We start from the raw sequence: 144,179 nt of genomic DNA, 5'->3' as shown, positions 1-144,179 counted from the left end.
GTGTTAGAGGTGAGCTGTAAGGTATCCAGGTTCAGTGACGATTCCAAATTGTTGTAGGGAGTTTAAAGAAGAAAGGAACGGAACAGATCTCCGAAAGCATCTCTCCAAACTGTGTGCATGGGCAGCAAAATGGCAAATGCCTTGAAATGCAAGCAAAATTATATGCGTTGGGGCAAAAATAAAAAATAAAGTTGATTTCACATACAGTGGTGCCCTGCAAGACGAATGCCTCGCAAGACAGAAAACTCGCTAGACGAAAGAGTTTTCCGTTTTGGAGGTGCTTCGCAAAATGAATTTCCTATGGGCTTGCTTCGCAAGACAACAATGTCTTACGAGTTCCTGTTGGTTTTTTTCCCCTTCCCCCCCCTTTTCTAAGCCACTAAGCCGCTTATCAGCTGATCCGATCAGCAGATAAGCCGCTAAAAGCCGCTAATAGCGCTAATCCGCTAATCCTTCAATGGGCTTGCTTCGCAAGACGAAAAAACCGCTAGACGAAGAGAATCACAGAACGGATTCTTTTCGTCTTGCGAGGCACCACTGTATATGCTCACCAGACCAGAACTAGTGGCGAGTGACCAGGAACAAGACCTTGGGCTTGTAGTGGATAGCTCAGTGAAGATGTTGACACAGTGTACAGTAACTGTGGAACCCTGCACAGGTGAAGGAAGAAGGAAGGGATTATTGTGACCTTGCCATACATCACGCACAATATCATGGGGCAGGTGTGGCTACACCCCATCCCCCATTACTGGGACCTCCTCCACCCATTTTCTAACCGACACACGAGGGGTTAATGCAAAATCGATCTGTGATGAGCTTTTATTTTGGGGATGAAACCAGTTTCTCCATAAGTGCTTTTTCAGTGGCAAAAAATATGCAGTACATCTAGATCGTTTGCAGACTACATATAACCCCCCCCCCCACTAGTACACTGGTATCTTGGTTCTCAAACTTAATCCATTCCAGAAGTCCGTTCCAAAACCAAAGCGTTCCAAAACCAAGGCGCACTTTCCCATAGAAAGTAATGCAAAATGGATTAATCCTTTCCAGACTTTTAGAAACAACCCCTAAAACAGCAATTGAACATGAATTTTGCTATCTAACAAGACCATTGATCCATAAAATGAAAGCAATAATCAATGTACTGTAATATAAAATAAATAAGACAGTATTATAGATGATAAAGATTAAAATTATTTTTTTCTTACCTGCACTGATGATAGTCATTGTTTGGAAGGGGGACTTGTTTCCATTTCCACACACAGTCAATCAATCAATCAATCATAAAACGAATAACAAGCCACAGTCACAAAAAACGGAAAAGCCACACAAACAAAAACGCAAAAAAACCAGCAAAAACAAAAGCACCAAATATAAGCTCAAAATATCACCTCAGAATACTGAAATTGGAAATGGAAGGCTTTGATTACAATGGGGGAGGGGGACACAAATTAGCAGCGCAACAGTGAAAACGGAAGCGCAGGAGCACGTTTGGCATCTGAAGCAAAGTTCGCAAACTGGAACACTGACTTCCGGGTTTGCAGTGTTCGAATTCCAAGTTGTTCAGGAACTAACTGAGGTACCACTGTACTCAGTCTCTACTGATCCTAGAATAAAATGTGTGCGCGCGCTGCCTTTGCTATTAATAAAGTTTGTTGCATAACAAGGGTGCTTCTTGGAAAATATATTAGACAGCCTAGCCATAATTCTGAATTATATTGATTATTTTCACATGCAAAGTAAGTTCTTTGGCATCCAGTTAATAGAAGCATTCCAAATTTTCATCTCTGAAGTAGTGTCTTACAAGTAGTATCTGAAAAATATTTCAGCACCAGTGCAGAATGTGTGTGTTTCACAATATAAATAAGTTCTTTTTTTCAGTTTCCAAATATTTCACTTTTCAGCAATGACTAAACATTGGCTAATTAGCTGTTTTGTTTTTAATTAAGAAGCACCAGTGAACTTATATTATATGAGTCCTTGAGGCTTTAAATCAGTAAAGTAAAAATGATTGCTGTAACTAATAGTACAAATTCTTCATCAGCAACATAAATACTAACTGTGAAAACAGGTGCTGGGATATGTTGACCATGGGGCCCAAATGGACTACTGAGAAACAAGGAGGAGATATCAGCATGAGCAGAGGAACCCTAAAGTTTGCAGCTTGTAAAGCCAAAGAGGGACACTCCACCACCAGCAGCAGTGCAATGCGAACTGAGAATTTCTGTGGACACAGAATGCAAAATGTCTCTCAGGGATGGTTGTAAATGGAAAGGGACACAGGTGGCACTGTGGTCTAAATCACTAAGCCTCTTGGGCTTGCCAATTGGAAGGTTGGCAGTTCAAATCCCCACGATGGGGTGAGCTCCCATTGCTCTGTCCCAGCTTCTGCCAACCTAGCAGTTCAAAAGCACACCAATGCAAGTAGATAAATAGGTACCACTGCGGCGGGAAGGTAAACGGCACTTCTGTGCGCTCTGGCACTCATCACTGTGTTCCATTGTGCCAGAAGCGGATTAGTCATGCTGGCCACATGACCCAGAAAGCTGTCTGTGGACAAACGCCGGCTCCCTCGGCCTGAAAGTGAGATGAGCGCTGCAACCCCATCGTCGCCTTTCACTGGACTTAACCATAGCGTAGAAGCCAAGAGTGACAGAATGGAATGGGAAGAAAACGGGGCTGGCTGATGGGGTCACTCCACACTACAACATTGAGCTGCCAGTCCCACTTATTACACTAGCAGTGCCATGCAGAGCCGTAGCTGGGTGATCTTGTGCCCCTGACCGAACCGTCCCAATTCTGCCCCTTAGCCACAGACTAATTAGCTCTTCTTTTCGCCTCTCCTCCAACCAACCCCCCCTCCACCCATTCAATTCACCCTCTATTAAAAAACCTTTTCTTATGAGTCAGTGATCGATATTTTTATTTATGGTCATATTTTTAAGACAATTTTGTAAGGGGGGGGGGCTTTGCCTGCACCCTTGGCGGGGGCCTACTTCACCACCCCCTAGCCAAGGCCCTGGTCCCAAGTGAAATGTGCTGTGTAAGTACATGAATGAACCTTGAAATGCACAGTTGTTGGCAACCTTCTGTCTCAAGGATGCCTCTGGGGGTGAAATCAAACCGCTGTACAGTATTAGCACCACCAAAGTGACGTCCCTGGAGCGCAAGCCTGGGCTGTGTCTGGAGGTCCTGGGCTGCCCAGATGACAAGACCCCCCCCCCCCGGCCAGATTTAGGTTTGATGAGGCGCTAAGCTCCTGAAGGTAATGGGCCCTTTATATGTCCAGCTGTCCTTTGTCAACAACAAATTGTCGCTGGTTTTTGTGTTGAACATATGCTATATGGTACTTTATGGAACGAAGAGGTATCTCACCAGTGATATGTTATGGAGTAGGCTAGCAGGTGGGGCCCATTACTTACATCATAGGAGTCTACACAATACAAAACACTGTTGCCGTATGTAGGTTTTATTTTATGTTTTTTATCTTATATTTTGGAAATGTACATCCAGTTTTTTTCCTTTAAAGTTTTTTTGGGGCCCCCAAGAGAGTGGGGCCCTAAGCTATAGCTTATACAGTGGTACCTCGGGTTACAGATGCTTCAGGTTACAGACTCTGCTAACCCAAAAATAGTACCTTGGGTTAAGAACTTTGCTTCAGGATGAGAACAGAAATTGTGTTCTGGCGGCGCAGCAGCAGTGGGAGGCCCCATTAGTTAAAGTGGTGCTTCAGGTTAAGAACAGTTTCAGGTTAAGAACGGACCTCCAGAACGAATTAAGTTCTTAACCCGAGGTACCACTGTACATAAATCCGGCAGTGGGCCCCTCTCTCAGCCTCACTAATGTGGATGAAGGGAAAGCAGAGTAATACGTTTGGCACCAGCTTGGCTTTAGGAGTTGCAAGGCACCGTCCAACTGTCATAGAGACTCTGCTCAAGATTTGTTTAGGGTTTACTCCTTAGCCTTTTCTGTCTCCTGAAAATGCCCCCCAAGGCAGCGGAGGTTTAGGATCAGAGTTTTCTTTCTCCTAGATGGGCTGTCTTCCCCGGTTGATGAGCCCCATCAGCTCCTCACTTCCCTCTACAGCACATGTTGGACCCACTATTGGTCTTATTGCATGCAGGGAAAATCCCATCCCTGCCATTGTATAACACAAAACAAGGAAGGCCCAGCAAAGAGAAAGAGCAAAGGTATAAGGGAAATTGATTTATTATACTGTCTACACAGGGACCCAAACCAAATTAGCAGGAAGTGATACAGGATGGGAGATAATGGGGATTTGGGAGTAAGGGAATGGGGCTGTTCCCCCCCACCCCAGGCTGTTTTCTAGTCCAAGACATCTCTGGGGTAGTGTGTCAGATTTAGGCACCATCCTGTGCCCTGTTTGCTCGTTGAGCACGTTTGCTCTAGGAGAGACAGATGTCCTTTTGGAGGGGATGGAAGTGGCAAGGCTATTGCCACCCATCCTCCCATCTCAGATCTTTAAGAGATAAGGCCTCTCTCTCTCTCTCTCAGTGCAATCTGACATCCTGAGTTGTTCTGCATTCCACACCTTGTACCAGTTTCTCTGCAGAATGCCAGGATCACACAGCACAGGTGGAAAGTGTCTCTTCTCCTTTCGCCTGCATTGTCCAAGGGCACAATTGCTCCCAGCATCTTACAGCTGCTATTGCAATTCAGCAGTATTCTGTCCCGCGTTTATTTTTAGCTCGCCGGCCATGCTCCTTCCCCCATGGTTGCAGCCTCTCTAAGCCAAGGCAAAAATCCAAAAATAACAGAAGTCCCCAGTCGAAGGCCGAGCCCACAATCAGAAAGTGGAAGACAATGCATGGCAGCTACTTCCCAAGGTCCAAAATTCAACGCACACACAAGAGAAAAACTTTGTTCTTGTTGTTGCACACTCCGTCAAGTTCTGTGGTGCAGCCCCAACAACTTTGCAGAAGTCAAGAGCCTGTGCAAATTTACATAAAGACACTGGAAGTCTTTTGTGGATGTTCTCTCTGCAAACACGCACCCCCAACCAGCGAAAGTCGTTCGAATTTGAGCACTTCAGCCGCACGGCCTTAACAGGAAGCTCTTTTGTACATTCATGCTGCTGTCATGGTGCTTCGCCTCCCAGGGGGGACTGAAAGATCCGTTGTTTTGAGACAATTCGCTTTTTGTGCCCAGGACAGCCATTTGGCCTCGTCCCTTCCCATTGTTTGCTTTAAATAAATAAAAAATCACAGCAAGTTTGGGTGGAGAGGGAGGCAGAAAGGAAGGAGCAGCATAGCGGGATTTGATTTTAAAGCACAAAAGTGACACGGAATTGTAATGAGCTGGAAGTCTGTGTATAAATGTATGTACAGTGGTACCTCGGGTTAAGAACTTAATTCGTTCCGGAGGTCTGTTCTTAACCTGAAACTGTTCTTAACCTGAAGCACCACTTTAGCTAATGAGGCCTCCCACTGCTGCTGCGCCGCCGGAGCACAATTTCTGTTCTCATCCTGAAGCAAAGTTCTTAACCCAAGGTAATATTTCTGGGTTAGCGGAGTCTGTAACCTGAAGCGTATGTAACCTGAAGCGTATGTAACCCGAGGTACCACTGTACTGTATATGTCTGTCTGTCTGTCTGTCTGTCTCTCTCTCTCTCTTTGTGTGTGTCTGATACATTTTTTTTGGCCTATTATTATGAAGTTTTGAGCATGCACAGCTTTACTGGCAGTTTCATCAGATCCAGCCTTGGCTTTCTTTACTGCTTAGTGTAAGCATCTCAGCAAGGGCCAAATGGAGATGAAACGCTGCCTAATTCTGCAAGATGTGCACCACTGCAATGATGCAGAGAATGTTTGCGTCCACGTTGAGGGGTATGGTAAGCCCATCCTGATTCCTGTGACGAGGGATTGCTGCGGGTCTAACTGGGGCACTGCAGTAAAGTCAGTTTCCTCGTACGTAGAATCATAGAACTGTACCACGAGGACCATCTAGTCCAATCTTTTGCCCAACGTGGAGCTCGAACCCGCGACTCTGAGATCAAGAGTCTTTATCGGTCGATTTTGCCTTATTTACAGCTGTCGCCCACTCAGCCAGCCCCAGGGGTGCCAATTTAAATAAAATATTGGGGATGGGGAGCCAAGTAAGCCCCACCCTGCACAATCGATCACATGATGCAGGGCATGGACACGATTTGAATGGCAATTCCCATCAACTTTGCAGGGGCCTAACGTGGGTGGCGCTGTGGTCTAAACCACTGAGCCTCTTGGGCCTGCCAATCGGAAGGTTGGCGGTTCAAATCCCCGTGACAGGGTGAGCTCCCATTGCTCGGTCCCTGCTCCTGCCAACCTAGCAGTTTGAAAGCACATCAAAGTGCAAGTAGATAAATAGGTACCGCAGCAGTGGGAAGGTAAACAGCGTTTCCGTGCGCTGCTTGGTTTCGCCCGAAGTGGCTTAGTCATGCTGGCCACATGACCCGAAAAACTGTGGACGGACGTCGGCTCCCTCAGCCAGTAAAGCGAGATGAGCGCTGCAATCCCAGAGTTGATTGTGACTGGACTTACTGTCAGGGGTCCTTTACCTTTACCTTTAACCCCCTCAAATATTTTATTGGTGCATATATTCTTTGCCCCAGTGTTAATGACTTTAAACTTTCTATGCCCTTTCACCCAGTTTAGAGAGATCCTTCTGGAGTGCCTCACAATAATTTGGTGAATTTGGCCACCTGCCTGCTTACACCTACCTCCAGGTCAAATATGAATACATTAAAAGGCACCAATCCCAGTACAGATCACTGTGGATCTTCCACCCACCTACCCACCATGAGAACTATCCTGTTCCCTTATTATTCCATGACTGCTGAGATTCTGTAGGAATCTTTAGTGACTTCTTAACTTGTCCATACATTCAGTTAGTGTGATAGTCTGTCCTACTTGCAGAAGACAGTGCTCTTATGAAGGACTGTCAGCAAACAGGCCTGGAATGGAATTGCATACCCTCCATCAATAAAAATAGGAATGTCCTATATTATTTTTATTTTATTTTATTTTATTTATACCCCACCCATCTGACTAGGTTGCCCCAGCCACTCTGGGCAGCTTCCAACATATTAAAAACATAATAAAACATTACACATTTTTTAAAAAAAATTCCCTCTACAGGGCTGCCTTCAGATGTCTTCTAAAGCTTGTAGAGTTACTTATCTCCTTGGCTCGAGGGTCACATAACTCCATAGCCTTCAACATTTCTCTGATGAAAATAGGGACATCCTAAGGGAAAGCAGGACATTCCAGGATCAGATCAGAAACCAGGATGGCTTCTGTAAATCTGGGACTGTCCCTGGAAAATAGGGATACCTGGAAGGTCTGGAATTGTTTGGTTTGTGGTCCGGGGGACAGAGCCAGGAGCAAAAGCTGCCTATTAATCTAAAGCAGCCTTCCACCATCTGGTGGCAAGCAGGTATTGTGGTCTACAACTCCCATCACCCATTCCCCATCGGCCATTGTGGCTGGGACTGAGGAATCCAACAACATCTGAAGGGAGACCAGAGTGGGGAAGGTTGAGCTAAAGTCTCCTGCTTTAAAAAACAAAACAAAAACCAACAGCAGCAGAGAAGGGAGGAATAGGTTTGCCTCTTGCTTTTCGTCCAGTGGCCAGAGACATTGCTTGTTTCCTTCCCCAGCTGTGATCAGTTGGTATCCCTGCTTCAAGGCAGCAAGCGGTGCTCAGCAAGTTTGCTTAGGAGAGCTATTGAAAGTCATGGGACTAGGAAATTCCACCTAGACCGAGGGCATAAGGGCCAAACACAGTCCCTTGTAACGACGCCACGCTGACCATCTGCTCCAAGCAACAGCACCGTCAAAAGTGTCAGAATCGGGCGAGGCGATAAAAGACCCTGCTTGCTCAGTTGCAGATGCTGCTGCTTAGTTATGCCTGGCGATGCTCTCAGCCTTCCCCGCAGCCCCTATCCCATTTATGGTAATTTGCCATCTGCCAGCCTGGCAAAATCTACGGGGAGGGTGACCACCATAGGACCCAGAACTCGACTCTGGCAAGTGAGAAGCAACCCCATTCACTGGAGACCAGGGGGGAAACGACACCCGGCAGTTCAAAACTGCTAAAGAAGATCTGTGGCAGAGGAACTATGAAATCGCTACAATTACTTGAACTCAGTGGGACTTATTCTGAACTGCTTGAAGAGGGTTTTCTCTCTTTTTTTTCTTTTCTCTCTTTTTTACAGTCAAGTGGTGTATACATTTCATGAAATAAATTATAGCATGGGTACCCAAACTTTCTTCTCCCCTTCCATGGAACCCTTGAAAATTGTGGAGGGTCTTGACGGAACATTTCATTCATGCATGCATTCATTCATTCACATTTATCCTGTTGCAGCCATCGTGATGCACAGTGCTAGATTATGTGTAGTTTTTCATTGCTTTATTGCTTCTTTTATTTCTTATTGTATTTTCTGGTGCTACAATTCAAATTCCACAGAACAGAGTTTTCCAGACTTGTGTGTCGTGACACTCCCCCACCCCACTCCCCCTGGGGCTGGAAATGGGTTCGTTTAACTTCCAGTTTGTTAGTAAAACTGAATTACTGTGTTGCAAAACGATGCAGGTCTGAAAAGTGTGTCACCAACGTGAAAAGTTTGGGAAGCTCTGCTTCAGAACGTGAAAAGTTTGGGAAGCTCTGCCACAGAATTTGAATGACACAGAAGTTTCCTCTTTTTGTGACCAACTGCAGTGGTTGGAGGCAGTAGTGCTTCTGAATACCAATTGTTGTTGTTGTTGGATGGATGGCAGCTAACAGATTGGGGTTGAATCCTGACAAGACAGAAGTACTGTTTTTGGGGGACAGGAGGCGGGCAGGTGTGGAGGACTCCCTGGTCCTGAATGGGGTAACTGTGCCCCTGAAGGACCATGTGCGCAGCCTGGGAGTCATTTTGAATTTGCAGCTGTCCGTGGAGGCACAGGTCAATTCTGTGTCCAGGGCAGCTGTTTACCAGCTCCATCTGGTACGCAGGCTGAGACCCTACCTGCCCGCGGACTGTCTCGCCAGAATGGTGCATGCTCTAGTTATCTCTTGCTTGGACTACTGCAATGCGCTCTATGTGGAGCTACCTTTGAAGGTGACCCGGAAACTACCAGAATGCGGCAGCTAGACTGGTGACTGGGAGCAGCCAAGACCATATAACACCGGTCTTGAAAGACCTACATTGGCTCCCAGTACGTTTCCGAGCACAATTCAAAGTGTTGGTACTGACCTTTAAAGCCCTAAACGGCCTCGATCCAGTATACCTGAAGGAGCGTCTCCACCCCCATCATTCTGCCCGGACACTGAGGTCCAGCACCGAGGGCCTTCTGGCGGTTCCCTCACTGCGAGAAGCTAAGTTACAGGGAACCAGGCAGAGGGCCTTCTCGGTAGTGGCACCCTCCCTGTGGAACGCCCTCCCACCAGATGTCAAAGAGAAAAACAACTACTTTTAGAAGACATCTGAAGGCAGCCCTGTTTAGGGAAGCTTTTAACGTTTGACCGACTATTGTATTTTAATATTTCGTTGGAAGCCGCCCAGAGTGGCTGGGGAAACCCAGGCAGATGGGTGGGGTATAAATAATAAATTGTTGTTGTTGTTTGTTATGTACTGAGTTGAATAGGATCCAGAATGCAGCAGTCTGATTGGTCCACAGGAGCCACCCAATCCAGCTCCAGGTGGAAGTGAATCTGCAACCAGATTGGCTTACAGGTGAACCCCGGAATTAGCCAATCACGTGGGGCCCATTGTGTAAATAATGTATATAAAGCAGACATTCTGGGGGAACTGCCATTCCTCCTCACCACTATGAGCTGAATAAAGAGCATGAAATCCACTCTTGACTCAGAGTATATTTCATTGTTGTTAAAATTTGTATACCTCCCTACACTGGTAGATCTCAGGGCAGTTCACAACACAGAACCACAAGAGGGGAGAGGGATATTGTGCCTGGGTCCTCCTTGAAGGTTTCCCACAGGCATCTGGGTGTCATCTATGGGAAGAGGAAGCTGGGCTAGATGGGTCACTGGCCTGATCAAGGAGACTCTTTTTACATTCTTATTTTTTAAAAAAACAAGACAAAACTACAATTGAAAATCAATACGAGCAACCCAAAGCAACAACATACTATGGCATTACTGAGATAATACAGAAACTACAGTAATTCAATATTCCTGCAATCGGAGACAAGAACTTCAAAATGCTTTCCATAAAATGAGCTTTTACTGGTAAGTCCGAAATCATTGAGTTAAGTGCCATTCAGCTGAGTGCATTGATTTCTCTCCCCCCCCCCTCTCTCCTTGCCTTGCCTTTAATGGCTTCCATTTACTATTTACTGAAAGAAAGCAGAGAGTATAGCAGAGATGATCAGGCAGAGGAAAGCCCAAGGAAGGGGTCTCTAAGGGGTGGGAGGGGGAAACTGCATTCCGGGAAGCAGCCAGCAATCTAATACGGCTTCTCCGGATGCATCAACTTCCTCCGCCTGATTCCAAACACCTCTGCCTCCTTCCTTCATGCCTTCACCATTCTGCTAGGCCAAGCTAGGAAGAGGCACTGCAGCTGATTAAAAAGATCAGATCAAAACATCATTCTCAACCTGTCTCTTTTAAAGTACACTTCTGAAATTCTGTTGCGCTCCCACAACACAATGGGGTCCACCAGTGGTCCTGCAATGTGAAGTTTCTGAGGTGCCCGACAGCCACATTCAGGGTTCCTGAGAAACTAGATTTGTTAGCATTTGTATTGTATTTACATTGTAAATGCATTTCACAAAGAATAAACGGTACTGAGGAAAGGAGGTGGCTGTTGGCAGGCTATTCTGTTAGTTGATTGTTTGACTGAGAATGTGAGAGTGTGGTGACTTCAAGCAGACAGATTAATAACTTAGGCACTGCTATGAAGGAGTTTTGAAAACAAAAAAGGACTAAACCCTCTCTTGGGCTCAAGGGAGAGAAAGAAAGTGTGTGTGTGTGTGTGTGTGTGTGTGAGAGAGAGAGAGAGAGAGAGAGAGAGAGAGAGAGAGTGTGTGTGTTCTTCAACTCTTGCAACCTGCCAAGTAAAGATTTCTCTTCAAGTCTTGTGTAAGGCATCTATTTTATCACAAATAACTAACAGTATTTCCCACAGTCATTGGTACCCAGAGTGCAGCCATTGCAGTTTTTATGGTGCCAGTCAAAGAGGAACAGGGGGCCTCTCACAGAGAGGCCTTCAGTGAGAACTCTGTTGTTGATGGTAAAGGTAAAGGGACCCCTGACCGTTAGGTCCGGTCGTGGCCAACTCTGGGGTTCAGGTGCTCATCTCGCTTTATTGGCCGAGGGAGCCGGCATACAGCTTCCGGGTCATGTGGCCAGCACGACTAAGCCTCTTCTGGCGAACCGGAGCGGCTATTTTTCTAGAAAAAAGAAACTCACCATGAACACCTCCCTCATTCTCTTGGAATGGCAACGGTGCCCACCTGACAGGTGCCGGAACTGAGTTCCGGAAAGTTCCGGCTGGGGGGGGGGGAGCGCTGAATGAGAGAAAGCTGGAAACTCCAAAATTGGGAGGCGTTTTGTATTGGTGCTCAATTCACAATGCAGCCAAGCACTACGAGTTGAACAAATTTATATTTCTAGTCAATTAAATATGGACTTTAGTGTCATCACTAGCAAGAGCCCGTAGCGCTTTTTGCTGACTGGGGCTGATGGGAGTTGTAGTCCAACATCTGAAGGGCACTACATACATACATACATAAACAGGAGCCATGTTGACTGCTCCTGCTCTAGTCCCTTTGCCCCCACCCCAAGAGTACGACCTCCATTTCCTGTTCTGTCCTTGCTGATGAGCTTTGCTTCTCCAACATTGCAAGGCGTGCATCAAAAATCAGAAGTACTTAGCACAACAACTCCAGTTATTAGGATCAGCTGACAGCCCCAGAATATACATCATGCGCAATAGTAAAACTTGAAAGCCTTCTTATCACCTCATTCACTTGCCAGAGCCAGGAGGGTCCATCAACTAATCTGGTGCTTCAGCAGATGACATGGATCACCCCTGCTCTGAAAAATTCCCAGAGCTGCACTAACCTGTATTCCATTCAGGAATATATATATATATATATATATATGCTTTCGTAGATTTTCACGGGTACAGGAATGCAGGTTTTGGTGTCTTCGGGTGTCTTCCCGTGTAAGAGTTGGGGTGTCTAGGCGACGTTTCGACGAGGTCTCACTCGTCATCTTCAGGCTGGTGCTTTCGGCTTCTTGTTACTGGAACAGAGCACAATCACACCACCACCCTGCACAAATAAACTCCGTAGCCAAGACTCTCATCTCCAGAACCAAACGCCTGGCTGACAAAGACCACTTGACAACTGAGTTACAGAATCTCTCAAATGTGTTAATCGCCAATGGATACCAGCAAAACAGGGTTACGAAGCTAATCCAAAAAGAAACACCCCCCAAAAACCAAGACACAGAAGAAAACAATGGCATGGCCCTCCTTCCTTATATCAAGGGCACTACAGATAAAATTAGCAAAATCCTCCATAAACACAATATCAAAACAGCCTTTTGCACCAACCAAAAAATAGCCAATATCCTCAGAAACCCCAAAGATAAAATCCAGTTGGAAAACCAAGGGGTCTATGAAATACCCTGCAAAGTCTGCCCAGCCACGTACATTGGACAAACAAACAGACGAATAAATGCACGTATCGCAGAACACAAGAATGCCGTCAAAAAAGAAGAAAAAACTTCCTCGCTTTTCCAACACATGAAAGAAACAGGACACGAAATTAATTTTGCAGATTCCAAATTGCTCTTTAACATGGAACATCACCACAAGAGAATAATCATGGAAGCCATCGAGATAGAGAAACATCCTCACAACATGAACAAACGTGACGACACGTCCCGCCTGCCAGACATCTGGAAATTAGCCCTCCCCACAAAAACCGACACCAGAACCAGAGGCACACAGAACGCCATCTCCAATCAACCACACCAGACCCAAACCCAGACCCTCTCCACAGATAAATTACAGACACCATCCAGTAGCCAAACCATAGTGGCACCTCCGGATGCTGCACCCCCCTGCAATCCCTACACAGATCTGGCTGACACAGGGCACAAAACCACAGCTCGCCCCTATACCCGAAGCCAAGCCAGAGCACAACTATGTGCAGTACAACCAGCTTCCCAGAAAAACTCTTCACAAGCTCTAGAGGTCAAGACACGAAAGCTTTAGCAACTAATCCACACCTAATCACCCTCCTAAGTGGTACTCAGAATATCACTCAAGAAATCACTCAAGATATCCCTCAAGTAATTAAGGAACAAAAGAAGAAAAGACACACCCTGGGAACTTCCCCTCTGCCCATAACGTTGGAGGCAATACACCACACCCCCTCAACAGTATTTATAGGAACTCAAACACTGAGATCCTGCTCTGTTCCAGTAACAAGAAGCCGAAAGCACCAGCCTGAAGATGACGAGTGAGACCTCGTCGAAACGTCGCCTAGACACCCCAACTCTTACACGGGAAGACACCCGAAGACACCAAAACCTGCATTCCTGTACCCGTGAAAATCTACGAAAGCAAATATCTCACCTCTACGGGGAGGAAACCTTCCAGCTGACAAGAACCTACGAGAAACTAGAAATCCGAAGAGCCACCATCTTATGTGATCTCTTGTTCCTACGCAACTGCCGAGACAACAACTTAATCCCCACATGCTTCCAACTTAAATTCCACTCTAAAACCCCAGCTACCGAAAGGATCCTGAAACGAACTGAACTATCCCTAATCAGAAACGAACTACATAAGAAAAGATACCTACTAAACCAAACCAACAAAGATCTGCTCACTCTTCACCTCAAACTCTGTAACAAAATCCACCCTGCACTCTGGGACAAATGCAAACAACTAGCCGTCTGGAGAGCTGAAACTGAGACCTCACATAAGACAGACACACACACCAACAAACTCCACAAACTAGAGAAACGCCAGAAGCCCAGCCACCCTCCACAACAACCCATGAAACAAACAGTACATAACATATCAGACAGGATCCTCACCTCAACTGAAACCAAAGTACTCTCCAAAGGTTTCAACTTTGCAGTCGCCCCGAGACGCATCCCCACGGAAAACATCATATGCGGAGTCGAAGCTAGCCTAACCAAAATCAACCCAGATGAAGCCAATAAAATCAGACTTGAAGTCACCAACATCCTCTGCTCCAGCAAACCACCCAGAAGCAATTTACACAAAGAAGAACAGAAAGCACTCACCAACCTGAGGAAAGACAACAACATAATCATTCTCCCAGCAGACAAAGGTAATGCCACTGTTGTGATGAACACATCGGACTACCAAGCAAAACTATCAAATCTACTCCAAGACCCTACCTACCAACCTATAAAAACAGATCCCACCACCTATCTGGAAAAAACCACCAAATCCAAAATAAAAGCCTCTCCTATCAGTGAAGAAATCCAGCTAAGAATCATCCCCAGAGAAAAATCATCCAGATGCCCCAAACTCTACGGTCTCCCCAAGATACACAAAGAAGGAACACCACTCAGACCAATAGTCAGCTCCATAGGCTCACCTCTACAAAATCTCGCTAAATTTCTCGCTAAGCAACTTCAGCCCTATGCAGAATCCATCGCTTCACACGTTACAAACTCCTTCCAGTTCATAGAAACAATAAAGAAGCAAAACCTACATCCCGATGACCTACTCGTGAGCTTCGATGTTGTATCTCTCTTCACACAAGTGCCCATTAATGAAGCCTTGACAGCCATTCAAAACAAATACAATCCCCCCGAATACATCCTGGACCTGACCAACCACTGCCTAACCAACACGTACTTCATCCACAATGGACAAAGATACAAACAGATAGAAGGAGCACCCATGGGATCACCCCTCTCACCGGTCATCGCAAATCTGTACATGGAACACTTTGAAACCAATGCTCTAGACAAGTCAGAACACAAACCCAAACTTTGGCTCAGATATGTTGACGACACCTTTGTAATTTGGCCACACGGGAAGGAAAAACTAGATAGCTTCCTCACACATCTCAACAGCCTACACCCCAAAATACAATTCACTATGGAAATAGAAGCCAACAACCAACTTCCCTTCCTTGACGTCCTAATCTACAAAAAACCTGATGGCTCCCTAGGACACACTATCTACCGGAAAAAAACACACACCAACCGCTACTTACATGCACAATCACACCACCACCCTGCACAAATAAACTCCGTAGCCAAGACTCTCATCTCCAGAACCAAACGCCTGGCTGACAAAGACCACTTGACAACTGAGTTACAGAATCTCTCAAATGTGTTAATCGCCAATGGATACCAGCAAAACAGGGTTACGAAGCTAATCCAAAAAGAAACACCCCCCAAAAACCAAGACACAGAAGAAAACAATGGCATGGCCCTCCTTCCTTATATCAAGGGCACTACAGATAAAATTAGCAAAATCCTCCATAAACACAATATCAAAACAGCCTTTTGCACCAACCAAAAAATAGCCAATATCCTCAGAAACCCCAAAGATAAAATCCAGTTGGAAAACCAAGGGGTCTATGAAATACCCTGCAAAGTCTGCCCAGCCACGTACATTGGACAAACAAACAGACGAATAAATGCACGTATCGCAGAACACAAGAATGCCGTCAAAAAAGAAGAAAAAACTTCCTCGCTTTTCCAACACATGAAAGAAACAGGACACGAAATTAATTTTGCAGATTCCAAATTGCTCTTTAACATGGAACATCACCACAAGAGAATAATCATGGAAGCCATCGAGATAGAGAAACATCCTCACAACATGAACAAACGTGACGACACGTCCCGCCTGCCAGACATCTGGAAATTAGCCCTCCCCACAAAAACCGACACCAGAACCAGAGGCACACAGAACGCCATCTCCAATCAACCACACCAGACCCAAACCCAGACCCTCTCCACAGATAAATTACAGACACCATCCAGTAGCCAAACCATAGTGGCACCTCCGGATGCTGCACCCCCCTGCAATCCCTACACAGATCTGGCTGACACAGGGCACAAAACCACAGCTCGCCCCTATACCCGAAGCCAAGCCAGAGCACAACTATGTGCAGTACAACCAGCTTCTCAGAAAAACTCTTCACAAGCTCTAGAGGTCAAGACACGAAAGCTTTAGCAACTAATCCACACCTAATCACCCTCCTAAGTGGTACTCAGAATATCACTCAAGAAATCACTCAAGATATCCCTCAAGTAATTAAGGAACAAAAGAAGAAAAGACACACCCTGGGAACTTCCCCTCTGCCCATAACGTTGGAGGCAATACACCACACCCCCTCAACAGTATTTATAGGAACTCAAACACTGAGATCCTGCTCTGTTCCAGTAACAAGAAGCCGAAAGCACCAGCCTGAAGATGACGAGTGAGACCTCGTCGAAACGTCGCCTAGACACCCCAACTCTTACACGGGAAGACACCCGAAGACACCAAAACCTGCATATATATATATATATATATATATATATATATATCCCAGTGGCCAGTTCTGTCCTCCATCCAAGTTGGCTTCTCAAGGAGCAGCAGATTGAGGACTCTTGTCTATTACTGCTTTGTACTTTATGCCACCGCTGCCGATTTAAAACCACAACGTCAACAAGAAACAAAGTGCATTGCAGTATTTTCTACAGGGGGAGCTTTCTCCAGCGAGGGTGCCCATGTCAGGTGGCAAAATAATTTGTGACTTGTTGTTGCAAAGTCTTCCAGCTGGTTTCGTTCACATCAGCGACCATAATTTGTGAACAGCGAGGTGGTAAAAGACCTGAATCAGCTTAATGCACTATAAGTAGGACATTGTCATGACAACAAGATGCTGAAGGTTTGCTACTATTTATGTATGGGTTTTGTTTTGCTGCTGAACCTTGATACAAATAGATTTAGAAACATATTGTTAGGAACACGTTCTCCCCCCCCCCAATCCCTCAACCCCCCCTCAATGCATTTTTTAAAATATATTAAAAAAACATATGGATGCATAGATGCTTAAATAAGCTTGCGGAAGTTTGCAAACATTGCCACCAAGATAGCTAATGAGCTGCAATTCATGCTAATGGCACAGAAACGAAAAGGTCTAGGTTCTAGATTTATGCCTAGATGTGATAGGATATCAATGTGGGGTTTTTTGGTGTAGGTTCCTAGGTTACCAGGAATCCCTTGACTAGACTTCTTGGCCTTTTGTTGCATTGTCAATGCGAATAGGGAATTACAAGGTGGACTTTTCTGAAGGTGAAAAATGGCTCACACCGTATAGAGCCTCAAGTAATCTGGGCAGAGAAATTTTTGACACCAAAGGAAATGATGACAAAGACATGGACTTCAGGGGGTGGTCCGAAATCCAGGTCTTTTGTGCTGTGGGTTTTTTTTGCCAGTTCTCCCACCCTCCCCGCCTTTAAAACCAAAAACCAAAAACATTTTTTGCTCTTCCTTCGAGTACCTTTCTTACTTCGTCTGATAAAATTATTATGGTGGCTGGCTGGGAGGACGTCTCCTCCTGGCTGAGTTGCAAACCGCTGGCAGTATAGAATCCCTGGACAGGGAGATCGTAGATGGGGAAGCACAGAGCATAGGGCTATATCTCTCTGGTCTCAGGCTGCCAAGCTCGCCAAGGGGAGCTCTGGTGAAGGAGAAACGACAATGGGCAGTCTGGAGAGTCGTTTTCAAGTTGTTTTTGCACCAGTTCTGCATTCTCCGATTCTAGTTGGGTGTCACGGTCCGGTCTATGGGCAATCGAAGTCCTGGCTGAGGACGTCAGGACAGGGGGCAAGATGGCAGGGTGGAAGGAGGAACGAGAGTCCAGAAGCCAGGGGTCCGAGGGTCAGGAAGCAGGGAGTCACAAAGTCAAGGGTCCAAGGGTTGAGAAGCAAGGAGTCAAGGAGCCAAGGTCCGAGGATCAGGACGCAAGGAGTCAAACACAGCAAGGCAGGAAACGTGTTGCTGTGGCAAAGAGCCAGAGGGAAATGCTGACCTTATATCCCTTCCCGGCTCTTGCCACCAGGTGCAGTGAGTTACCAAGCGGCCTCACCTGTGCGGCCGCGCCTTGCCTCTCCAGAACAAATTTAGGAAGGCCCCAGTCCTGCAAAGCCCGACTGGTCACAGGGCTTGGCTCCTGCACGCACTCCTGACATTGGGGATGTCAGGACAGAACACTCCATGAAGAAGGGGGGGGGCATGTACTTTAATACACCCCCTCCCTCGCAACGTGGTGCCCTCCAGAGTTTTGGATTCTCTCTCCCATCATCCCTGACCATTGGCCACCCATGCTGTCTGGGGCTGGTGACAGTGCTAGTCTAAAACACCTGGAGGAAGCCTGCAGTAAGGGGAAATAACTGCAGTTGTCTTCCATGTCTTCAGCTTTCCCCTATGTCAGGGAGGGGAGACCTGGTGCCTTCTGGACAACACACTGAATGACAATGCCCATCCTCTCTGATCACTGGCCATGCTGGGGCTGAAGTCCAACATTATGTGGGATGCCATGAGCCCCTCACCCCTGGCTATTGTGCTTTTGTCTGCCCTGTGTTGCTCTAACACTCTGGGTCTCCCAGTAACAGCAGCAAGAAGCAGCTGCTAAGAGCATAGCAATGTAAGAAATGGTCAAAGGCCTGGAAACGATGCCTTATGAGGAACAGCTAAGGGAGCTGGGCATGTTTAGCCTGGAGAAGAGGAGGTTAAGGGGTGATATGATAGCCATGTTCAAATATATAAAAGGATGTCACATAGAGGAGGGAGAAAGGTTGTTTTCTGCTGCTCCAGAGAAGCGGACACGGAGCAATGGATCCAAACTACAAGAAAGAAGATTCCACCTAAACATTAGGAAGAACTTCCTGACAGTAAAAGCTGTTCGACAGTGGAATTTGCTGCCAAGGAGTGTGGTGGAGTCTCCTACTTTGGAGGTCTTTAAGCAGAGGCTTGACAACCATATGTCAGGAGTGCTCTGATGGTGTTTCCTGCTTGGCAGGGGGTTGGACTCGATGGCCCTTGTGGTCTATTCCAACTCTATGATTCTATGATTCTAAGATGAACCTGCTGGATCAGGCCAAATATGCCCACACCGTATGTATCAGCTAGGCAATTCCAACATTACACCTCCAGAATCTAATCTATCTAAGAACATAAGAAGAGCCGCCTGGATTAGTCTAATGGCCTGTCTAGTCCAGCATCCTGTTCTCACAGTGGCCAACCAGGTGCCTGTAGCAAACCCATAAGCAGGACCCAAGCACAACAGCTTTCCCCCCAGCTGTGGTTGCCAGCAACAGGTATTCAGAAGCATAGCTGCCTTCGACCGTGGAGGCAGAGCAGAGCCATCGTTGTCTATACCACGCTCAGGGGAGACACTCATCCCACATGGCCACATGCAGGCAATGTCCTCTGACCCAACGTTCACGAACACTTACGCCTTGCCTGGCGTCACTGTGCACAGTGGCGTAGCGTGGGTTGCCAGCGTCCAGAGCCACTTGTGTGGGAGGGAGGGAAATGGATGGAGGATGCATGCGCATTCAACTACCTAAGGGATTCCGCGTCACCCAGGAGATTGCAGCCACCGAGATAAGAAAAGAAGAAGAGTTGATCTGTTGTCTGAAGAGGTCAGTTCCTGGTTCACATGGCAAAGCTGTTTTAATGGAGCACAGCAATAGGAGCGATGGATTTTGTGCCTGGGGCAATTGCCCCTGTGGCCCTCCTCACACTACTCCACTGGCTGTTCATACTGTGTGCATGGAGGCGATGCAGAGGTTTGTGCTGTGGATTCTGATTCAGACTGTAATCGTGGCACTGTGATTTGTAGCCGGGAATGAAGAGCATGGAAGACGCAGGATGTAAGCAAAACATTTTCCCCTGATCAGCATGTAATTAACCTGTAGAGAACACTGGAAGAGTATCATCAAAGGCAAATTGCTCTTTTTATGAATGAGAATTGCTGCCTCACTCAAAAAAAAAAGTGGGGCGGGGAAAAGGAAATTATACAACTCCCTTCTGAACATTAGCTGGAAAAAATATATTTCGGTGTTGACATGAGCTTTAGGAATACGGTACTAAGTCACAGAACCTTTTAAATCGCTGTGACGCTGACGCTGCTTTGAGACAACTCAGCATCCTTCTAAGGGAGCTTTAGATCAGGGATGGGGAACCAGTGGCTCTCCAACTGTTGGACTCAAACTCCCATCATCCCTCACCATCAGACATGCAGGCTGGGGTTGATGGAAGTCCAGCAACATGTTGTTGTTGTTTAGTCGTTTAGTCGTGTCCGACTCTTCATGGCCCCATGGACCAGAGCACACCAGGCACTCCTGTCTTCCACTGCCTCCTGCAGTTTGGTCAAACTCATGCTGGTAGCTTCAAGAACACTGTCCAACCATCTCGTCCTCTGTCATCCCCTTCTCCTTGTGCCCTCACTCTTTCCCAACATCAGGGTATTTTCCAGGGAGTCTTCTCTTCTCATGAGGTGGCCAAAGTATTGGAGCCTCAGCTTCAGGATCTGTCCTTCCAGTGAGCACTCAGGGCTGATTTCCTTATGAATGGATAGGTCTGATCTTCTTGCAGTCCATGGGACTCTCAAGAGTCTCCTCCAGCACCATAATTCAAAAGCATCAATTCTTTGGCAATCAGCCTTCTTTATGGTCCAGCTCTCACTTCCATACATCACTACTGGGAAAACCATAGCTTTAACTATACGGACCTTTGTTGGCAAGGTGATGTCTCTGCTTTTTAAGATGCTGTCTAGGTTTGTCATTGCTTTTCTCCCAAGAAACAGGCGTCTTTTAATTTCGTGGCTGCTGTCACCATCTGCAGTGATCATGAAGCCCAAGAAAGTAAAATCTCTCACTGCCTCCATTTCTTCCCCTTCTATTTGCCAGGAGGTGCAAGTTCACCATCATTGCTTTAGTGGCTCCCAAAGTGGGTGGCACTGCCTGTTTTGTGGCGGCAGGTGGGAGGTGAGATGACCTAGGCAGATGCTAAGACACAAAGATATAGCGGTGGGGTGTGTGTGTGTGTGCTGGAAATGACTCCATCCACTTTTGCTTCTGTTCCCACCCACCACTGGCATGCAGACCCTGTAGGAGGGAATGCAGCCGTTGGCCTGGAAAAAGTTCCCCCCTCTTGTCTTAACTGAGAAACAAATACAACCATTCAACAAATGAGCTGCTTGAAGCGTTGGGTGAGCAAAGGCCTTTAGTGTCAGAGCGAGCCAGCCAGTAAACCACACACAGTTCAAAATTGGAGTTAACTATTTATTATCAAAAACACTATCTACACAGACTTGGCTGAGGGTCAGGCCTAATGAGGACAGCAGCTCATTCCCCATAGGTCTTACACCATGAAAGCAGTTACTGAGACTAAAGGTCCCTGCCTCCCCACAGCCATCTGTGTCTTCTCCTCTCTAGGGCTTTCCCCAAAGAACCGGAGCCGGAGCCTGCATGCAACCTGTCTTTGCTCCTCTCCTGGTTCTGGGAGCCCAAGGGGGAGGGGATCCTGCCGCAGCAGGAGGGGGAGAAACCCATGAGTTTTCACCAGCCTGTCTTATCTCTGCCTCTTGACCTCCCTCCCCTCACTCACCTGCTTCAGCTTCTGCCTCTGATTCTGGACTTCTTTCTGCCACAGACTCTCCCAGCTCTCTAAGTCCTGTTGCTTCTTCAGCTTCCGATACCTTCTCCTCCCAGTCTTCTCCCTCTGAACACTCATTGTTCTCCCACCACCACTCCCTGGCTCCAAGCCTTCTTCCCTTGGTGGTTCCCCAGCTGGTTCCTCCCTCTATTCCTCTGCGTTCAACCAGTCAATGTTACTTAGGACTGAATAATCACACTTCTGCCTTTGAAGAGAGACCTGTGTAATGTGGAAGGAGTCTTAGGTAGGGCTGGGAATGTCCTACAGCTGAAATCATGAGGAGTTGTTGCCAGTGTAGACAAGGCTGAACTAGATGAACCATTGCTCAGACTCAACAGAAGGTGGTATTGCAGCTACCAGCTCAGTAGGGCTCAAATGACCTCATGCGGCCACAGGGGTACCTGCTACCTGCCCCTGCAAAGCACCTGCCCCTGGGCTTTGTCTTTCACATCTCAGCAACTTGTCACTCATGGACTTCTTCCAAAATTACTCAACTGACTGTCCACTCCCTGGGTTGACTACCAGCCTGGTTGAGCAGGGGCAAAAGTATGTACTTGGTGGCTGGCAGGCTGGACAGTACGATGCACTGCACAATGGCTGAGGACATTCACTTATCCCTGACGTAAGGCTGGAGTAAAAAAAGAGAACCACACACTCCGAATCATCTTAAATAAGAGGTTGCCATCTAGCGGAAAGATGAACAAAGGACACTTGGTCTGGAAAAAGAAGAACAAGAAGTCGAGCTCTGCTGGACCACCTCAAAGACTCGTCTAGTCCAGAATCATGTTCTCATGGTCACCAAATAGATGTCACTGCAAACCCCTCGAGCAGGAACCAGGTGCGGCAGAACTTTCCCTACTGATTCCAAGCGAACTGGTGTTTGGAGGCACACTGCCTCTGATAGGGGAGAGAGAACGTAACTACTGTTCCTAACCGTCATGTTATTGTCCACGAATGTGCCTCATCTAGAGCCATCTACGGAGCAGCGCCTTGGTGCGTCTATTTTCCTTTTGGATGTCTGGAGAGGAAAGGCCACAACTGCCTAGTTTGCTTTTACGTTTCTATGGTCAGCCCTCGGATCTTCTGCAATAGATTTTCCAACAGTTTCTCATTTGTAAATATCAAAACTACAATAAACTAAATATAAATTAAACAATGTCTTTGTGAGCTGCCTAGAGATCGCCTCATATGGGGCAGATGTAGATAGATAGCATAGGAGCCAATTCCTAGGGGACAAGGTCCCTTCGGCTATCCCAATAAAATATGGGGGGCAGCCCCCCAAAGTTAATGGACATTGCCATTCAAATGGTTTGTATGTACTGTGTCTTATGATTATGTGGGGTGGGGCTTACCTGCCCCCCCTATTTTATTCAAGTTGGCACACCTGATAGATGATAGAAAACAACAACAACAATAAAAGAAAACAAATATCAGGGTTTCAAGCTGCCCATTTTTTCCAGTAACAGAGTTCCAGTAGCAGGCTTTGCTAGACCAGTTCTCTTGTGAGAAAAGATCAGAGGTTTTTGTGTGCCTTTCATAATATATTTATTTGCACAACCTTCCAAGTGGAGACCTTTATCCCAGTTGGTATTTGTACTGAATCTGAATTGATTTTATGTAGGTGGTGTTGAGAAATCTATCCTATGTCTATGTGCAGTTGTTACTTGTATGGTTTTTGTTGTATTGTAAACCGCTTTGGGATGCCTTGTGTAAAGCGATTCATAAATAAAAATAAATATATGTTATGATATGATCAGGGACGCGGACTTAGAAAAAATATTGGGGGGGCCCGGGAAAGCTCATGAATAATAAATAAGCTCATGAATATGCAAATAAAGTGGCTCCGGCCCTAAATCGGGCAAGCCACGCCCCCCCAGCCAGCCGATTGGCTGGCTGGGAGGTGTGGCCAGTCGGGATTCCCCTGTTCTCGCGGGATTTCCGGCAGTGCCTTGGCTGGGATTCCCTTGGCCGGGGCTCTCCGATTAGGGCGCGCGGCTGGCTGGCTGGCGAAGGAGCAGGTGGGGAGGAGGCGGGGGACGGCGGCAGCGCTCTGGTGGAAGGGCGCCCGCCCGAGATTATTGGGGGGGCTGAGCCCCCCCAAAAAATTTTTTGAGGGGGCTCGAGCCCCCTCAAGCCCCATGGAGTCGGCGCCTATGGATATGATAATATACCAGTTGAGCAAGTCATGGGATACTAGTCTTTGAAGGAGCATCACCTTCCCATCTGGCAGCCATTTGTTGCTTGTATGACAAGCCAATCACAGGGAAGGCAATCCTGATGAAATTTGGCTTTATTTGGTATTAATAAAATTGGTTTTGTGCTCTTTCTGCATCGAGTCACGTTTCCTGTTGTAACGTCTAATTCATTGTGGGCCTGTTGAGAATGTACTTTATTTTATGTATTGCTTTGTTTCTTTCTGATTTTCTGGTTTACCTTTATGTAAATCCCTTTGAGGGTTTTCCCCCCTATCAAGTGGTATACATATTTATCAAACAAACATTTTATGAGTTAATTTGAAACCCGGTTTGTTTGGTCCTCCCCCCTTTTCCTTTCTTTCTTTTTAAATTTATTTTACTTCATATTCCTTACTGGATTGTTATTTTAACTTCCTAATAAAACATTGAATGTATATAATATATTTAATAAGCTTTTCCTTTATCTTCTTTGACATAATAAGCTTTTCCATTATCTTTTTCCAAACACTAGTGCTTAACTAAAAAAATTAATTATAAAAACGGTCTGTGGGGGAAATATGTCGATTTTTAAAAAATGGAGATTGGTTTTTTTTTCCCCTTTAAAGTTTTTTCATTATTTCAAACAAAGAAGATAAAACAGCTTACAATGAATCAAAACACTACAATTCAGCTCCTAGATGCAATTGACTTGAAAGTCCGCTTGGGGGAGGTAAAACCCTCTTCTTCTTCTTCTTATGCAACAGTTCTGATGGAAAAAAGGAAACTGGAAATTAAAAATCTATGGGAATTAAAATCTCCCTGCAAGGCACATCTAACTGCTTGTTGGAGCAGTAGTCATAAAAGCATCAAGCACTACCGATTTGGGTGGGAAAAGAGCCTGCTGCCAGCTGGCAAAAGTTCTTAAATAGTTTTATATAAGGAGGGAAATTCACAGAGACATGCTGTCCGGGAATAAGCCGGAGGAGGAGGGTTTGGAGGCTCCAAATCTTCAGTTGTCTGGCAACTCTTGCCAGATCAAGCAGTTGACGCAGAGCCTAAGAGGTACTGTAGTTTAGAAGTCATTTGGAACATCTATGGAACTAGGGCAAAGTCCCTTGCAGTTGAGGGCTTTGCCATTCTGCAGACTGACACCTTTGGCTTTGAGGAGAATCAAAAACCCATTTGCCATACTGCTCTCAGGGTCTGGGAGAGGAGGAAGCAAAAATCAGCACTCTTGATGTCACCAAGGAGCCTGGAACGTAATTTAGAAGAGGACCTTAATGCCCTTGTTGTATTTATATGTACTTTTAAAACTTTGCCTAGGTACCTATTAGGACAGCATATGTTGATATGTATGTGTATAATAAGATGGATATATGTTAGCAGTTCGAAAGCACGTCAAAGTGCAAGTAGATAAATAGGTACCGCTCCAACGGGAAGGTAAACGGCGTTTCCGTGCGCTGCTCTGGTTCGCCAGAAGCAGCTTAGTCATGCTGGCCACATGACCCGGAAGCTGTATGCCGGCTCCCTTGGCCAATAAAGTGAGATGAGCGCCACAACCCCAGAGTAGGTCACGACTGGACCTAATGGGCAGGGGTCCCTTTACCTTTATTAGGCTGGCATCCGTCTTGGGAGGAAATTGAAGATTGCACCCTTCAGGGAGGAAGTCAAACTGTTGGAGAGTTACAGCATCTGCTAACAAGCTGGCTGTATTGGTCTTTTCTCCCTTGTTCCCCCCTTTTCTCCCTTCCCCCTTTTTTCTTCAATATATTTGCATTAAAAAATCAATATTAAATAATTAAGTATCCACATCTAAACAGTAGGCCCTAAAACCAGAGACACGAGGCTCTTTGACGCACAAACATGTCATCAGATGCTCCTGGTGTGGATCAGCCTCTCTGCCAACCTGGTGCCCACCAGCTGTTGGGATCTGTGGTCCAAAACAGCTGGAGGGCTAACAAATCCCAGGTGGCCCAGATTACTGTCCACCTTTCCATCCTGTCATTTAACAGAGCACTAAGGTCTCCAAGGACGGTCCAGAGGAAAAGCAATTTTGGTGCTCTCTGTGAACAATGCGGATCTTATGGGAAAGTTGGGGAGGCTGCCAAGCTCAAGTGATATCCTGGCACCTGTTGTGAGAACCACCAGTTTAGCCTTGCCTTGCTGGAATGCTTGAGTTCCTGAGTGAGATAGTAGCCAAGTAACCAAGGTCCATAGCTATGAAGTGGGGTGGGGGAGAGAGACAGAATGGTTTAAGATATCAGACTGGACGAAGACAGAGAACATGTCCCAGTGCTATGGCTATCTGCCTGCCTGCTTTAATATTACGATATTGGGACGTTAGGAGAGAAGAGAAAATATTATATTTGTATGGACTATTGGCGTTTGATCCATCCTGTTTTATTAATATACAAGAAAAATATACTTACAGTAAAAGGCTAAAATAAGGAGGATGTACCCTGCTTTTAACGACCTGAGCAGTGCTTTTTATTTATAGAGCCATCGTGCTCGAAGTATTAGCTTTAATTACCCTTGGGAACTGGCAAGCTAGTGGAGTTGATGGCTCCCACTTTCTAGGGAACAAAAGCTCAGGTAGGAGGCCTTGGTCTCTTGGCAGAGGGCTCTAGGTTGGCAAAAGCTGGTTTAGAGGACATTAGATAAGCGAGGAACACAAGCTTTTTTCTTTTTGTAGGACAGGCCTGTGTTAACTTTTCCCTGCCTTTGGCCAAGCACTGCTCTCAATTGTCCACTGGATGTCTCTGTGCAGTTGCTTTACAGAGGCTCGTAAACGCAAGTCGAGGCTCCAGTTGCCAAGCCCAGTCTTGGAAGCTGCACCCTGTTCATCTGCACAGGTGCTGGGGAGGTCGTTTAGCACATTGCTGAAAGAGAGAAAGTGCATCACTTCAAAGAAGGGCTCAAGATCTGCATGAAATGCGCATGTGTTAATTTTCCATGTACAGATGCAAACTTAGGAACTCTTGTTCATCATCATTATTCATTATAATGATTTGGAAATGATTATTATAATTTAAACAGAAAGGTAATGCACATCACCTTCATTAGGGAGGCTTGTGTGCCTGCTCTGACTGCTTTCAAGATGTTTACTGTCTGAAACTAGACTTTTACCAGAGGGCCCTTCCAATAGAGGCCTCCTTTGAATACAGAACATCTTCCAGCAGAGGACTTCCTTCCCACAATGTTTTTGCTCTCTCCTTGGAAATTTAAACCATCTACTGTAGGAGAGAGCTGATGGGATGTATTGTTTCAGAGTCTGAGCAGAGAAGCTCCTGCACCAAGTCACATTATACCTACCAACGTATAGATAGATGATGATCTAGATCTAGATATGTCAGTATACTGGAACAAGCAAAGATCACCAGTGTTGAAGCAAGGATTCTTCAACACCAACTTTATTGGACTGGATGTGCTGTTCAGATGCCTGATTATCATCTTCCAAAGCAACTACTCTATTCCCAACTCAAGAATGGAAAGTGAAATACCAGTGGACAGCAAAAGAGGTTTAAAGATGCTCAGAAGGCAAATTTTAAAAATGTAACATAAGCACTGATAACTGGGAAACACTGACCTGCAAGTGCTCCAACTGGAGAACAGCCTTTATCAAAAGTGTCGTGGACTTTGAAGAAGAACAAACTCAGGGTGAAAAGGAGAAACACGAGCTAAGAGGAAGGCATATTTGGCAAACCCTCACCGTGATCAACTCCCTCCCGGAAACCTATGTTCCCACTGTGGAGGGACATGTGGATCCAGAATTGGCCTCCGAAGTCACTTACAGACACACTGTTAAGACTGTGTTCATCTTACTCGGCTACGAGTGATCGCCAAAGAAGATGATAGATATATGCTTAGCTAGTGTTCTGGGCCCGGGGGTAACCCATGAAACGCGGTCCAGGACCGGTTCAGAATCCGAAGGTTCCACTAGGAGTCAGTCCGACAGGGCCAAGGCAGGACACGAGGCAGGAAACCAGGCAGGAAACCAGGAAAGGACAGGTACAGGATCTGGCATACAGCAATGTTGCTCCCACAACCTGGAGCGGGGTCCAACAGCCTTTTATCTCTGTCGGGGTAACGGCCAGTCCTGATTCCCCGGCGACTCACCTCCCTGTTTCACCCGAAGGCGAGCACTCCTCCTGCGAGTACTCAGGTCTCTTCTTCTCTCAGACCTTAGTCTCTGCATCTCGGGAGATGTCGGTGGGTTACTAGACCCAGGGGTGGCCTCAGCCTCCCCTGACCCAACCGGTAGTGGAGCAGCTGTAAGTGATGGCCCAGCTGAAGGCAACAAGGTAATCCCCGCATCTGGAGCCATCTGACTCGGCCCAGCTGGTGTTTGTTGCAGGGGAACCTGTGCAGACTGGGATTCTTCAGGATCAGGCCCCAGACTTGGTTCAGATGATGCCTGAGGCAAAGGATCCGGTGCAGACTGAGACTCCTCTGGTTCCGAGCCTGAACCCAAGTCCCAGGCCATCACAGCTAGCACAGTATGTTCCCAGCAATGACCCAGTGCAGTATGGGTATTATAATAACTGACCTATCTCACAGAATGCTGAGGATGCATCAACAGAAGGATAATGTCCAGGTCGAGGGAAGTAAAATAGTACCACTTTATTTTGCCTTGGTCAGACCACACCTGGAGTACTATGTCAGGTTCCGGGCATCACAATTTAAGAAGGATATTGACAAGATAGAAAGTGCACAGAGGAGGGCATTCAGGGTTATCAAGGATGTGGAAACCAAGGCTTATGAGGAAGAATTGAGAGAGCTTGGTATGCTTAGCCTAGAAAAGAGAAGATTGAGAGGAGATACAATAGCCATCTTCAAATATTTCATGGGTTGTCCCATGGGAGATGGAGCAAGCTTGTTTTCTCCTGCTCTGGAGGCTAGACCCCATTCCGACTAAACACCAGGAGGAACTTTCTGACAGTATGAGCTGTTTGTCACTGGAACAGACTCTCTTGGGAGGTGGTGGACTCTCCTTCCTTGGAGGTTTTTAAGCACAGATTGAATGGCCACCTGTCATGGATGCCTTTGTTGAGATTCCTGCATTGCAGGGGGTTGGGCTAGATGACCCTCGCGATCCCTACCAATGCTATAATCAGTGTAATCAAGGCCTTGGGACCCACAGTCATTGCCCAACCTTGCTGACCCTTGGGGCCAGACCTGACCTTGAGATCCATTTATCAGAGCCAGTTGCCTGAGCCCCTGGGACTTTTTTTAAAAAAAAGTTCAATTAAATATGTAAAGGAAAGTGTGCAGTTTTAATGGACAAAGTGCTAGACTAGCACTGGAGAGACTTGGGTGAGCAGACTGCCATCCCAGCCTAACCTCCCACGCAGTCATTGTGAGGATAATTCTTTTATTATTATTATACATTTTATTGGTTTTTTTAACATATCATTTGCAACAATCCTATAACATAACTTCTTATCTTATACAATATTTTAGACTTCCATCAACACCTCTGATGATTTTCCATTCTTTATCACTAATTCTGCATTTCTTAATTTCTCTATTACTCTTAGTTATCATTAACCAATAATTCTCCTCATAGTCTTTCTTGCAATATTTCAAATAATCATCCTTACAAAACTTGCAATCCTACTAGCGTAATCTGTTCATTACAATTACTTTTCAAATAGTTCGTATATTTACTCCAGTCTTCTAAGAATGTCTGATCCCGCATTGTGAGGATAATTCAGAGGACCGTAACATCCTGAGTGATATGCACACTTGATAAATAAACGATATGAAAATGATCAGGCATGTGTAATAATTATGGACAAAATTTTATCATTACCCAAGGGCACAGTTTAGAACAATGGTTCTTGTTTTTGTCTTTTAACAAGAAAGCTTTTAACAAAGACCCCCATGATATTCTTGCGAAGATATGTGCTTTTTTGGTGCTGAAAGGGGACAGAGCAGGAACGTAACAGGCCGGGGGTGCAACATATCAGTAGGGATTCCCCTGTATATCATGATCACAATGGAAGACAGGCAGGTGAATGGACCCTTGATATTCTGGCTCACAACATTTTTAGTACTGTAGTAGATCCTGTAATCAAGGGGACGCGGGTAGCGCTGTGGTGTAAACCACTGTGCGGCTTGGGCTTGCCGATCGAAAGGTCGGCAGTTCAAATCAGCGTGACGGGGTGAGCTCCCGTTGCTCGGTCCCTGCTCCTGCCAACCTAGCAGTTCGAAAGCACATCAAAGTGCAAGTAGATAAATAGGCACCACTCCGGCGAGAAGGTAAATGGCGTTTCCATGCGCTTCTCTGGTTTCGCCAAAAGCGGCTTAGACAGTAAGAGCTGTTCGACAGTGGAATTTGCTGCCAAGGAGTGTGGTGGAGTCTCCTTCTTTGGAGGTCTTTAAGCAGAGGCTTGACAACCATATGTCAGGAGTGTTCTGATGGTGTTTCCTGCTTGGCAGGGGGTTGGACTCGATGGCCCTTGTGGTCTCTTCCAACTCTATGATTCTATGATTCTATGCTGGTCACATGACCTGAAAAAACTGTCTATGGACAAACATTGGCTCCCTTGGCTAGTAAAGCGAGATGAGCGCCGCAACCCCAGAGTCTTTCAAGACTGGACTTAATTGTCAGGGGTCCTTTACCTTTTTTTTTAAGATGCTGTAATCAGTTTCCCACAACCTGGTACCCTCCACCAGTCTGTGCTGAACATCTGGAGGGCACCAGGTTGGAGAACGCAGGCCTAAATGAACAAATATGCATCACACAAAGCACCCATATGGCCTCTTCATTTTTATAGTGTTCTCTCTATGAGACGTCTACTGCACAAGCCCCATCGAAACATCTCCAGTTAATTTCAAAAGGTCTTGTGCAGGAGAACTCCTCAGGTTTTTGTGCCTTTGATCAACTATGGAACTTGCCAGGGCAGATTTTGGCCTTTCAATTTTCAGTGGTGCCCTGTGTGAGGCAAAAATCTGCCTCCGCCGCCTGCTGTTGAGTTCAATTGACCAGTGCAGCTGCCCTAGAGCCACCTCTGAACGTGGGCATAGCCAGACTGGGGGGGGGGGGCAGAACTGAGTTTTCTGCAACACAATTGGTCAGTTAGTTAAGTATTTTTATTTACTTGATGGTGGGGGGAGCAGCTGCACCCCTGCACCCCCCCAGGCTACGTCCATGCCTCTCAAACTCCCTAATTGTGAGTTAAATGGGAGGGGTGCCCATTTTGCTGCATAATTAATGCTTTAAACACAGAGTAGTGTTGTAGTTGCATTCAATGTGTTGACATTTAATGAACTGGCCATCCCATTCTGCACCAATAGAAGTTATGGTTGCATTTCAGAGGCAGGTTTATATACAAGACATTTCAGTCTAGCTTGGGTGTTACTAAATTATCTAATGAATAAACTAAAATAAAATGGATAACTGTGGCTCGATCATCTATTGAAAGAGTGAACTGGGCGTAGGAAGGTCCAGTCTTGAATACAGCATTGATGTGTTTTGTTGTATACTCATTTTTCACTAAAATACGTATATATATTTTAAGCTCCGTGCAGATATGCCTACTTGATATTCACACTCAGGAATACTTTGTGTCTAACATAATTAAATTGAGAGCATCATGTGATACACAGTACAGCATTTTCCTTGTGATGAATATATGTGCAAGATCTTGGGCGAAAAGTCGCACACTCCTGCTTTCCAAAGGATATGAGGGGAAACAGGCGAGCTCCAGCAGTGGCTCTTAAAAGTTTAGCAACGATCATATAGAATTATTTATAGAAACTAACTTGAACAGCTGCTTTTCCCACTCTCTTGCGGGACTCATTAAAATCCTGTTTAACACTCAAATAAGTCTGTGTGTTTGGTGGCGAGAGGGAGAAAAGTGTGTGTACTTTAAAGAAATTACAGGATTTGGAAATTAAGATCAAAGGTGCAGAATGATCTTGAAGTTACTCACTGCTCCCCACGCTTTCCTGATGAATTAAAAAATGATGACAAGGAGCAGAGCGGCTTCTTCTGCACAGCCAAAAATGGAACAGGAGAGTTAAATGCAGCCATGTTGCAGTCTGCATCTGAAAAAGGAAGCAGGGAATAAAGAGAGGAGGTATTCAGAGGGTGTCTCAGGAAATTACTTATGAAGCTCTGCGTAACATGAGAGCACAGTGCTGGGATGTCTGGATCCTAAGGCACATCACTGCAAAGATGAGGGTAATATGGTGGGGATACAGTGGGACTTTCTTCCATGTAAACAAGCACAAGATTGGACTGCATGGCTCATGTAATTTAGTCCTCCGTCCTGAGTATATGTCTGAGGTCCTCCTCTCCAGATAACGTTGCTAAGAAGTTATAACGTTTGCACAGATCTGTTGCAATTGTGTTTAAGTGTCTCACTGAGATTCTTGTGGGTCCACTAAACCGTTAATTGTTTTAGGCTAGAATGGCAAAAGAAGATGGACTATTTATATAGGACCATCAATGTACAATGGTTATTTTTGTTGTTGTTATTAAATTTATAGGATTGTATTTTTTTCGTGTCTTCTAAGACACCTTTGATCTAATGTGGCAGAATGGGGAATTAAAGATTAGGAGGAAACCACATTAATTTCAGCTTGGAAATTTATTTTAGAAGTTGACAAATTTAGTAAAGAAGTTGTTTTCTGTATTTGATTATAAAGCGCACACCCCACCCGGCATGTAGGGTCTATGTTTACAGTGCTGCGGGTATATGGATTTTTTTATCAGCATTTGTTTATTTTATTTTCATTTTCTGTATCATTTATTAAGAAATAAAATTTTAAAATATTAAAAAAGCACGCACACACACACAGAGTACTTCACATTCTTATATATAGCAATTTCTACCAGGAACTGGTAAGGATACAATCAAATAAGGTACATTAAGACACATGTATGGTGTGTGCACAGTCAACATAACTTGCCTGGGATGTTTTTACTGCTAGGTGACAGTTCTGTTGCCCAAAAGACATGCTCATTTTCTAACTGGAAATCTGGAAACATTACAAGTCTCTTTTACTTTGACTGGCATTTAGTGACAAGATGGTATTTTAACATTAAGTATTTTCACCTGCTTTATGAAAATTACTGTATTTTTCGTGTATAAGACACCCCCATGTATAAGACAACCCTTATTTTTTGAGCCCCAAATTAAGAAATAAATAATTGCAACATTCCATGTATAAGACAACGTCCAATTTTAAACTTAAATTTTTTTGGGGGGAAATATAGTCTTATACGGGACGCGGGTGGCGCTGGGGGTTAAACCACAGAGCCTAGGACTTGCCGATCAAAAGGTCGGCAGTTCAAATCCCTGCGACGGGGTGAGCTCCCGTTGCTCAGTACCTGCTCCTGCCAACCTAGCAGTTCGAAAGCACGTTGAAGTGCAAGAGGATAAATAGGTACCGCTCCGGCGGAAAGGTAAACGGCGTTTCCATGTGCTGCTCTGGTTCGCCAAAAGCGGCTTAGTCATGCTGGCCACATGAGCTGTACGCCGGCTCCCTCGGCCAATAAAGCGAGATGGGTGCCGCAACCCCAGAGTCGGTCATGACTGGACCTAATAGTCAGGGGTCCCTTTACCTTTACCTTTATAGTCTTATACACGGAAAAAATCTGGTGGTTTATGTGCTAATTGTTTTGCAATTTATTCAGATTTTTTTTCAAAATGGAAGAAATCTAAATACAAATTTAGCAGACTGTAAAATTCTAGATAAAATTCCTGACTTTGGAGAAGCTAAGGCATAAATCATCATTTGTTTTATACACAGAAGTAATAAGGTATATGTATATGAAAGGCTTCTCCCAAAAATAACACACATGGTCTCCAAAAAGCTAAGTAGAAATAATTTAGTGAGGAGGCAAAGGATCTGATTTCCAGATTGAGTCACGGGACTAATAGGTCATAAAACATCTTCTGTAGGAGTGGGAAGACCCACAGGAACTATATAACACTCCTTTGCTGGTTCTGTGCTCTTGGCATTTCACGATCGCATGAAAGGAAGGAAAATCTTAATTCTCAGATATATGACTTGTCCAGGGAAAGAGACTACAGCTTTAAAGCTAGCTTCTTAGAAATAAATGAGTTAATGCTAGCTATAGTTGGTTGGTGGGGACAAAATCACAAACCACAGTTAAACAAAAGGCGAAGTAAAATCTTCTGACTTCCTCCTCCCAAGGGAAGGCTTGCACAAGCAAGAGGCTCATTGCTGTCCATTTCGGCTTGCTCATGCAACACTAAACTGTGGTTAGTATGGTGCCCAAATGTGGTAATACTGTCATAGTTGCTGGTCATAAGAATTAACCTATTTGGAAGTATTTTAAACACTTTTCCTCTATAGCACGGAAAAAGGTGGGCGAAGCTCATGCAAACTGTATGGTCTGACAGATGCAATGCTTCATTATAAGACTGTAACAATGTAACTAATACTCTATTTAGTTGTGAATTAGCATGGATTAGTGGTCAGATTTGCACCATTGTTTAGGAAATATAAGAATCAATGAAAAACATGATTTAAATCAATTCACTCTGGTACAGATGCATCATCTTAGTGATTAGTCCAATTTCTCAACCAAAGTATATTTCTGATTCATAAAGGCTAACAATCATCTAGCTATAGTTAATTGATAGATTCTGAAGAGGGTTTCACAATGGATTTTGAAAGATACTATAAGACTCCTCCCTGGATTCTCAATTATCACAAATTTTAAAAGGCTGTAACCCTTTTTACTTATGGATGTTAAAGGTATCTCTGCCCAAATGTTCTCGTTTCAGTATTTTAGCCAATGAGAGCAAAGGCACTGACTGGGATAAATGTTGTGCAGGGATAAGAAAAGGACCTTTCAAACTTGGATTCAAAAGCAAACTTGCCTGATTTGATCTGAGTGGATCAGATCAGATCATGCGTCCATTTCATTTTTTAAAAAATAGAATATTTATTGAGAATATGCAAAAAATTACACATAGAGAAAAAACAAACAAAAACTAACAAACACAAGCTAGCAAGAAAGTTAACAAAAAAGCAACCTAGAAAGAAGGGAAAAAAGAAAAAAAAAGAAAATGATACAAAATACAAAAAACAGATAACTAAGAAATAGGAAAAAGAAGAAAAAAAATATTTTAAAAAAGAATAAATCCATTTTTCAGCATCTTTGAGCTCATTTGCTTATTTCCTTGACCTCCTCACACCTCCCCTTTTGTATTCCCGTTTTCCAAGTCTTTTCAGCAAATCCTTACCCTCTTTCATTTATCTTTGCTCTATAACTTAACCTATTATAACTATATATTTTCATCCGTATAACTATCTATGTTTAGCTATTCTTATTAACCTTATTACAAAAACCGCTTCTTTTCAGTCCAACAGAACAAAGGCACTGACTGGGATAAATGTTGTGCAGGGATAAGAAAAGGACCTGTTCAAACTTGGATTCAAAAGTAAACTTGCCTGATTTGATCTGAGTGGATCAGATCAGATCATGCGTCCATTTCAGAATCTGCAGTCCGATGATCCCTTCATGAGGTTGCCCCGAGTTTTTACATGGAGGCAGCTGTGTTTTTTTCCATAAAATTCTCCCTGCAAGTGATGGAATACCCAACAAGTCCTGTCACAACCAAAGGGCCTTGCCATCTTGCAGTCAAATTGTGTGGCAGCAAGGAGTCTCGTGCAGTAGCCACACCAGGCTGTGGGCAGCTGGACGATCTATATTTGGACTTTTTAAAAGGCAATAAGTAGCTTTTACAAGAACAGAAGCAGCACTGCCTCAAAGGTAGTTTATGGTTTATTTTTTACCTTGATGTTTCTGCATAGGGTTTAAAGGATTTCCCCTTAAAAATCTGCAGAGGCACAGGACATGTTAACACAGATAAATTAAATAACGTCAAGTCTTTTAGAGTACTTGTATTCAGTTTTAAAGTTTCACATTGTTTTACAATGAAAATGCTCCAGTGGAACCAATCCAGTGCCTCATATTTGCATCACACCGCCCTCCCTTCCAGGAAGCAGTATCGACTCACCTGCTAGGAGGTAAGGTCAGTGTCTGCATCCCACCCTGCTGCTTACTACTGGTGACAGAGTATTATTTCTGCAAGCTACCCACAGAAAATATAAATGAGGCAGGTAGAAACAAATAAAAGGGAGTCTGTTTTTTTGTGAAAGTCATGTGTGTCTAGATAAGAAAGCACTGTAACATAAACATAAAACCGAATAAAGGTAAAGGTAAAAGGACCCCTGACCATTAGGTCCAGTCGTGACCGACTGTGGGGTTGTGGTGCTCATCTCGCTTTACTGGCCGAGGGAGCCGGCATACAGTCATGTGGCCAGCATGACTAAGCCGCTTCACGCGAACCAGAGCAGCACATGGAAACACCATTTACCTTCCCGCTGGAGCGGTACCTATTTATCTACTTGCACTTTGCTTTCAAACTGCTAGGTTGGCAGGAGCTGGGACAGAGCAATGGGAGCTCACCCCGTCATGGGGATTCGAACTGCCGACCTTCTGATCGGCAAGTCCTAGGCTCTGTGGTTTAACCCACAGCACCACCTGCGTCCCATAAAACCGAACACATACCGCTAAAAATATGGCTTTATACTTGGACCAAGTGATCCCCGGACAAACAAGTACCGGTACACAGAATCCAAATTCACCCTGGAAAGCAGATTAAGCTCCTTGAGGTAACTCGATTTCAAGGGGCAGACAAGAGACTTGGATTTGGTGAACTTCTTCCAGCATTCCTAGCTATAACACTGATTCCAAAGAGAAAAAGTGGATCCTACAATTTGGCGTTTTGTTAGTGGCAATGAGAGAAGCAACTATATCATGGGTGAGCCTAATCCGATTTCCTCAGACGATGAGGCCACATTTCAAAAGCTTTGCTATCAATACAGTGGTGCCCCGCAAGACGAATGCCTCGCAAGATGGAAAACTCGCTAGACGAAAGAGTTTTCCGTTTTGGAGGTGCTTCACAAAACGAATTTCCTATGGGCTTGCTTCGCAAGACAATGTCTTGCGAGTTCCTGCTGGTTTTTTCCCCTCCCCCCCTTTTTCTAAGCCGCTAAGCTGCTTATCAGCTGATCCGATCAGCAGATAAGCCGCTAAAAGCCGCTAATCCGTCAATGGGCTTGCTTCGCAAGATGAAAAAACCTCTAGACGAGATCACAGAACGGATTCTTTTTGTCTTGCGAGGCACCACTGTACATGATTGGCTATCAACCCAACAAATAGTGCATTGATTACATTTACACTTACACACATTTCCTCTCAGGAGCACAGAGCAGCTTATATATAGATTCAAGGTGGTTTCCCCTTCCAGGCATTGCTCAGGGCTACATTTTCTTAGATTTAGTTGCTGAATTGTATCATGGAGCGCCTTCACACCACTTGCTGGGCCATGCAGGCTAGGATAATCATCTTGACGAAGTAATACTCACAAGTCCTAATTTTTTTTCTTGTTGAATGCGAGCCACAACATTCTTATATCATAGGGGGACAGGAATTCCTTTGCTTCTTTTAGTTCTTGGGCTACAAAAGCAATAGTTTGTGTCAAGAATCAATGTGCTTTCGTCAACGTTCAATGCACAAGCAATGTTCCCCATTCATCCTCACACCAATGTGATATGGTTAGGGGGGAACTGTCTTTCTCCATCTGCTATTCCAATAGAGGCCAATCAAATACCGCAGGAAAAAAGTGCAACAGCCGTTCCCGTTTATCCCCAGTATCTGCTGGTTAGAGGTATACATCTGCTGAATTCGGAGAATGGCAAGACTATGACAGTCAGAGAAATTAATGTTTTACTACCTATGTATATGTGTATCCAGTTAATACTGGCTTGTAACTAGTTCACACTCCCATAACATGGAGACACAGGCGGATACCAGCAAACAGCTAAATATATGAGCCAGAGTCAGTATTGCATGGCAGTTGGGAGTGCTGGATTTGGGAGGGCTGGTTTCAAATCTCTACTCAGGCAGTCATAAAGCTCATTGGATTATCTTGAGCTATAACTACATCTCAGCTTAACCTACCTCACAGGAATGTTGGGATAAAGTACCGCATGAAGAACCACATATATCACCCTCACCTCATTGAAGGAACAGTGGAAAAACAACACAATCCAAATTATAATCTAGTGTGTAATCATGTAACAAGATGCCTTATACTGAGACAGGCCATGGTCTTTTTCCAGCCAATTTGACACCCTGCTTCATAGCCAACCAAAGTGGCAGGGGCAACTCAGCCAGATGGGCGGGGTATTAAAAATTATTATTATTATTATTGCTCAGATAAGGCAGGTAGTTGACACAATTGCTCCTGGTCTTCCTCTTCAGTGTTGCAGAGCTCAACCAACTCCCTGGTATTTTGAGGAATTACGGACTATGAAGTAATATGGATGTAGACTAGAGATCAAGTCTTGTTCTATAGTTCTAATATATTTATTTCTGTTACAAAATTGTACACACATAAATAACAAGGCATGACACGACTGACAAAAAGTGAGTCACGGGGTGTGTAAAATACTAAACGTATTATTTTACAGTACATATTACTGAGGTGATTACAGTATACCAGTCCAATGAACTCTTCAATAAATCAATTTGGAAAACACACAGGAATAGGAATGAGTAGTGCCTGCTTATGTATGCCATATTGCAATATATGCTGTAGGTATTTCTCGTCCATGTGTTGCTCCATTTGTATATTTAATAAAACCATACTAAACTGTGTAAAATTACCTTGTTTTTTCTCTCCCCTTGCCTTCTTCAGTTTGTACAACAACTTTTCCATTAAGGCTGTTTGCCAGACTGTATTATACCAGTGATCAATATTCATTAATTGCAAGGAAAAGCTCAAGGCCTGTTCTAAGGTCAGCTGAACACTGGTTAGGGCACATAACTGTGTGTGCCATGTGAAAATATAGGCAGCAAAAGAAGCATACTTTGTAACCTGTGCTGCATCCTCTAGCAGCCAGCAAGCCAAGCTCTTTCGAGTATTCAGAGGTTGCTGTGGAGGAGGGACCCTGGAGCCTTCAAGAACCTGCTGTAACCAACTAACTGCATATTTTTAGGATAAAATTGCTCGGCTTTGGAGAGAGACCTTGACTCCGCAGTTGTTGCAGTTCCGATTGAAGTGCCTAATGCCATTTCTTGCAATGCCCTGTAGGATCCCTTTCAGTTTATGCACTGTGAACACAAATAAAATGCATTATTCTCTGATTGAGTACATACCCTCTTGATGCCTGTCAGTCTCTGCCACCTTGAAAGAGGCAATGGTGTGGCCAGTCCTAAAAACGCCAGCCCTACACCCATTGGCTTGGACCACCTACCAATCAGTTACAAATTCCACTTGCTTTGCTGATACTTGTTATCATTCTAGACAAATTCCTTCTAGAACCCATCTGGGTTCAGGCCTTGCTATGGGACCAAATTGGCCTTGGTTACCCTATGGATGACCTCTATCAAGAGCAGAAAAAAGACAGTGCAGTCTTGCTCCTTCAGTGTCACTTCAGCTTTTTTTTTTTTTTATAAAATTTTTATTTGGTTTTCTGCTTTTATAAAGACAAAACATACACAAAGAAGACAAAAGACAAAAACATGTATAAAATCAGCAAATCCCCATTTCATAACCTTGTTCCTTGACTTCCCCCCACCTCCCCTCGTGCATCCCAGTTTCAAGATTATATCAGCAAGTTGGTGTTTCTCCTCTTACCAATCTTATTCATCTTATTACCCTTTTTATAATAAATATTGATTTTCATAAGTTGGACTTAAGCTCTCTTCCATCGATTTTCATTTTATCTTAATTAAGAGTCATCTTAACCAAACCTAGAAGTCTTAAGAGTTTATAAGAGTCTCTTCTTCCCTCCCTCCCATCCCCGGTTTTTGTCCCTTCCCAATAAAAATCCAAATTCGAGATTCTCAGCCTGGGTTCCTCACGTCCGAGGCTTTCAAATCTCTTTCAGTCCCTCTTCGCCTGTCCTGTTGGTAGTCCTTTATGTCAGTCGTCAAGTCTGGGAAAAGTTCTTTCACCATCAAAGTGTATCCTCTTCCCACAAGAAGATTCCAAAGTGACTGCTGAAGAATTTCCACAAAGTCTATCCCTTCAAAGTCTAAGTCCAAACGGAGGCCCCAATCATATTTCTTTATTTTAAATTCCTGTATTCCATTTTGTCTTGGGACCTCCTCCTTCTTCTTCTGTGTCTTTCGCAGACTTGTGGTAGATATGTTCCCAGCGTCTCCTTGCTTGTATTCCGCAGATGTCAACTTTTGGTTGTTGCTTCCCAGGATTACTTCTTCTTTTTCTTGTTGTTTAGTCTCTTCCAGCTCTGTAGATATTGTTTCCCAATCAGCTGTGGATTCTTTCTCATTAAGGTCCTCAATACAAAGAGCAGAGTTGCCTGTTCCCAAGGTCATAGTCTCAAGTTGTTTATTCATGGCCAAGCTCTGCTCTTGTAAGATTCCCACTAGTTGAAACATCCTTTCGATTTCCACTAGTAACTTTCCTTCCACAGCCATTGTATCCATTGTAGTTTCACAGAATTCCCCCTAGGGGGAATCTGGTTACTTATTTGCCTTTTCACCAACAATCCTTTAACTGATTATTGTTACTTTGTTTCCAACAGTTTTGTCTCAATTATAACTCGTCTTAGTCCAGAGGGATCTTAAATGGCAATTTCTCACTTTAAACCGCCCGTTTGGCAGCTTTGACAGCTGTCAAACTCCGCAGCTCTTACGCAGGCAGAAAAGCAGGACGTTCCCGAGCCCGGGAGGGGGGGTTGTTTAAAACAAAAGGAAGGTTTCCAAAACTCCGCTCTCCAGCCCAAAATTTCCTTTAATTAAATCTTGGAAGTTAATGTCCTTTTTCACTCACCCCGCCAAGGGTAGGCTCTCCAGCTTAGCTCTTGTGTCGTTGCTTAGATCGTCTGCAAGGGGGGGGGGTGCGGACTTCCTTTTAGCACACCCCCCGGTCGTCTCTAATTCAGGGTAAAAAATTTTAAAGTCCCAATCCGTCTTACTCACGGGTAGTTCTTTCAGTCCAGATTTTCAAGGAAGGAAGTCGGCGCTCTCTGGTTATGGCTCGCGGCTTCGCTCCACCGAGGTAGCGATCGACTCTCAGTGCCACGCCACCCCCGTATCCCCTCCGCAGCCTTTAAAAAGGCTCTTTGCGAATCAGGGGGGCGCTTAAGGCACCCGCCGAGTCTTCAGTCCACAGGCTTCCGCGCCTGCGGTTTTTAAGGGTCCCCGCGTCGCCGGCGCGGCAAAGACCCATCCTCAGTGGAGCCGATTCCCTCCGGAGCTCGGAGGAAATCCGCCATTTCCAGATCGCGTCAACCCGGAAGTCCAGTGTCACTTCAGCTTTTTTTTTTTTTACACAAGAGCCAGTCACCCACTCCACTGGGATTTAAGCTCAGTTTAGTTGCCCTCATCTAGAAACGGTTAAAAAAAAAAAAAAATCTAGAACAACCATGGTGTCCAGGCACTGGGGCATAGCCTACAGAGTCAGTGTTGGAGAATGCCATGGTCATTGCTATCAGTGTCACTTCAGCTTTTGATAGCAATGACCATGGCATTCTCCAACACTGACTCTGTAGGCTATGCCCCAGTGCCTGGACACCATGGTTGTTCTAGATTTTTTTTTAACCGTTTCTAGATGAGGGCAACTAAACTGAGCTTAAATCCCAGTGGAGTGGGTGACTGGCTCTTGTGTAAAAAAAAACAGGCCAATTGCTAGTCTTGGATGGGACTGTGCTCCTTTCTGAAGGCGTTTGTTTGTTTGTTTGTTACCCACTCTTCATCAGAAAGTTCCAGGTGGGCTACAGCCTAAGCCATAGAATGGAAGTACAGGACACTACTTATGTGGGCAGGGAATTTGACAATGTTTGATCTGCCACAGAGAATGACCTCTCCTGTGTTACCATTCCCCAAACCTCTGAGGGTGGTGGAACTACCAAGAGGGTTCCTTCTTCTGACCTTAACACTCAGTGTGTGGGTCTCCTGGATCCAGCTTTGTTAACTAGAGCTTTTTACAAATGCCATATGATAATCACTCCACAGCTGTGAGTTGAACTTCCAGTGTGTTTTGGAACTCCCTGCCTATTAACATGAGGCAGGCACCCTTGTTGTAGTGCTTCAGATGCATGTTAAAAAATTAATTGGTCTGGTAAGTCTACCAGGACATAATCTAATTAACTATGAACTTGGTTTTTAAAACTTTCTGATTTAATGTGTATATTACTGATAATTGTTTTGCATTTTTTTATGCATGCTACATAGGGGTTCTTTTTTCTTATTATTACAGCTTCTATTACTATTTAATTTATGCATCACTTCCTGTGAAACATCCTGAAGTGATTAACAATAAAGATAGGTAAAGGTAAAGGTACCCCTGCCTGTACGGGCCAGTCGTGTCCGACTCTAGGGTTGCGTGCTCATCTCGCTCAAGAGGCTGGGAGCCGGCACCGTCCAAAGACACTTCCGGGTCACGTGGCCAGCGTGACGAAGCTGCAGCTGGTGAGCCAGCACCAGCGCAGCACACGGAAACGCCGTTTACCTTCCCGCTATAAAGCAGTACCTATTTATCTACTTGCACTTAAGAGTGCTTTCAAACTGCTAGGTGGGCAGGAGCTGGGACCGAACGACTGGAGCTCACCCCACCGCGGAGATTCGAACCGCCGACCATACGATCAGCAAGTCCTAGGCACTGAGGTTTTACCCACAGTGCCACCTAACAATAAAGATAAATACATTCTAAAATAAGTGCATATTGGTTACTCACCTGTTGCTGGGAACCCAGATCTCTCTCAAGATAGGGTCTTTTGTAGGAACTGTCACACTGCCCCATTTATCAAGCCACAGCACTTTGTCATTAAGAAAGTGTAAATTCCATGTTCACATTCACAACTGGAAGACCTATTGCACTTTGGAGTTCTGTGTAAAGTGCTACTGACACCACTGGTAGTAAGCAATTCAACAACCTCTGCTTGCATCATTTTGTTTTTTAAAAAAAATTAACTTATTCTTTTAGCAACTTTAGAAGTTTTGAGCACTTTTCTACTACATATATCTTTCAGCATGGAGGGTGCAGGTAGTGATGGGGATATCCTGCCCCAGCAATATTCTGACATTGTGCTGACATTTTTTCCCCTATTTACTTTGAAGGTTTCTCTCTTATTTTTATTTATGTTGTAATAGCTCTGAACAGGTGTACCCCTTGCAGTAGGGTTAACCTTGAGGACAGAGAACAATGCTAATGGCACTGCCACTGCGCTGAAACAAATAACCAGTGCAAGACCACTCCATGTTATGGTGGAGAGTGTATAGGGTTTTGACTAGAGAGCTCAGCAATCACCTCTGCCATGAAACTCACCATAAGCAATGTTATTGAGATCTGCTGAATGGCCCACAGGAATCGGAGGAAGCTGTTACAGTGGCAGAACTTGAGATATGCCGCCAGTATGACAGATAGCTGGTGAAATCCTCCCATACACCAGCAGATGACATGGAGTGGAGGTGTGGGCTGCACAGGGGAAGAGCATACACATAACAAATCTGATACCCTTCAAGCTATGGCCAACCTTCAGCGATGGTGCAACATTACCCCAGCCCCCAGACCCACTGTAAGGGATTTCCCTCCTGTTGACTTTTACTGGAAGGGAAAGACTTTAAAAACTGCTCCCCTCCCAGGCTGAGCATGTTTACAATTTGGTGCCCTTTCCACATCTCCAGATCTGGTGTAGTAGGTTAAGTATAGGGTTGCATGGGCTTTGTCCTTGGGAAAATCAGTACCATTCAGCCAAATCCATCACATAAGGGTTTTTTAAGGGAAAAAAATGTGGGGTTGTGTATACAACCATCAGCTCCCTGGAGGAAGAAAATAAAATAAACAAACACATTGTATTGTATTGCATTGTATTTATTTGATTTACACCCCATCCTTTAACAGCTTACCTGGGCAACTTACAGAAAGATTAAATAATTACAGTACTGTAAGACTATTAAAACAAAAACATTCCTACATCATGATACAGCAGAGCAGCATATAAGCAGTCAGCAGAAATAAAAACAAACACCAAGCAAAATAGCGTACAGAGGATTATTAGTATTATCAGTATAATCACCTTGTAAACCACCGTTTCAATTTATACATAATTAAAAACAGTTAAAAAAACACAAAACAAGTACAATTAAAATAAGACTAAATCTCTTAACAAGTGGACAGTCAGGGTAAATACCCATTTATCCAGCTGGGAAAGCCTGTCAGAAGAAAAATGTCTTTTTCAGTCTTTCCCAGAAAGATTGCAAGCAACCAAGCAACATGGACCTTTGCTTTCCATCTCATATAGAAAACACAGTAAACATTACCCTTTGCTTCTGGAAAATTTTGGATACTTGAAGCCAAAGACTATACAGATTTGTTGCGGAAGCATATTAATTGACAATGGAAAACTTACTTTAGTTTCCAGCTCTTGCCCAAGAATCTGAGTTCTCACTACAGAAATGTTTCTAGTCCTCATAATAAAGGTTACTTCAAAGTATCTGGCCACATCACTATGAAACAATAAAATTATAGTAACTTGTTGGGGCAACCCAGTCAGATAGGCAACATATAACAACAACAACAACAATCTGCCATTTTTTCAAGAGCCACATCCTAATTTTGCTAGTTCAAGTGGTATGCTAGTTCAAGTGGTATGCAAAATAATTTCATTCCCCAGAGCAGATCTTTGGAACCACAGTGGGTTTTAGCAACAAATATTATATACTCACAAGAAACATGAGGCAATTTCATGGATGTCATCTGATGTGTCATCGTAGTACGAACAAATTCTTGGAATGTACAGGTGCTTTTAGTCCACTGAATCCTGTTTCAGGACAAGGCTTCAGAGTAAGTTTGAGTCATTTAGGGAACGTTTTAGTAATACCCTCCTTCAATTAGACTCTAGGTTTTAAGTTTTGATTTGATTTCAGCCACCTGAAAATATATTACTCTATTCAGCCACCATATATTACTCTATGAGATAACAGTATCTGCTGTTAAGACCATAGGAACCACTGCTGATCACAGAAACCACCACAACCCTATGGAGTGTAGCATCAAAAGAGGAAAGCATAGCATTTCCCTCCACAGAAGCAAGAAAAGAACCCCACACCTGTTCACTCTGAAACAGCAGCGAGGCAACAGAGCGAGAAACTGCACCGAAGGGTAAGGAGCAGCAGGGGCGACCACAACATGTAGGGATCTGGAGCAATGCAACAATGCGCTTCCAAAAATGGCTCCACACCTACCTACCCTTCCGCGCGCCCTGCGTGCGCGCTCTTCAGCCTGGTTCCCACCAAGGTTTTCTTTCTACTCTGCAGCTGCTTCCACAGTTGGTTGGTGCCCACACGAGCCAGAGGTTTCCGCTCCCACATGCCACACAGCCAGCACGAGGAGCAAAAATCGGGCTCTCCTTAGAAGGGCCGAGCTGTCAGGTCTGCTCTTCCCTTTGCAGAACTGACCCGCGGTGCGCACGTGCGTGCCTGCCTCGATCCGTGTCTTTCTGCCAGCCCCCTCCCCCGCGCGCCCCAGGAACAGATTAATCATTTTCTCTCCATGAGATCACCGGTCGTAATAATTTATGCTAATATTATTCCCGCCCCGTTTCTCACCCCTTCTCCTTAAATTTCCCTCCTACCTAAGCGGGGACACGGGGGGGCGGGGGAAAGAGAAGAGAAGAAACCTTTCTCTCTCTTTCTTTTTAACCCCCCTCCCCAATCTTTCTCTGGGATAAAGGCCCTTTATCGCATTGCATAGGAACGCGGGCCCGGCTGGATCAGGCCAGCTGCCCATCAGGCCAGCAAGTCCCCTGTTCCCTCAGAGACGCTGGGCACTTCCGACGTGAGGCAACTCGAATCCTTACAGGAGCGTTTAATAACTTTCGAAAATCCTTTATGGACCCCCCTCCCCGCGTCAAACCGCCGCCAACTGACAACCCAAAGGCAGGCGCGTTTCAAATCTTTAATCTCTGAGGTAAACTGAAGCCAATCGCCCCCCCCCCTTTCTTCTTCCCAACGCTTCCCTGTCCCTCGGCTGATCCTCCCTCCTTCTAGCCTCGGCCCTCTATATATACGTTCCTTTATGCGGCCTCCTCCTCCAGCCACCCCGCCCCGCCATCTCCCCTCCCACCAAGCGGCAGCCTTTCCCTCCCCCTCTTTCTCCACCTCCTCAGGACCCGCCGCCCCTCGGACGCGGCATGCAAGCTAGGGCGCCATTGGCCGAGCCGCGTCGCTCCTACCGTGCGGGAGGCGAGGATTGGGTGAGGGCGGGAGGAGGAGGACGACGAGGCCCGCCTTGCCCGTAGCGAGAGCGAGTTGTATGTGTGTGTGTATAATGTGTGGTGAGTGAGGAGAGAAGGGAATAAGGGAGGGGGAGCAGAGAGAGGAGGAAGGCGCGCGCGCGCGCCGGGGTTGAGGGTGGGGGGGAGTTTGCCTTGCCTTGCTTGCCTGCCTGCCTTTTTCCCCCCTCCCTCCTTCTCTCTCTCTCTCTCTCTCCCTGGCAGTGTCAATGGCTCCTCCTGCCACGGAGCGGCGACGGGCTTAAGCCGAAGCCGGGCCAGGGGGAGCTGTGGGCGACTCCCTCGAGAGAGAGAGAGACGGGGGGGCACGAAAGCGGCGATATTTGAGGCTGGGGGAAGGGGGAGGGAGGGGAAAGCGCGCGCTCGTGAGGGGAACGAGGAGGAGGAAGGAGGAGAAGGGGGGGTCACCAGCGGCACGAGCATCTCCCCCCCCCCCGCAACCTCGTTAACCGCCGCCGGCGGAGGAGCGACCTGAGCGGCGACTGAGGAGAAGCAAGGAGGAGGCTCCTTCTTTTCCACCGAGAGAGAGCGAGCTCTCAGTCGGGCCGGTTCCCCTCAGCCGGCGGGGGGGGCTCCCTCGTCCCTTCCTTTCCTCTCCCCCCTCCTACCCCCCTCTCCTCCCCCCCTACCCACCCCGAGTACCGGAGCCCGGAGGAGCGACCCCCTCTCCTCCCCCCGCCCGAGCCGGCAAATGAACTCGGTCCGAGCCGCCAACAGGAGACCCAGGCGAGTGTCCAGGCCGCGCCCGGTGCAGCAGCCGCCGCCGCCGCCTCCGCCGCCGCCTCCTCCCGCTCAGCCGCCTCAGCAGCAGCAGCAGCCACTGCAACTGCCGCCGCCGCCGCCGCCACCGCCGGAGAGGAACAACAACGCCGCCGCCGCTGCTGCCGCAGCCGCCGCCGTCGCCGCTGGGGAAAGGGGTAAGAGGCCGGGGGTGGGTACGGTGGGGGGGGGGCAGCGGGTGTGTGTGGGGAGGGGAACCGGGTGGGGGGGGTCCCCCCTCATATAACTGCGAGGCAACGCTGTTTCCCCCACCCTTCCCTCTCCTTTCAAGGCGTACAGGCCGCGCTTTGTTTGGCTCGGGCCCTATTGGGGGTTTGTGGGTGGGCTGGGTGCCTTTTAAAAAAATAAGCTCGTTGTGGGTTCCTCTCAGGTAGGGAAGGGGGGGGGTCCGAGAGCATAGCGCCCCCTTTCGGTTCCCCTCTGAGGGAGGGGGGGGAGAGAAGTGAGGCCCAGGATCTCTCTCTCTCTCTTTTTTGGCCACAGGGTGGGGAGACCACTTCCCTTCCACCCCCCCCACCCCCGTGTCCGGGACACGGCGTGTATCCCAGTAACTTGTGTTGACACCTTTCCTTTTATTCTCTCCGTCCCCTCCCAACTCTTCCTCTCAGCCCCCACCCCCTGCTTGCCTCCCTCCCTCTTTCCCCCTCTTTTCTCTCCCTCTTTTTGTAATGGTGTCTCATGGAGACAAGAACTGCTCTTTCTCCCCCCCTCCTCTTCCTCTCCCTCCCTCCCTCGCCCTGCCCCAGTGTTTTTGCTGCGCAGTTTGCATTCAGTGTGGCTTTGGTTACCCCGGGCCCGGAGGAAAAAAGAGAGAGAGCGAGATCGGGAGGGTTTGTGTGTGTGCGGAGGGGGTGTTGTTCGGTGGGGTAGCACAGCACCGAGGAGAGGAATCGCAGACCGTTTTCTGTCCGGGTAGATCATCGGCCATTTATTTATCTGCCTCCTGTCTCCTCCACCCGCCCCCCTCCGCCTGTTTCAGCCCGTCTTTCTCTCCCCTCCACCACCGCCACCCAGTTCACCCACCGCCCTAAATAAAAACCCACAAATATTTGCTCCTGGTGTCAGGCTGCTGCGGCTGGCAGCCGAGGAGCCTTCTCCTTTTCTCGCGCGTGCGAAGGTTTCGCTTCCCTGCCTGTGCGTGCTGGTCCTGGGCCTAGTGTAAAAATGTTGTCAGATTGGAGGTAGTCAGGGAAGCACCATTGTCTGAAAGAACTGGGAATGTAATCGTGGTAGGGAATCCTCCTCTTCTTCTTCTTATTCCTCCCCCCTCCCCCCCTGTTTTCTTTCCTTCCTTTTTCCGTAATGGAGGCTTTAAACGTTCATCGTGCAAATAAATAAAAACAGGGTCTTGGGGGTTTCTATTACTGGGCGGCCCGCGGCGGGGAGGGTGATCGCTCGCTCAGCTGCATAACTGTTGCCATATTAATTGGCTGGGGTTCTCTCCCTGTGTTGGTGTGCTGTCGTCGCAGGGTTATTTTCTAAAGGAGAAGAACAGGGGTGGGATCGAAGGAGACATTTTGCATTTATTATCTGGTGGGTTGGATTTTTTTATTTTTATGCGCCGGTGTCGCACCTATCGCATGATAAAAGGAGAATGACCTGTGGTACGGTGGTTAAGACGTTTAACAAAAACACCCATAGCCGTTGTTGTCTTTTGTTTGAGAGTGTGGGGATAATACGTTAGAGGGGGAAATGTTGTAGTCTTAAGAACTGCATTGTAACTCAAGAGTTTTTGTTTTTTAAAAAAGATAAAACGGGCTTCCATTAACTCATTAAACAAAGGGACAGTAACCTGCTGAAACGCTTTTAATTCTTTCTTTCCTCTATGGCTTTCCTCCCCCCACCCAATTGGTCAACACAAGAATGTTGCCCAAACCACATAGCTGTGTATTTTCAGAGGATGTGATGTCCTATGCCCAATTATGGCTTTTGTGTAAACCATTAAAAATCTTTCTCACATCACTTACATAATTACTGATCATGCTTTTTTTAAAAAGGAGTTCACTTCCTCCTTTTGTATGTACTGTATTGTACATTTTTGCCCTCTTGTGTTACATGTGCATGGAGGTTTTTTAATTACGAGCTTATGTGTTGACAATTTCTACATAGTTGAGCAAGGTTTTGTGACAGATGAGGAAAATGTAAAGGGAAGATTGCTGTTGAATACTTCTATTAATTACTGAACTGGAAGTTTTTATTTTAACAATTTATTTTATTTATTTAAAAATATTTCTAGGCAACTTTGGGGGCAATGTCCATCAGAAGTGGCTTATAAATGTAAAACATGAAAAGAAAATAACATAAATGTTCTCAGTGTTAACCACCAGACCAGGCTTAATTATTCTGCTAGTACTAATTTCTTACCTCTGGATATCATTCATTTTAATACAAAATTTTACGATTGAGATGTTTGTGCATAATATAAATATTCACTTGACAACTAAGAAGACATATAGTTAATCTCAGCAGGAGATGTTCTGCAGCCAAATAAATGATAAGCCCTTTCGTGTTTACATACTAAATATAAGAATTATTAGGGTGGCTGACAGATTTTTGGGCCTGAAAATTTCTTCCAGTTCTTTACTCATGTGAAACACCAAGGAAAGTATATTTATGAAGGTGTGCTTGAGTTTTTTTACTCGAGACTTTTAAAGGTCAGTGGTAATATCTTTTCTCAATGTGATCTTAATAAATTGACCATTTTAAAAATATATATTCATCTGTTCTTCCTTAATTTTGGATCTCTTCTGGGTGTTCTAAGATTCAAGTATCTTTTAAATTGGGATAATAAGCCTGATTATTCAGAAGTAAATGACACTAAGAGAAGAGTATTAATTCTAAGTGTTTAAGACTGAAGACCCAAAGTCATTGGCCTTCCATGGTCACAAAGGCAGGTCAATCAAGCAAACAAGACTTTAAGGTACCAAGGGTATATCTGCTCTTTGCAATATGTATCTATTTTGTATTTAGAAGAAACCTTATAAAACAATTGAGAAAATAAGTCCCTTCATATGTAAGATACTAGGAATTACTTTAGAAAGATAAACAGAAGTACAGTAGAGACCTATTAGATGAGGCAATGAGTATAATAGCACTCTAGGTTTAAAAATGTGAATTCTAGGGATAAGTCATATGATAACAAATTTAGACTTGTTTAATATCTGTATACTTTTTGCATGCTTGATTTGAATGTTCAAATTGTAATGTGTATTTCTTCAACAAGAGCACTACTTCCAAGCATCTCTGTGATGAGATGTGCTTATACATGCACTGTTCATTGTAGAAATGCCAGTGGTTTGTGCACATGGTGAACAAATTCGTGTAAGCATGCAATCAGAGCAGACAAGAAAAGTCTACAAGTATTGGGAAAAATGCAGTTGTGTGAATCAATCCTCAGTACTGTACAAAACAGGAAGTGAATCGTGCAGTACTGAATTTATATCTATCTGTGCTATTCACTTCAGCTGAGTTATTTTCAAATTAGTTTTATGATATTTCTAAAAAGGTTCTGGCTTTCCAGTTGGAGTGCTACAATGTTTTACTACAAGATGAACTTCTTTTTTTGAGGGAGAGCAAAATTTAGGAGCCAATTTGGAAGAGAAACTCGCTGCTTAGTGCAATAAACCAGGTGTTAGTCACCAGACCCAGTTATTTAGGCATCAGTATTGTCTGTATATTTGTATCCTGACTATGGTGCTTTCTAGTGCTATCATAGAAATATGGCTCTTAGACTTAATGCTAAATGTTTTATCTCTTGGGAATATGTTCAAGTTAATATACAGTGATACCTCGGGTTACATACTCTGCTAACCCAGAAATAGTACTTCAGGTTAAGAACTTTGCTTCAGGATGAGAACAGAAATTGTGCAGGCGCGCGCAGCGGCAGCAGGAGGCCCCATTAGCTAAAGTGGTGCTTCAGGTTAAGAACAGTTTCAGGTTAAGTACGGACCTCCGGAACGAATTACCTGAGGTACCACTGTACATAGTTTTGTCTCCTGTAGTATATTGTAGAATTCCATTTTAGGGATTTATAGTAAAAGCATTACCATGACAATAATTTAAATTTGCAAATGATACCTGCTGAACCCCAGTCTATGTATTCTACCTAATTCAGACCTAGTTGTGACTTCAGCAGTTTTTATATATAACTTGCTACAAAAGAATGCAATAACATTGCATGCAATGCAGTGGGGATAGATGGATGCATATTCTGTTGTGGACTTTTGTGTTCATAGTACCTGATCCAGCAAGCAATATACATTCAGGATCTTGCTTCCACAAGATCCATTCAGCTGAATTAGGGTGATATTGGGAATAGAATATGGATTGATTTTTAAATTAGTCCTTTTAACATTGATTTAAAAACAGTTGTGTGATCTGACTTCTCTGGTTAATTTCTTAAAATTGGTTCTTATGTAATTATACCATCAAGCATGTTATTTACAATGAGTATAGACTTCAAAAATTGCTTTTGGACGACTAAGCAAATGATCTAGTAAAAAACACAAACTATTTGTATGAATAGTATGTCTCAATATAACAGTAACTTGCTAATTGTCTTTAGTTTTGTAAGGATATGTGGGTTAGTCTGGCCTGATGCACCTTGTTCACTGTTGCTTCTACTATATAGTTGAGTTCATGTGGACTAGTTTGTAAATAGTGCAGATATGTGGTGGACTTTCCTGAAGGTCAGAAATATTCATCCTTACCTTTCATATGTGTTACATTTACCACACATCGGATGTAAATCCAGAGTTAATTAATGAGAAGGCATGTGCTGAATACTGGCATCAACAATGTATTTGAAGTTGAAGTCTACTTAAGACTGTGTGCCAGATTGCTAGATACACCTTCTCCACTATGCATGGTTAATGCTGCTTGTTTATGGCAGGGTAGTTTACTAATCATATTAGTTAGTGCTGTCTCCTTTATAATAGAATCATAGAACGGTAGAGTTGGAAGGGACCGCGAGGGTCATCTTGTCCAACCCCCTGCAATGCAGGAATCTTTTGCCCAGCGTGGGACTTGAACCCACAACCTTGAGACTGAGTTTCATGCTGTACCAACCAAGCTATCCCAACAGCAATAATCTGTTTAGGTGAAGACATGCTTCCACATACTGTAAAAAAGGTGACCATCTTGTGCTATACATGTGGACTTGATCCAGTGGCTAGAACCAGGTGTGTGTTGAGTCCTGCTATTATGATCCAGCTACAGGAGACCACACACAGCACTCGTTTGTATGCAAGTGTGCAAGAATCCAGATTCCCAGTAGCCACTGGCATGTAAAGCTTGTGTCTTCTGTTCCAGTCACTGCAGGGGAGGTTAAGGCAAATTCTGTTTGGTTTCCAAACTTTACCAGAAAACCTCACAATCTCCTGCAAACAGTGTTTCCAAGAACTAAGCATAGAAATCTGCTTCTGTATCTGTATTGCCCATGCTAAATTGGATAATCTCTCTTCATCCCACCAGATTTATTGACTACATGTTTCATTTTTTAAAAGGTGAAAAACACAATACTGGCACTTTTAAAATTATTATAGGCAGCAGGCCTTGTGCAGAACTAATCAACATGTGACTTAAAACTAAGGTGTATTTCATTCAACTTCCTAATGAATATACAGTAGTGTGTGTGTATAGGCTACTAACATGCATATATGTGTTACTTGTAAGATGTATGAATTAGTTCTTGGGGAAGCAAGATGTTAGGTATGTCATTCTATTGCTCATAATATAATACTGATTTTCATGTTTCTTTGGGAACATTTTTAAATTAAGAAAGCTTCATTAATGAAAGTTTGTATTCAAAGTATTGTAAATTCCTACACCCTTCCTACTTCATCTGCTCAATCCTGCCAAAGAGTTGAGCCTATGGAGACACTCCAGAATGATGTATGAGAGAACTGGCAGATATAGGAGGTCCACATTTGCACATAGGGAAATGTCTTCCACACATTCAAGAAACTCCGTGGACTTAGTTCTAATTAAAGCATTTGTCAAGGGTCTAGATCCCATATCTATCCTGATAATTTTATATACCTGATCCTGAGTTGGAAATTTATGAGGCTGCTTTGCTGCTCACTGCTTGTCTTTTTGTGTGCCTATACAATGTGTGGCATGTGCTGGTTTGTAGATATTTTTGTCTCCTAGCACTGACCATTTTGTGTGATAGATTGACACTGTGCTGTGTGACATCATGGCATCTCATAAACTGGGATGACCTCTGTAAAGTAGCTGTGGTCATATCTGCTTAGTTTTAGCTACAGAAAAGCTGGAAAGTGGTGAAGTTTGCTGCCTGTGTCCTTGATGGTGAGAGACTACTTGCTTATTTTCGAAACAAATATTGACATTTTCTGTTTGATTTTATGAGGTATGTCTTTAATATATAACCCGGTGATACTGCTTGTACTCACATATCATTCTCAAAGATATGTAGGCAATCTGCATTTATGTATTAAAAAATATTTTTTTTCACTACACATTTAATTTTAAATATACGGTAGTTATGTTTTAAAGAGCACTTCCAGCATGCCAGGTGGAACAATGAATAAATACAGTGACATAGAGCAAAAATGTGAACTGAGAGGATAAACTTTAATTCAGAACAGTTACAGGTTGGGGATGCTGTTTCTGCTGAAATGTCCTTATCATCAGCAGAACCAGGATTTTGTATATTACTTTTGAAAGGTAAAGCTGTCAATATAAGGGTGTTGGATTCCATTAGGTAGATATTTTTAAATGTATCTTTAATATTTTATAGTCTTTCAGCCTGTTTCCAATATTTGCTGAACTAGCAAATAGTGGTTGGTCTAAGCTAACTTAGTTTAGGATGTGGAATATTATATTGCGCTTATACAATGTTAAAATCATGGTATATTGGAGTTGCAGGAAGATACTATGATGACAGGTTTTGGGCTTTATTGATGTGGTCAGTTTTTCCTAGTACATGGTAATGTGCACTTGTAGCACTTGAACTAGCTTCTGTTAGTGTTGGGATGCAGTCTTCTACTCCAGTAGATTCCAGACACTTTGCCTCTTGGGAGTTCTCACCTGTTGACTATTATCATATTCTTGGGTGTACATTTTGTTCTGTTAGATTACTGGTTAGGTCTGTGTACAAACTGCTCTTGAGTGTGTGCTCAGAAACACACTCATGCATTTACACATTGTAGAGAAAGATAGCAGCAGTATTAGGCAGTCTTTCGGGGAAGCTTTTATACCACTAGGGATCATCTTGTAGGTAGGGTCTCTGAAAAGTTTCTAAGGAACTCCAAGGTTTCCTGGAACATAATTTGAAAACTACTGTTCTGTTTAGTTGAAATTCTGGGCAAGTTTGTACCTTTATTAAAAAGAGAAAGAAGATGATAAAGTTAGAGCCGCAGTGTTTAGTTTATTGACCAGGTTGATTGATTGAAAGGTTTCCAATTTGTTTTTAAAGGTGCCCTCACGTAGGATGCAGATCTTTTTGAAAAGTTTTGTTTTTAAGAAACAAGTTTTTTGTCTATTTGTGTCTCAGTGAACAAGATGAGGTGTGGGTTTTAAAAGAAAACAGGGTTCTTGACTCTCACTCGTGAATGAATCCAGTACTTCAAATTTGTGGCCAGTTAAGATTAGCTCTTGTGCAATGCTTTGAAAGTAATTATGCAGGTTTCATTTGTGTAGTAGTTCTTTATTTATTTTTACCAGCAGCTTATCAGATGTTTTGAGAATTCAGTCTTTTATAGAAAGTACAATACATTTTTATATATGCTGTAAGCTGCCCAGAGTGGCTGGGGAAACCCAGCCAGATCTGCAGAGTATAATTATAATTATTATTATTAGTCTAGGATTAGAGATTTCCATATGGAAAACAAGTGCATGTAGGCTTAATAGGAAAGAACCATTTTTAGAATTACCTTCGGAAGTAGGCTTGATGTTTCACCATCATATACATTTTGCTAGTTCTGTATATGTTAGACTTTGGCTGCAATACTAAATGTGCTTTGAACACAGTGGAATTTCTATATTATGCAACATTTTTGGCTGTGTTTTATTGAGCCCTGATTGTACCACCTGTGTAAGGTTCTACCTACAAAGATCTTGCAGAGGCTGAAATAGAACATGGTTTGGGAGGGACATTGGTAGAGGCAATGTTAGCAGTTATGGTCAAGACTTGGACGTCAACTTGAATTCACAATTTCTCATACTGCATTTCTCTGCCTGTACACACACGTGTGTACACACACACACACACAATGAGAATGAGAAAATTTGTGTGAGAGACAGACAGTTGCCCCCCTCAATACATCCCTTTGTATGCTTATGAAGAAAGTACCCCCCATCCCCTGATGCAACTCTCTGCCTGAGTCTGCATCCTATGAACTGTTTCCATGGCAAGATGTCAGAGCAGGTCTACAAACATGGCAACCAAGCAGCAACAGAACTCACTGGGAACCACAGAGGGAACAAATGAACAAATAGAATACTAGCCCAGCATCAATATAAAGGTACTGTACTCAGGATGACAGACAGGTTGAGTAGGATTGTGCTGGAAAAGTAGATAATTTGCTGTAATAGGGAAGAACTGATGTGTTCTTTTTCCAGGCATAGGAGGTACCATATTTAAAAATGAATGCATTCTTTCTCCACAGGAGAATATCCCGGGGGGGGGGATCAACAGGTTATAATATTGATATACAGTAGAAGAAACATAAACTGGTCACATACAGCACTTCATTAATAGTACTATAAAAACATAGTATAAAATGAAATGGTAGATGCATTTTGTATTATTAAAGCGTATTTTAATCATGCTGGTATAACAAATGATTTTAGCTCATTCAAATACAATAGTGATATCCTGTTGTAATGTTCTGCCTTCGTAACATACTTCCACTAGTGCAAATGCCCTGCTTGCAACAAACAATCTGCTTCAAATGGTTGGAGGAATCTAGAGCAGATTGGTGATATGGGGTTGTTGTTTTTTTGGGGTTGGGATGGAAAGTCCTTCCCATCCTCTGATGTGATGTTCATTGTCTTCCAATGATCCATCCCTACAGTAATTAACAATGAAGATCTTGGATCTTTATGGTATTCAGAACTAGGTTATCATAAAGGAATGGTGAAAATCACCTCATCAAGCAGCAGATTTTGGTGCTGCAAAGGTCAGCAGATCCAACCTTGGGGCATAATTTAATAGGAAATTATCTTAAGCCCCATTCAAATTGTAGTTGCTCAAGGTAATTTCTTGGTGGCTTGCCTCTCATGTTACTGAGCAGGATGTGGCTGGTGTCATTTGGATTCCCTACTTTAAACACTAAAATATCTTGGACCAGTCATTGATATAGAGTGATTTACTTCCAGTTGAGAAGGTAGGCACACCTACCCTGCTGGTAGAGGACCAATTTATTTATTTTTTTGCACAGTTACAACAAGCCTCAGGTGTGTCTTCCACACTAGGCATGGGAACGTTAGTTTGAATTGGAAGTTATATGCATAAATTACTTTATACATAAGCCCTACTTAATAATGAATGAAGCAGTCTTATTTCTAATCTGTGTCACATTTATAAGTGTTCACCCATAAGTCTGTTGCATCTTGTTTCAGCAGTTGTGTGTGCAGGAAAAATTCTACTTCAATAGGCATTTCTACACTTATTTTCTCTGAAGATATATGCCTTGCGTTGAAAACTGAGTCAGAATATTTGGGAAGTGTGAACGCCAATGTACTACAAAGTTCTGGACTACATAGTAGTCTTCAGAGGTACAGATTAGGTCAATTCATGCTGGAATTCACAAAGATCAAATTCCTTAAAAATCTCTAGCTTATTTGACCTTTCTGTCCATTGTGGGGAAAACTTGGAGGACCATATGAGTATTGTGGTACCTTGGTTTAAGAACAGCTTAGTTTATGAACAACTTGGATTAAGAATGCTGCAAACCCGAAGTAGGTGTTTAGGTTTGTGAACTTTGCCTTGGAATAAGAATATGTTTTGCTTCCTGTTGAGTGTGTTCCATTTGTAAATTGAGTCTGCCACTGCTATGGGAAAGCACGCCTTGGTTTCGGAATGCTTTGGTTTAAGAACGGACTTCCGGAATGGATTAATTTTGTAAACCAAAGTACCACTGTAATGCCTACTCACATAGGGAGTTACATGCATAGACTCCAATTTAAGAAGTTTGTAAGTGCAGTGGGGGAGTGTGCATGAGCCATGGGTGCAATATCACATGTACAGACTTGAATGCTGAAATGATAATGTGAAGCAGCGCATAAATTAAAGAAGCCAGCAACCTTCAGTGCTGTGTATTGTGTCAGAGCAGTGCTGTATGTTTCTTTTCGTAGATTTGGTTGATTTTACATTATCTTTTTAAGCTGTTATAGATGTTACTTGCAGCTGCTAAATATATAGAGATAGAAGAAAGTAGTAATTGAGGCTTATAGCTATATAAATGCAATAATGCAGTTGATATATTTTCAAATTTAAAAATGCATGCTTTTGGTATTGAAAATACTTACTCTTCTGCTGCCTGTGACGCTTTGTTATAGCTCATGATTATAGTGAGTGGAATCATGACTTTGTTGGTCTGAGTAAAGCAGCCAAATTGTACTTAACAAATCAATACTGGGTTATAGGAATGTAACCATGAAACTACTGGTGCTATGCCAAGAGAGGCTTGGGAGGAGTTAGTAAATGTATGGCTTGAGATTTCTTGTATTACTGTTAATTGTTCTTAGCTATGTTGATTCAACATGTATTGCTTCCAAGGCAGCATAACATGAGGAACTGTGAACATGCTGTTATCCAAGCCAAAATGTGGCCTTGGAAACTTTAGTTACTGCAACAGAGACAAGCAAGGTAATCGTAACAATGACAATTCTTGAGATCAATATCCCCTTCACTTAGTCTCCTTTTGCCACTGATTTATTGTAACCAATAGAATTGTAGCATACAGATGAATATTGAGAGAGTGGTGATGACTGGTTGAATTAAATCTGTCATAATTAGTAGCTCAGATGGGGCAAGACTGACTGTGGCCAATATAATCATAGCAATTAGATACTCTAGTCATTAATAGTAGTTGAGTTGCTTGTTCCTTTTGAGTATAGACTGTTGCACAAGTTTCAGCTAATTTCAGCTGTTTAGAAACCTTTGCATGTTTAAGTTTACCAGACTGCATCAATATGGAAACTTGTTTAAAGTGCTTTGATTTTTATCAAGAAATTTAAAACTTAACAGGCTTGTCTTCTAACTGAGCATTTTCAACTCAAAGAATAGGGTTGGCAAAGTATTCTCCCACTCTGTTTACAAGTGGGAAGTGCTTATACCAGAGGAGGGTGAGTTTCTAGGTTTCCTTTTCTACCTGTAACCTCTCACGTTGCCCTAAATGGTGTTCTTGTAGGGAGAGGTTACCCTTCAAGAGCTACTTTCCAGGAGCACAGACTTTCTTGTCAACAGAGACTGGAAAAACTCAGTGCATATTTTGAATCTGTCATTCAGCCACATTAACTTAAGAAGAGCCCTGCTGGATCAGGCCAGTGGCCCATCTAATCCAGCATTCTGTTCTCACAGTAGACAACCAGGTGCCTGTGGGAAGCACATAAAAGAGCCTTTCAACTCCAAAGTTTGGAGAAAGGATGGGGATTGTTTAGCAGTTGCACAGTGAAGGTCCATTGGGCAGCAGCATCCAGGAGTGCATGTTCTCATAGTCTTTCATTCTGTTGTAGACAGAGCAATGTTTTATAGAGCAGCTTTGAACAGTTTTGTTGCCCAAATTTTGTATTGGATATAAATGTGTTAAACGTGAACAGATTTATGCTAAAGTAGAATTCATATTTTAGAGTTGGAAAAGTTTCATTATTTTCAGTATTGACATGTAAATTACTGAATAAATTGGACATCGTGGTTTTTAAAAGTCCGTTTGAAATTCTGGTTTTCCTGTTTCCATCAGGAATAGGACTAGGCTTCCGCAGTCTTGGGCACTGATGGTATTGGGTTGCAGTGTCCCAGTCAGTCCTAGCCAATGGTTCTTGTAATGCAACAGCATATGGGATCCTCTCAGAAAGCCCCCTCAGACTCTGATTTCTATGAAAGCACATTTTTGATGGCAATGTATCTGAACTGTCTTTATTTTGGGGCGAGGGGTCTAATTGGATTGTTTTTGTATATTGATTATATTCTGAACTTGGAAGTCTGTTCTTCATATGCTTTTTAGAAACTTGTAGTTTTTCTGTGGCAGGCAAAAAATGATTGCATCGCAAATGACTTTAGTAATACTCCTGTGATGGTAGGGTTCCGTCTCAGAAGGACTGATTATGGGAGATGTTGCTGGAAACTGTCTTTTCACTGCCTACTGAGGCAAATGTGTGTTTCCCTAAAGCTCAGATTGTAAAAGAAGTAATGATTTTTGCATAGTTCTTTTCCTGGAGAACTGATTCGTCTAGATCTCTAATAATGGGCTTTTGGTTCCATTACGTCCATGGAAATGTACTCTCCAGTTCATGGAAAAACACAAACTTCTATGCAGTTAAGTTTCAGCATTTGTGAATGGGCGTTGATGGATGACTTACGAAGGTATGAGCAACAAAAAACAGAGAAGGTTGTCAATATACTTCCTTAAATAATTCTAGTGTGCTTAGTTATGAAGGAAGATGCTGGAGATTATGCTTAGTTAAAATGTTTTGCAGAATAACAATGCTTGACTTTTCAGAGTTAGGGCTGCTGTGTTCAGTGGGGTATACTGGGGAACCTGCATCCTTCCAGATGTTTTGAACTACTTCTCCCATAATCTTCTACCATTGGCAGTGCTGGCTGGGACTGATGGGGGTTGGAGTCCAACACATCTAGAGGGCACCATGTTGGCTGTGCCTGGGGAATACACAACAGTAAGCATGTTTCAGACTAAAGCCTCAGTGTATTAACCAAAGAGAGAGATGCCTTCTGCATAGCATATCTTTTTGGTCTCAAATGTTTATCTAGTTAATATATTTGTATCTCTGAACATGCAGTTGGAATTGTGGCAGTGCCTGGCTGCAGGGATTGATAGGTTGTACAGGATTAACAAAATTAACATGGTATGCACAGCAGGTTAAAAACAATGCTTAAAATAACATTATTTAAATCAGAACCCATGAAACCAGCTCAATTGAAAGAAAATTAAGCAATCTCTTCTTACTTCAAATCTCTTATAAACCTGTTAGAACCTTTAGTTGATTTATTTTGAAAGTGTCCCTTTTCTGAAGTAAAAATATAGCTTATGTGCACCATCTTACATTTAGCAACTCTGGAAGTACTTGCAGTACTGTTTTGTAACCATGGGCATTACTTTGCTGGGCACAACATTTTTAGACTTGAAGTTGTGGTTTGCTAACTTGAACAAATGTTGCAAAATGGATGAGCGAGTCCATGGCTGATGACAGTAGTATATTATCCATTTTGGTGTTTGGGCATTCATCAGAAACATGAGAAGGAATGATACTACTCAGAGTTCAAAATTAGCAGGGCGCCAGGCACATTTTTCGCCTTAAGATTCTTCATTCATCAGCGCCTCAAAAAGCCTGGGTGCCATTTTTGTGCCTGGTTGACACTCAAGGATTCCTGAAATGTATGTGCTTTGATGCCTCGAAGTATATGTTAAGGATAGACAATATGTTAAGGAGTTTAACAATAAAGTGTTTTGAAAACTGAAGTATAGTACCAGCATTTTTATTGTAAACAAACACCTAATTAAACATATTATCAATTTCTACTAAAAATGTGATATTAACAATGTGTCACATGAGTGAATTGTGTATTAATTAATGCTTATCAAAATAATAAATAAAAAGTATTGCCGACCCCTCACCTCCCGTGGTGACTAGACATTCTGTTTTGGCGCCCACAACCCAGGTCCCAGAAGCCATTTGGCTCCTGGCTTTTCTATCCCAGTTTCTAACACTAGTACAGTACTACTTAGGATTTGCTGTTTGGTGTCACTTTTCTGTGTTTTTTGTGTTGCTGAGAAATGGCCACTTAACTGCAAGTTTTAAATTTCCATATTAGACTGCAGTCTTATGGTATCTGAAGAAGTGTGCATGCACACGAAAGCTCATACCAAGAACTAACTTAGTTGGTCTTTAAGGTGCTACTGGAAGGAATTTTTTTATTTTATTTTATGCAGTCTTATGCTTGCTTATATGGGAGTAAGCTTCATAGAACTCAGTGTATGCGCAGAAAGCATTGCATTACAAATCTGTGAAGCAGGGGAGTATATGGCAGTAGTGAGCCAACCTTTCTAATCAATGCATTTAACTCCACCTTTACAGTTACCATCTTAAGGTGGCATAGCAAAAGAGTGAGTAGCAGTGTGACCAGTCTTTACTCAGAGTGAAGAATTTCCTTTCAATCTTGAACTGCAATTTAGTACTTGCTGATTATTATTATTTTGGATTTTTGTTCTGTTTTGTGTGGAACTTCATCTTTATAATCGAGCTGGGCGATGTATCAATACATTGTCCAAAACTGGTTTGATGTCAGCATCATGGTAACTGTTTCATAATCGACGTGGCAATATATCGCGAATCACAATGTGTGTGTGCACTACGTAAAAAATCGCCTGGTGCCTAAGATGAAAGTAGGTAGTTTCTAGGTAGAATTGGGATAATAACAGATGGAGACATCTGAAGGCAGCCCTGTTCAGGAAAGCTTTTAATGTTTTTAGTCCTCTGTTGGGAGCTGCCCAGAGTGGTTAGGGAAACCCAGCGAGATGGGCGGGTAAAAATAAATAAATAATTAAATGATAATAATAATTATTAGGAAGGTGGCATATATTCACTGTCTAAATTAGAATCTCTAGATGAGAAGTTTTCAACCTTTTTGAGTCCACAGCTCCCTTGACCAACTACGTTCTTTCTGTGGCTCCCATGTGGGGAAACACACTCCAAGCCTCAGAAGCCCGGTTATGTCACCCGTTGCCTGCAGAGCCAGCAGCCTCTCACCCGTTTTCAAATGCCCTCCCTTGTGGAGTGTTCCTTCAGCGGCTTCTCCTCTCCTGTCTTCTTGGGAGCCCTCAGGGCAGCCGCAGCCGCCACCTCAATCTCTGAGCCACCCCCCTGCCCCAAAGAGAGGTGTCTGCTCACACTGCCCCCCAGGGGCCTGGGAAGAGGATGCCCCGATTCTTATCGGCCCAGCAGAGACTGGTCAAAGGTGAACATGAAGCCAGTCTCTTACTCACCCGCGGCACCTCTATCATTCAAGGCACCCCAGGGTGCCACGGCACACTGGTTGATAATCACTGCTCTAGATAATTCTTCAACAAGCAGTTTCTAATGTATATGAAGTTCCATGTTTTTCTCCATATTTAGTTAAATGTTTATTGTAGAACTTAATGCACAGCATTTAGCAAAAAATGAATATATCTGTTAGATTGTCCTGTAGGAAAGACCACATAATATTGCCTTTTGTAGCCTTCGGTGAAAAGATTGGTCAGAGCTATTTCTGATTATTCTTGATTTTTATAAGATAGAGCTAAAATTGAAGAAACCATAACTAGTACCTAAGGGATTTTTATTTTATTTTGGGGGAAAGGGCTAGTTTGGTAGCTTAGTAGGAGTTTGGGATAGAGAACGATATTCAGGCTATTTGCTTCCTTAAATCCAAGCAAAGCAATGCAATACAGTATTGACAGTTCAAGCAATGCATTTGCATGAGAGAGGCTACAAAGCTACACAGTTCCTACAATTTTGAAATGTTCAGCCATGTGAAGTTCTTTTTGTGGAGTTCAGTGTACTGGTCTTGTGTGCTCAGTCCTTTTGCCCCATTTATCACAGTAATTGCTACCTCTCTATGTTCCATTGTGAACTCAAAAGATAAATTAGGAGCATCCTGTTGAGTCAACAGTGTTGACAATACCATACCCTAAGTACTTATAATTCTGTAGAGAGGTGTCTTCTGTGGCTGCTTTGTAGTTAACAGAGTTTTTGATGGTCACCAAAGGCTGAACCTAAGCATTTTTCAGAATTTCTCTAAGAATATTTTTATTTGAATTATTTTCAGTAGATGAGGTTAAAGCAATAGGAGAGGAGAGCAAATAAACAATATTAGAACCTTTGGAGTTCCAGCCAATATTTGTTCATAATAGAAATCATACTCATAACAGTAATACTGAAGTTTCCTGGACAGAAAACTTCACTGATCATAATCTGGAATGTTTCAAGTTGACAGTTATCTTACTGCAAATTATCCAATAGCTTAACCTTTGACTGAACATTTCCCCCCACTTTTGCCTCAGCAGACTTATTCAGCAAAGTGAACCACATTGCACTTGATCCACATTGTATATAATGTAGAAGCCTGAAGGGGTTAAAACTACCCAGTAGTTCCTTAAGCTGTTTTTAAATAAGCCTTCTTAAAGTCCAGAGAGCATGTCCATCTACACTCCGCTTTCCCTTGCCTCTGTATAGTGAAACTGAAGAGAACATGATCTTTTCTTCCCAATTTTTCTGTACTTTCACTTTCTTGATCAGTTCCTCCCTGTTGGTGAGAACCAGATCCAATTGAGATTGACCCTCTTTTTGCTTCTTCCACCTTCTTGGCAGAGTTTGAGTTCCAATTGATATTGGAAAAGTTAGTCTCCCATGACTACTATATCTCTCCTTTTTGAATGTTTGGTAATCTGCCATAGAAATGTGTTATCCAAGTCCTCAATCTGTATTGGAGGTCTATAGCAAACACCCACAAGGTCACTGTTGTGTCCCTCTCCTACAATTTTTACCCATAAACTCTGAATCTGCCTTCCATGCTCCTAGTCGTGGATCTCTTCACAAGTGTACACATCTTTTATACAGTGCTGTGCCTCCTCCCGTCGTGTTTGATCTATTCCTTTTGAATAGATTGTGCCCCTCAATTTCTACATTCCAATCATGAGTCTCATCTCACCAGGTTTCAGTAATGCCTGTCAGATCATATCTCCCATAATGTATTAAGAGCTCAATTTCTTCTTGCTTGTTTCTCATGCTCTGTGCATTTGTGTAGGTACAACTGAAACCACAAGTCACTCCTCCACACACAGCTGCCTCTGTCCCCCTCCATAGGGAATCACCTTCCGCGGTCACCACATGTCTCTTCTCTGGGGAGAGGCAACAATTGTTCTGTACACTGAACACTGCCACCTTAGTGTGTTGTGAGTTCTGGTCTGAATCTGACCTTTGTAAGTAAACCATTTTAAACTTTTCAAACGTGGTCTTTTTATCCTTTTATCAGAAATGCGGTCTTCTTCTATGCTAAGGGAACAAGCGAGTTTTGGAACTCACAATGGCATATTTTAAAGGTCTAACAGCCTATATTTCCATGCTTTACTTTGCTGCACGTTTTGTTATTTTAAATCTGCTAGGTTCCTCTCACCAAAAAGTGCTTGCCCCAAACTTGGATCTTGGCTTTCAGGAATTCTTCTTTTATATACCTATTTTTTTCCTTGCCACCGACAAAATAAACCCTTCTTTTCATAGTGATCTTCAGTGGGTTTAAGGGAATTGTTGTCTATGAATTATCCAACAATTTATCTTGTTCTTCCCAGTGGTGCTGCTGTTTCTGGCTAGTGGTTCACAAGTCTGGAATGGGGCAGGTAGGATTCTGCCTCTTTTGGCTTGGTATTTACTTTGAAGAGGGTGTCTGTTACCAAGTTGGAACTAGTATTAGTGATAATGGGACTTGTAAACTCTGTTCCTAAATAGACAAATGGGCTGTATTGAAATTTAGTGTTATATCCTCCTTTTGGTACTTCAGTTTTTTGAAATCTGTTGCTGAAATTAGGAGGGTTGTGTGAGGTTAGAACTGTGAGGAAGCACCATCTGAAATAAGAACTGGTAAATATCCCTAAAGGCGACTTGTAAAAAATGTACTGGGCAAGGTAGTTGCACCAGTTAACATTCCTTCATGTGCTGCTTTGAGGTTTACTTCTCTACTTTTTCTTCTTAATACAAGGATTGAGATGCATCTTATATGGGATAAGATGAAAAACAGATAAGTTTGACAGATATGATTAAACAGTTTATCATTTAATTCAGACATCATGCTGCTTGAATGCAAAATCCTTTGTAAAACCTGTAAACAATCGGTTACCAATTAGGGGTCCGGGGACCCCTGGGGGTCCATGGAACACACCCAGGGGGTCCGTGGCACCATCCCCTGCCAGAGACTCACTTATCTTGTTAATTGCACAGTGAAAGCCACAAAGATGAACCTCTGCTTGCGACCAAGGCCTGCTTGCTGGCAGGGGCAAAACTTGTGAAAGAGTTGCTGGATTGCAAGTGAACTGGGATTGGGCAAAAACCTCTGACACAGTTTCTTAGGGCTCTTATGATTAGAGGGGGCACATGAGCAGGAGAAACATCGGGGCTCCCTATAGCTGGGGTGGCAGGCAAGAGCACTTTAGCAGAGCCTCCACCCCACCACTGGCTTAGCGGGGGCTCCATAAAACTGGTTGGCTGAGGCAAAGGCAGCCATGTGCTCCTCAGCCAAGGAGTTTAAAGACGCGGAGGGAATAACAAGCTGTATCAGCGCCTCACCAATACAGCTTGTTTCTCCCTCTGCTGGTATGAGGGCAGAGTGGGATGGCGGATTCACTCAGCGCTATATCGCTGGCGAAACTGCTGCTGCTCCTGAGTCCCTCTGCCAGGGTGGATTTGATTAAATCAAATCGATTTAATTCACGATTTAAATCACTAGTCAGTAAGACTTGATTTAAATCATTTTTTAACAGAAAGACTCATTCTTGTTGGTATAAACTTAATATTGACAACCAGAGGAAGGTTTCATTTTTGAAATAATAAATGTTCAGACTGGTTTTTACAGTTATATCAAAAATTACTGATTTGGTTGTACTATTAGACCGATAATTATGAAATTATTGTGAGGTTTAATAAGTTAACTGTTCATATTTGGACAGCTTTTCTGCTGTACTTTATTGGAAAGAGAAAAATAATTATTTCCTTAATAACAATTTAAACAATTTATTTAACTAAAACAATAACATAGCATATGTATCCATGTTTGTTTGTTTGTTTTTAAATATAATCTATTAGTTTTCTATACTTCATACTTCAAATACATATATTGTTATATTACACTGTATATAGTTTGCTCCTGCGAGCTGAATTCCCTCTGTGTCTCCATGTTTGTTAGGGACGCGGGTGGCGCTGTGGGTTAAAGCACAGAGCCTAGGACTTGCTGATCAGAAGGTCAGCGGTTCGAATCCCCGCAACGGGGTGAGCTCCCGTTGTTTGGTCCGTGCTCCTGCCAACCTAGCAGTTCGAAAGCACGTCAAAGTGCAAGTAGATACAGTAAATAGGTACCGCTCCGGCGGGAAGGTAAATGGCATTTCCGTGTGCTGCTCTGGTTCGCCAGAAGCGGCTTAGTCATGCTGGCCACTTGACCTGGAAGCTATACGCCGGCTCCCTCGGCCAATAAAGTGAGATGAGCGCCGCAACCCAAGAGTCAGTCACGACTGGACCTAATGGTCAGGGGTCCCTTTACCTTTATCCATGTTTGTTAACTGATGTGGTGAAACAATTTTAAAAAAACTTAGACTTGAGTTTTAGCACACATGGAAAACTTAAAACAAATAATTATTTCCTGATGAATAGCCTTTGGACTATAATGTAACTTAAACAGAAAACTATCCTTAGAAAGATTTTTTCTTCAAAAGCATTTTATTTTAAAAATCCAATTTAAATTTTAAAAAATCTGATTATATTTATAAAAATCATTGATTTTTATCCACCCTGTCCTCTCCTACCAGGCCAGCTGTAGAGAGACAAGGGTCGCCCAGGCCTTTTTAGTGCAAAAGGCAGCCTGTGTTGTCCCCCCGCCCCCTTGTTTTCTGTGGGAAGCTATGTGGATACATTTTGGGGTGGGAGGAAACAGATGTAAGGCAGAATCCTAACAAATTCAGAAGTTGGTTCCTATTGGACAATCTGCAAAAATAAAAACCTCACTGTATTTGAGGTTTGTATTTAACTAATCTCTTTAAGCCAAAGATGAAACTTGGGCACAGGAGGACTAAATAATAATCATCATCTACTACTACTACTACTACTACTACTACTACTACTATTATCAACATTACAAAATCCCAGCTGTTTTCTATTCAGTCTTCACCAATACAAGCCCTGACCAAGCCTTCACCTTTGTCTTGAAGGTGCAAGATCCCTCAGCAGAACCATATGCTGTAAAGCTTTGCTAAGATGTACCATAACAGATAACAAGTAAGGAATAGCATGTTTGAATACTCTCTCATATAAAAAGCCTTCTGCGTATAGAACACTAGCAAGTTAGGGGCACAATTTCTTTTTTTTAAAATTCAGTTGTAGTGGGGCAATGGAGACAAGTTTTTCCTACTGTCTGGAGAGAGGAACTTTGTGATAATATCACAAATTTTATGGTTTCTTTTTTAGTACAGTATACCTAAAATCCTTTGCTTATTAGGGGCCACCCCACGTTTTCTTCAAAGAATTGCTTTGCACAGGTAACTACCATAGAGTTATCAAAATTTTCAAAAGCTGGGGGTCTGTGACTTGGCTTTTGAAAAATAGGGGGTCCTCAGTAATTAGCTAATTGAGAACCACTGCTGTAAACCAAGTTGCCCAGCTTCCAGTTCTTGAGGTCAGACCTGGCCACAGTTTGGTTTGAAAGCTTTAGTGAACAACACAGTGGCAATCTTGATAAGTGAGTCAGACACCTGGAATCATATTACTGCAATTGTATGGCATTTTCAGTGGCTCCAGAGTCAATGTGCTACTGTTGACTTATAAAACGCTGCACAATTCAGGAGCTTTTCTCCCAGTATTGTCCTGTCAGGTTGTTACAGGTGTTAAGATCTGAAGGAGAGGTCATTCTGTGTCCTACATTAAGGGCTAGCGCATTATGTGATGACTTGAGAACTGGCTTTCTCAGTGGTGGGCCCTGAATGTGGAGTATCTTCCTCTCAGAGGTTTGGCTGGCATCTACAGTGTTAACCTTTGAGGGTAAAACATGGGTAGCTGAGGTGGTTAAAGCATGGGGCTGATAACACCAAGATTGCAGGTATGATTCCTGTATTGGACAGCTGCATATTCCTGCATTTCAGGGGGCATGGACTAGATGATCCTTATGTCCCCTTCCAACTTTGATTCTGTGAATTTTATTTTCCTGGTATCCTATTGAGATTGTATGATGTACGATAAACAGTATTTGTTGTTCTGAAGCATTTAAATTAATTAACTGATCTGCTCCTTTTGCTTATTACGATGAGGTTTGATCTAGTATTAGATTTACATTATGCATTTGTTACCTGATCTGGGGTAAAGAATGACAGAGGCTGGAATAAGAAATTCTTATATGCAACGTATACAAATATAGTGTGTGTATAGTATACATGCATGCACATGCACAACACACACACACATGCGTATACTGTAGAAGCATCCTAAGTGATTTTCCATCCAGGCTGGACCAGACCTAGGTGGAATCTACACACATATAAATATATATATACATTGAATTTGCCATAGTTCACCATCGCCATCTAGTGTCACATTTGTATTGCACTTTACATACACTTAAAACGTTTTATTTGCAGCTGTATAGCAGAGTTCTCAGTTTGCCTTAAATTAAGTGCTTTCAGAACATTCCTTACATTCCACTAAAAAGTGCCTAGGATGGCTTATAAAAACATAAAAATTATTGAAGTGCAATTGTTTTTAAAATTAATTTGCAACTAAAAACTTTGTAGATAATCCAGTGTCTTCTTACTGCATCCTTCTCTTACATGTGCTGCTTTAGTCATGGATTTCCCTGTTACTATGCCTCCCCCCCCCACCTCCACAGTTGGGTGTTTGCATTGCTATACATGGGACATTGAATGAATCATGTCACCTGACTCCTGTGAAAAAGGTTTGATCTAGTATTAATCCAGTGAGTGTGGTCTGGCTTTGTCCATGGAGGATATTGGAATGTGCTAACAGATCCCTTCAAAGCATGTTTTTGTTCATTCTTCTACTGCTTTAGAGGAGGCTCCTGCAGTCTCTCTTAGAATTAAAAGTTAGGGCCAAATAAGGTGTGCATTTGTGTGGTGTCAAAACATGTGTTTGATGGTTCAGCTATAAAGTAGGTGTGCAAAGATTGATTTATAATCCTAAAAGTGTCCACCCCCTCTTATTGCTGAACCAGTGAGCGTGTTGTTTTTAATAAACACTTTTGTGTCTGGTTTGGCCCTTAAAGACAAGTTGGTCCACTTAGCATGTACAGTAATGCTAAAGTACCACGGTTTAGTGCTAAATACATGAACTGGAATGATCCTGAGTGAAGCGTTGCACTCAGATGGTCACCACTGGTTCATTCTCTTTTCAGCATGGCTAGGAAAAGTATTTTACTAGGGTTAAGATTCACTTTTACAGAATCGTGGCTTATGAATGCAGAGACCTTGGTTTTTAAGAGTCTCTGGACAGTTTCAAAACAAGCTGCTTAAAACTAGGTTTGTTAAACTAACCAGAGTTTGTTTTAACAAATTTACTAAAGGTTTTTAAAAACGTGATCTCTGGTTCATTCATTACAAGCCATTATTCTGTACAAAGGAAACTTAGGTTTAGAGGAAGTCCCCCTAGATCAGTGTTTCCCAACCTTTTTTGGGCAAAGGCACACCTGTTTCATGAAAAAAATCTCGAGGCACACCACCATTACAGCCCCGTGACGTCAGCGCGCAGCGTCACGCCGGGAGGGACGCACGAAAGTGTAAGTTTCAATTTTTTCCCCTCCCCCTTGCCTTCCTTCTGTGCCAACCGCCAAAAAGCCAAGAAAAAAGCCAAGACTTTAGGGCAGCAGGTCGACACGGAAGAAGCTCCTACCTAAGGACAGGTGCGACGGCCGTGTCCTCTTCTGCCACACTTGGCAGCCCTGCCTCACGGTCGTGACTCCCACCCTGATTTCTCCCCGCAGGTCGAGCGGCACAGGCAGCCCAATGTGTCCAGCCCAGACACAAGCCCCGCTTCCCCACTCTAGATCCTGAATGCGACCAAGTGCTCTGGACTCCCGAGCAGGGTGGGAAAGAGGACTCGCATCTGGTAGCCTCCAGGCTCCTCGCCTGCTCAAGGGATGGCATTGCAGGCAAGCTGCCGGCCGTCGCCATCGCCGCCCCCTCATGCGAGTGGACCTGCCCGGAGTGGTGGGCCGGGGGAGGCTCGCTCTCTGTGGGGATGTGGCCCGCACGCGCGGCCCCGCTTCCTCCTGCCCAGGGCGGAGCTCCTTACCCGTGATCTCGGTCTCGCACATGCGGATCCCACTTATTCTGAAGCTCGCGCCACTAGCCGGGGCTCTCACACCGTGCCAGGGCGAGGCAGCGCGGCCCACTGACGTCATCGCGGCTCGCCGCCGCCCTCGACTTCCCTGTTCCCTCCCCTCCCTCGGGTCGCTGTGGTTACCGAGGACTGCAAGCTGCTCGGGCGAGCGTGGGGCATTAAGTGGGAGAAGGAAAATTAAAATTAAAACTCGCCTGAAGGCCGCCTCTCCGGATATGAAGCTATCTTTCGAATTTTTTAATTTTTCCCGCGGCACACCAGGCAACATCTCGCGGCACACTAGTGTGCCGCGGAACAGTGGTTGGGAAACACTGCCCTAGATGAGGGGAGGGTCAACTTCAATCATCTCATTCCAGCTCATGCGTGTACTTTTACACATGATATTTTAATGTTCTGTACAAACACAGTTTGTGGTTTAAATCTTACTCTGGTGTTGATTCAGTATGACCTACATGCTGCTGTGCCATAAAGCCTTTAACTTACCTACCTACAGCTTTTGGGCTTGCCCATGTACTGTATAGGAATTAGCATACAGACCGAACTGTATGTGGAATGTAGATGGAGACTTGGTTTTCAGCTATTCTGCTTGAGGACTGGAGAAGGAACACTTGCTGTCTGAGCAGAGTTAGGCATTTTTACTGGTGTGGTGCTGGGGAGAGGAGCCTGGTCGGCCAATTAGAGAAATAAGAGCAGAGTGTTAAATATGTTCCCATGTAAAAGTATAATTTTAAATAAAGAGCATGGTGGTATTAGTGGAAACTTAATCAGATACATGTCTAGACTAATACCTGAAATGAGATGAGAGAACCTTGTAGATACACCAAAATAAAATTTATTCAACCCAACCTTCATGTGCAGTACAGTGGTACCTCGGGTTACAGATGCTTCAGGTTACAGACGCTTCAGGTTAGAGACTCCGCTAACCCAGAAATAGTACCTCAGGTTAAGAACTTTGCTGCAGGATGAGAACAGAAATTGCGTGGGATGAAACTGTCAAATCAGCTATGATAAAATGGGCACAGGACATTGGGCATAATATTATGTTTGCTGACTGGGAAAAGTTATGGACCACCGGTGTGAAGTTCACGGCATGCAATGCCTTGAAAGAAAATGTTATGAAAATGATATATAGGTGGTACATGACCCCAGTCAAGCTGGCAAAAATATATCACTTGCCTGATAACAAATGTTGGAAATGTAAGGAAACTGAAGGAACATTCTTTCACCTTTGGTGGACGTGCCCAAGGGTTAAGGCTTTCTGGGAAATGATCTATAATGAGTTAAAAAAGGTATTTAAGTATACCTTCCTTAAGAAACCAGAGGCCTTCCTTCTGGGCATTGTCGGCCAAGGAGTGCTAAAGAAAGATAAAACCTTTTTTATGTACGCAACAACAGCAGCAAGAATACTCATCGCAAGTACTGGAAGACCCAAGATTTACCCACACTGGAAGAATGGCAGACGCAACTGATAGATTATATGGAGTTGGCTGATATGACTGGCAGAACTCGGGACCTGGGAGAAGAGATGGTGGAAGAGGACTGGAAAAAATTTAAAGACTATTTACAAAAACACTACAAACTGTATGAATGTTAGGAGAATGCACGATTGAAAGAAACACGGCAGCAGTAAATTTATTGTAAGACATATGAGAATATGTGACGTTTAAGGAAATGATGAAATTTGAAGTAATATTATGTTCAAGCCAAGCAGTTTAATTTATGATAAAACCATTTAAAAGTTGGAACAGAATATTTGAGATTTATAAAATAAGAATGGAAGTAAGGTAACAAATTGCTGCATATAACTATATGATTGAGAACGCAGGTGTCAGGGGTTCAGGAGCAGAGGCGAGGGCAAGGGAGGAAACAGAGAGCGAGGGGGAGGTGTCCGAAGAAAAGATGAGTGATGACGACGACCCGAGATCTCCGAGTCTTTCCAGTGAATCAGAAGATTCACAGAAAGGAGCGCCAGTGGCCAGAGCAAGGGGGGAGCCTAGGGGGACACCCCAGGAAGAAGGGTCCAGAGGGGGTTCAGAGGGCAGCAGTTGGAAATCGGGGCCAGCATCCCCAACAGAGCGTAGTGGAGAGGAAGGGCGCCAGGTATCGAGCTCTGGCAGCTCGCAGCAGGGGGGAGGGCATGAGTCAGGAGTGGCCACACCTCCATCGGGGAGCGAAGAAACGGTCAAGCGGAAAGTGGAAGGTTGAGCGCGCGCGCCAAGTTCAAATGCACAGGAAGGCGGCGCAGTAAGCAGCCCGGAAAGGGAGCCAGGTCCTAAAGCCCGACGCAAGGAGACAGAAGGGTCCGGGGGGTCAGCGTCAGAAGAGTCCAGGAAGGAAGAGACCACGGGGGGCAGAGGGACCCAGAGAAGAACGGTCAGGCGGAAAAGGTGGAGTAAGGCTAGGGTATTAAGTTGGTGTACAGGGGGCGGGGACTCAGACGGAGCTTCGCCGGTCTAGCTTATAAGACGTAGAGCTGCACGCGGCAGCTTGGAAATGGAAACTGTAACTCAATAAAGACTTTTATAAAGTGAACGCTGGCTAGTGTGATCCTCTGTGAGCTAGGATCTGGGAGCAGCTCTGACAGCAGGGAAGGGTGATGTGAGGAAGTCTAAAGATTATGAAAATATGATTTATGAATATCTTTATTTTATTTGTATTTTCTTTTCTCATTCTTTCTTTATTTTATAATCTTACTTTGATCTTTCTTGTTTGTTATATGGTGATGGTACTTTATATGTTTGGTGGTTTGTTTGTTGTTTAAAAATTGCAATAAATATCTTAAAAAAAGAAAGAGAGAACAGAAATTGCGTGGCGGCGGCAGCGGGAGGCCCCATTAGCTAAAGTGGTACCTCAAGAACAGTTTCAGGTTAAGAACGGACCTCCAGAACGAATTAAGTTCTTAACCTGAGGTACCACTGTATATCAATGTCACTTTGAATCACTGTGTACTACAGCACATAGAAAATAAAGTGTTACTTAGTTTTCCTAGTGCCCCTAACAAAGAGTGGATTGGGTTGAATCACATTGGGTTGAATCAATTATATTTTTGCCTCATTTCTGTATTATTGCCTTCCCTCTTTTGGCTGTCTGGCTACAGTTTTATGGTTATAAAGCATTGGTATTTTTATATCAAACTTCTAAACTGAACAATAAAAAGTTAAAGCATAGCTGTGAAATTCTGAATATTGGAACGTGTCACTTCTGTTTTATAATACCTAAGGTTTGAATTTATGAACACTGACTTTCCAAATTTACTAAATTGTAGCATCATTCACATATTATATGCTTTAGAGGCCTAAAGGAATGGAATCCTCCCTCCCACTCAAGCATCTTTTGTCATTCATGTGCACAGGCAGTGTTTTTTTTCTTGGGGGACGACGATGCAGAGGTATGCATACCCCTAAACATTTTGTAAATCTAAGTTTGGCCTCATTGAGGGGCAGTATTTCAATATGAGTAGGAAAATGAGAGTACCCCTAAACATTTTTTTAGGAAGAAAAAGCACTGTGTGCAGGTATAGGTAGAAAACACTAGAAACATTTATTTTTGTCTTGGTATTACCTCTGAGGGTGTGCTGTAGACCTTTGACGATGCCTAGGTATCCAAACTGACCAAGAATGACATAGCACCTCTAAGTAATTACTATGCATTAAACTGATAATCCCTTCCTAATATTTACTTGCTAGCTGACTTTAATGAAACTATCCTTGTTCCCACATTGCTTCTTTATAGCCTACAATGGATCCATCTAGGCTGGTTGTTGTTTGTGCAGTCTGCTACAGCAAACTGTACAGTTGGTATAGTCCAGATTATCTTCTCTTTTCAATGGAGAAACTTTTTATTGTAGAAATTGTCCCAGTTGATCTGGAAAGAGAATCATCTGGGGTCAAGTGATATTATTATACAGTACTGTTAAAGCCAACAATGTCTTTGCCTAATCATGCCTATATTGGAGACTACAGGTTACATACGCTTCAGGTTACAGACGCTTCAGGTTATAGACTCTGCAGGAGGCCCCATTAGCTAAAGTGTTGCTTCAGGTTAAGAACAGTTTCAGGTTAAGAACGGACCTCTGGAACGAATTAAGTACGTAACCAGAGGTACCACTGTATCTGGGACTTCCATGTAATGCTTTCTACACTTCCCAAAGAAACCATAACAAAACCCATTGTAAGATAAAATAACAAGTTAAAGGGGGGAACTTAGCATTATTTCTGAAATATGACAAGGGTAGCAAAAGCGTGCCTGATCAAGGATTACACCAGCTTCCTTAATGCCACCCAAGCTAATTGCAAATCCAGTTTAGAAGTGAATGTGCTTGACATTGGTGCAGAAATAACTTGAATTATCACGCTGGTTAATTGACTGATCAAATATCGGTGGGGTACATATGAACCCTGCTCACACATTCGGGTCAGTGTTGTTTCATAATAGCAAACCAATTTGATCAACTTTGTTTACATAATGCTGATGCTTTAAAATGTGTGACCATTTTTTGACAATGAAAATATTGACAGTTTGTCAATACAGTGGTACCTTGGGTTAAGAACTTAATTCATTCTGGAGGTCCGTTCTTAACCTGAAACTGTTCTTAACCTGAGGTGCCACTTTAGCTAATGGGACCTCCCACTGCTGCTGCGCCACTGGAGAATGATTTCTGTTCTCATCCTGAAGCAAAGTTCTTAACCCGAGGTACTATTTCTGGGTTAGTGGAGTCTGTAACCTGAAGCGTCTGTAACCCAAGGTACCACTGTATGCTAGACATAACTATTAACTATGGTTTAGGGTGGTGGCCAGGAAGCGCATAGTTCAATGGCCTGCTTCCTTAACTGTGGTTTTTAGGGACTGACCCTTGATTTTGGTTACCTTCACCGCCTTCACTGGTTCTGATTTGAAAGAGAGGTAGGGCTAGGTATCATCCGCATACTGATGAACATCCAGCCCAAATCCCCTGATTATCTCTCCCAGCGGCTTCATTTAGATGTTGAAAAGCATGGGGGAGAGGACAGAACCCTGAGGCACCCCACAAGTGAGAGCCCAGGGGTCTGAACACTCATCAACCACCACCACTTTCTGAACACGGCCCAGGAGGAAGGAGCGGAACCACTGTATGACAGTGCCCCCAGCTCCCAGCCCCTCAAGACGGTCCAGAAGGATGTTATGGTCGATGGTATCAAACGCCGCTGAGAGATCCAGCAGAACTTTTACTCTGGGTGTTGGGTATCGGGGTTCTAGTAAAAACCAAAGTTGACCCCACAAGCCTGAAGTCTGTTCACTCTGAATTAGAGAGGTAGCACTAGGGCTCCTTTTATGAACATTGCTTGGAAAGTCTAGATGCGGTTGGCCACTATCATTGTTTGGTTTTTCTAACCCGCACAAGCCACAAAACTTGTCAACATTACAAAACTAACCGGGGGGGGGGGCACTCCTCACCTATTTATCTGAGGGCAGCCTTGCTCAAAATCTCAATTTTCTTTCTCTTTGAATGAAAGGGCCAGAAACACAATATGGGGGAGCCACTGATGCCTAAACCACAAGTGGTCAGCAGCTACGAACAGTTAACTGCCATTAAGAACATAGGAAGAGCTCTGCTGGATCAAACCAGAGATTCGTGTAGTTCAGTATTCTGTTTTCACAGGCACTAACCAGATGCCTCTGGGAAAACCACAACCTGGGCATGAGTGCAGTAGCATTTTTCTGTTTCTGAATTGCCTGAAGCTGCCAGAAGGAAAGAGTTGGGGAGTAAGTGGGCAACAGATGAGATACTTAAAAAATAATAATTATATTTTATTAAGGTGATTTTAGATAAAAGAAATAAAGTAATACAGGAAAAAAGAAGGAAAAATGAGAGGGAGAAAAACAACAGCGACAAAGATACATATAAAAGCGAAAATATGCAAAAAAAGAGAGCAATATACAATATTCCCATACATTCTTGTATAAATTGGTATGGTGTTATTGTCCTAGTGCTTATGTAAATGTTAATATCCTGCTACATTTTGCATAAACTCATTCCAAGTGTTAATGTTTTTATCCATGCAGAATCTATGTCTGTAAGCAGTCTGTTCCTAAATTGTGATTGTTGTCATATCAGTCCATTGATTGAAGAGTATCGTATCTTTATTTTTCCTGTTGCTCAATATCAATCTCTTGGCCACCATTAGGGCCTGGAAAATCCATTTCCGTTATCCCGTTGATAATTTCCATACTGCAGGTTTAAAATTCAATAAAATATTCTCCGCTGAAAGATTTAACTTTTCTGCAGAGTCATAGTTACACTGTCGAACACTTTCTCCCAAAACTTGTTAAGTAAAGAACACTGTACAAACATATGTTTCAGAGGGGCATTGTCCTTGCCACATCTCCAACACTGAGCTATCTTAGCTAATCCTTTCTTATTTAACCATAAATGAGTCCAGTAAACTCTAAATATTATTTTCTGTTGTATTAGTCTTAATTTTAAATCTAGTGACACCTTAGCTATTGAAGCTAATACATTTTCCCACTGTCTGGGGAATATTGAAAGTTCCAGTTCTTTATTCCAATCATCTCTTACCGTCTGCATATTGAACTTGTGTATTGTTAATAGATATCTATAAAAAATAATTGCTGGCTTTTTATTTTTGAATGAGTTGTCCAATTGCTCAAATATCTTGATTATCTCGCAAGCTGAAAGGGCTGATGGCCCAAACACACTTCTTAGGAGATGTTGTAATTGAAGTTACTGCCATTGGGCTGCATCTGATAGATGGTATTTTTGTCTTAAAACAGCAAAAGTATAAAATTCATCTTCCCCATCTATCAATTGGTCTAATGTCAATACACCTGCTTCTATCAAATTTTTCCATATCATCATCTTTTTTGCAATTCTTAGTATGGGGTTTCCCCACAGAGTAAGTTTAGTATGTGAAAATGGATCAAATTTGTTTCTGTTAGCCAATATATTCCATGTTCTTCTAAATGATTTAATTGTTTCCAGAGTCACCTGAGATTTCAAATACTTCGATCCTATTATGGTCCAACCAACCAAATATGCTATGTACATATATTCTAGGGTTGTCCACACTGGAAAATTGGGGCCAGCAGTGGGATTCCAATATTTAGTACTTGACAGTAGGTAGGAATAGAAATATAATTCCAAATTTGGGATTCTGTAACTGCCTTCTTTAATTTGTAGCTGCATTCTCTGCAAGGATATCCCTGGTGTTGCTGAGCCTCAAAGGCATTTCCTAAACAATGAGTTTATCTTTTGAAAATATGATCCAGATATAAAAACTGGAAGTCCTCTCAGGATATAAATGAGTTTCAAGTGATTGTTGTATGTTCTGTGCTTGACTGCATGTGCTGAAGGTCATTGACAATCCTTGCAGGGTGTAGTTGAAGAAGAAGGGGCTAGAGTAGAGCTTTCCAAACTGTGTCGTGACATGCTGGTGTGTCAGCTGCAGTGTGTAAGTGTGTCACATGAATGCTCCCCGCGCTCCTCCTGGGACTGGGAAGGGGTTAATTTAACCTTTGGTTTGATAGTAAAAATTATTGTGTCATGAAATGATGCATGTCTGAAAAGCATGTCACCAACATGAAAAGTTTGGGAAGCTCTGGGCTAGAGTTGGGAAGCCACTGCAGCTAGGAGCATGAAACCACAGTCAAAGAGACACAAAGGTTCGCAATGGTAAATGAAATGAGTTTTTCTGTAGCCATTTTTATTTAATATTAAATATATCTATGTGATTCATATCAAAGTTCATGATTGGAAGGACTGCTTAATGAAGAACTTGCGGGGAGAGGGGAGAGGTAGCTGAAAATGGAATGGGGCAGTAGACCTCTGATAGTAGACTCATACCTTGCTTGTGAGCTTTTCACATGCTAGGGTAGTTGCCTAGGGTGGTTGATACTCATCCCAGATAGTTTGTACTCCTGATGTATGGCAGATATAGGAAAACAGAAATAGGAAAGCTGGGTTATGCATGGGATAAAATGTAAAGAAGTATTTACTGTATTGTGGTTTCTATTATCTGCTTGTTATTGGTATCTCATAAATAATAATCCAATGTGAGAGTGGCTGTAATTCTCTTATGGTTTTCTTTCGCTCTTGAATTGATCATAGAATGTTAATTGTTCATTTCTGTACTCAGAAAGCCTAGTTCTAAAACAGGATTCAGTGGAATAAAAACACCTGTACACTAAACATATTTTTTTTGGGTACTGGGATAACGCATCAGTTCAGATGACATCCTTAAAGTACCAGATCCAGGTGCTCTTGGAGGAAACTGATTTTTTTAGATCCATTTCAGTTGTGGCTTAGGACTGGTTTTGGCACAGAAACTGCTTTGGCTGCTGTGTATGATTACCTTTGTCAGGAGAGAGACAGGAGAAATGCGTCCCTGTTAATTCTCCTTGACCTCTCAGCAACTTTTGATGCCATTGAGCACAGATTTTGATTCTGGAGCACTGCTTTGCAGCAGTTCTGGTCTTACTCTGTGTTCTTGGCAACAAAAGAGCTGGCTTGGTATCTTACTACTAAAAGCTTTTTCTTCCAATTTTTATTTTTAGTTTAAAAAGGTAGTAATAATAAATAATTTTTTGAAAAATTCAACACCTCTTGCAATGGTTTGATCCCTTTCCATTTTTTTAACAGTACAAATTCTACAAATACTTCTGTATCTCCTCAAAAACATTTCTCCTGCATATTCCCTGTCCAACCTTAATTGCACGTGTTAATTTATCATTAACAGCTATATCCCACACCTCTTTGTACCATTCTTCCATTTTAGATTCACCTTGCCCCCTCCACTTCCTAGCTGTAATAATTTGTGCAGTAGTCAATAAATTTGTGAGCAAGTCCTTGCCAGCCTGCGAACCTTCCACCCCATCGTAAATTGATAATAATAAGTTTATTATTTATTTTCATGATACTTACTTATGCCCAGGTATGGCAGCAATTTTGTGCCTAGAAATAAACCCTGTTGTCTTGTAGGACTTAATATCTGAAGAAATAGGCATAGTATTAGGGTTTAAATGACCTTAAGGCTGGAGTGTTAGATCTAGGCTTTGAAAACGGGCTTTCAAAGGTAAAATATTATTTTCAACTTTAGCGCCTACATACTTATAACTTTAAGACTGTTCATTCATTAGCCTATACTTTATTATTATTTATCAGTGCTGAATTTTGTGACTAATTAAACTATAAGGTTAGCAGAGCTAATAATAAGTATATTCATGGTCTACATATTACTATATAATACAATACACATTCCACCTCAGACAATAATTAAAATATTTTTTACCTGTACCAGCACATTTAACAGTCATTCTAAATATAAATATTGTTTAAAATAATATAAAGCCAGGCAGGGGAAGACGGAGATAAGTTGTGGGGAATCAAAGCACTTATTGATTCTATAGCGTTGACTTCTATTTGCTGATTACCATAAATCTGAGTAAAAATTCCATCCTTGATTTCTGTAACGTTGTGCATGCAAAATCTGTTTTTAAATTTCTATGCTACATATTTTTTTGGTCCCTCTTTGCCTCCATTTTATCACTTTTGACCTTTACAGAACCTTGATGCCTTTAAAAGCTGTATGATGGGCAGATAGGTAAATGTAAAGGGACCCCTGACCATTAGGTCCAGTCGTGACCGACTCTGGGGTTGTGGCACTCATCTCGCTTTACTGGCCGAGGGAGCAGGCGTTTCTCCACAGACAGCTTCCAGGTCATGTGGCCAGCATGACTAAGCCGCTTCTGGCGAACCAGAGCAGCGCATGGAAACGCAGTTTACCTTCCCGCTGGAGCGGTACCTATTTATCTACTTGCACTTTGACGTGCTTTCGAACTGCTAGGTTGGCAGGAGCAGGGACCGAGCAACGGGAGCTCACTCTGTTGCGGGGATTCGAACCACCAACCTTCTGATCGGCAAGTCCTAGGCTCTGTGGTTTAACCCACAGCGCCGCCCGCATCCCTTAGATGGGCAGATACCCTCTCATTAATTTGAGTGGATATACCACTCATAGGGTTAGTTGGGTCTTTCTACTCTAGCAAACGTGTATACTTTTACCTCCTCTATCAAGTATATTTCTGCGCTGCTTGATACCATATCCTTGAATCTTTCAAAGTCCACTGTGTCTACTGCAAGGCAAGAAACATAGATCTTACAAGCCTTTAGGAGCATAATAATATTAATAACATTATTATTATTTAATTGCCTTCCACACATCAAGGGAGATGTACAAAATGTAATAAAACAGTTAAATATATAAGTGGGAATCCCCATGCAAATTAATTGGAAGTCATCTATACCTACCATGCAGCTTTTAAAGGCATCAAACCTCTAAAGGAAAACAGGGAAAAATATTTAATGCATAAAAGAGAAGGGAAGGGTTTTTTAAATTATTTTGAGCTCTGGGGTGTACCTTGGGAGCTGCTGACAGTTGGGATGGGTAGTGCTAAATAACCAGTGGTCTAAGTTGCTAAAAGCCAATTTCATATATCCAGTTCAGGTGTCACTAACATTTTTGGCCCTATAGGCACATTTTGAACTTAAAGAAACTGTCATGGGCATTCCTTCCTCTTCTCAAAAAAACCATAACCAGCCTAGGCAACATTCCCCCCTTCAAAACAAAACACCACAAAACCTTGTAAGACAACAGTGGCCCCCTATTTCTCCTTCTGCTTATCTGTTAAAAATAACAAGCCATATTCACACTCACAATAGGCAGCTTAGCTTGGCACCCTGGAAAGTAGAGTCGTAGTTCTAGCTGCCTTGTCCTCTTTCTGTCCTATTCTAAGAATGCCGCTGAGAAGCTTCCTTTTAGAAATCAGTTAAAATTAAAACTTAGACAGGAGGCCTAAGACATTGCTTGCTTCTTCCATTTTGATACACTATATCACATATTTCTATAGGTAACACTTAGTAAATTTTACAACATGGAAACCTTGTTTTCTCCTCTTCAAATATATGTTTCTCTTCTTTTGAAAGAGAACCTCATGTACCAAGTGCTTCCAAAACTTCTGTATTCCAGCAGGCATACTCTTAATTTATTGCAAGGTGTCTTCTAGTTGCTGTCCTTAAGGCAGACAGAGGGAGTGAAACAAGATTTGGACCAGAATATTATCCTAAACTTCAATTTGAAGATTAGAAACAATCCTCTGCAATTCTGAGTTGCTCTGCTGGGTCTGTCCCTTAAATCTCTTCTACCTGAGATACATTTATGATACCCATATCCTCTGGATGCATGGATGGAGTTTCCTTAAAACTACCACCAGGACTTCAGTAACTTTCACCACACCATCAGTCTGAGCCTAGACCAGGCCATGCTGCAGGTTCATTTTCTTGAGATGACTATGCAGCTGCAAAATGGATATGTAAGCACCACCTGCAGATAGCTTGCATGTTTCCAGCTCTCATAGAGAACACGCCACAAAATCCATTGTCGTATAACAGGAATAGGGAACCTGCAGTCCTTCAGAGGTTATTGGGCTCCCAACTCCCATCAGTTCCAGCCTGGATGGCCAGTGGGCAGGAATGATGGGAATGTAGTCAAACAATATCTGGAAGGCAACAGGTTCCTCATCCCCAGTCTTTGATCAAGCCATACAACCACATCTGTTCAAATGCTTCAGACATACTTACAACTTAAGGGTTTGTACAAGCCATTTCTTACACTAAAATATCTACCCAGTGTAAGTGTAGCAGCATGTTATCAAAGACAGACTGGTGCTCAGAAGCAATCTGTTATCGAACAGACCAGAGTTGCAGTGATAGAACATTACTTGATGTTGCCTATAGCTCCTAGCGAAAACCACTCATACGTATTCTCAATCATCTACAGCCCATCGTGTACAATGACAATTCCTTCTTATGGGCCTTGCTTACGTAGAAGACACCCCCTCCAATATAAAATAGCAGCAACACTGGGTCATGGTTTAAAGTCACAAACCCAGAACACAACCTGCAGCACACCCACATGTAACCCACATGTAACACAGAACATGTAAAAGATATCTAGTCATCTCATGGTAACTGGATGAATATTAGTATGCATATTAGATAACATGCTAAGACCTCTGTGGTATTCAAATGAAAATAATAAATACTGATATCTCCCCATCCCTCAGTGCATGCTTATAAGGAGTGCTGATAACCAGGTAATGATAACTGTTCTAAACACAAAGTGTGCATGCATATATATATATATATATATATATATATATATATATCTCAAAATTTTAATTCTGTTTAAAAGAAAATGAATGATAGTGAACATACTTTTTTTTAAAAAAAAAAGATTTGAACCAACTCACTTAAACACTCTTAAAACTGAATCCAATACACCGTTGAAGCACCGTTGAAGGCTTCTAACCTGGCAACTTTGTGCTATCTGCAGGGTTAAAAATCACAAATCTGTTAGGTCATGTGTGCCTATAATATGAAAATACTAATTTTTAAAAACACACATAATCATTAAGGCACCTGGTTAATCAAAAGGCTTATCAGCACAAAATTATTTGACTCTGGGCGAGGGATATGAAGGCAGAAGGATACGTTTGGCAGACAACTTGGGATTCCCCGTCACCTGGTAACCTCCAGTGTAGCAGAACATTTTCTGTAGGGAACTGTGGAGGTAGTATTAGCTGCTTCTCCTGCCTTTTGGTTTTCTTCTGCAACCCTTTCTCTGCAGCTAATAGGTGAAAGGAGCCAAATGAGAGATTTCAAGGGGAAAATACCAATGAGAGATACATCCTTGCAAATGTATTCCAGCCTCTGCTTTTCATGTTACAGGCAACCCCGCAGGATTGGGAATCCTGTGTTCAGCTGGTCCCCTAGTTCTAGTCTAGACATAGTGCCTGTCTTCTCCCAAATCCTTGCCTCTCTGGTTTACAGCAGATTTTAAATGCGAACTCTGGCTAGCCTGTGTTTCATGTTATGCCTCTGCTGAATCTGGAAAAACTTAACAGAGAAGAATCCTCTCTTGCTCCACCCTTCCCATTCCACCAAAGTATTTTCTGGCTTTGTACAATGGCCAGTTCTGGATGATGTAATGGAAGTTTATTATAGCATACACAGATATGTGAATGCCCTATTTCTCCCCCAGGCTAACTTGTGAGAAAGAACTTTAAAAATAGCAGGGAAAATGGGCAATTATGAGGGAAAGTGACAGACCTCTTAATAAATATATTCTCTTTCAAATGATGTGAAATGCTTCATTTTAAAAATAAACAGTGTTTTAAAATAATATTCTTAATGCCAATTCACAAAGATTCAAAGGTAGTAATTTTAGTGATGATAGCATTGCTACTACATTTAGCTAGTTACTGCTAAAGAAGACCCGCTCTTAGGGCTTGATGGTAGAAAAGTATTTCCAAATGTCGCAGATTTCAGAACATCTTCATGGGTTATCTGGGAGTATGCCAAGCATATTTATCCTCCAGTGCGGTGACAAGCCCACCAAATCCTTGCTTCTCATTTGCCCTGGATTCTTCTGTTGTCTTTGCTAAATAAAATAAATTTGATGAATGCTTGAAAATACATACAATTAAGAAGCTTTTTATAGTTTACTTAAACCTATTTTATGAAGTCCATGATTTTGAGCTTCAAAGTTCAGAATTAGAAGCTTGTCTCTTTTCAGCACTGGTTCTTGTTAAGAGAAATAGATAAACATGAGTTCAGGATAGCAGAGATATTTTCCCACCTACACACATCCCAGTCCTGGAGTGGAGAGTGCTGGAAATGTTGATTGTGTGCTTTCCTGGACTGTGAGTCTTCTGTTACCTTCTGTACATTAGTGTAATGTTCAGGCCCCTTCTCAAAGGACTTAGTCATAATATACTGGAGTTCTTATATGTACTTATGAAATTCATTATATTTACATAATATATCTAATGCAAAATATGAATGCAGATAACATATGTCTGGAAAATTAAATCACTACTTGGGCATTGAGATTGGCTGTTGTTCTGCCATGCATTTAGTGACACACATGCATTTGCTGCTAAGTAAATGTATGTGGGAGATTGAACAAGGGTGTAGAGCTTGATAATTGATAACCTAGATGATTTAATAGGCCATGAAGAACAGGTATAACTACTGAAAAGTAATATATTGTTCAGTCATTTAAGATGCATAAATGACTGTTAAAGCTTCATTAGGTATTAATTTTATTATGATTAGCTTGCTGCACAAATAGATTCGTAGTTTTTATGATTTTAAGAAAAGAGTACACGTATGAAACTTGTACTCGAAAGAATAGGTACTGAAATTCAATATAGAAAGATTGTTAGATAAAGCATTTCAGTTAGGAAGCTTGCTAATTTTAAGTCAAATGCTATGTTGTTTTTTTCAGAGATTTGTACCTATTCTAGAGCTATTGATCTTTAGTATAGCAACTAACTGTAGATACCTTTATCTCACTGTCAAGAAAAGTTAATTGTTTCCCTCATTTTCATTCTTTTCTTGGGAGAAGGTATGTCGTGCAAATAGCTAGAAGGCCTATTATCCTTAAGTTAATCTTATTTAATTTTAAGGAAGAAGCAGTAAATTGTAGTATGTTCCCCACAAATGTCGAAAGACACCAGGGACTTGTAGCACATGTGGATGTGAGCAATAAAGATTTGTTCTCCTGCGTGCTTGCCAGTTCAGTAGTGGAGGGGTCAGCAACTTTTTTGGGCCCGTAGGAACACTTGAAATTTTTTTTGGGGGGGAGGTCTGTGGGCATTGTCCTCTGTTTGCTCCCCCCCCCCCGCCTCATCAATCTCTCTCCCACCCAACAAAGAGCCCTGTCTCTCACACATGGATTATGGATTATTTGAATTAGCATTACTTTACATGGGGTTCCCAAAAAACCCCATCAATTTAAAATTTACAGTGGCGGATGGCACAGTAAAAAAACCACAACCCCAGATTTCAGTTCTTGCCAGTAATACAAAAATGTTGTCCTGGCACACACACATCTTCATGGATTTTCATAATTTCTACACAGAATGACAACAAAACCACTGACAATTCACAGAACACATCATGGACACCAAGATTACCCATAATTTTATGGTGATAAAAACTAGAAAGGTCCATAAATATCCTTCCTTCATCCATGCTTTTGTTCCATAGCAACCGTGGAATGTACCAGATCATGATTTTATGGTCAATTCAGTGGACTTAGGTGGGAACTGTGATTTGATGGTGTTTATAGGGTGGGGATTCTGTGAATAAATGATTCAGTTTCAAGACAATCCACTTGGAACTGGATCCAACTGTGTGTGCACCTACCTTCTCTATCACATTCCATTATCCCTCTCCATTTCACTGATCCTGTCCCACCCTAATTTCTCCCTCTTAGCCAATCTGTTTTCCTCCTTCCATATCACCCCCCTTTTCCTTCTACCTTCTTAGTTGCTCTTTCTTTTTAGCTGCTGATCTGAATTCTGAAAATAACATAGATCTGGACGAAGTGCAGGAGAGTATCAGTGCTCCAGCTTACTCCTTCAGTATTATGTTCTTTTCAAGGGGGGAACAGTAACTATCTTCACAGAGAAGGGAAAAATGAGACGGTGGGAGCTTAGAGAATTCACTGACACCAAGGGAAGTCCTCATGGGTGCCATGGCAGCTGCAGGTGCCATGTTGGCAACACATACTGTGTACAATATATTAGAGTAGCTCTATCTTGTCGCTATTCTTGACTTTTGCTGCACTTGCTGCAAAATATTGCTGTCAGTATTTGAAAGACAGCATGGGGGGAAGGTTTGTGTTTTTATGTTGCACAATTACCTTGAGTTTGATGGAAAAGGCAAGTCTAGTATGTAGTACTTATAAATTCTGGAGATTTTTTTTTTACTAAATGATCTTCATTGTATTTATGAGAACCATTTCACAGTTAATGTGTAAAGCATACTTACATAAGAATTTGGGAAAATAAAAAATGATCCTGACAACAAAATAATATATAGCAATGTAATTATATAGCACATTTCACCAAGATGTATATAAAGTTTTCACTGTGCCTTTTTGGCTTGATGTGACTTGAATGAAATTGTGTGTGTGTGTGTGTCAGTTGCAATCTTGTAACAGTTTTTTCTTCTTTTGTTTTTTGATAGATGATGATGTACCTGCAGATATGGTTGCAGAAGAATCTGGTCCTGGTGCACAAAATAGTCCATACCAACTTCGCAGAAAAACTCTTTTACCTAAAAGAACAGCTTGCCCTACAAAGAGCAGTATGGAGGTATTTAAAAATTAATAATCATGCTTTCCCTTCTGAAGTAATTGCCTAGCACAACAGGCACAATACAGTTCATGGGGAGAAGGCCAGTGGTGGCCGTGGAGGATTCTTTATGTGGGGTTAGCACAAGCGGAAAGGAGTAAGGATTGACCATGTGCAATATGCATTAGAGGAACTTTGTGTAATATAATTTTACTTTTCTAAAACTTTTCAGGGTGCCTCTACTTCAGCTACAGAGAACTTTGGTCATCGAGCAAAACGTGCTAGAGTATCTGGAAAATCACAGGATTTGTCAGGTAATGTCTTTTTTTGTTTGAGGGAGAGGGCAAAGAAAGTCTCCCAACTTTCTATTTTAATTTTAATTTTAATTGAACAGTTTTTAACTTAAGAAAGTAATTGGGATGGTAATGGTAATCTTATTTCCTTGTCTACTGTCATTTGACTTTCATAAGTGAATTTTTATGGTCTCAAAAAGATTTTTCTCAGAAATGGTTTCCATGAAGAATACATCATGTTGTTGTGCTACTTGAGTAGGCAGTGGGTGTACGGATGCATGTACAGGCTTATTTCCATTTCACCTTGCAGAAGAGGAGAGGGGTTTTTAATTGACACCTGGGGCTAGATCAGGGGAGGCACCAGCTGTAGGCAGGAGAAACCTAACAATGACTTTGAACTAGATAGGAAAATGGTAGTCCCATTTCTACACACCATTAAAAGTGGTGTCTTTGTGTAGCTACTTTTCCTGCCTGCACACTTCTGGGTAGGTGGACCCAGTTCAAGGGGCTGGCGACTTGTAAAACCTTCCACAGCCTGTACTGTGTGACTCAGAGATTACCCCTTCCAATATGAGCTGTATTTCTCACAGGGTTGTTATGGGGGAATAGATAAGGATTGGGAGAACCGTGTGTGCCACCTTGAGCGCCTCAGAGAAAAAGGTGGACTATAAATGCAATGAATGAATGAATGAATGAATGAATGAATGAAATATACAAGATTTGTGTTATGACCATTATATCTTGTTCCTTAAAGACAATGATGATGGTGATGATGATGATAATAATAATAATAATAATAATAATAATAATAATAATAATAATAATAATTTTATTATTTATACCCCACCCATCTGACTGAGCTTTCCAGCTCCCTCTATCTTTGCTCAGACTTTCTGTCATTATTTTACATGGTGTCCCTCTGCAAGTGTTGCTGGCATGTGTGATTTTACCTATGGTCCTTTGATCATAGAATCATAGAATCATAGAGTTGGATCAGTTACTGTATTCAGCTGCACCTTCACAAATAACTTTGTCCCTGTTTGGATGATCAGAAACCTTTTGGATTATGCTAAGAGGTTTGATGATATTTAATTGCTTTAGTTGTCTCTAACAGGGAGTGTAACAGCAAACCTTTATAAACTATAGGATATCAGGCTCACTAGCCTTATTTGATCTGGCAGGGGTCCTGATTTGACCTACAAGACAGTTTTTTCCCGAGCCATGTCCATCTGCCCACAGCTGCCCTTAGTTTTGGAAGTGAAACTACATAGCTTGACTCCGTATGTAACTCAGGGTTAGGAAACAGGCCTGAGTTCAGGCGGCTGTCACAATAAAATAAATGTGAACTGTGCTGTTTGACACTGCAGGTTGTCAGGGAACTCCTTTGTGAGGAAAATCCTTACACGTGGAAAACTAGTGTGTTGAGGTGAAATGTTTTAGTCCGGCCACTGCCTTGACATACTTACTTTTGACTTGTAGTGAGTGAGTTGATTTATGTAGCAGAGTGACCAAACATGATACTCCCTCTGCAATCTGAGGTGGTAATAATCTTTATTTATTTGAAAGCATTTATAAACAGCTTAATATTTAAAAATCTGTAAGCTGTGTGCAATATTTTTTTAAAAAAATAAATAAAACACAACCTAAATCCAATAAAACAGCAGCATAAAGGCATATAAAAACAAATAAAACAGGGATTCAGGGGATTCTGGCATATAAAACAGGACCTGGCCTTGCTGGTCAGAGAAAGCCTGGGGAAAGGATAAGTCTTGCAGAACATCTAAAGCAACGTTTGAAACTCCCTTTGTTCTAGGCACGTTTTGTGACAGGAAATTTCATTAGTGCTAGCAGTTTCTGAGCGCAGTACTGTGCCTAAGATTTAAGATTAAAACGGGCACTGAGGGTGTGGGAGGAGAAATTCCTTCCCACTAGAGTTCCAAGAGATCGCTGCAGCATCCGGCAAGCTATTAGGTGCTGCCTCTCAGCTGGCCTTGCAGAAAGGCAGCGTTTCCCTCAGATTGGCTGCCCTTAGGCTAGGACTACATCTATCTTTCCCCTCCATCCCGTTCCCATCATCATCTCATCCACTGAAAACGGACAGAGAGCAAAGTTCACACTGCCTTGCCTGGCTCTTTCCTCAAGTGAGTTGTGAAACACTCCCTCCCATCCCTGTCAGTCCTCCTTGAAACTGATGGAGGAATGGGCTTGTCTGCTCCTGGAGCAAATTCTGAAAATGTCAGGGACACTGCAAAGGAGGGGGGTATCAGGAGAGGAGAGGAGAGAAGAAAAAGAGGAGAAATCTGGTGACTGCTTGCAGAGAGAGAGAGCACGCAGTGTGATAGCCTGTTTGTTTTTGCATTTCTCTCTCATCTTCAGTGCAGAAGGGGAGGCTCCAATAAGGGGCTGGGTAAGGAGAGTTTAAACCTTTGGTGGAATTTCACAAATGTGGGATATGGAAGGAGAGCTTCCCATCCAGAGTCCATTTGAAAACCGCTGAGCATCTTGGTGGACCACTTAGTGATTTTTCAGTCTGTTTAGCAACTGTAATGCACTGTGCTTTACAATGTTAAGAAATTCAATCTGTTATACAATAAAATGCAATATATAAGCACAAAGGAAGCTGTTTGGGCATCATTTAGGAAAAAATGGTTGCTTTCAACCCTGATCTGGATCTGCCTGTTACTTGGAATTAAATCCCAACTGAGTTCAATGGGGTTTCTGCATGGATTGGGGACCTGAAAACTTTCTTTGTATTCTTTTAAACTCTACATGTTTTATTTAGGTTTTAGTTGTCTTGTTTAATGTATGATGTGCTTTTAATTTGAAATATACTAGCCAGTTAGTTACGATGGTTTAAGTAGTGCTTGTTAAAGTGTTAACTACCTCAGACTCTCACAGTGCTGCTTAAAAGCGAAACAAATTTTGGATTGGGATCACTGAAGGCTTCAGTGGCCTTCAATGATCCCACTCCAAAATTTGTTTGTGAACTGGACACTCAAGGTGTCTCTGCCATCAGTTGTATAGGCCTGTAATACATGTTAATTGTGGTGCCAAAAAGATATATTTATATGAAGGGAAGGTGTATCGGGAGAATCCAGGGCTTGTCTGCAGAGTGGAAGGAAAGGAGAATCTTTTTCTGTTTCCCCACTTCCAGCCACTCTCTTAAGAACATTAGGGGGGTGGGTCTAAGGTGCCATTTAGCTTCTAGCTTTCATATCTCAGTTTCTAACACTGATCTGATGGTTGCTGCTGCAAGTATAGCAGAGGGACACAGTGATATTCTTTTCCTACACGTGTGAATTAGTTAGTGTTCAGCTAAAATAAATGGCATTTGAAAAATTAAGTGGAATTTTACAGTGGAGGTAAATTATTAAAAGTTATATCTCAATCACACTCCTGTAATGAGTACTTCTATGAATAACCAAATTCTTGCCATATTTGTGATTTTCTTTCTCACCCTCAGAAGTACTTAATATTGTGTATTCCTTACAGCCATGCCAAGAACTCCCTGAAAGCTTATTGCTAACTAGGATGGTGATGATTAGAATTTGCAATCCTCCTGCAAAGCATATTCTTTTCATTAAATAATAGGAACAAACAATAGGTCCTACTTGTATCTATATAAGTTCTTTTAAACTGAGTTTCCTTGAGTTTACATGTAAATATATGTAGTTAGAAAAAAGTGACGTTCTTCATAAGGAACAGTTCTTTAGTCTATCCTTCAAGCTGTAGAACCTGTCTACCTTCAGTTGCTATGGAGATAGGAAACATCCCACTGTGAAGGCTAACATGTATTCTTTTTTTTTAAAAAAAGAGGGAGAGATCACGAGAGACTTCATGCTAGACTTCAGGGAGTAGCTAGAACAGGCTTCCTCAAACTTGGCCATCCAGATGTTTTGAGACGACAATTCCCATCATCCCTGACCACTGGTCCTGCTAGCTAGGGATCATGGGAGTTGTAGGTCAAAACCATCTGGACTCTGGAGGGCCAAGGTTGAGGAAACCTGAGCTAGATTGTAAGGCCAAAATACACACTACTGCCCTTTCACTTCCATTCTGCATCTTTGTAGTTTCTGAATCTTTTGCACATACATATTTAAAATTGAATAGGCAAAATGATCAGATTTGACCCATGCTAAGTTTTTTACATTCATCTAGGCTCACTAAATATCAGCCTAGACATCACAGCATACCCTCATTGCTTTTTAGCCCAGTCTCTTGACCTGTTTGCAGATGTTGAGAGGGAGTGAACTGAGGGGTAGAAAACATAACGTGAATTCTAATTTGCACCTGTAATTGTACTCAGCACAGTGTACATAAAGTTAAATCAGTTTTGTTGTTTTACTGGGGAAATGTTAATCCAAAGTCAGGAAATGAAGCTATCCTTAAAATAAAGTGTGAACTTCACCCCCAAAGGTACACTCTCCCATTGCTTCCCAAGACGGACGGATGCCAAACAGGGGCATCCAATGAAGCTGAGTATTGGAGGGTTTAGGACAGACAAAAAACTTTTCCGCACAGCCCATAGTTAAACTGTGGAATTCACTTAACACAGGAAACATTGATGGCTTTAAACATTTAAACATTGATGGCTAACTAGGATGGCTTTAAAAGAGGATTCAACATTTGTGGAGGAGAGGGCTATCTGTGGCTCCTAGCCACTTACAGGTCATTGTGATACGTGATGTAGCAGTCATGTGTCAGACGCTTATCATTCATTGCTTGTATATGTTAGTATAGCGTTCTGCAGTATATCTTCATACAAGTGTTAATCTTACTACAGCAGTGATATGTTCTGGCACATCTTTATCCAGTTGCAGTAATGAGAGGATAGAAATGTGCTGTTAAGACTTTTATTGCTGATTAAAGCTTGCAAATCTAACTTTCTTTAGAAAATGAAATGTGTATATTTAAATGGAAAACTTGAATAACATTGATTTTTGTCAAACTTCTGCCTAAGTAAATCTGTTTCAGGTAATTCACTTGATTTTTGAGAGACAGAAAGTCCATGATCTATTTTGGTGGAAATCCCCCAGACAGGTTGTGAACATCAGTCATGTTATTCATATTTTATATTTAATAGCAGCACCTGCAGAACAATATCTTCAAGAGAAGTTGCCCGATGAAGTGGTTCTGAAAATCTTCTCATACTTGCTGGAGCAAGATCTTTGTAGAGCAGCTTGTGTATGTAAGCGCTTCAGTGAGCTGGCTAATGATCCAATTTTGTGGTAAGTGAAAAGGTATTTTTGATTATCCTGAAGTATGTTATATATGCCATACACAATAGAAAAATTGAATTCATGAATATGTTTTCTAATTATTTTGAACGAAAGCAGGTACTTGAATTACATTTCTATTGCGCTCACCTGAAGTTGCACTATTATTTTTCTGTAGCTCGTGCCTCCTGTCTGCATTCTGGTTATATAGGGTTCTTCTTGCAATCTGCCATCTTACAAAAAAATTTGTTTATTTAGAATACTTTACATCCTACATTAAAGTCTGAAGAGGCTCTCAAAGCATCTTACAAAAGATGTAATAAAAGTTACAGTTCAAGCCTGGCATCAGGAACAGAAATAGCATTGTGTCCCTCTGGTGCCAGGATTATAAAGATGATAGTCCCTGCCCCCTGTCCTTGATCTGCCTTGGTCTTGCCCTTCACCCGTTGAAGAAGAGCAGGTGAAATTCACTTGGCCCATAATGGAGGCAAGTCTTCTCTTGCTTGCAGGTGGCACAATTGATTTGTGCCTGCATAATTGTTGAAATACACTTAAAAATATGCAGATGTTGTTTGCCATATGTTCCCATTCACAAAGTGGATTTTTGCTTGTTTGTTTTGCTTGGCTCAGGATTTTCAGTACCCCCAATTATGCTCCAAGCCTTGTAAATAATACCAGCCATATAAAATGCTTTACGTTTCTTACTGCTACCATGCAACTCATTGCCAACTTTTCTCCTCTAAAAGCTCTAGAATCAGGCATGCTTGTTCAAGTAAATTTAAAATACATCAATCTCTTTAACACTTGGATTTTACTGATGGAGATGGGTTGATGAATAGAAAAGTCTAAAAATGGGACACCTCCCACCCAACAGTCAAAGCCTGCTTATCTCATCAAAGAAACACTTGTATTAGGATTTACACCCTCCAATTTATGAATGGTTCGAGGTAACTAAGAATTGAATAAAGCAGCATAATAAAAACAGCAACAGGCAGGATAAAGATAAAATTAACAAACCAGGGGCCATTAAAACAAAACACAAAAATGGTGAGCAGATTAAAACATAGATCAGAGGCCTCTAAAAGCCTGGGGTAATAAGACAGATTTCACCTTGTACCTAAAATGGTAAGAAAGGTACCAGTCTTACAAGCTTAAGGAATTCCAGCACATAGCAAGCCAGGCCACATGTGGGATAGAATGCCAAGGTGTGCGGTTGGGGCTGCTGTTCAGACCTTGATTGTGGGAGGCGGGTAGTTTCCAAATAGCAGCTAAGGAGCATGCCTAGGCATTTATTCTTGCAGAACGCACTCCTTCATAAACCATTATATGTGTGCTTAATATATGGTAGCGATGGGGAACTTATGGCACTCCAGATGTTGCTGGACTACAGCTCCCATCTTCCTTAACCATGGACCATGTTGGCTGAAGCTGATGGGAGTTGGAGTCAAACTATAACTGGAGGGCCACTGATGCCCCATCCCTAGTACATGGCTTGGTCAAGTATCTCTGGATACATTTAAGAATGCCAGATGGAGCACATCGTTCGTTTTTATATAAGGATGTTGTTATTCCTGTTAAAAAGTCGCAAAGAGTGAGAAATGGTGCTAAATTTGACGCTGTTCAGCAAAATCCTTCTATGCTGTTAAGCGCATGTTTAAAACTTTGCTCACACCTAGACACTTACCCAAATAACAGTGCACATCTGGAAACATTGTTACTCTTAATTACTATGTTTTTATCTTAAGTGATAATTCCTTAACTTGTTTAAAATAGGCAGCTCTCTTTGCTGTGTTCAATGGGAAATAGCTTGAACATTGCTGGAAGTACCACTTTCAAGTTTCCATTTTTTTTAACGTAATTTTTGATCCATCCGGTTTGTACCTTTGTTCTGTTAAAGTCGATTCACACTTCTGTATTCTGGGTGTATTTGTTTAGGAAACGACTCTACATGGAAGTATTTGAGTATACACGTCCAATGATGCACCCTGAACCTGGTAAATTTTATCAGATAAATCCAGAAGAGTATGAACACCCAAATCCCTGGAAGGAAAGCTTTCAGCAACTGGTATGAATGCCTTTTTAAAAGCTTCCTCATTGTATTTCATGTTGTTTTAGAATGTTTCAATTGCTGGAGGGGGGAGGTATGTGGTAATTCCCCCCTGAGAGCCAGTGTGGTGTAGTGGTTAAGAGTGGTAGTCTCGTAATCTGGAGAACCAGGTTCGCGTCTCCGCTCCTCCACATGCAGCTGCTGGGTGACCTTGGGCCAGTCACACTTCTCTGAAGTCTCTCAGCCCCACTCACCTCACAGAGTGTTTGTTGTGGGGGAAGAAGGGAAAAGGAGATTGTTAGCCGCTTTGAGACTCCTTAAAGGGAGTGAAAGGCGGGATATCAAATCCAAACTCTTCTTCTTCTTCTTCTTTTCCTCCTTATGGCCTGGTTAGCATTTGGACTTCTCCTTTTTTTCGGAATCTTTTCCCACTTCAGTTAGAGTGTCTTCACTGAGATCTCAGTTCAGTCTCAGCTTAAAAATCAGCACCTCAAATGATTTACATTTAAGGTTCCCCAACTCTCGGTGCCAACTATACTTCCTCATTCTAATCTGACCTTAATTCTCCCATACAAATTCATCTTCCCTTGTTCTTCCACTTTTTTATTCTTCTGCCATAAGACTCCTCATGCTTCAGCAGTGCAACTGTCTTTAGCAAGATTTCTCTTCATGAACGAGGCATTGGCCTGATTCTCATGTCATAGTAAACATAGTTTAAAAACAAACTATGGTTTTATGTATGCATGCTGGTCAAAAGTTTCTGGGGCACTCGTGGTGCAACTGTACTGTGGATGAAACAAGCAAAAGGTTGACTTGTTGTGAAGTCTGACTTAGTACCATGAGTGATTCAGACTTAGTGTAGAACACTGTCACCACTGTCCAGAGTCATTGTGGGAAGGTGAGACAGAATACAGACTGTAACTAAGTTTGTCTATAATTACAATCAAGACCAGAAAGCGTAATTTCAGGGACAGAAGTCATTTAAATCACTGAATGAGGAGATGAGTGTTGAATCAAGTACAACAAAGTATCTGAAGGAAAATGAGGATGTGCCAAGATTGCTGCAATCTTGTAATCTACAAAACATGGTGGATCTACATTTTCGCTGTGTTGTGTATGCCCCATCCTGCTTTTTAGCAATGTAGTTCTTGGACGTTTGTCATCTTCTGGAATGAGGGGTAGAAACTGAGGAAAATAACTTAGCTCAGGGTTACAGTTTTGATTGGAAGGCAAAGTCCTCAATAAGGTTCAGTTTCCCTTCTGTTGCCAAAAGTACAGCTTTTTCAGTTGTACCTGAAGCAAGCGACAGATCTTGGACTCCAGATCCACCTACTGAGCATGGTTAATATCAGTGCTCTGAACTCTTTTGAGGAGCTTTGCAATGCTACACTTGTGTGTGCTGTCTGTCTCTCTCTTTTAAAATGTAACCCATTGGTCGTGCTTCATTGTAGGCTTACCTCAAAATGCTTTCCTCCTCCATTTTCAGTATAAAGGAGCTCATGTAAAGCCAGGATTTGCTGAACATTTCTACAGTAACCCAGCAAGATATAAAGGAAGAGAAAACATGTTGGTAAGTTTTTCTGAATCACTTCAAGTGAATATTGACATGCCTTTCCTGTGGCTATTTGTCTTACAACTACTTCTTGTTTTCTTCTAGTATTATGACACAATTGAAGATGCATTAGGTGGGGTTCAAGAAGCTCACTTTGATGGACTTATCTTTGTTCATTCTGGCATATACACGGACGAGTGGATATACATTGAATCTCCAATCACCATGATTGGTGCAGGTATTTAATTTGAAAGGCATCCCAGTATCAGTAGATAAAGTTCTGTTCTCTCGTGAATGTTTCTGGATAGCAGGGAAAGAAAAGGAAGCATGGATGATGTGACTCCATTGTACTCCATTGTTCACAGAGCACTTTTTATTGGATTTTTTGGAGGGAGGGGAAGAGCATCTTCAAATTACCTACTGCCAGAATAAAAAGATATAGTCTCCCAAGATCTGTATTAGATCTCCCTGGTCCTGAATGGGATAACTGTGGCCCTGAAGGAGCAGGTGCGCAGCCCAGGAGTCATTTTGGACTCAAAGCTGTCCATGGAGGCACAGGTAAATTCTATGCCCAGGGCATCTGTATCAGCTCCATCTGGTACGCAGGCTGAGACCCTACCTGCCCGCGGACTGTCTCGCCAGAGTGGTACATGCTCTAGTTATCTCCCGCTTGGACTACTGCAATGTGCTCTATGTGGGGCTACCTTTGAAGGTGACCCGGAAACTACAACTAATCCAGAATGCGGCACCTAGACTGGTGGACTGGGAGTGGCCACCGAGACCACATAACACCGGTCTTGAAAGACCTACATTGGCTCCCAGTACGTTTCCGAGCACAATTCAAAGTGTTGGTACTGACCTTTAAAGCCCTAAATGGCCTCGGCCCAGTATACCTGAAGGAGCGTCTCCACCCCCATCATTCTGCCAGGACACTTGAGGTCCAGTGCCGAGGGCCTTCTGGCGGTTTCCTCGCTGTGAGAAGGCAAGTTGCAGGGAACCAGGCAGAGGGCCTTCTCGGTAGTGGCACCCGCCCTGTGGAACGCCCTCCCACCAGATGTCGAAGAGAAAAACAACTATCTGACTTTTAGAAGACATCTGAAGGCAGCCCTGTTTAGGGATGCTATTAATGTTTAATAGACTATGGTATTTTAATATTTTCTTGGAAGCCCCCCAGAGTGGCTGGGGAAACCCAGCCAGATGGGCAGGGTATAAATAATAATAATAAATAATAATAATAATAATAATAATAATAATAATAATAATAATAATTATTATTATTATTATTATTATTATTATTATTATACAGCCTATCACTTTGCGTATCAACTTATGGGACTTCCTTTATGTCATGCTGTAGTTCATCATCATCATCATCATTTTATTTGTATGCTGCCTTTCCATAGTTAGAACAATGCTCAAGGCGGCTTACAACATGACAAGATTTACATAATTACCAACATAACAAAAGTCATAAACAATAAATAAAACACATCAAAAGGTACACAACCAAATTGGGGGGGGGGGAATTCAATTTAAAAGGACATGAAAAATAAAACTTATTTTAAAAAGGAGCCCTATCTACCAAGCAGCAGCAGCAACAGTCCTTTATGGAGCCAGTCAGGCCCTGCCCCAAGCCAGGTGGAAAGAGGCAGGGCAGGGCCCTTCTGGCTCCCAGCAGGTTAGCCCCAACTTGTTTAGCCCCAAAGATCATGGCGAAAACTCGCTCTCAGCCCTGAATCGTGCAGCTGACTTGTTTCTGCTTAGGTAAAGGTCACAAACTACAGAACAATTGCCCAAACAGAATGAATGCCAATCTACAGCTAATGAATGTGTTTGTTCTTCTGTCTGTGGTGATGATACATAAGGTGTGTATCTAATGCTGTAGAAAGATATATAATTACTAGAGCGATTACTTGCAGACAAACAATGTTAATCAAAAGAAAATAGTCTTTCAGTTAGATGACAGCAGGCGTACAGGAACCAACTACTGTGGCAGCAAGGCTGGGATTTTCCACGAATCTGGAGCCCAACCATGCTGCCCAGAAATAAGGGGTAGGTGGAGAATGGCAGGTATCTTTGCTCACTTCTCTCTCAGCTTGTCAGTTAAAGAGCTCCTTCCTTGAGAGAGAACTATGGTATTTGATTTCTTTTTTCCTATTAGTTGGTGTCTGTGTGGTGTGTTTGCCTATTCCCTTTTAACCAGCTATTTAAAGTAGTTTGCTTGTTCTGCTTTATTTATTTGCAGCATTTTTCTAGAAAGTGTGCACAATATTTTTAAACCAAAAAACATAGCTGTCAACGTTCCCCTTTTTTAAAGGGAAATTCCCTTATTCCGAATAGGATTCCTTGCAAGAAAAGGGAAAAGTTGACAGCTATGCATAAAATAAAAATAATCGTAACATGAATACAAAATCGATCACTGATTAAAACAGTGTCAGAATAAAGCTAGTAGGGCTCAAGGTCTAAAATCATTCAAACGGTGCCTAGCGAAATAAAAATATCTTCACCGCACACCAAAAAGACTAGACTGTTAGGTGTCGGGTGAGCTTCCACTGAAACGTTCTCTTTGCTAGCCATCTGCCTTGTCTTGATCAGCAGGGACACTTCAACAAGGGCCTCTGAAGATGTTCTTAGGGTCTATGCAGGTATTTGTGAGCAGAGGTAACCCCAGAACTTTGTATTTGGCCCAGAAATGAACTGGAAGCCAGTGCAAACGCTGAAGTAGTTGTGTAAGATGAGCGTATTGACCAGCTTTGCTGCTCTGTGTCTGATAATCTGAACTTTCTGGGCCATGTTCAGAAGCAGTGCAGTCATAGTAAGCCAGGCAAGTTGTTATGAGATGCAGTTGGTAGGTCAGCCTAAGATGATGCGAGGTGCTTTGAGACCACATACCCTTTCAGCAACAATACCAGCTGCAAGAGCACAATTGGTCTACGAATCTGATCCCTTGGGTGAAGTTCAGCCCCCTCCAAAACAAATTGGATACCATTCATCTGGGGCAATCAACAGTATTTACATCTTGTTTGGATTGACTATTACCACTTTGCTTACAAGTATTAAGAAGAGAAATTCTAAAGCTGCGTGAAATAAATATTTTCTATACTGAATCTAGCTTGTAGGTCCTTTCATTCTGACTGATACTTAAGTTGCAAACTTGCACTTCTGCCATCAAAATGAGAATGTTGGATTGTGGCTTTCTGCTCCCCCTGCTGGCTTCTTAAGAATAGCACACGTGTTCTTGAAAAAACATCTGACTTCAACCAACTCAATACAGTCGTACCTTGGTTCTAGAACAGAATGCATTCCGGAAGTCCATTTGACTGCAGCCAATCGGAAGCCACGCCAGACATTCGGCATCCGAAAATCATTTGAAATCTGGAACACTCACTTCTGGTTTTTGATCATTTGGGAGACAAAATGTACGAGTTCCGAGGCGTTCAGCAACCTCGGTACGACTGTATATTGGTTTATACTAATTTGGATACTAGTAAATGTTGGTGTTCATTTGTTGTAAACTGCCTTTTAAAAAAGTAGTGAAGAAGTGTGTAAAAAGGTTTTGGAGAAATAAAGAGCCATTAACTAGCATTAAATGTCTTGCAATTTATTCAATGAAGCTAATATTTTAGCTTCATAGTTAAAATTAGAAACAGGGATCTGTTGTCTGTGAGGGATGTTTTAGTAGTATTCTGCATTGAGCAGGGATTGGACTAGATGACCACCAAAGTCCCTTCCCTGCCCATCCCTGATGGTCTAGTGCAGGGGTTGGCATGGTTTACCTTGCCTGGGCCGGTTCACTCCAGCGGAGATCTCTCTGATGGCTGGATTGTAAGCGCGCGTTCCCACGATTTCCGGCGCCTGCGCATGCGCAGATGCGATTTCCGGCACTGCGGAAGCAAGTCCCTGCGCCGCGCTATTCCAGTTTACTGCAGCACGCGGGGACTCGCCAGGTGGGTGGCTCGATTTGTGGGCCAGTTAAACAACCCCCGTGGGCTGCTTGTGGCCCATGGGCCTTAAGCGGCCGACCCCTGGCTTAGCGGTCAGGATTTGGTGCTCTCACCAAGGTCCCTTCCTACTCCATAATTCTATGAGTCTAATTTAAAGTATAACATTAAAGCAGATTCTTCAGCAAATACATAATGATTGTTGTAGAAATCGCAGTTGACACTTTATTAATTCTATTAGCTTTTAACTGAAGAAATGTTTCCATCTAAAACCTGGGAGTTGGTCTGTTGAGAATTGGACTTCGATAAAACTTAACAGAAAGATCCTTCTATTTCTTGTAAAATGAACTTACTGAATGAATCTGAGACTGAATGTCTGTACTTAAAGAGCCAGAGCTGTTATCCTGAGTCACAATGGAAGTATAAAGCTTATTGCTGGAACAACGTAATTGTAGGTTCTATTGGAAATATGCTGTGCATTTTCAACCTTCAGCTTTATTATTGTTTCCCCCGCCAGCACCCGGGAAAGTGGCAGATAAGGTCATTATAGAAAACACAAGAGATTCAACCTTTGTCTTCATGGAGGGATCTGAGGATGCTTACGTTGGTTATATGACAATCAGGGTAAGAAACATGGGAGCAAGCACTTAAGTTGAAATTACTTGAGTTGAAAGAAATGGATGGCTTGTAACGAGTTTTATTGTATTTACTTTCAGTTTAACCCTGATGATAAATCTGCACAACATCACAATGCTCACCACTGCTTAGAGATTACAGTCAACTGCAGCCCAATAATAGACCATTGTATTATTCGAAGTACTTGTACAGGTTAGTAATTTCTCTCTTAAAACTGTCATGAAGTAACAGGTGTACAAGATGCACAAGGGCTGGAGACCAAACAACTAGGCATCTGTCCCGGATGGTGATCAGCAATCCAGCCGTGCCTTCTCCTGCCCATCACTGCTGGAATTGGGAGGCATCTTGACCACTCCCTTCTACCTGCCCTCCCAGAATCATTAACCCACCACCATTCACCCAATATGCAGCTAGGGGATTGGACCACAGAATAGTAAACTATGACCCAGTACTACACGTGTCCCACACCATCAGAAGTAGACGTTAAATCTCCTAGCTACTCTCCTCCCCTGCCTCTCCCCCTGTTCTTCCATTAAGGAAAAACTCCACAGTCCCTAGACCACACCTGCATCTGCACAGACACTCATACCTGCAGCTAGATGATACACAGGTCAAACAGCTGTTGTAATGCGCGCTCTCTCTCTCTCTCTCACACACACACACACTCACTCACTCTCTCTCTCTCTCTCGCTAACTTGAAGAGCAAACCAGGCAAGGACCAGGATGGTGCAAACTCAGCCCCCCCCCCAACTCCCTGTTTCTCTGTGGGTCTGCTCACATGGTGTATCTGTGAGCAAGCGAGGTAATGAATTAGCTGGCTTGGGGCAAGGGCATGCACTGGCCGCACAACCCATCCTAAGCCCTCTGCTTTGGCTCAGGATTCATCTGAAGCCATTTCATGCCCCTACTGTCTAGTTTATCCTGAAAGGTTAAGCCAAGATAATTGGCAAGAAGCTAGCTAGCCAAGTTCATTCAGTGTTTCCAAATTACTTCATTTTCTTTTATTATTTTTAGTGGATGATGCAAGTTGTAGGTCTCTTATGAAGGCAAATCTAATTCCAATTTTAAAATGTAAATGTTGTTTCCTCTTCAGTTGGTTCTGCAGTCTGTGTTAGTGGTCAAGGAGCTTGTCCCACTATCAAGCATTGCAACATCAGTGATTGTGAAAATGTTGGTCTCTACATTACAGATCACGCACAGGTGAACACCCTTTCCCATCCCCCTCCCATTTTTTCCACCTTGCAAAAATAAAATTGCCTGATCCACCTTCAATTTACACTATTTTCTGATATTTTAGGGAATATATGAGGACAATGAGATCTCCAATAATGCATTAGCTGGGATTTGGGTCAAAAACCACGGAAACCCTATTATTAGAAGGAATCATATTCACCATGGGCGCGATGTTGGTGTTTTCACATTTGACCACGGCATGGTAATGTATACTTTTCCTTTTGAGGGGAGCTTATGGAGTGGGTGGGGTGTGCATATTTCTGTGGGGAAAGTGAGTTTTTGTGAGTGTTAAAGCAGCTTGTTTTTGTCCACCTGTTTCCAGTGTTGATGGTTTCTCTTTTGCATGGCCCTCAAGTAAATAATGTACATTGGAGAGTATTGAGACCCAGAGCAGAAGTAATGCCTGGTTAGAAGACTGGGAATGTGCAGCAGTCAAGTATATCCTGCAAATGTAAATCAGCCCTAATGTGTTAGAAGACTGGGAATGTGCAGCCTGCCTCCATTGCCTTATTAGCATAATCTTTGGCGAAGTGCTACATCTTCACAAGTGCTGGCTACCGTTCCTTTTTAAACCAGGGTTTAGAATGGGTGTTTCAGCTGCTTCAAGTATGTCAGCCGGTTGGCACAATAGGTACCAAAAAATTGGTACAGTGGTGCCTCGCAAGACGAAATTAATTCGTTCCGCGAGTTTTTTTGTCTTGCGGTTTTTTTCATCTTGCGAAGCACGGTGTCGGAAAAGTTTTGGAAAAGCTTCAAAAATCACCAAAGTCTTCAAAAACCTCAAAAAGGGCTACCACACCGCGTGCTATGAGTTGCTCCTCGAAGTCAAGTCGCAACTGTATTAACAGTTTTAAGAAAAAGGAAACAAACTTGCAAGACGTTTCGGTCTTGCGAAGCAAGCCCATAGGGAAAATCGTCTTGCGAAGCAGCTCAAAAAACCAAAAACCCTTTCGTTTTGCGAGTTTTCCGTCTTGCGAGGCATTCGTCTTGCGAGGTACCACTGTATTAAAGCAGAAGGACAATACCTCCTCAAAAGCAGGCCACTGAAATTCTGACATTCCCGCCCCACAGGCTAGGTTTTATAATTGGATTTGGAGGTTAGGTGTAGGATTGATATGGGAAAGTGTCTTCTATCCATCACTTGTCTCTTCATACATCTTCAGCAATGATAATCCCAAGATCATTTTTCTTTGGAGACCTCCCTCAATCTTTGGTTGGTGCATTACATTCAGCTCCTTTCCACAGCATATTTCAAAAACTGGGAACAGAATTCCAATTACGCGGAGATTCTTGATGTTTTATTTTCAGCGTGCCCTTCACCTGCTGCTTTGTTCTGAAATTATTGTTTTCCAGTGTTTGCATTAGTACTTGTTAGGGCTGACTTACATTTGCAGGATATACTTGACATATATATATATATATATTAGTTTTGTTAAAGTTTATTTTACTAGCCAAAGGCCATGACAAATCCATACAATCACAAACAGTATAAAATATAACACAGAGGCGATAACAGAGGGACCACCATGGCTACACTAACTGAGTTTCAATTTAGTCCTCTAAATTCCCTTTACAATTTACAGCTTTTTTTGCCACCAGAGCCAAAAAGACCTCTTATGTGTCACTACAGCATTGTTGTTACTCAGCAAACAGGTTTTAGAAAGCTCCGCCTCGGATCTGTGTACAGTGGCAATTGCCCTATATGAAAGAAGATGTTTGCCATGAGGCATCAATGTGGCAAAATCACCAGGTGTTGACTTTGTAACATTGAACTTTAATGTGAGAATGTGGCCTTGGCATTGACAATTCTACAAGACTCTAGGTTGGTTCAGATTTAACACTCAGCCATAGTTTCGGATTATGAGGATGAGCCTTGGTGAGTCTTCCGTCCCCTCCTGCTTCAAACCAACCACAATAATTCAAAAGCTTTCACTTCCATTTTAGATTAACCTCCTATTGCTGTGTGGTCTAAGACCAGAGACACCTGGATAGCTCAGCTGGTTAGAGCGTGATTCTGATAACACCAAGGCTGCAGCTTTGGTCCTCATATGGGGCAGCTGCATATTCCTCAATTGCAGGGGGTTGGACTAGACGATCTTCAGGTGATCCTCCTTCCAACTACAATTCTATGATTCTCTGGTTAATCTATGGCTAGTAGAAATAAGGCAATCTAAAGCCACAGCTCATTAAACTGGCTCGCTTTTATTAACTATAGGGAAGATTAACCACAGCGTAGGGTTTGAAAAGCACACAACTTCAGTCTAAAACCTTCTTATCCCATAGTTGTTACAGACAGGGTAGCATGTGAGCCATATAACTCACACTGTTCTCAGCTAACATGGCCAACGATCAGGCATGGTGGGTAGTACAAAAAACAACAACTGGGGACATGAGGTTGGAAAAGTCTGTGCTAAATCATAGTTTGTGGTTATGTTACACTTAAACAATGTGCTAGTATTATGTCCAACTCTGCAACCGAAGAAATAGGCCTGTTTTCTAGTGCAATACTTGAAGTGCTTTTACAGTTGTTCAGATGGAGCATGTAGTCCTGACTCTTAAAAATTACTCTGTAAGCCAACATGAGCACTTGCAGTTTTAAAGAAATAATAGAACAGTCTAAATGTATTTTTGCACAGTACCATCTTTATTATAATGTCAGGTAGCTGGGAGCGGGGGGAAAGACACCCAACCAATTATATTTCCTTACCACTCCCCATTTTCTTCCTTGTTTTCAGGGTTATTTTGAAAGCTGCAACATACATAGAAATAGAATAGCAGGTTTTGAAGTGAAAGCTTATGCCAACCCTACAGTAGTTCGTTGTGAAATCCACCATGGTCAAACTGGAGGAATCTATGTTCATGAAAAAGGAAGAGGACAATTTATAGAAAATAAGATCTATGCAAACAATTTTGCAGGTGTATGGATTACTTCAAACAGTGACCCAACAATAAGGTACCTGTCTTTATTTTGGCCTAGATTCTCAAGCCCTTGGACAGACGTGGGGACTGGCCCACCCTCTGTGGGCCATTTTTGACAAATGGGTAGCGTCACCACCTGTCAGTCACCTGGTATCATATGACATCAGATAATTCAACTTCAGTTGAAGAATCAGCAGTGCACTCTTTAAGTGCTCTCTGGATTCTTCTTCTGTAGCCCCAGCTTGAATTCAAGCTGTGGCTACCAAAGATTTCAGCCAAAAGAAGAATTCAAGTCTTATTTTTTGCTAGGGATTGGCTCCACTTGAGAGTTCTGACCCTATTCAGCAGGTCCTGCATTTGGAATCAAATTTAGAAGGCACCAAACGGAAGTCCTGCATTCAGAGGAAACATCAGAGGCTCATCAAAGGAAACATGGATGGCATTGTAGTGTGTGTTGCCACTGATATTTGAGGATCATCTGGTTTCTAAGCTATCATGCAAGTCCAGCCCCGTAAGCTTTCTAGATGGGGACTACCAGGGAACGTCATAGAAACCATTCTAAGCTGTTAGAGTGAAGAACAGTGTTATGTGTAATAAAAATGAATTAGTCTTCCATTTAGAAGCCACAGTTCTGTGTATACTGTACAGCCTATGTACATTTAGATTATGTGGTGCTTGACAACTTCTGTTTTCTCTGGCTTTTGCACCTTAGGGGTAATGCAATTTTCAATGGGAATCAAGGTGGAGTCTACATATTTGGTGATGGAAGAGGCCTTATTGAAGGAAATGACATATATGGTAAAAAAATGAATATTTGCTTTGCTGCATTTGATACTCCTTGTGTCCTTGGGCCGCATTTTTCTTCATACTTAACCTCTTTTAACAGGAAATGCATTAGCAGGGATACAGATTCGGACTAACAGCTGTCCCATTGTTCGACACAACAAGATTCATGATGGCCAACATGGCGGTATTTATGTGGTGAGCATCTCTGTGTGGTTTTGATGTGAACTCAGAAATATTTTCGCTGGAGCCCTTTTCAGGCATTCAAAATGTGGAATGTAAACGTGTGGTTGGGGAAAGAACCTGGAAGGGAAAGCTTGTTAAACATATTAATCTGGAAGGGTTTTTTTAAAAAAATGTTTGCTTGAAAGTGTTGGCAGTTTGGCATCTATAACTCCTAAACGTTTGAAAACTTGTCTTGTGTTACTAGGACACTTTAAGTCTCCCCAAAATGAAGAAGTCATGATTAGGCCACAAATTGATGTTAGAGCCTGATTATCAACCTGCATAATTTAGATTGCTGATATTACACTTTTCTTTCTTATGCTATATATGAAAGCATTTAAAAGAGGGTTTTAAAAATTCATGGAGGGTAAGGCTATATTCTATCTCCACTGTCAGAGGCAATATGCCTCTATATCAGTTGCTGGGAGGTGCTGATGAGGAGAGAGTGTTGCACTTGGGACCTGCTTGCAGGCTTCACCTAGCATCTGGCTCTGGCTTCTATGAGAACAGGATCCTGGACCAGATGGGCTTTCGGTCTGATCCAGCAGGGTTGCTCTTACATTCATATTTCCCAACATTGGCTAACTGTGATCTTGATAAATTAAAGCATTGAAGCAGATTCACTCTTCTAATAGTAAACTAAGATGGAGAGATTGTAGGCAAAAACATGTCGTTAAGGAACTAGTGGGAAATATCTGCATGCTTGGTATAACTTTGAGGGTTGCAAAAGTAAAAAACACAAACAAAACTTTTTTAAAAAAATTAAGGGGTGATCCCCAAACACCCCAGTGAGGACTAAGTAAGCATGCTCAGTAACCACCGAATGGTGAGTTACAGTTGGAAAAGAAAAATTAACTGGCTACAAAGAGAGTTGAAGGAACAGGGCTGCAGCTGACAAAGGAGGTAGGAACATTTAAAAATAAACATTTTTTTGCAGGTCCTGCTATTGTTTACCAGTTTTTGTTTTGCTTTCAGCATGAAAAAGGCCAAGGTGTGATTGAAGAAAACGAAGTTTACAGTAATACCTTGGCTGGAGTCTGGGTGACAACAGGAAGCACACCAGTGCTGAGAAGAAATAGAATACATAGTGGTAAACAGGTACGTCCCACCTTACTATGTGGTTGGCAGTAATACTGATTTCAAACTCTTTACCAGATGGCTGGGTTTTTTTTTAAAAAATGTGAAATTTAAAGAAATAACATTTGGATTTTTTGCATTCCAAATTGCATGGTTTCTTAAAAAGTGAAAATACTATTAGTTGCATCCACTTAAGTCCTACTTAGAGCAGACCCATTGAAATAAATGTTCTTGAGTTAATTAAATCCATTCGTTTCGGTGGACTTTTGTCTTGAGTTTTACTTAATTGGATATTAGACAAAGACACTGTGAGTGAGTGATTCCCAGGTCCAAGTATTGGGACTTAACCTGCTCTAGATATATTTGCACTCCCTCTGAAAGAACAGGCACACTGTTTAGAAGGCCTCTTGGAACCTTCTGCATCAGCCTCCATTGTGAAGAACACCTATGACCAGCCTTGGTTGGTATGTCAACTGTGCCCTTTCCTAGACATAGATAGCTTGGCCTCTGTGACTCATGAACTGGTAGCCTAACATTTATACTCCTGTCATGCCCTGTGTGGAGCTTCTCTTACAACTGGTGTGGAGGCTGCAGCTGATGCAGGATGCTGCAGCCCACCTGGTGAGTGGGGGTGCTTACCAGGCACATATCATGCCAGTGCTAAGGGACTTTGCCCTGTCTGCCTATTAGCCACTGAGCAAGTTTTAAGCTCTTGTTACTTAGATATAAAACCTTTAAAGACTCTGAACCAGGTCACCCAGAAAGACTGGCTTCCCCTCCATTGCCCAGAAAGGACATTAAATTCAACAGGTGTGGAATCCTCCTATTCTTGACGCACCCTGGTGATTGGCTTGTGGTGACGCAGAGGGGGCTATTTCACAGGTGGCCGCAGTGTTATGGAGTGCACACTCTGCTGAAATGTGGCTGGCCCCATCTGTGGTGGCATTCTGGCTCCGGAAGATGCAGCTGTTTGGGATTGTTTCATTGCATATTTCAATCATGGACATTTATTTTGTTTAATGGCATTGTTTGTGTATTATAAATGTGGTGTATTTTCAATTCTGTATTTTAACAGTGTTGTGCAGTAGGTTATTTTTGTTTTGTGAACAGTTTAGAAACTATTTTGGCATCCAGCGGTATATGAATAGATATAACAATACAACCCAGTATTCTCTTAAGCCCCTGTTAAGTAATGTGGATGTAAGCATGTTAGCTCTGCAGTTATTCACAATCTAAACTGAATTGGTGTCTGTATTAGATTCATGTTGAATGAGGCTTTTCTTTCTAATTGAAAAACCAGTTTGATCATTTCTCAGATAAGAATATTTACACTATGCCTCCCAAACACAGGCATTTCATTTTTACCTGATGAAAATAAACTGTTCTTGTTTGCTCAATAAGCAGAAAGGAGCAACGCTGGGAACAAGAAAAGAAAAGAAAAATCCCGGTGCGATGGTTCCTATATTCCCATATTTAACTTTACCAAGTCTCATGTATGGGATGCTGGTCATAATTATGAAAGACCCTGTATAGGAATATTTTAAGTACAATCTCTCTACAGGTTAAAAAAAGGGAAAGCATGCAAAATGTATACAGAGTAACAATACAGAGTGAGGCCTGGTTATAAAAATAAAAGTGTAAATAAAACTATTTTACCTGTTTTACTAGTAGTCAAATTTACACTGTTGTCCAGGAAATACACGAAGTAGTATTAGTGAGATACTTGATTTAATCAACCTCTTTTCTTCCCGGTTTAAATCATGGCTTTAAATTGCCATGATAAAAAAATTAATTTACCATTCCCCAATGTCTCTTTCATGCTCCAGGTTGGTGTTTATTTCTATGACAATGGACATGGAGTGCTGGAGGACAATGATATCTATAACCATATGTACTCAGGGGTTCAAATCAGGTAAAGTATATCTTCATTTGTTTTGCTTCAAAATGTTTTTAATATATAAACCAGTTGTCTTAAGTCAGTGAATTGTCAACTTTTCTCACCATCTTAACAATTGCACTTCATATGTTACTTTAGATTTGGCTGTTTTTCTTTTCTGTCCACTGGCAGGATTATTATGTGGTAGTAGCTCTTATCTTGGGCTTGAAATTGTTGGAAGTGTCAGACCCATGTCTTTCAATGACTAGTTTTGTATTTGGCCTGGGAGACCGATTCTGTTCCAGGAGTGGAAAAGCAATTTCCTCTGAACTCCTAAGATGCCAGCACTGGAGTGGAGAGATACAAATCACCCCGTTCCTGCTCATCAGAATAATCATTTGATGAGAAGGGATGGTGTGATAATTAAGCTACCTCTGTGGGCATATAAGAGAATGAATGTTGGGTGGTCACACCTAGAGAGCTGGCCATGAGTGAGTGCAACCCCAAGCCAAGGAGGTTAGCAACCCCTGTTCTGATCTAACATTTGTCAAGGCTTTATTGGATGACCTCAGAGTAAGTCCCTGTCTTTTATCCTCATTTTTTTATCTGCAAAATAGGAGTTCATTTTACAGAGTTCGTGGTTTTCATCAAAAAATTAAAACACAGTTCACCAAGTGTGCCATATGAATTATATTTTCCCTTCCCTTTTAAACACAGTGAAGAGCTGCAGGCTGATGAAAAAGAATGGCAAAGTCCTTCCGGGCACACAAGCAGTTTCTTAACTTTCATCATAGAGCATACTTGAAAGATTTTTTTCCATAGCTAAAAATACTCTTCAGTTTCTCAGCTTTTCAGGGTGTGGTATAGAGTCACTTTAGAACACGAGAGGTGCCATAAAAAATTAATTGTAGACATATAAGCCCCATTATATCCATTGTTCTTTATACTACAGTATAAAGATATACTAGATGTTTTCAGATGATAGGTACACGAGGGCTGAGACTAAAAGGGTGGGGGTGAGAGTGTTCACAATTATTTCCAGTAATATTGAAAAGGAGTGGGTAACATTATAAGGGTGTGGGAATGCTAGCCAAAAGAATTGCACCTTAATTAAGAATTTAAGCTCCCCCTTCAGTATTTAAAAAATAAAATAAAAAGAAGAGAACATCTGGTGCAGCCATGTACATACTTTCAGAACCTTTATCTGCTAGAACATTACTTTGTGAGTCTGGATTTGGTTCATAGCATAGGAGAGATTCTGCATTCAGCTAAACAGGGATCTCGTGGTCTCAGGGATTGTCTTCTATACATGGTGAGAGGGGCAGGTATAAGAAGAAATGTATGAGTGCCTGGCGTACTCTAGGCTTATCATGCAGGTACTTAAATCTTTCTTGATTGTACAATGCTGATAATGCTTTTTAAATCATCAAATGTAGTTCATGTCACCTGTACAAAATAATAAGCTATTTCTGAGTAACCTCTTTGTTTGCTTATGTACAGAACTGGAAGCAACCCCAAAATTAGGCGCAACAAAATTTGGGGAGGCCAGAATGGTGGGATTCTTGTTTATAATTCTGGTAAGCTTCCCCTCTACTTCATTCTTACAATTTAAAATATGAGGCTGTTTCACCCTAATGCAAAATCTTGATGTTTTATTTTATGTTTGAAAGGGCTCGGCTTTATAGAAGACAATGAAATTTTTGATAACGCAATGGCTGGAGTTTGGATTAAGACAGACAGCAATCCCACATTAAGAAGAAACAAAATCCATGATGGAAGAGATGGAGGCATCTGTATATTTAATGGGGGCAGAGGTACTAGTCCACTCACTTTTATCATGTTTACTTTTAGCCAGAGTGATGCCTTTTAAAAATAAAATGAAGTCTCTGTTCTCTTTAATCAGCTGTCACTGTGACCATATTTTGATCCTTTGAGAAGCTGTTTAGTCATATATAATATAAAAAGGAGCTGTAATTCTCTATTTAGCCACCAAGAATATGTCTGCATTGCAGGATCAAAATTTCACTAGCTAAACTGTGGTCTTTTCTGAGAGTTCCAAATTGTGGTTGAAGAAAGAATATGTAAAACCCTTTCTTCCTGTTCAGATAACCAAGCTACATTTTTGTAATTCAAATAGCTGTTGGAGTTCAGCTAATTCCCACTTTCTGCAGAAAACATTTATGTTAATATAATATTTGAATATGTCTATATTCCACGTGTTAAAAAGCAATATATCTACCATCACCCCGAACAATTACTGTACTCAGTATTTATTTATTTTCTGTGCTTGTAAACAAAACAAATTTCAAACTGATTATTTTTGTTCTGTCTTAGGTCTCCTTGAAGAGAATGATATCTTTAGGAATGCACAAGCTGGGGTCCTTATCAGCACAAATAGTCATCCTGTGTTAAGAAAAAATAGAATATTTGATGGATTTGCTGCTGGTTTGTATTTGATTTATATTGTCTTTATCTCAGAATAGTGTTAAGACATCAGATCTAGGAGTGTTTCAGTCATTTGCAAATATTCTGATATTTCATAATGTCTTAAAATCACCAGTGAACTTTGTCCAGATATTCACCAATGAATATTGTCCAAAAAATCAGTGGTGGTTTTCTTTTTTCTCCCTTAAAAACTACTGGTTAGCCAGGCCACCCATGTTTTAAATGGCCAACATTTTGGACAGGAGGAAGAGAGACCACATTTTGCCAGAAGTGAATTGCTGAATTAGTAATTTAATAGGCAACTCTTTCTTTCACTGTTGGAGATTTAGACTTTATTTAAATCATTTTGAAACCTCCTTTATATTTCAAAACTTTCATAAAAATGTAAAGCTTTGTGCCTATTTTTCTTTTAAAGTTATAACTTTTCATACATTCAGCGTATTCCTTCCTCCTCCCACCTTAAACCATAGGTGATGTCAAGCATTTGTAAATAATGCATAGGCCTTGTTAGTTACATTTCATTTTTTCACTGTGCATTATCATTTGTTTTTTACCAGTGGTTAAGGGCCATAGAAAAGCAGAGTTTTTAGGAAGGATTTACTTTGGTGATCACTTCAATGCAGCCTGTAATTTCTCATAGGACTATAGTATCTGCCCAAGGTGTTATTCTACAAAGCACTCTCATTAATTATTGTTTGATGCATTTCCAGTCATCACTTTGCACAGCCCTCTGTGGCAACATAATAATAATAATAATAATAATAATAATAATAATAATAATAATAATAATAAATAATAATAATAATTTTATACCACACCCATCTGGCTGGGTTTCCACAGGCACTCTGGGAAGTTTACAGCATATATAAACACAGTAAAACATCAAACGTTAAAAACTTCCTGATACAGGGCTGCCTTCAGATGTAATAATTTTATTATTATTTTAATCATTCAAGGAATAACTCTGGCCACAGCAAGCATGGTGGCGATGCATCTTTGCTTCCCCACTCATGTCAAATCTTGAAGAAAAAAGTGTATTTGCTAGGCAGAGACAACATGGAGTAACATGCCACAATACAAGCAGCTCCATGATATATCCCGGAGTTGTAACAATGAGGCAAGCTTGGGAGATGATGAGCACAGGGGGAGAAAAACTCCCAACAAATGCAGTTAAACACTGGTACATTCCCGGATCTGAGTGAAGAAAGCGTACTTCACCTCCATTGCTTCCTCTGTTTGTCATTCAGTGGAGTTGATCCAAATAGCTATGGGCCTATACTTACTGGCTCTAGCGAGGTGTTACGAACATAAAATTGCTTGGATCTGCTGTGATCTGGACTCCCCCTTTGGAGCAAGTGCTACAGAGGTGTAAGGAACACTTTTCTTGTCTGCTGTTGTTGGGTAGGTTTCAGTTGATTTGGCCCAAGAACGTGTACAGGGTGCTTTGTCAGTTTGTGCAGCTACTGTTAGCCTATAAAATCCCGCAAGGAGGAGACAGTGGGTAGGGCCAGGCTAATAATTCATGCTTTGCTTTGAGAAGTGGCGGTAAGACCATTCTTGAAGAAACCTGACTTACGTTTTAGGCCAGCGGCAGACGCCTCCTTGAGAGGTGGTTGTCAGGTACTTTCAAAGGAGACTCATTTTTCTAAGTCCAGTTCAATCAAGATTCAGGCCTGCTTTGGGCTCAGAAACTGCCTTGGTCGCCACCCTGGATGATGACTTGTGTTGGGAGAGACAGAGAATGCAATGATCTTGGCATCTTTCAATACCATCAGATTTGGAATCCTCCTGGAATAACCGGCTGAGTTGCGGATTGGGGAAAAGTATTGCAGTGATTCTGATTCTACTTGGATAGCCAGTTCCAGAATGTGGAGATTGTTCAGCCCACTGATTCTCCAGTATGGGAACGGATTCTGTTTCCCATGCTACTAAACATCTGCATGAAACTGCAGACTGTGGGGTCATACAGGGTCTGTGGTAATTGACTTGAGGGCCAATAAACTGAAGCTTCATCTAAGACTTAGATGTTCCTAGGTGGTGGTTTTCCCGTCTAGCTGAATAGTATGCAGCCACCTCTAGATGAAAACTCTAAAGCACTGTTATGAATTATTGTTTTTATAAGCAAGTAACTGAGGCAAATAGCATTTTAATACTTTTTTAAGAGTGCAGTTTCTGTTAATTAACTAGTATACTATTTCTCTTTGGATAGTACCAGAAGAGTCAAAAAATTGTGGCGACAGCTAAATACGTCAAATTTTCTGCTAAACTAACCTTTTCCCCTCTAATTTAAGGTATTGAAATAACAAATCATGCAACTGCAACTTTAGAAGGCAATCAGATTTTCAATAACCGGTTTGGAGGTTTATTTCTAGCCTCTGGAGTCAATGTGACAATGAAAGGTATGTTGAATTATGCTCATTTGTAATTTGTAAGTTACTGAAACTCTTTATAAGGGATACTCAGTGAAAATGAAACCCCAAAAGCACCCTCACGTTTAGAAACTTGCTTTGACAGCTTCTAAATTAGCCATTTGTGATCGTTTTGGTAGCTCAGTTTAAACAAACCTTTGCTGTGCAAAAACTATTAATGTGTCTGACATACACACTTCCTAGCAGTGGCAATGTATTTTCTTAGTATTTGTTTTGTGTGAACAGCAGGTGCAGCAATATTGGTGAAGAGTAAGTAGTGTGTTAAAACTTGTACAGTTGTGTCCTGGATCCCGAACACCCTGGAACTCGGATGTTTTGGCTCCCAAACGTCACAAACCCAGAAGTGATTGTTCCAGTTTGCAAACGTTCTTTTGGAACCCGAACATCCGACGGGGCTTCCGCAGCTTCTGATTGGCCACAGGAGCTTCCTGCTGCCAATCAGAAGCCGTGATTTGGTTTTCAAACATTTTGGAAGTCAAATGGACTTCCCGAATGGGATTCCATTTGACTTCTGAGGTACGGTATGACTGTACTGCAAAGCTCTTCATCGTGCGTAAGCTTAAATCCTAAAGGGATCTTATTTCAGATCAAATCCAGCTGTTGGATCGGAGGTTTTCAGAGTCAAGCTATGGCTCATGCACTATAGAATGGCTCACTATGCCGCAGTAAACTGTTAAACCTGATCACTGTTTTATTGCAGATAACAAAATAATGAACAATCAAGATGCCATAGAAAAAGCTGTCAGTAGAGGCCAATGTTTATATAAAATATCAAGTTACACCAGCTACCCCATGCATGATTTCTATAGGTAAGCAAGTATGGGATCTACTTTTCCCACAGCTTAATGATGTTTGCATGTTTAAAAAATGGATCCGTTTTAAATTGTTAACATTGCATTTTAGATGTCACACTTGCAACACCACAGACCGCAACGCCATATGCGTAAACTGTATTAAGAAGTGCCATCAAGGACATGATGTGGAATTTATTAGGCATGATAGGTATGTTGACTACCCCTCGATTGTAAACGTAGTGCCACTTTTTCCCCTGCTGGTATTTCAAAGACTTCTCTCTTCCAGGTTTTTCTGCGACTGTGGTGCTGGAACACTCTCCAATCCATGTACATTAGCCGGAGAACCGACCCATGATACAGATACACTATATGACTCTGCTCCTCCTATAGAATCTAATACGCTGCAGCACAACTGAATTACTTTTGAGAAAGAAAGGAAGAAAAAAGTCCTGCCATTCTATCGTAACTGTTAATTTTGTTTTTTGAGGAAGTTATACTTGCCCATTTCTGCAGAGGGAGACTTAAAAAAGGATGTGTAAAAGTGGTGACACTATGGAGCTCAACCTACCAAAAAGAAAGTGGCAATATGTTGACTCAGGATAACAGAACTGGGCGTTTCAGCATTACTGTGTAAAACAAAGACTAAGGGACAGATGTGAAGAAAATAAGCTGCATCTTTGTACAGATACCAACTTCCAAAAGGCTGGTGTTTCTACAAGTAGCATTGAAACACAGTCCCATTTGCAGTAGTACTATTCTGTAGACTAGCAGCAGTCTTTGTTGCTGCCTTTATGGACATGGGTACCAATTGCTTTTTGTAATATGGTAAAAAATGTGAGCTAGCACTTCTGCATTTATTTTGATTTTTTTAAAAAACATTTATTCAGATTGAGATGATTTTAATGCTTTAATCTCATGTAGTTTTTAATTTCAAGCAAATCTTATTGTACTTGAATGTGTCCTGTTTTGTTAGCACATCTAGACTTGCTGTAACTGTACTCATGTCCCAGTATGTACGTTCTTTCTATGAAAGAGAACACTAATCTTAAATTATATCCAGCAATTTTTCTGGTATCCTTTGCAGTTAGAATATCCCTCCTTTCCCCCTTCCCCGCCCCCCCCCATGGTCTTCACATCACTTTGAGAAACAATGTTTTAATGAGGCTTCCTGGGAGATAATGCACTATTAAAACAAAGTATGCAGGCGACAGTTTGCAGTTAAGAGGTTTTACTATGTTTTAAAGTACACTGTTGTAAGAACATCTCCTCAAAACAATCCTGTATTTACTCTGTTCACAGTTTTATTGAACAGTCTTGGACATTAACTCTTATGAACTGCTGAAAATTGCAATTTCCTCCTCTAATGAAGATGAGACAAAAGTATATAGACAGCCCTATACAGTTTCATAGCTTTTTTTCCATTTATGTGTATTGGTGACAGTGGGTAATCAACAGCCTGAAAGTGTATGCATGTACCATAACATCTAGACTTAATATATTGTGGAGTATTCAATAACCATTATGTAGAGGGGTAGCTAAGAATTAAAAGGGTTTAATTTCCTAGGAAATACAATGGAAAATGGTCATTTTTAAAAAATAAAGTTTATTAGATCACTGTTGTTTGCATAATGCCTTCAAAAACTGCTGTAGAAACTTATTACAGGTTGTCTCACACAGGAAGCACGGCTAGCTTGTCAAGCTCATCTCTGGCTAGTGGAGCTCCTTCAGCTATCTGGCACTGTTTCCTGGGAAAACACACAATCAACATATGCATGTTTAAAACTAGGGGAAAGACTTTACAATAATACCAAGCTTAATGTATTGTTCACACTGCTTGCGCTTCCGGCTAGGCTCAATATAATGTATAACAGTGCTGTGCAATCACAGCAAGCTAGTTTAAACCATCTCCTGCAGCAAGCAAGCAAGGTTTTAGGACACTAGCATTGCCCCGCCCTGCAAGGAAAGCACATGGTGAAAAATCTTACCTGAACAATCGTAGTGAGAGGGTAGTTGCCTCAAACTCTTTTGCCTTTTCTTGAGCTTTCTGAATAACTTCTTCGGGAATGTTAGCAAGCCTTGCTGCATTAAAGCCATAGCTTTTAGGGCAAGCACCTTTGATGAATTTGTAGAGAAATGTAATTGTTTCTTGGCTAGGATCGTCAGTCTCATTTTCCACCATACATGCCTGAAAAGAAAAAACAGCAGAAAGAAAAGTGGATCAATGGCCCTTGGTTCAAATCCTACCAGCTCATCTAGGCCTTTAATGGTCTACTTTGTTTACTAGCAAGTTTCAACTGGCCACTCTCAAAGTAATGGAACAGCGGGGTTCATTTCATTTAGCAGAATGGCTGTGTTGAAGAAAGGGAGTTCCAGCCTGTAAGCCCTCTGCAGGCGAGACCACTTTTGAAGGGAAAGGAAGTGTTACATACCATGTGTCCCAACCGCACAGAAGGGGTGTGAGAATAATCCTCTACTAAAGAATGGTAATGCGTTGAAAACATGGTGCGGCATTTGATGTTCTCTGAAAGTTCTTTGACAACTGCACTAGCAATAGCAGTTCCATCAAAGGTAGCTGTACCTCGACCTGGAAAGTAAAGAAAGCTGAGTTTAAAACTCCAAGGCATTGCCAAAGCGGCTGAAATACATTTTGAAGCTTGCACTAGGCTGGATCTTTCCCCTTCTTTCCCAAAAAACTCCAAACAACTAAGAAACAACCAACAGCATACTGAGAATTTGAACCACTTTTAAAGCAGGGTGACTAAGTAGCTCAGCCATCCTGTCTTCACCATCACATGCAGGTGAGACCCTAAACAAGACCCCTTTCATAAAAAGAACAGAACTTCCAAAACTTGAATAATCAGGACCTCTCCCATAATGGGAGGTTTCTTGTGTGATCATTCCATTATATGTATATAAACTGCAGCCTTGGCTCAACATTCTGAACTAGAATTGGGCAAAGTTATTCGGGAAATTCAAACGAGCTTGCTGTGAGATACTTTGTTTAGCAAGCAATGATTTAGTCTAATAAAAATATTTATTCCAAAATCTGTATCAGGACGGTATCCTTCTTAGGCAAACCAGATTGTTACAAAAGCAAGCTTTTGAGTTCTCCAAAACTTCTGATCAGGTTTTTAAAAAAAGGAAGGGCCAGGAAAATTTGTAAAAGTATGTTAAGACTCTCATCAGCTGCAGTCACAGATGGCTTAAGATAGTGTATGGGAGGAAGTGGCAACATTCAAATAATACCCTTTCTAGTGCACATGAGTAGCATGGGTAAAAAACAACAACTAGGCAAGTTTCTTCAAAATAAAACCACTATGACAGCCAGAGAATCTCAAGCAAACTAGAAGGCCTTGAATAAAATGGTCTTTGCCTGCTACTGAAAAAGATCCTTTCGATTCCAAATGAAAGGTGGCACAACACACACTGTTCCCAGCCATCCACACATCAAATGAGATTATCGGGCAGACTGGTTTGAGTAATAGTTGACCGCTCTCTCTCGCATGATGCTAAATGGGATTGTCAAGATCCTGGGGTGGAAGCAGGATGTCTGTATTTGTGCACTTTAGTTTGCTTAAGCAAAGCCACTGTGACCAACCCAGGCACATTTATCCGTCTTGGAAACCAGAACGAGAATCTTGGGTCCAATTGGGCAAGAACTTCCCATATGGTGTTGCCAGCATCCAGTGCCTTGTTTAAATTGGGCTCTCGGCTGTTTCATATGCCCTGTTAGCACACCTAGCATCTATAGCCCAGGAGCGCTGTGCTGGCACGATAGCTGCAGGCATAGTTGCTGAGGGCTTGCTTTAAATGGCACTGGTACATACAAGGTCACGCAACCAAGCTCTTGCTCTGCAACACAGTACTTAAGTCGGGAATTTGTGCAGTGCCACAGACTGAGTACAGGCAGCTGTAGCCTGCCAATCGGGCTGTTAACCTGACATACCTGTAAGTGGGCAAAAAACAAGTCTTTTAAAAAAGAGACAGATATTGCAAAAGTTATTACATACCTAGTTCATCCATAAGAACGAGAGAGTGCTCTGTTGCATGTCGTAGTATGCTGGAAGTCTCACTCAGCTCAACAAAGAATGTACTTTCCCCTGGTAGAAGAAGAAAGCATCCTGGTCACTCCAGGTTTCTAAATCACGCAAGGGGCCTCCACGGAAGTGTGGAGCAGGAGTGGTGATGAGAGCAGAGGCAGGAAGAACTACATGCATTTTGGCAGCAGCTAAATGTGCGGCATCACAGTCTGTCAATTTGAATATTCTTGCATTTATACCCCACCTTTTCGTCGTGAAACCGAGGTGCCATGAATGTGATTCCCAGGAAGGATCCGTTTCAGATACTGACCAGGTCTGCTTAACTTCCAGTGAGGTGGTGGACTCATGCCTTCAGACCAGGCCCAAGATGACTCGGGGAGCTTTCAACAGGGTGGAGACTTGAACCTGGGCTTCCCATATCTAAACTAAGCTTTCAAGCCATTGCACCATCTTGTGCAATGTCTACTCAGGAGTAAGCCCTGCTGAATTTAATCTGGGTTTACTCCTAAATAACTGTGCAGGATTGCAGCCTTAAAAACCTTAACTTTAACTCTGAGAGGAGGTCTGTGAAGTGGCCCACTTGAGCTCCGCAATATGAAAACGATGCTTTTGCCTCAGTGGAAGCCGCTTTTGGTAGTTGAGCCCTTCAAATGTTCCTTCATCTGTAAGGAGCAGTTCCTTTCCCACCTCAGTTAAGGAACCTTTGGCATTTCCCTCACTGATGCCCCTGCTGCCGTAACCCAGAACTAGCGTTTCACTTAGGAACCAATCTGTTCTTTCTCAGGCCAGCTTCAGGACCTGCTGGCACAAACCCCCGTCCCGGGCTTCTTCCCTGCTGCTTTCCCTCAGGGCACATGGGTCTTAAGGGGCTACAGGGGAGGGAGGGGTCAGAGCTGCCAGGTTTCTTAGACTACTGATGGTCATGGGCTCCTTGGTCTGGGCTTCCTCACTTCCTCAGGGTACATCTGTCTTAAGTACCGTATTTTTTGCACCATAACACTCACTTTTTTCCTCCTAAAAAGTAAGGGGAAATGTCTGTGCGTGTTATGGAGGGTATGCCTATGGGTGGCATGCCTACGGACTTTCCTCCTCTAAAAACTACGTGCGTGTTATGGTCGGGTGCGTGTTATAGAGCGAAAAATACGGTAAGTATGGATAGGCAGGAGAGAGGAGAGTCTAGAGGCCAGACCATTCCCACCCTCCCCATAAGTATTTCTAGCGCTTGTCACTGTATAACCATTTTCATATACAGTGGTACCTCAGGTTAAGAACTTAATTCGATCTGGAGGTTCATTCTTAACCTGAAACTGTTCTTAACCTGAGGTACCACTTTAGCTAATGGGGCCTCCCGCTGCCGCCGTGCCGCCGCCACACAATTTCTGTTCTCATCCTGAAGCAAAGTTCTTGACCCGAGGTACAATTTCTGGGTTGGTGGAGTCTGTAACCTGAAGCATCTGTAACCCGAGGTACCACTGTACACGTATTTTGAGGTGGACACACCCTTCTCCTTTACAAAAAGTTCCGTGTCGCCTGTTTTGCTTTAGCATTTTTTTCTTGGAAACCCCAAAACGGACAGAACTCACCTGACATAATTCTGTCTGAAGCCCCTAGTCTGGTGAATATTCTGTCGACAGGAGTAAGCCTGCAAGACTCGGCAGGTACAAAGCATCCCAACTGGGCCATGATCACCACGAGGCCAGTCTGCAAAGCAATAAAACCAATAGGCATTAGAGAACTCGCTTCACCTGCTTGTCCTGATGCTAAGGAAGATATGCTTCAGTTCAATACCTCCTCCAATGCTATTTCCACCAAAATGAAGTTGTCTACCTTTGGACTGCCCAGTACAAATTGACACCTTCAAACCCCCATCTATTCCCACAAATAAGAGTTGGCAGTAGAGCATGCCACACCAACCCGATGTTTAATGCTGAATTATTCCATCTTATTTTAGAGTTTCTATACAGCTCAACAGAGCCCTAATGGATATCAGTCAGCAGGGATTTAAACATACTTAAGCACCCCAATGCTGCTGTGGAAATGGAAGTCAGTTGAACAGATAATGGAATTCTGGAAAAACTAAATTTTGGAAATACAATTGTACCTTGGATCCCAAGCACCTTGGTACTCAGACGTTTTGGCTCCCAAACACCGCAATCCCGGAAGTGAGTGTTCCGGTTTGCAAACGTTCTTTGGAACCCAAACGTCCGACGGAGCTTCCGCAGCCTCCAGTCGGAAGCCAAGCTTTGGTTTCCGAACGATTTGGAAGTTGAACCGACTCCCGGAAAGGATTCCGTTCGACTTCCGAGGTACCACTGTATGTTCGACTGGTTCCCTTGGTTTTAGAGAGGAAAGACAGGAAGCATTTGTAATGTTTTGCCATCTTGGTTACAAATGCTTCCTACTTGTGCTCTCACAATGCTCCGTTATGATCCGATCCTCATTCTGTAAGAGCAAACATTTAGGCAAGGAGTAGCCTTCCAGCCAACAGCTCTTGTGACTGGGCAATCTAGGGTATTAAAAACACTGAACGTATGGAAAGGGCACATCTTTTCCCCCCTCCCCAACAGAATCCTGCTGTTCTACATACTATCCACTTCCACATCAAACAGGTGATGAAAGAAAACTGAACAAAGTACAATTGCCTAATTATTTGAATAGTAGGATCTAGGTAAGCAGGAATGTTACTAACATTGGGTTTAGCCTCGTTTTAAATGAATGCTACTTTGCTAAAAGCATTTGGACGATTTGTCCTGCGCATGTTATTTTCCTATAGGAATTCATATGTATTTATACATGTCAATGTATTTATACAGTACATGTCAGAGTCCCAAAGCCCAGCTAACCCAACTTCCTACCTGACCCAACTTTCAGCCCCTCTCCAGTCTTCTCACACAATCCAGATTGCAATGGGAACTCACTCACACACTCTCTCTCTCTTTCTATTTTTGTAAACTGCCCTATACCTAGCCTGCATGTTGCAAATGAAAGAACAGAACATGCACCGATTGGGGGAAGAAACCCCTTAACCAATCCCAATGGGGTAGTTAGCCTGTAAAAAAGAGGGGAATTATACAGATAAACCATGCTTCCAAGTGTCTTGTTCTATGATCACCTGTCTCAGGAGTGTGGACTTTCCTCCCATGTTTGGACCAGTCACTAGAACACAGCAAGTCCTGCTCTCCGGATTTGCCTTTTCATCCTGTACACCTATGAGGATATCGTTAGGGATGAAGTCATCGTCCGATGAGGTTTTTGTAATGCAGGGGTGGCGGGAATGCTTCAGCTCCAAAAAGGGCAGCGTGTTGCTCTCCGGAAGCACAATTACAGGTCGGCACAACGGTCCATCACATCCCTGGCTATAGTGTGCAAAGCACATTAGGACATCTATTGGGGTGGGGGAAGAGAAAATCCCAGTCAGTTTTCCCGTTTCCTGTATTCCTTCTTCAGAGCACTGGGCTATATCACAGGTGACTAAAGTACAGTGGTACCTCTGGTTATGTACTTAATTCGTTCCGGAGGTCTGTTCTTAACCTGAAACTGTTCTTAACCTCAAGCACCACTTTAGCTAATGAGGCCTCCCGCTGCTGCTGCACCGCCGCTGCGCGATTTCTGTTCTCATCCTGAAGCAAAGTTCTTAACCCAAGGTACTATTTCTGTAACCTGAAGCGTCTGTAACCCGAGGTACCACTGTATCAGTTACTTCCAAGTACTTCAGTCACAAAACTTTCACTATCTTCTCCACCAAACCAGAAGCTTTTATGCACTACATACTGCTAACATCCAACACAGAAATTTCAATTAACGCACAATTATTAGGAAAGTATAAATAATATGGAAGTTTGAAATTTGTTTAATTTTAAAATAATTGAGGGATAGAGTTTCCATTAATTAGATTAGACTGAAACTATACAAAAAAGAGCAGAAGGTGATGGCAATCTTAAACAGAAAGCCTGGGAATACCCTATTTTTCCATGTTTAAGACAAGGTTTTTTCCAGGATTGTGGCAGTCCCTCCTGCTGTTGTCCCTTTCCTCCCACTGCAGGCTGAACGCTGGTGACTGGCTTGCGTCCTGAAGCCCCGCCAGCACAACCACTGAAGTAAGAGCACCCTTTCCTTCCCCCCTCCTCCTCAAACCGCCACCTTTCTTGGCTTGGCTTCCATTGCCACCCATCTATTTTAGGGTTTTGTTTTCTTAATTCTGGGTTCAAAAAAAGTAGGGGTCATCTTGTACAAGGAAAAATATGGTACTTTCACAGTTTTGAATATATCTCTGTGCTGAGCTCTCAGCTTCTCTAGAACTCAGGCTGACTCCTTACCTATAGATTTAGATTGCAAGTACTCTTGCTTAAAGCAGGCTTGCTCTGAAAAACTATACCATATCATCTTTTGTGGGACACAGCCCACCTCATAAGATACGGCAGAGGACAACCAGCGTACCCAACTAGCATCTCCTCCTATGGCACTCACTGAAGCTCTCAGTATATATTCCCCCCCAAATGCACAAGAGGCTGTTTGCTTTTCCTGCTCAGTTCCTGTCTGCCCTGGCTCAGTCTCTCCTTTACTGAAAATGCCTCCTTAGACATGCACACATTTCATTGGATGCCAGGACAGGACACACACCCTTCTCATCAGTCTGAAGAGATATGAGGTGCATAGAGTTTCTCCCCGAGCAAGTGCAGCGACGGCTGTTGCAACTGTAATAATAATCACACAGGTTACAAGATTATGCATCATTATGCTCATCACTGCACGGAGCTATCAACTGCCTTTGCTAAGAGTCACTCCTTGCGCAGAAGCAGGGAAACAATCATTTTCTGCATACTAACATTTAGCCCCCACCCTCGGCTAATATTCCTAATATACACAGTGGCACTCCACACTGGTTTCTTTGCAAGGGATTAGCTGGCAATATTCCGTATTACGGAACCCCAGCTCTTTCAAGCTGCCCACACGCTAACGAATTAATAGTACATTTTCAACTTGAATATACTATGGTAGAAGTCTTCGTACCTAGAACTGCAATGCATTCCACTGCCGTGTGCCAGTCTTCACTGCTTTTATCAAAGTTGTAGAATAACCTCTTCATACAGTCTTTCTGTGCCGTATCCCTCCGTTCTTCAGCGTTGATGATGTCGTTCAGCATTTTCTCCAGGTCTTTAGTCCAGTAGCGCTTAAAGCCCTTTCTGGTAGATTTCAACACATAATCGTCAGGCAGGTTCGCAGGCACCGAACCCTCCGCAATCTCCATCTGGTAGCGGTTCTTGCCTGCTCCCCAATACATCACAGCTTTAATGCCAAGCCGTTTGCGCTGCTTTTCCAGATACTGACGAAGGCCTTCCTCAATGCTGCTTATATCCTCTAGCGCTTTATCATATTGAGTGTCAAACCCAGTTTTTGGGTTAACCACACCAGTCTTTCGTGCAACGTTATGATCGAAAGCTGCATCCCACCTTTCTAGTTCTGCTTTGATGTCTGGGAAGCGGCCTTCTGGATTCTTAGATTTGACCATCGCTATCTGCCTTAGTGTTTTGGATGTAAAACCATCAGCAATATCTTCCAAAATTGAGATAATTTCCATAATTATTTTAAAACCTTCCAGTGCGGACAAAAAGTCTACAATTTTTTTCTTGCTGTATCTGGCCTCCTCGTATAAAACAGCCCTGTTGCCAGGGTGGTCCTGGTTCTTAAGGGATGACCCAATACTGTGAATTTTGCTTAAAAGCCTTTCAAGGTCTGGGAGTTTCCTTAAAAGGTCACGGATTTCTGACATTTTGGCAGCTTCAGCTAAGAGGTCTTCAACTGCATCCAGGCGGTTATTGATGGTGGAAGGATTACACAACGGTGCGCAGAGCCACTGTTTCAGGAGTCTCCTTCCAAAGGGCGTACAACAAGTGTCAATATTTTCCAGCAATGTGCCTTCTTCTGACCCAGTGGTTGCATTCTGCAGAATTTCTAGGTTTGTCAGGGTGACCTCATCCAACACCATCCTCTGGCTTGTTTTCGCAAACAGACTGCTTGAGTTTTGTTCTTTTGCAATATCAACATCCACAGGAATGTATTCTTCAAATTTCCCCATTGATAAGAGCTCCTCGTCAATAATGCATTTTTTAAGGTAGAAGACACAGCAGCCAAGAGCAGAGAGCGCAAGCTCAGCGTTTTCCCCAGGGGTAAGTCCCAGTGAGTCAGTTTCCGCAGTCATAGATTTGATTACTGGCGGCAGGATGGGCTCACTGCTTAGATTTTCTTTGTCCTGGAAGTAGCCTTTTTCAATCAATGTTTTTAATGTTTTAGATGCATCCCAGAACTGAGACCCAGCAATCAAACCTTCTTGCGCAGTAGAGGGGAGTAAGCCTTTGAATATCTTCTGTGTTTCTGCAGAGGGGTTCCCTCGCTCAAAAAGTATCTGCACAGGAATATGATGAGCCAAGAGAGTTCTAAACCTTGAGCAATGGCGGTCATCCGAGAACTGACCCAGGTAGAACTTCCCCACTGTCGTGTCCACAAAGCATACTCCATAGGTGCGCTGAAGGCCAGCAGAATCGTCAACTTTTTCTTTCACGCAGAGGAGGTATTTGTTGTAGCTGTCCAAATCGTCACTATCTAGAATACCATAGGTCTGTGTCCCCTTGGAAATAACCCTGCATATTTCTCGGCGCACAACTCTGTCGTATTTTGTCGGGTGGGCCAAGGCTCTACAGCGTGCTTCCATCATCTCAGGAGTCTCAATCTGCTCGACACGAACCACTTTGTAACCTTTCTGGACTAATATAGTGCAGTATCTGTCAAATGCTATCTCTGGGAAACCAGAGTGCGCAAAAGTGCCTTTCATGAACGACAGGCCCATCTTGTTAACACCAATAACAGCATCCATGTGGAAGAGCTCATAGAACTTCCCAACTTTATAGAAAAGCACGCCATCAAAATTCTGGCTCTTCATCTCCCACCACTTCCGCATTAACGGAGTGCAGTTTCTAAGGTAGTCCTCTGGCACAAACAGAGTATTTGGATCATAATCTGGATCATTTTGCCGTCTCCTACGAGCATCTTTCCTTTTACCATCCTGGAGCCAGTCAATTTTATCATGTTCCCATGAAGTCGGATTGCCATCTGCTCCTGCTCCTCCTCCGTTAATGCTTGGCTGAAAATCAAAGCATTCAGGAGCTGCAAAAGATGATAACTTATACTTTATCTCAGCAGAAAGATTTGTTTCTCTGCTGGGCGTTACAGACACGTTATTCTGGGGAGGTTTAGATGCCTTTTCCAGCACTGGTTTAGGGGAGACTTTAATGGGACGCTTTACTTTCTTTCCTGGGTCAGCCTCCGATTCAGAAGCATCACTGTCACCAACTCCAACGCTATTTTCATCACTGCTAGCTTCATCAGGTTTAAACTCCATGTCTGAATACTCGCGTTCACTGTCGGAATCCATGATCTTTCTCTTTTTGGATTTCTCAGCATGTTGCTTTCTTGCAATTTGCCTTTTTCTACGTTTCACTTCCTCAGATGTGCCAAAATCATCACCCTCATCGCTCACCTGCCAAAGACAAAAAAGAAGTAGTATAAAAAATCGGATGCTTTAAAGACAGGCTAATGCTACAACTTTGACAAGGCAAGCTTTCTGATGGGGGACCCAACAATTTGGCTGCTGTCTTCTTCTCGTTGTTGTTTTAAATTAAGCAGCAGGTGAGGTTGTCGGGCCACGTTATCCTGCAGATATGAGATTTCAACTTCTCCATCATGACCAGTGAACAATGGGGATGTGATCTCCCTCTGCTCATCGGATTTGTGATAGGTGAGTGAGAGGTTTCAACCTCTCCTCTTGGACTAGCGCAACGATGGGTATGCAATTAGGAGTTCTATGGCAGAGCAGTAGATACGCTCAATTGCATCAAAAGCTGGAATAAGTTGTCTCCAATACTTCCGTTTTGTTCAAGCCTACACACAGTTCTTCAGCAGTCAGATATCAGTTCTAAAGACCCTGAAAGAGATGGACAACCAAGAGGTTTCTTTTTCAATTGTGAAGGAAAGCCCCTACAGGCAACTCCCAATTTATGTTCTGCTCTGAGGCGACCTGAAAGTCATCCATTTCAGCAAATTAAACATGCACTTGCATAGCCTTGAATTAAGTGACAAGCATAAAGGATGGGGTGTGTTCTCCTCCAAGCTTTCCTTACAGAGTACCATGCTCTACCCCGGGAAAGTTGGCTCATAACCACAGAAGAAAGTGCTGCTGTGAATAGCTGTGCGTCATTCTGAACTTATTCTGTGGTTTATTACTGTACATTATAGCATCAGTAAGGAGGGTGACATAACTTAAAATTTAACACAAGATTTCCCACATTGAGCCTTGCTTGACCCAGGTACCAGCCTTATCAAAAGCATGCCCTGAAAGGCATTCAGACAACATCCTGAACTCCTCACACTTTGCATGAAGGTTAACACATGCAAATTTCCCAAGTACAGCCTACTGACGCCCTGGATGGAGACAATTACTATAATGTTATTATAACTTAAACACAGAGAATGCACCAAGATAACTAGTTCAGTCACAGCCCACTAAGATGAGTCTTTCAAACTCTTAATCTGCAACATGGGGGAAGTGAGAAATGGGTAGGAACTCTCAATGAAAGGCAACTGAAACAATAGGAATTGTCCAGCTGAAAAGTCCCCTCCCTTCTCCACAAAGAAAAGGGTATAAAGGAACCCCAAAATCTGTAGGCAGTGGCTGTCCTAGCTCCAAGGATCTTCATTCTGCGCTCACAAGGAATGAACACACACATGCCTAAGGACAGGTATTCTCCCCACCTCCTCCATTTCTTAACTTACTATTAGTGTGAGTCTTGCTAGCATAATGGTCACGCTCACTTCCGCAGGCTTTTGAGAATAGGCAGGGATTCGTACACTCTTTAGATCAAGGTGTGTGTATGGTAGGATTTGCTACCTGCCTGAACTGTAATTTTACTGTCTGAAACAGCATTTATGTATTCTGTCATTTTCATTTCATATGATAAACCAAGCTTTGTTTTTTTAATGTGTTCCCCAAGAATCTGAATGTAAAGCTATTTGTTTGCCTCTAAAAATTACTGGGCCGCCCGTCTGGCAATTAAGAGATTGTTATGCTGTGAACCACCCTGAGATCTAGGAGTATAGGGCAGATTACTACCACTACTAACAATAGTAGTAGTAGTAGTAGTAGTAGTAGCAGTAATGATCGCCAGCCCAGAACAAGAAGTATTGGGTGTTAGGAGTTTTATTTAGGCAGGAACAGAAGCAAACACATATTCAGAAATGGACATGTTATAATTCTACCAAAAGATCCCAAACCTCTAGTTAGTGTGTGTACATGTGAGTGTGGACATGCATGTGAGTTCAGACACATACTTGTTACAGTTCCAGAACAATAAAGAGAAAGGCAACTATCTACATATACAGAACTGTCCTACAAATCATGAACATCCTCTCTTCCCGTTTTTCTAATTGCTTCTGGAAACAAGAATTATAAAGAGTGACCTCCATCTCCTCATCGTCTTCTTCCTCGCTTTCGGAAGGTTTGTCACACACTGCCAGCTCAAGTCTCTCACTCTTCTCTTTTTTCAAAGCAGCATCTGCCAATTCCATTGCTCTTCTAATTTCAGGTCTTGAACTGTAGAACATGCCTCCCCGACTGGTATCTCTCCCAGAAGAACCTGTAATATAAAAAGGAATCAGTCAGAGAATAGATTTTGGCAAAAACACGCTCATGGTCTCTCCTAGTTTTTGATTATCTAACATGCAGAAACTTTACAGTAACAATCCCAAATTAAAGATTCTGCATTTATTCACATATCTCTTCAGAACTGTTATTTAGAACTGCCACTACTCAGATTACTACGTATATTAAATTGCATGACTTTTTAAATCATTCCACATAAACTACTACTAATCTGCTGTTAGAATACAGGGGGCAGCAGGAAGGGGAAAATTTGGTGTAACTCGCACAGTCAGAATGATTATTTTCATGCAAAATAGCATATCAAATGTTGGTGCTGAATACAGAACCATCTTTGGCACTCTATAGTTCCCTCTGCAACGAATGCTGCTCACTCAATACGGGTGGGGCTTTTGCCAAGAGTGGCCTAGGGCTGCAAGTTGCCTACAGTAACAGGACAGGTGTGTGTTAGGTGAAACAGAACAGCCTTAATCCCTTGTACTGCCAAGTCAAGTCAAAGTGAAGAGCTGCATCCTACTCAAATGAAGTTGAAAGGGCATCTTAGCCGAACAGTGCTTCCAAGGCTCTCAGTATGTGGTCAATTTACAGAGGGATGCAGCATTGCTTGTACAGTGGTGCCCCGCAAGACGAACGCCTCGCAAGACGGAAAACCCGCTAGACGAAAGGGTTTTCCGTTTTGCAGGCGCTTCGCAAAACGAATTTGCCTATGGGGTTGCTTCGCAAGACGAAAAAATCTTGCGAGTCCCCGCGGGTTTTTTTCGCTCCCCCCCTTTCCCTAAGCCGCCTATCAGCTGTTCCGCTGAAAAACCCGCTTAACAGCTGATCAGGGAAAGCCGCTAGACCGCTGTAGCGCTAGTCAATGGGCTTGCTTCGCAAGACGAAAAAATCGCTAGACGACAAGAATCGCGGAACGGATTATTTTCGTCTTGCGAGGCACCACTGTAATAGCTATGTGACCTGCATTTAATTTCACCCCCCCAATTATTTATATATAGTATATTCTGTTATCACCTATTACATTCAGTTATCAACTCTTACCTGTATATGGTCGGATATATCTAATGCTAACCCAACCCCTTGATGGGTCGTCGTCAAAGAACTGCACATGGATGCGAGAGGATCTTCCTCTGCCTCTGAAAAGTGATCCTTCTGTTGGATGCTTGTACACAAGGCATGGCCACCAAGGGTAGCCTTCGAGTTTGGCCCAAACCAGATCGCCGGGTGAAAATTCACAGTCACTGCAAGACCAGAAAGAAAGAAAGAAAGAAAGAAAGAAAGAAAGAAAGAAAGAAAGAAAGAAGAAAAGGATAGCCTTTATAACAGATCTTTTACTGATAATCTATGAAGTCAAAAGACTACATTGGTTACAGACACAATTCTCTTAGAATTTAGCTCATACTTTACCCAAGGATACTCAAGTTTTCATTTAATTTTTTTAAGTAGAATCCCCACCTCCAAATGTAAAGCATTATGTTTTTCGCTGACTGTCAAGGCCTGTTCCCCAAACCTGGGACAATTAAGAAACATAGCTTGGAATTATAAGAGAGGATAAAGAATAACAAAGCTACTAATCCTAACACTTTTAGGATAGATCCAGTTCGCAGCACAGCTGGTATGATCTTAAAAGATATGAAGATGGAATGGATGGTAAAAGTATGATGTATGATACTGTACGTCTGACGTTTTGCCCGTGTCCCCCCCCCCCCTGTAAAGCTTGTTGGCTCTGGATGTAAGCAGAAGCCCTACTGATTGGGAGGAAGAGGATGAGGGAGTTTCCCCCAGCACAATAGCTTTGCCTTAATAAACAGAGTCTTGAACCTAAATCAGTGCAAAGGCTCAATTTTCTTCCACATCCAGAGCCAATCAGGAGGCTCCTAATCTAGAATGTCCTAGTAACTGGGCCTATGGTGCATTCTTGGTTTTCTCATAGTTAGAACGAGATGAAACAAGCTCCCAGTTAGCCGGCCCATTTTTCTTATCTTGAAGCATATGCAGCGTATGAGATAACGTTTCTGATCAGTTTCTGATCGCTGAGGGGAGGATTCCAGAGCGAACAGCATGGCTCTCAAACAGTGGCAATAAATATTGAGCTCGCCAAGAGTTCTAAATAGCAACAGGTTAGTCAGTGGGCAGTTGAAGTGCCCAGAAACATATGTAAATGGCAATTGGCATATAGATATTGCAATGTTCATTCTACAAAGCGCCTGTCCTCCTCCAAAGTAATCCAAAAACTGTGAAAAAGCACAGCTCTCACATTCTTTGGCAATATTCTGTACAGCAGCACACAATGGGTTGTATCCAATGTTGGGTCCTACTCACACTAGACCCATTGTGAACATCACCTTAACTTAAATGGATCTACTCTATGTCTACTCTTGTTTCCTATCCGACCAAACACTTCTTGCAGAGGCACTGAAGTAGTAATGCCTTCTGCTATATTTCGTCCTTAGCCACTATCATACTCTCCAAAGACAGCTCATGGCTCCCTCCCAACCCTTTAATGGTGATTCCCAGCAGCCGGCCGGCCGCTCCAGCTCATTGGGCTTCAGCAGCTTCTTTCCTCTTTTTTCTCAGCGGAGGCCACTTGGGCCCAGCTTTGTTGGGGTCGAGGCAGCAACTCTCAAGCGCCAGCAGCAGAGGGCTGTTTCTGGCAGCGGCGGGAGAAAGCAGCAAAGGCAACAATGGAGTGCCAATGGCCACGGCAAGAGGCATAGCCAGTGGTGTGCAAATGCCCGACCCTCTGCTGCTGTGGATGCTGCCAAGGAGCCCCACCATTACAGTGAAACCTCGGTTCTTGAATGGCTCCGTTTTCAAACATTTCGGCTCCTGAACGCCGAGAACCCAGAAGTAAATGCTCTGGTTTTCAAACGTTTTTCGGAACCTGAATGTCCGACGCAACTTCTGTTTTGAGTTTTCCCATTGAACTGAGGCTTCCGCTTTTAGAACGTTTCGGAAGTTGAACTGTCTTCCGAAATGGATTATATTCGAAAACTGAGGTTCCACTGTACTGCAAATGCAGAGCTACTCGTTCTGTTTCTTAAACAACTCCTGTGGGTTCCGCACCCCAGTGTGTTAGCACAACTCCACAACCATCTCGCCCCACAAGGCGGCAGCAGGAGCACTCCAGCTGCTGCCACATTTTCCTCCTCCTGTTCTCCCTCCTCCCTTACCCATTTCTGTCAACACTGTGGCGGCATGACTGGGTGGGGAAGCAAAGCCTCGCTTCTCTCGCTGCCACCCCATGGCTCCTGCTGAGGGGGGCTTGCCTGGCACCTTCATTACAAATCTTTATGTGCCAGGCAAAAACGTCTCTTCAACCAGACTGATTTAACATTCTTCAGCTTTTTAAATGCAGCTGGGGGAGGGAATTATTGGGGGGGGGGTTGTATGTATTTTGTATTCTCATTTTATGTTTTCAGTTATGAAGCAGCCTGAGATCTTCAGATGAAAGGTGGTATACAAATTTAATAAATAATGCTAATACTCAAACTAATACATGTATGTGCTTTTCTACAGGGACGTTATCTGAAAAGATGAAATAATTCAGTGGTAAAGAGCCCTTTATATGTTTGAGAACATCCAGGCTATCTGTGAGCTACAGGCTCCATTCAGGTGGTCTAAGGAAATGTAACAGAAAAGTCTGTCATACCTGCTATGGAAGGTATTTCTAGATCCTGTAAAAGCTGCTGTCAGATTGGGATTTAAGTTTGGTACCACCTGGTGGTTAATAAGCAACATTACAAGTTTGAAATATAAAAATAAAAAATTGAAGCAAGAAGCTGCCATCTTAGCTCCTCCCCACTCCTTCTTCAGTTTTTAAATAACAAGCCAAAAAGGAAGATTCAGTACAAGTATCACATGGGAGATGGCTTTCAATGGGAAAGGTTGCCCTTAAAAATTCAAAGATACTCTCTGATAGAAAAAATATGATGGAGTAACTATTGGAAAAACGGTAATAACAACAGACATTTTTCTTGGAGGGGTCTGATGAGTCTGGCGGCGGTAAGTATTTGCGGATAGTGTCCAGCACCCATCTGTCGGATATGGTCTGCTGCCAACTATGGGTGTATCGCGGCAACTTTTCCTCCCACTGGAATAGTAACAACACCAAGAGAGATGGGGTTTGTTCTGTTGAGTGTTGCAGGAATAGGACTGTTGATTTTCTTTCAACCCTCCGCACTGTCTGTTCCAGGAGGCTGGGAGGACTGAAAATCCCTGCCTCTGAAGGACCTTGAGCTTTGATAAGTGTGGCGAAAGATGTGTCATCTCTTTTTTCTTGTCAATAGACTCATCTAGGATGTCCTTTAAAGCCTCTTCGCCAAAGAGCTTACCCCCTACAAAAGGTTCAGAGGCCAAGTTGTCGCAAGACAGCACATCAGCCTCCCGGTGCACTGGAAATCTTTGACAAGGACATGTGAGACCGGTTCAGGTCTTGAGGAGTACTGCCCATGAAACAGCCACTTTTGCAAATGACTGGGCTGTGGCAGAGGCTCTGATCGCTAGCACTTAAGGCTGCGTCAAGGTCTTCAGAAGAAACAGAGTGCCTGGGTAAGGACTGAGAACCCCTGCATGAAGCTTGTGCTCTAGATCAGTGTTCCCCAACCTTGGGCCTCCAGCTGTTTTTGGACTACAACTCCCATCATCCCTCGCTAGCAAGACCAGTGGTCAAGGATGATGGGAATTGTAGTCCAAAAACAGCTGGAGGCCCAAGGTTGGGGAACACTGCTCTAGATTACCTCCTGGAGATGGAGGGAGAAGCAGGGGAAGCAGATACTGTTGATGAAGAACATTTGGCGATTGAGAGGTAGTTGAGGGCCAAATTACTTCCTCAGCCAGATCTACAAGTAGAGCTTCCTTTAGGAGGTGCAGTATATGGATGAAATTCAGGATTAATGCTGTATTCTGAAGCAGAGACTGGTTCTGCTGTTGAGTAATGAGGTCAAAACATTTCATCCATGCTAGGGTGAGCTGCATGAATATCTTGGCTCTGAGAGGTTTCAAAGGGATGCAGAAATTCCTCTTGAGCTCAGCTGAGGAAGATCTTGCCATCCGCTTCACCAGGGAGATTCCATTGTCCTCCTCTCTGCGCTTCCTTACTTAGCCAAAGCAGAGCCCCCTGCTGACCTTCCATTGAACCATCCTCCATAGTTAGAAGAATGCAAGAAGAAGGGCGGTCCACCCCCCCATAAAAAAATCTGGCTCTGAGATGTTCTGAATAGCAACCAGGCAAGAGAGTCTGGAAAGCTGGGAAGATCTACCATATCAGTTGAAAGTGACAAGTGCTGCCCCTGATAGGACTGGAACTAAATCTTGAATAGAAGCAGTTTGCTGTAAAATTTTCTATTGTCTTTACAGGCTGTGATTTTGCTGCTGCAACTCGCTGCAGGAGGGTGTAGATTTCTCCTGTGCCTTTCTACTTAGGTGTAGACAATGCAGCTCTCTGAATTATAGCAGGTCGTTAATCACTAACAAAAAATGCAGGGCAGCTCTCTAACACCCACCCACCCACCCCTAGACTGGTTTTGAAAGAAGTCGGAGGGGGAGGGGAAATCTGGAGGCTACTATGGCTGAAATCAGCAGAGTCAAGGACAATGCAGTCTCTAAAGAGGCTGTAGATAAGGAAGGCAGCCAACAACTGAAGAGACTTTGAAAAATGAGTGGAGAAACACCAGAGCCGGGAAGGAGAAGAACTAATGATGAGGCTAAACACAGAGAGAAATTCAACTAGAGGTAGAAGAGACAAAGAAATCTGAAAGGAGAACACCAAGAGTCTCAGGAAGAAACGATTGCTTTCTGCAAGGGAAAGCAAAAAACTGAAGGAAGGAGCAGGGAAGAGCTAAGACGGTAGCCTCCTGTTTCAATTATTTTATTTTTTGCAAGCTTGTGATGCTGCCTTTTGACCGCCAGGCAGCCCCAAACCTAAATCCCAATCTGGTCACAGCCTTTACGCGGTCTCCAGAATAATTGAGACTACGTGTACTTGGATGCATTAAAAATAGGTTCAACTTGAAGTCAAAACTTTATGTTATATATATTTATGTGGTGTGAATGTTTAAGTTTCGTTGGTTGTAAATTTATTGCCATTATCTAATTTTTAATTTCTTTTTATTGCTGTATATTGTTTTTGTTTTTTCTATTTTGTTGTTCTGTTGTAAATAAAAATATGCCCTATCACAGTTCTGATGTATCAATAAAATCTATTTTTTAAAAAATAGTACTTGCTGAGTGAGAAAAAAGAAAAAGTTGCTGATGTGAGACTTGTAGAAGTCAGTTGGCCCATAACCTGTTCAGATTTGGGCTCACTATCTCTTGATATGGCCCATTTCGGCCATTGTGGTCAGCAGAGTATGCAGAGCTCCAGTAATCTTCCAGCAGAACATTCAGTTTTCCTGCTTCACAGTAGTGAGCCTTTTCCAGAGTTCCCATTAAGAAAACTCCTTGCCCGCTCAGTTCCGTTTAGAATAGAAAGTTTAATGTCTCATAGCACAAGACAAGCATTAACACATTAGCTATTTTAGCCCTTAATAGATGCTGCTACATCATGAACTAATCTACTGTAATACAGGTTTTTTTTACTGGCCTTAGAAGTAAACCTTGTAAAAATACAAGTATACAGAAAGACCCACTAGCACTTCACCATGCTATCCTGAACCTGCAGCTTCACCGCTAATATCTTACACTGAGCAAATACCTCACTCTCCTTGATGTTAAAAATCATCAATAAATACTCTGTCGGCTAATACAGAGGGGGAGTATAGACCCTCATGCCCGCATGTGGCAACTGATTCCATAGGAATCTAAAGCGCCTTTAACCACTAAAGCAGCAGCCTGGTACATAAAAGGTAGTCTTCATCAGAGGTTAACCACAGGTTAACACGAAAAATGTCAGGCAGGTCCTGTTCTGCCCTCAGGATGCTTTAACCAGGTCTGGATTATCAAACAGACCAGGCATGTCCAGCCAGTCAATCACTCAACAACTCTGGTCCATCATTCAAAAAAAAAAAAAAGTCAACAACTCTGGGTAGATCACTGTTTGTTTGTTTTATACTGGGAGTAGATTGAAGTGTCTTGGGAGTTGGACGTGCCTGAAATAGACTAAGTCCTACTCTAGGGCCCATGGTTTTCATAATACATTGCTGGTGCAGTTTACTAAATTTTCTGCTGGTACAGTTTATTATAGGCCTGCGATTTTCATAGCATGGTGCTAGTTTTGATTATCAGTGTCACTAGGAGATTGAAGCACCTTCCCTTTTGTATTTCTAACTTGTTGGAAACAGTTCACACACTACACCAAATTGCAATGTGAAAATCATGCCGCCAAGATGACAAGCAGCAGTCATGATCCTTTGCTCAGGTACCCAACCCTATTATGCAGGGCAGAGAGAAGGGTTTGGGGAACTTTTAGTTTCATTTCCTTTAAAGTCAGCTTCCCCCCCCCCCAAGTGTCCCTATTTTCCAGGGACAGTCCTGGATTTACAGAAGCCATCCCGGTTTCTGATTTGATCTCAGAATGTCTTGCTTTTCCTTAGGATAGCCCTATTTTCATCAGAGAAATGTTGGAGGGTATGGAGTTATGTGACCCCCGGAGACAAGCCAACCTTTAGAAGACATCTGAAGGCAGCTCTGTATGGGGAACTTTTTAAATGTTTAATATTTTAATATGTTTTTAATATATGTTGGAAGCTGCCCAGAGTGGCTGGGGCAACCCAGTCAGATGTATGGTGTATAAATAATGGTATTATTGTTACTATTATTAAATAGGACATCCCTATTTTCACTGGAGAAATGTTGCAGGGTATGCCATCAACTCGACCAAGGGCTCATGGGTTTTCTTAACTCGTGCCCACCTTGAAGGCTTCCCACAGGCATCGGATCAGGCACTGTAAGAACAGGATACTGGATTAGATCGGCCATCACCCTGATTCAGTAGGTTTCTCTTATGTTCTTAGACAGAATTTACATATGAGCAAACATACAGCAGTCACGAAATTAAAAGACACCTGCTTCTTGGGAGAAAAGCAATGACAAACCTAGACAGCATCTGAAAAAGCAGAGACACCACCTTGCCGACAAAGGTCCGTATAGTTAAAGCTATGGTTTTCCCAGCAGTGATATATGGAAGTGAGAGCTGGACCATAAAGAAGGCTGATTGCCGAAGAATTGATGCTTTCGAATTATGCTGCTGGAGAAGACTCTTGAGAGTCCCATGGACTGCAAGAAGATCAAACCTATCAATTCTTAAGGAAATCAGCCCTGAGTGCTCACTGGAAGGACAGATCCTGAAGCTGAGGCTCCAGTACTTTGGCCACCTCATGAGAAGGGAAGACTCCCTGGAAACGACCCTGATGTTGGGAAAAATTGAGGGCACAAGGAGAAGGGGATGACAGAGGATCAGATGGTTGGACAGAGTTCTCGAAGCTACCAGCATGAGTTTGACCAAACTGCAGGAGGCAGTGGGAGACAGGAGAGCCTGGCGTGCTCTGGTCGATGGGGTCACGAAGAGTCGGACACGACTAAACAACAACAAAACATACATAAATTGCAGTTCTGCATGCTTATCTATGCAGCTGGGCCTGAAAAAACAAACTGCACTGAATTCAAGGGCACTTGCCCTCAAGCAAGCATGCATTCATTCATCCATCCATTCAGACAATGATCCTGCACCTAGATCCTATGCACATTCACTCCATTTTACTTGGTAAGATGCCACAAAACACACCCACCCTACCGCCACCAAGCAATTTAAGTGATGTCTTCACGTTATGTGGAAAACAGAAAGTCATGTCTGCAAGTGAGGCCTTTTCCTGAGACACAACCAGCTACACTTTCATACATTATTTTAACACTCACTAGCAATAGAGAATTTTTAAAAGGGGTTTGCGGACACCAAAAGAAGGCCATATAGATATGGGCTTTGAGTGAAGTTCGGTCTTTACTGTTAAAAAGTGTATGCAATAACTACCTTCATGAAAAATCAGTGAAGGACTGCAATGTGGTATAAGTGGACAGTTTTCTTGTACATTCTATCTCAATCACAACCCATTGCAGCAAGTGGTAAATCTAGCCAACCAGGAATCTTTAAACTCCTCTTGTATAGCCCAAACTTAATGTATGCTTAAGTATAGATATTTTTCAGCACTCCTTCACATTAACTTGGGAATGGTGCAGCAACAAAACTCCCTAGTTCATTTGCAAAGCGAAGCAGGATCCAGTGTGCATAGGGGATCACATGTTGAGGTTCCTTCATTGCAGGGGGTTGGACTAGATCAGGCGTCCTCAACCTGTGGCCCTCCAGATGTTTTGGCCTACAACTCCCAGGATCCCTAGCTAACAGGACCAGTGGTCAGGGATGATGGGAAATGTAGTCCAAAACATCTGGAGGGCCGAAGGTTGGGGATGCCTGGACTTCACTAGATAATTCTCAGGGGTCCGTGCCAAATCTTATTCAACAGCTGCCATCCACGGTTCCTTCCGTTCTGGATTCAGTGATTTACGATTCCGTGAAACCGTTGCACAGGGCAGATTCCCAACCCCGCATTCCTTTAAGTGTGCCAAAGTACTGGGCTGTAACATGTGCTGCCATATGAAAAGGGGAAGGAAACACAATGGGGGGGGGGGGAGAGAACACAAAAGGCCACCAACCCACTTATACCAAGCTGCAAATCGGGGGGCTTTAAGCAGTTTCGGGGAGCTTTCTCCTCCATCTGGAGGGCCACCGATTCGGAAAGATCTGAGAGGCAAATTCGCGGAGGAGGAGGATGCCAGATGCCATCAGCTACCGTTCAGCATCACGGCGCAACCCGCCGCTTCTGCTCGGAAGAGAGGGACGCCTCCCGCCACGCGGAGATGCCCCACGAGCCTGCGCGGCCTCCTGAAGAGGGGCCTCCCCGCGAACCTGCCCTTTTCCCGCGCTGCCTCTCCCCGCCTCACCTGAGGCCCGTCCCTCCACCTCACCTGCGCGCCTCGCCGACCCACCCTCCGCTATCGCGCGCGCCATCCTTTTCTCTCTCTCTCTCTTTCTCCCTCAGGGTCTACCCGGCCTGAGAAGCCGCCGCTTTCGGGCCTAGTATGCGAGAGAGAGGCCCGCCACCACCTCATGGAAGCGGCGCCTGCGCGCTCCACGCTCTTGGCCCGCCAACCGCCGCCGCCTTTTCGTTTCCTCAGCGCGGGGGCTTACCAGTCCGTGGGGGGCGCCCTGGTCCTCCCTCGGATGCCCGACCCTCTGGGCGACAGCATGCGCCCGCCCTCGGGCTCGGCATCGCTGTGGGGGCTGCAGCCGCCGTCGCCGTCGCGCTTGGCCTCCGACATGGGGAAGAAGCTGAGGAGGGAGCTTTGGCGGGACATGGCGGCGGCGCCGCCGGAGGAGGAGGAGCAAGAGAGGAGCGCGGCGACGCGAAAGGGACGCCCCTTTTCTCTCGGCTCTCGCTCGCTCGTCCCTCCGGCCGGCGAAGCAGCGCGCCAAACGCCCGTCCCCGCCCAGCGAGGGTCCTGCGGCCTATGAGCGCCGAGCCCGCCCGCCTCCTGCTGCCTGAGGTGGGGAAGGCAGTGAAAAAAATGGCCTCTGGGACCAGGCCATTGGAACGCTCGCCCCGTGGTGGCGCCTGGTTGCTATGTCTTTATCTGGGACCAGGGTGTGTGTATATAAAATATACATAAAAATACAAGATAAAAACACGAAACCCCAACAGTAACAAAGCAATGACACCCCCCTCCTCTCACGAACACGTTTTAAAGGATGTCAAATCAGCCCAAGGCCTGGTTGAAGAGGAACGTTTTTTGTCTGGCGCCTAAAACACTGAAAATCGATCCTCGTGATGTGCTCAGCTCACACATGTTGCTATTCGTTTCAACTCGGAAGCGATTCACGGCCTGATTAAACTCAGGCCTTTAATTGTTGGGGTTTTGTCAACCTTAACAAAGATGTCTGCATTGGGAGGAAAGGTCTTTTTTAAAAAACAACATTCCTTTGTGACCTAAGAAAATTTCAGTTTCCAGATCTCCGTTCATGGGTTTTTTGGAGGGTGGGATGTTGGGTTGAAATAAGCGACAGACGAATGACAAGTGTCATATGGGAGGCATCTCCCGAGCATGTGTCGGGGAGTCCCTTTTATTGAATATTACAGCATTGCCACATATGTGCTTGTTGCTGATTGGTTAACACAAATACAATGCAAGGGTTGCATATAGGCATTAATCATCAATAGATTAAAGGTTGGGAAAGGGAACACAGAGTTGGACAAGCGTAAAAACCTCGTTATTAAACAATTACTAATGATTGATATAGCAAGACTTAAAAGAATATAACTATCACATTCCGTAGATGTGGTCAACTATGCATTAAGAACAGGTCAGGGTACAATGTTCCATGAACTCAATGTGAACTAAACATTCTAGGAAGGAATGTTTTCAGCTCAGAGCAGTTTGCCAGACTCATGCGCAGAAGCAAAACTTCCCATCAGTGGGATGGGTGTACAATTTATTATGTCCTCTTTATTTTGCAGGGGTGAAATTAGGCTTTATTTCACCCAAGCCAGTTTGGCACTTAAAACACACATATTTGCGTACACACACAGGCTGCAAGCTTCAATGGTGCAAAAAACCCACAAACTGGCTAGCCCCCCCCCCCCCCCCCGTAGCTACAGCTCTGGATTTTGTACCATATTCTGAAACCAGGACATCTCAAAAGGCAAAATGAATGAAAATGGTGTTCATGGATTCTGTGTCACATGCCAGTGAAAAATAATAATAGTTCAGTCATACTGTAGCCTTATGAGGCTTTGCCCTCGGGTGGGAAAAATATTGCGCCCGGGAAAGGGAGATGGGAGTCAACAGACACTCAAGGAATAGTTTCGGAGAAAAAGCTTTATTTCTACCATCCATGAACTGGTAGAAGGAGCAAGTGTGATAACTCACAAAACAAGCACGGGTTCACAGTCATTTGCACAGAGCATATATTCCCCTTCCAGTTCCCTCCCCTTTCTCCTCCCTCAGGAGTCCTGCCGCATGAGTTTCTCTGAGCATGAACAGAAAGCTCCTGTCTTGGGACTCTTCCCAGGAAAGGGGTAGAGAAGCCTTGCGTTCCAAGATTTGTTCAAGATGTGTTACAACCAATGAGATAAAAGTCAGTTCTCAGGCTTGCTTTGAACAGAGTCTATTCATTAATCTTCTCGTACTGATAAAAGAATAACATTTTGCCTATGTACAAGCATCTTGTGAGAATCCACAGAAAAGCTGTAGCTGTGGATTTTTAGAAGACAGAAAAGGAATTTTGGACAGTTTTGAGGCCTGGTGTGATTATTGAGTGGGGGGGTGACTTCGGGCCTAGGTGGGGTCACCTGTCCTCACCTCCTTCAATACTGTAGTGGTTTGGAGTTACTCGTGCGTAAACTGTCCCCTTTTGGAGCTTGGCTGCCTGGGTTAAACCGTCCTGACTGCACAGCCCATCTCAGCGTGGCTGCCTCAGTCGCTCGCAGAATCTGTCTGTGGGCGTTTCTTAAACCGTTGCCAGCATAAGAGTTGTTTGACGCCCAATCGTCTCCGCCTCTCATTGCGCGGGAGTCTCCTGCGCAAGGAGGGCGTGGGTAGTGGAGGACCAGGGCTCTCCTCACTGACTTCCAAGGAAGAATCCCGGAGCCCTTCCACCCCTTCTCCCATTTGCTCTCCTGGCTCCTTGGTGTTACGCTGATTTCCTTCCCCCTCCATCAAGCTGTGTCTCCCCCTAGTGCTTGTTCCTTCCCCTGCAGAATCAGAGAGCCTCTCCTTCGCCTGTTGCTCTGATGTCAGTTTCCTGACAAATACCTTGGGTTACAGCCGCTTCAGGTTGCATTTTTTTGGATTGTGGATTGCCGAAACCCGGAAGTACCGGAACGGGTTACTTCCGGGTTTCGGTGGGCGCACTTGCGCAGAAGCGCTAAATCATGCTTTGCGCATGCACAGAAACGCTTAATTGCAACCCATGCATGCGCAGGTGTGCTGCTGTGGCTTGCGGACACTGCGGGTTGCGAATTTGCATCCCACACGTATCACGTTCACAACCTGAGCATCCACTGTATTGGAGCATTGTACTGCATGACCCATGGGGTTCCCTCCTGGGCTGCAGTTCTGTGATTTTAAAATATTTATATTCCAGGCAAAGCCTGTCCTCTAAACATCTTTCAGAGCATGAGGAAGACCCCGGAGAGAGGCTTCCTGGTCTTTGTTATTGAGGTTATTAATTTTACACATGTGCAACTCACTAGATGAACAAAACTCTTGAAATAAAAATTCTCCAGTTCAAAAATATGGCCCAAAAGCTTTACTTGCAGCACTTAACTTCAAACAACTTTAAAAAAGCAAAGTTGCATTCATTTAGTTGCATATTTCTTACACGGGTCCCATCAAAAACAAGAAATAACTAGCATTTTTAGTGAAAAGCTGCCTGCAAGCCTTGGGAGCCCGGCGGGCACTCCCGCCGGGCTCCCAAGGCTTGCGGATAGCTTCCTGAAGCCTGGAGAGCGAGAGGGGTCGGTGCGCACCGACGCCTCTCGCTCTCCAGGCTTCAGTGGAAGCCTGCATCCGCCCCATAGGACACACACACATTTCCCCTTCATTTTTGGAGGGGAAAAAGTGTGTCCTATAGGGCGAAAAATACGCTACATTACCATGTCTCTTCTTTGTTTCATCAAAGGCTACAAAGTCCTTTCCCAGTCTAACACTGTACATCCTTCAAGTTCTTATGCAAGACTGAAGCAAACATTGCCGGGGACTCTACATATTGTTGGGGGAAATTTTGTCCATGTTAATTGTCCTGGACCCCAGGTAAAGGTAATCAGATATTGACTATCTGGATTAACAGAATTGAGAAATATAAATCAATTACCATGAAAACGTTTGTATTGGGTGGAATAGTGCACAATGTTGTATGCAGATTTGGGTGGCAGGGTATTACAAATTGATTAATGTCTCCTAAATCCTGTACAATATACTATTGGGGTGGGGTTATCTCTTTATGGGGCTGCTTCATTGGTAACACTGGGGTAATACAGGGGGCTGCACAGGGACCAAAAGTCCTTGCTTATTGAATTCCACTATGGGGCTTAGGTCCTCATTTTCTGCCATGGGAGAGGATATTGTTTAACCCAGGGGTAAAGGCTCTGGTGTCCTGGCTCGGCTGATTTTAGCAATCCTACACTTGTAGATTCCTTCCTGCCACCGCCCCATGTCCTTTCCTCCTATCCTCAACAATGCTCCTTGGAAAGGTATACAGTCAAGACCGTTTGACTTCCGAAAACGTTTGACAACCAAGGCACGCCTTCCAATTGGCTGCAGGAACTTCCTGCACCCAATAGGAAGCTGGGGAAACCACGTTGGATGTTTGGCTTCCAAAGAACGTTCACAAACCGGAACACTCACTTCCAGGTTTGCAGCGTTTGGGAGCCAAAACGTTTGAGATGCAAGGCGTTTGGGATCCAAGGTACAACTGTAATTGAATTCCAAGGCTTTTGCAAAAATAAAGGCAACTTTTCAAGGAGCATTTGGGTTGTTATGATGCTGAGGGTAAGGACCATAGGTCAGGGGGGTTGGTGTAATTTGGGAATATAGGCAAAATTGCTTGATCTGTGTCTTGAGTTGCCCATCCCCCACATCTGGATTCTGTTAAGGCTAGGACACCAGCTGCAGTAGGTTGTTAGCTCTGGTATTGCTCACCCACCCTACCTTTCTCCAAGCAATGTGTGTGTGAGGAGAACCTGAGCTTACAGGGTTAAACAGCTCAGAGTGTGCGTTCTGCCTACTGTGGGGTGGAGAGACTCTGCGTCACTTCCGAGAGTCTCAGTTCTTTGTCTGGTCTGTCAAACCATCCTCTGCTATCACTGAATTAAACGACCTGTTCAAGGTGAAGTTGGCCGTCCACCAAGAGTGTGTACATGTATTGGTGGATATAAAACCAAGCCTGCATCAATCAGCGTCTAGCCAGCTTACTTATTGCTGCATAGCTTGCATTACTTGTAACTTGCAGATATTGTGTATAGTACAGTGGTGCCCCGCAAGACGAAATTAATTCGTTCCGCAATTTTTGTTGTTTAGCGAATTTTTCGTCTTGCGAAGCACGAAATCCCATAGGAATGCATTGAAAATCAATTAATGCGTTCCTATGGTCAAAAAAAGTCCAAACAAAGCCAAATTTGGTACAACAACAGTTTATTAACTGCTCTTTAAAGTCACACATACTGTAAAGAGCAGTTCAAAAATTTAAGGGAAAATAAATTAACTTTATAAACAAAACATGTCTTTGTTTTTAGTCAAAGAAAAAAAAGTCGCGAGACGTTTTCGTCTTGCGAAGCAAGCCCATAGGGGAAATTCGTCTTGCGAGGCAAATCGCGAACGGAAAAACCTTTCGTCTAGCGAGTTTTTTGTCTTGCGAGGCATTCTTCTTGCGGGGCACCACTGTATTGGATTAATCTCTCTGCATATTTGGATCTCTACAGTTTAACCTCTAAGACTAGAGAACTGTACTTAGTAGAATAGTTTGGATACACCACATCTCTTAAGTTTATGTCTATAGTGTGTTTAACTTGTCTGGTGTCTTGAGACATTAAACGCTTTACATTGAACTATGTGGGCAAAGAGTTTTCGTAACCATCAACTGGTAAGCAAGAAGACTCTGATGCTCTGCTGTGCCTACTTTGATGATCACACTGGCCCATGTGTGATATTGTAACACTGCCGAGGTGCACATTTTTTGTATGCCGAGGGTCACAACTAAATCCCAGGTAGGGCTAGGAAATACCCCTGCCTTAAACCCCAGAGGGCTGCTTCCAGTCAGTGTAGACAAGCATTATCTTGATGGCACATTATGGTGAAGGGCAATCAATCAATCAATCAATCATGATGTACCAATGGTCTGAGTTGGTACATTGCAGTTTCCTGCATTGTAAATACCCTGTCCTTTATAGACAATTTACATTATGTGCTTAAAATAAATAATATACATTTGGTGGGGGGAGACTAGCAGAAGACTGTCATACTGTTTTAAATGTTGTACTGATAATAGTGTGTAAGAATTCACTGACCAGACAGATGTACTGTTTTGGAGGGGACGGGATGGGTGTGTTGGAAATTCAAGCCTCATCAGGAGAAACTGGCCACTCTCCAGGCACCCAGCTTGATCTCCTTGTTGACCTCCCTGTCTGCATTTCCCGGCAGGATACAGGCTAGGTCACGATCGGCGATCCTCCTCAGCGTGAGAAGAACACACCACTCCCCCCCCCCCAGGCAGGGGAAAGAGATAGACAGAAATGTATTTACATGCCTTTATTTCTGTCTTTGCAGCATTACAGAGAAACGCGTCTGCTCTCTTCAAACTCCAACAGCAGAGAGTCAAACTCCACCTCCTGTACTTCCTGTACAGGTCAAATTACACTCTGAGCTAAATCCGGTGCTCGGCACTGTGAATAGACTGTCCCTTTGTTCCCACGGTACAGTCCCAACATTCCCATCCTGTTTTGCTTTCCAGCCAGCTGCAGCTCGCTGCCGCATTGCTCCTTTTCTGTAACAGGGTGGGTGT

General features: G+C 42.9%; 3 protein-coding genes and 1 long non-coding RNA gene across 15 annotated transcripts; 2 read left to right on the top strand and 2 right to left on the bottom strand.

The window, feature by feature from the left end:
• Window positions 1–26,228: 26,228 nt before the first annotated feature.
• On the bottom strand, window positions 26,229–45,269 carry LOC310702784 (uncharacterized protein). Of its 7 annotated transcripts, XR_014523598.1 has the most exons (6): window positions 44,597–44,902; window positions 44,281–44,377; window positions 43,197–44,083; window positions 37,264–37,354; window positions 31,782–31,896; window positions 26,229–26,723 (listed from the first exon to the last, which is right to left on the bottom strand). XR_014523598.1 is itself a non-coding variant. In XM_083494914.1 (4 exons), the coding sequence occupies exons 1-4, from the start codon at window positions 45,239–45,241 to the stop codon at window positions 26,549–26,551; spliced, it is 507 nt and encodes a 168-aa protein (XP_083351040.1). In that variant the 5' UTR covers window positions 45,242–45,267; the 3' UTR covers window positions 26,229–26,548. The 7 variants fall into 7 exon arrangements, 1 of the variants encoding a protein (XP_083351040.1); XR_014523599.1 differs by lacking the exons at window positions 37,264–37,354; window positions 43,197–44,083; XR_014523600.1 differs by lacking the exons at window positions 43,197–44,083; window positions 44,281–44,377 and having other exon boundaries at window positions 44,597–44,694.
• A 751-nt stretch (window positions 45,270–46,020) lies between these two features.
• FBXO11 (F-box protein 11) lies at window positions 46,021–115,502 on the top strand. Of its 5 annotated transcripts, none has more exons than XM_083494277.1 (23): window positions 46,021–47,081; window positions 86,315–86,442; window positions 86,654–86,735; window positions 91,798–91,942; window positions 93,866–93,995; window positions 95,464–95,547; window positions 95,635–95,767; window positions 99,988–100,094; window positions 100,187–100,298; window positions 101,200–101,306; window positions 101,404–101,541; window positions 104,075–104,292; window positions 104,971–105,056; window positions 105,145–105,239; window positions 106,242–106,364; window positions 108,170–108,255; window positions 109,720–109,796; window positions 109,890–110,033; window positions 110,554–110,664; window positions 112,956–113,063; window positions 113,794–113,902; window positions 113,997–114,095; window positions 114,174–115,502. In XM_083494277.1, exons 1-23 carry the CDS (start codon window positions 46,856–46,858, stop codon window positions 114,301–114,303), a joined length of 2,778 nt encoding a protein of 925 aa, XP_083350403.1. In that variant the 5' UTR covers window positions 46,021–46,855; the 3' UTR covers window positions 114,304–115,502. The 5 variants fall into 5 exon arrangements, with proteins under 5 accessions (XP_083350403.1, XP_083350404.1, XP_083350407.1 ...); XM_083494278.1 differs by having other exon boundaries at window positions 46,198–47,081; window positions 91,801–91,942; XM_083494281.1 differs by lacking the exon at window positions 46,021–47,081 and adding an exon at window positions 47,697–47,856.
• Window positions 115,471–138,176, bottom strand: MSH6 (mutS homolog 6). 2 transcript variants are annotated; one of them, XM_083494113.1, is made up of 10 exons: window positions 137,814–138,176; window positions 128,675–128,874; window positions 127,438–127,613; window positions 122,938–125,461; window positions 121,040–121,311; window positions 119,511–119,628; window positions 117,898–117,987; window positions 116,317–116,471; window positions 115,873–116,072; window positions 115,471–115,632 (listed from the first exon to the last, which is right to left on the bottom strand). In XM_083494113.1, exons 1-10 carry the CDS (start codon window positions 137,978–137,980, stop codon window positions 115,557–115,559), a joined length of 3,978 nt encoding a protein of 1,325 aa, XP_083350239.1. In that variant the 5' UTR covers window positions 137,981–138,176; the 3' UTR covers window positions 115,471–115,556. The 2 variants fall into 2 exon arrangements, with proteins under 2 accessions (XP_083350239.1, XP_083350240.1); XM_083494114.1 differs by lacking the exon at window positions 137,814–138,176 and adding an exon at window positions 137,279–137,541.
• LOC310703016 lies at window positions 116,466–117,537 on the top strand. Its single transcript, XR_014523895.1, has 2 exons — window positions 116,466–117,151; window positions 117,184–117,537. It is a non-coding gene; the product is annotated as an uncharacterized lncRNA (long non-coding RNA).
• Window positions 138,177–144,179: the final 6,003 nt, after the last annotated feature.

Source organism: Podarcis liolepis (genome assembly GCF_965112155.1).
Source record: "Podarcis liolepis genome assembly, chromosome: 3".
In the NCBI taxonomy this organism is placed as follows: domain Eukaryota; kingdom Metazoa; phylum Chordata; class Lepidosauria; order Squamata; family Lacertidae; genus Podarcis; species Podarcis liolepis.
This window is presented reverse-complemented; position numbering and strand designations above follow the sequence as displayed.

What these genes read in the sequence shown, in the direction of transcription:
- LOC310702784 (XM_083494914.1), bottom strand. Translation starts at nt 45,241, where the DNA reads ATGTGGGAGCGGAAACCTCTGGCTCGTGTGGGCACCAACCAACTGTGG. An exon ending in CACGCAGGGCGCGCGGAAGG is followed by an intron (nt 44,692 to 45,119) that starts GTAGGTAGGTGT and finishes GTCCTGAAACAG; the next exon opens with GATTCAGTGGACTAAAAGCA. An exon ending in GAAATTGCCTCATGTTTCTT is followed by an intron (nt 31,897 to 44,596) that starts GTGAGTATATAA and finishes TTCCTTTTTCAG; the next exon opens with ATGCAGACTGCAACATGGCT.
- FBXO11 (XM_083494277.1), top strand. Translation starts at nt 46,856, where the DNA reads ATGAACTCGGTCCGAGCCGCCAACAGGAGACCCAGGCGAGTGTCCAGG. An exon ending in TGAAGGAAATGACATATATG is followed by an intron (nt 105,057 to 105,144) that starts GTAAAAAAATGA and finishes CTCTTTTAACAG; the next exon opens with GAAATGCATTAGCAGGGATA. An exon ending in GATTCTTGTTTATAATTCTG is followed by an intron (nt 109,797 to 109,889) that starts GTAAGCTTCCCC and finishes TATGTTTGAAAG; the next exon opens with GGCTCGGCTTTATAGAAGAC.
- MSH6 (XM_083494113.1), bottom strand. Translation starts at nt 137,980, where the DNA reads ATGTCCCGCCAAAGCTCCCTCCTCAGCTTCTTCCCCATGTCGGAGGCC. An exon ending in ATATATCCGACCATATACAG is followed by an intron (nt 127,614 to 128,674) that starts GTAAGAGTTGAT and finishes TTTATATTACAG; the next exon opens with GTTCTTCTGGGAGAGATACC. An exon ending in CTCTCACTACGATTGTTCAG is followed by an intron (nt 115,633 to 115,872) that starts GTAAGATTTTTC and finishes GTGTTTTCCCAG; the next exon opens with GAAACAGTGCCAGATAGCTG.